This window comes from Equus przewalskii, chromosome 32 (genome assembly GCF_037783145.1).
Source record: "Equus przewalskii isolate Varuska chromosome 32, EquPr2, whole genome shotgun sequence".
NCBI lineage: Eukaryota > Metazoa > Chordata > Mammalia > Perissodactyla > Equidae > Equus > Equus przewalskii.
This window is the reverse complement of record NC_091862.1, coordinates 9,057,541-9,201,719: the sequence shown is the minus strand read 5'-3', so window position 1 is coordinate 9,201,719 and position 144,179 is coordinate 9,057,541. Positions and strand designations below refer to the sequence as shown.

Sequence of the window (144,179 nt, the reverse complement as noted above, 5' to 3'; positions counted from 1 at the left end):
AATTCACCCTTTGAATGTGTACGATTCAGTGGGTTTTAGTATATTCACAGAATTGTGCAACTATTACCACTATTTAATTTTAGAACATTTTCATTCCTCAAAAAATTAAATCTGTATGCATTAGCAGGCATTCCCTACTATGCACTCCACAGCCTCTGGCAACCACTAATTTACTTTCTGTCTCAGGATTTGCCTATTCTGGACATTTCATATAAACAGAATGATACAACGTAATCTTTACGACTGGCTTCTTTCACGTAGTATAATGAGTTTTCAAGGTTCATCCACGTTACAGCATATATTACTTTATTCTTTTTAGTGCCAAATAGCATTGCATTGTTTGGATATACTACATTTTGTTTGTCCATTCATCAGTTGGTGGATAGATTGTTTCCACTTTTGGCTTTTATGAATAATGCTGCTATGGACATTCATGTACAAGTTTTTGTGTGGACAGGTTTTCATCTCTCCTGGGTATACAGTTAGGAGTGGAATTGTGGGATCATATGTAACTTTGTTTAACAGTTTAAGACACTGCCAAACCGTTTTCCAAAGTGGCTGTACCATTTTACAATCCCGTCAGCACTGGGCGAGATTTCCAGTTGCTCCTCATCCTCGCCAACTCTTGCTATTGTCTGTCTTTTTGACTTTAGCATACTTCGTGGGTATGAAGTAGTATAATAATGTGATTTCGATTTGAATTGCCTTGATGACTAACGATATTGAGCACTTTTCACGTGCTTATTGGCCATTTGCTTAAATTCTTTGGAGAAGTGTCTGTTCAAATCCTTTGCCCATTTTTAAAATTGGTTTGTCGTTTTATTGTTGAGTTGTAAAATTCTTTGTATCTTCTGGATGTAAGTCTCTTATTAGATATATGGTTTGAAAATATTTTCTCCCATTCTGTGGTTTGTCTTTTCATTTTCTTTTTTTTTTTTTAAAGATTTTATTTTTTTCCTTTTTCTCCACAAAGCCCCCCAGTACATAGTAGTATATTCTTCGTTGTGGGTTCTTCTAGTTGTGGCATGTGGGACGCTGCCTCAGCGTGGTTTGATGAGCAGTGCCATGTCCACGCCCAGGATTCAAACTAACGAAACACTGGGCGGCCTGCAGCGGAGCGCGCGAACTTAACCACTCAGCCACGGGGCCAGCCCCTGTCTTTTCATTTTCTTGATGGTGTCCTTTGAAGCACTAACATTCTAAATTTTGATGAAATCCAATTTATCTAATTTTTTTCTTTTGTCATTCGTGGTTTTGATGTCACACGTAAGAAACCATTTTCTAACTGTGGTCACACAGTTCTCCTACGTTTTCTTCTGAGAGCTTTAAAGTTTTAGCTCTTGCGTTTAGGTCTATGACCTAAATCCAAATGAGTTCATCCGTTTGAAGCTAATTTTTGTCTATGGTGTGAAGTAGGGGTCCAACTTGAGTTCTTACATGGATAGCCAGTTGTCCCAGCACCATTTATTGAAAAGATGACTCTTTCCCCATTGAATGGTCTCGAATACTTGTCAAAAACCAATTGACCATAGATGTGGGGGTTTATTTCTAGACTGTCAATTCTACTCCACTCATCTATACGTCTATTCTTATTCCATACCACACTGTTTCGATTACTATGGCTTTGTAGTAAGTTTTGAAATTGGGAAGTAGGAGTCCTACAGCTTTGTTTTTCTTTTTCAAGATTCTTTAGCTTTTTGGGTTCTCCTGCAATTCCATATGAATTGTAGGACTGGCTTTTCCAGTTCTGCAAAGAAGACTGTTGAGATTTTGATTGGTATTGCTTTGAATTTCTAGATTACTTTGGGGAGTATGGCCATCTTTCATATTAAGTCTTCCAACAGGAACATGCAGTCTTTCTATTTATTTAGGTCTTTAATTTCTTTCATCAGAGTTTTGTAGTTTTCAGTTCGTAAATTTTGCACCCCTTTGGTTAAATTTATACTTAAGTATTTTATTCCTTTTGATGCTATTATAAATAGAATTGTTTTTTTAAAATTTCCTTTTAGATTGTTCATTGCTAGTATAGAGAAATAGAATTGACTTTTGCGTACTATTGATCTTGGAACCTACAAACTTGCTGGACTCATTTATTAGTTCTAATAGTCTTTTTGTAGATTCTTTAAATTCCTTCTTTATTTAGATTGTAGATTCCTTCTTTATACAAGACCATGTCTTCTGCAATTAGAGATAGTTTTACCTTTCCTTTCCAATGTGGATGCTGGGTGACTTATTGCTTTTTCTTGCCTAACTGCCATGGCTAGAACTTCCAATACAATGTTGAATAGAAGTGGCAAGAGTAGACAACTTTGTCTTGTTCCTGATTGTAGGGGGATCACATTAATTATGAAGTTAGCTGTGGCGTTTTCCTAATTGCCTTTTATAGGGCTGAGGAAGTTCCCTTCCATTCCTAGTATTGTTGGCAGTTTTAGTTATGAAAGTGTATTGAATCTTGTCAAATGCTGTTTCTGCATCTATTGAGATGATCATGTGGTTTTGTTCTTTATTTTATTAATATGGTGTGTTACATTGATTAATTTTCAGATTTCACAACCTTGCATCCCTGGGATAAATCTCACTTGGTCATGATATATAATCCTTTTTATATATTGCTGGATTCAGTTTGCTAGTATTTTGTTGAAGGACTTTTGCATCTATGCTTTTAAGGGACATTGGTCTGTAGTTTTTTTTTTTTTTTTTTCTGATGTCTTCGGTTTGGTATCAAGGTAAACTAGCTTCATACAAGGAGTGGGAAGGTGTTCCCTCTTCTTCTACATTTTGAAGAGTTCGTGAAGGATTAGTATCAATTTTTTTTTAAATGCTTGTTAGAATTCACCTGTGAAGCCATCTGGGTCTAGGGTTTCCTTTGTGAGAAGTTTTCAAAATTAATAATTCAATCTCTTTGTTTGGTATAGGTCTATTCAGGTTTTCCATTTCTTCTGGAGTCAATTTCGGTAATTTGTGTCTTTCTAGGAATTTGTCAATTTAACCTAGGTTATTTAATTTATTGGCACACAGTTGTTCATAATATTTCTGTAATAATCCTTTTTATTACTGTAAAGTTCATAGTGATATCCTCTCTTTCATTCCTAATTTTAGTAATTTGGGTCTTTTTTCTTGTTTTCTTGGTCAGTCTAAGAGTTTGTCAAATTTGTTTTATCTTTGCAAAAAACCAACGTGTGGCTTTATTGATTCTATTGTTTTTCTATTCTCTTTTCCATTTCTTTCTTCTCTAACCTTTATTATTTTCTTCTTTCTGCTTGCTTTAGGTTTATTTCACTCTTGATCTTCTAGTTTCTTAAGGTAGAAGGTTAGGTTATGATTTAAGATCTTTCTTCTTTTTAAATATAGGTGCATCCCATAAGTTTTGGTACTTATTTTTGTTTCCATTCATCTCAAATTACTTAAATTTTTTTTTATTTTCATTTTTCAGAAGAATTTTTTCTTCTCCATTTTATTTTTTTATTTTTACTTTTTGTTTTTATAGCAGTAACATTGGATTATAACATTATATAACTTTCAGATGTACATCATAATATATTTCGAATTCTGTATAGATTACATCATGTTCACCACTCAAAGACTAATTAATTATAATCCATTACCACACGGGTGCCTAATCACCCCTTTTGCCCTGCTCCCTCCCCTCTTCCCCTACGGTAACCACCAATCCAATCTCTGTTGCTATGTGTTTGTTTGTCCTTGTTTTTATCTTCTACTTATGAGTGAGGTCATATGGTATTTGACTTTCTCCCTCTGATTTATTTTGCTTAGGATAATACCCCCAAGGTCTATCCATGTTGTCACAAATGGCTGGATTTCATCATCAAATTACTTTCTAATACGTGATTTCTTCTTTGACCTATTTATTTAGGAGCATGTTTAATTTCCACATATTTGTGAACTCCCCGAATTTCCTTGTTATTGATTTCTAATTTAAATGTATTGTGGTGGGAGAACATACTTTGTGTGATTTTAAAATTTTAAACTTATTAAGGCTTGTTTAATATCACCCCCCCTGTAGAATGTCCCACGTACACTTGAGAAGAATGTGTATTCTGCTGCTGGGTGGAGTGTTCTGTAGATGTCTGAGGCTGGTTAGTTGATAACGTAGTTCACATCTTCTGTTTTTTTGTTGATCTTCTGCCTAGTTGTTCTAATCTTCTGCTTAGCTGTTCTATTCATTATTGAAAGTGGGGTTTTGAAGTCTTCAACTATTGTTTTTGAATTGTCTGTTTCTCCCTTTAGTTCTGTCAGTTTTAGTTTCCTGTGTGTGGGGGGCTCTGTTGTTAAGTTCATGGGTGTTTATGTGTTCCTGATGAGTGATCCTTTTATCATCATAAAATATACTTCTTTACCTCTTGTAACGATTTCTGTCTTAAAGTCCATTTCGTCTGATATTAGTATAGCCACTCCAGCTTTCTTTTGGTTATTGTTTGCATGTCATAATTTTTTCTACCCTTTTATTTTCAACCCATTTATGTCTTTAACTCTAAATTATCTCTTGTAAATAGTATAGTTGGATTACGGTTTTTTTAAAATCCGCTTTGCCAATTTTGGCCTTTTGATTGTAGTGTTTAAACCATTTAATTTTGATGAAATTATTTATCAGTATTTTCATGTGCCAGTTCACTATTGGTTTTTTACATGTTTTATGTCTTTTTGTGCCTTTATTCTTCCATTACTGCTTTTTTCACACTGAATGGATATCTTTTAATGTACAACTTTAATTTCTTCTCTTACTATTTTAAAGTTATTTTCTTAGTGGTTGTTCTGGGGGTTAACATCTTTTTCTTTGGTAAGGAAGATTAGCCCTGAGCTAGCATCTGCTGCCAATCCTCCTCTTTTTTTTTGCTGAGGAAGACTGGCCCTGAGCTAATATCCATGCCCATCTTCCTCTACTTTATATGTGGGACGCCTACCACAGCATGGCTTGCCAAGCAGTGCCACGTGCACACCCAGGATCCAAACCAGTAAACCCCGGGTCACCAAAGCAGAGCGTGAGCACTTAGCCACTGCACCACCGGTTCAGCCCCTCACTGTTGTTTTAATTTGCATTTCCCTGATGACATATGATGTGGAACATCCTTACATATGCTTACTTGCCATCTGTATATCTTCTTTGGTGAGGTGTCTGTTAAGGTCTTTGGCCCATTTTTTTAATCGGGTTGTTTCTTATTGTTGAGTTTTAAGATTTCCTTGTATATTTTGGATAACATCAGACATGTCTTTTGCAAATATTTTCTCCCAGCCTATGGCTTGTTTTTCCATTCTCTTGACAGTGTCTTTTGCAGAGCAGAAATATTTAATTTTAATGAAGTCCAGCTTATCATTCTTTCTCTCATGGACTGCACCTTTGGTGTTGTATTAACAAGTCATCGCCAAACCCAAGGTCAGCTAGATTTTCTCCAATGATATAGTAAAGTTTTATTGTTTTCATTTTACACTTAGGCCTGTGATCCATTTTGAGTTAATTTTTGTGAAGGGTATAAGGTCTGTGTCTAGATTCATTTTTTTGCATGTGGATGTCCAGCACCATTTGCTGAAAAGGCTATCCTTTCTCCATTGTACTCCCTTTGCTCTTTGTCAGGATCAGTTGACTCTACTTATGTGGCTTTATTTCTGGGCTCTCTATTCTGCTCCATTGAGCTGTTTGTCTATTTTGTTGCTGATACCACACCATCTTGATTTCCATAGCTTTATAGTAAGTCTTGAAGTTGGGTAATGCAACTTTGTTCTCATCCTTCAATATTGTGTTGGCTGTCCTGGGTCATTTGCCTCCCCATATAAACTTTAGAATGAGTTTGTTGATATCCACAAACTAATTTGCTGGGATTTTGATTGGGGATTGCATTGAATCTATAGATCAAGTTGGGAAGAACTGACATCTTGATAATATTGCGTCTTCCTATCCATAAATGTGGAACATCTCTCCATTTAATTTAGTTCTTTGATTTTATTCATCAGAATCTTGTCGTTTTCTCCATATAGATCTTGTACATATTTTGTTAGATTTACACCTAAGTGTTTAATTTTGGGGGGTGCTAATGTAAATGGTATTGTATTTTTAATTTCAAATTCCACTTGTTAATTGCTGGTATATAAGCAAGTGATTGACTTTTGTATATTAACCTTGTATCCTGCCAACTTGCTATAAACAGTTATTAGTTCTGGGAGTTTTTTTGGTCAGTTCTTTCAGATTTTCTACATAGACAATCATGTCATCTGCAAACAAAAACAGTTTTATTTCTTCTTTCCCAATCTGTATACTTTTTATTTCCTTTTCTTGCCTAATTGCATTAGCTAGGACTTCCAGTATGATGTTGAAAAGGAATGGTGAAAGGGGACATCCTTGCTTTGGACCTGATCTTACTGGTAAAGCTTCTAGTTCCTCACCATTAATTTTATCACCATGATGTTAGTTGAAGGTTTTTTTGTAGATATTCTTTATTAAGTTGAGGAAATCCCCTCTATACCTAATTTACTAGGAGGGGTTTTCTTTTTAATCACAAATGGGTGTTAAACTTTGTCAAATGCTTTTCCTGCTTCTATTGATATGATGGTGTGATTTTTTTTTCATCTATTGATGTGATGGATACATTAATTGACTTTCAAATGTTAAACGAGCCTTGCATATCTGGGATAAATCCCACTCAGTCATGATTTTTATACATCGTTGGGTTCAATTTGCTAATATTTTGTTGTAGAGTTTTGTAACTATGTTCATGAGAGATAATAGTCTGTAGTCTTCTTTTCTTGTAATGTCCATGTCTGATTTTGGTATTAGGGTAATGTTGGTCTCATAGAATGAGGTAGGAAGTATTCCCTCTATTTCTATCATCTGAAAGAAATTGTAGAGAACTGGTATAATTTCTTCATTAAGTGTTCAGTAGAATTTACCAGTGAACCCATCTGGGCCTGGTGTTTTCTGTTTTGAAAGGTTATTAATTATTGATTCAATTTCTTTGATAGATATAGGTCTATTCAGACTGTTTCCTCCTTCATTTTTAGGAATAGTTTTGATGGATATAGAATTCTTGAATGGCAGCTTTTTCTTTTAGCACTTTGAATATATCATCCCATTGCCTTCTGGCCTCTATGGTGTCTGATGAGAAGTGAGCCATTAATCTTACTGAAGAGTCCTTGTACATGATGAATTATTTTTGTCTTGGTGCTCTCAAGATTCTCTGTCTCTCTTGACAATTTGACTATGATGTGTAGTTGTGGATCTCTTAGCTTTATCTTACATGGAGTTCATTGAGCTTCTTAATAAATATTAACATTTTTCATCAAATTGGGGATGTTTTCAGCCATGGTTTCTTCAGGTGTTCTTTCTGCCCCTTTCTCTTTTTCTTCTCCTTCTGGAATTCCCATTATGTGTCTGCTGGTATACTTATGGTGTCCCACATATCTCTGAGACTCTGTTTGTTTTTCTTGATTCCTTTTTCTTTCTGATTCTCAGAGTGGATAATCTCAATTGAGCTGACTTCAATTTCATGGATTCTTTCTTCTATCACCTCAAATCTGCTGTTGAGGCCCTGTAGTAAAGTTTTCATTTCAGTTGTACTTTTCGATACCAGAATTTCTATTTGGTTCTTTTTTTTCTCTCTCTTGATATTCACTATCAAGATATCATTCTCATACTTTAATTCTTTAGACATGGTTTCCTTTAGTTTTTGAATATACTTATAACAGCTGATTAATGTATTTGTTTAGTCTCGTTAAGTTCAAAAGCTGGACTTTCTCAAGAACCATTTCTCTTGACTGCTTTTTTTCTTCTGCATGGGCCATACCTTCCTATTTTTTGCATGTCTTGTGTCTTTTTGGTTGAAGTCTGGACATTTTAAAGAATTAAAATGTAACTCTGGACATCAGGTTCTTGCTGCACTCCTCCAACCTGGATTTTTGTTACTGTTTGTCTCTTTAATGGCCTTCCTGAACGAATTCTGTAAAGTCTATCTTCTTTGTTGTGTGCTGCCACTGAAGTCTCTGCTCAGTTAGCTTAGTGGTCAGCTAATGATTTGAGATTTCCTTAAATGTCTTGAACCAACAAGTCTTTCACCCTTTGCCGAGAGGCCCTTTGGTATGTCCACAGTTTACAGTGCTGACTTAGCTTTCAAGTCCTGCTTGTGCAGACCCTCAAGGCCAGCCAGAGACGAGAAATTAGGGCCTTCTCAGGCCTTTCCTGGGTATGCACACAGCCCTATGAAGCATCCTACGTGCACATTCCCAGGAACACGTTGAAACTTTTCAAAGCCCTCCATGGACATCTCATCCCCCAGATTTCCCTTTCAAGTTTTCTGGCCATCCTTCTGTGTGATCCCGCTGGTATTTCTGCCTCAGGCAGTTGTGGTGGTAAGCAGTTGCTGCTGATTTGTTTTTTCTTTTTCACAAATGCCTTAGTGTTACGACTTTCCTCACTGAGCAAACTCTGAGTCAGGTCAAATAAAGATAAGCCCTGTAAATGGACTTTTCCAGGGAACTGCTGGACAGGTCATGTAGCGACAATTTGCTGGGGACGTGGCTTTTTGGGGAGCTGCAAGCCTGTTTTGCTTCTTCCAGTGGCTGCGAGGCTGCTCGTTTTCTCAGTCCCTGTGGTTCTGAGTCTGTTGGTTTCAAGGCATCAAGGTATCATGGAGCTAGGAAGAATGAGATGGGAACAGGGCAACCTAAAACACCGAAAAACTTACTGTTCTTACTGAGATTCAGCCATTTTCCTTGAATAAATGCTCTTCATTATTGCAAGCCTTCGGTTAATTTCCAGAGTTCTAAAAATGTTGATTTTTGACAATTTTTGCCTGTGTTCTCATTGCTTTTATGGAGAAGCAAATTTTCAGAGGTCCTTAGTCCACCATTCCAGAAATGCTTCCTCCATAAACATTAATTTCTGTACTGTGCTGTAATAGAATGATGTATTCAGGACCTTCTGGGGAATATTCCAGTTTGTCCCCAGATAGCCGTGCTTTTTGACTTATCTATTTTTCCTGCCTTTTCTCTAATAAATGCTTGCCTATGGGTCTTCTCATGATGGTCCTTCTCTCCTTGTTAATGTGCTACTTCTAATACACTGTGAGGTTAATAATCAAATAGCCAAATTGGTTAGCAGCGTTACAATAGGTTTGTATGGTCCACTCAGTGTGTGGACTTTGCGACCGCTCAGAAGTCATTTTGGCTTTTTCTCTTCTTTGTTCTAAACTGAGGTTTCTAGATATCTGAATTCAGATGAAGTGAGGTGGCGATAGCCAAATCATGGGAGATAATAGTCCCACGGTACTCCTTGAGGAGCCAGAGTACATCTATAGTAGTGTACCCAATCCTGGGAAACACGTTTTAAGATTACTGACCAAATATGAGTCTCAAGGGAACAGTAACCAGGATGGAGAGTGAGGAAGTTCTGAAACTATGCCATATGAGGAATAACTGGGAAGAGTGGTGATACTGCACTGGGAGAAGGAAAAACTTAGAAAAAAGGAAAAACTTATTGGAGTATAGGATAGGACTGATACAGTAACAAAATTATTCTGTCTCCCCCCACCATAATGATGCCAAGTGGCATGATCATGACCAAAGAGCAGAGGTTAAAATGGGACAGATTTTGACTCAGTGTAAAAGAAATTTCTAATAATGGGAACTGTCCAACAATGTAACTGACTAAGCATTTACCACAGCCTGGGCCTGGGGAGACAAAACTAAGACAGAAGCTACTCTAGAGCAGCTCAGAAAGTGAAAGCCCGTCCTTAAAGTCATTAAACAAAGACTAAATGAGCAACCATTAGGGATAACTGTGCTGGATAGTGGACCAGAGACCACGACAGCTAAGGTCCATTCTAACACCACATTTTAAAGGTCTCAGACACAGGCTGGAGTAGACTGGCACCCCTACAGAGCTGGCAGACGACTTTAGGGCAAGACAAAATATTCAGTGTGAGTCTGGAGTCCCCAAGGAGTACAATATATTTTTGAACTCTGTCTACCAAAGTCTTTTTACGGTCATTAAATTATGCATGAAATTAGAGGCCAGTTAACTTTAGGGTTTTACTGACACCTAGTGGTAAATATGGACATCAGTATAATCTAAAATGTTAGAAGACAATATACACAATTATGATCACAAAAATATTTAATATTTATAAAAATTATAAATGCATATAGTGATAAAAATTTATTGTTTTGAACTCTATTTTCAAAAAGGATTTAAAATTGTTTAAATGTTATCTTCAAGCTATTTTTATCTTGAAATTTCAAACTCTTCAATTTCTTGATTGATTGTATTTATAATCAAACCTATAATGCCATTACTGTTATCTTTTTTTTTTTTTTAAAGATTTTATTTTTTCCTTTTTCTCCCCAAAGCCCCCCGGTACATAGTTGTATATTCTTCATTGTGGGTCCTTCTAGTTGTGGCATGTGGGATGCTGCCTCAGTGTGGTTTGATGAGCAGTGCCATGTCCAGGCCCAGGATTCGAACCAACGAAACACTGGGCCGCCTGCAGCGGAGCACACGGACTTAACCACTCAGCCACGGGGCCAGCCCCCATTACTGTATCTTTTAACTCATATATTTCAGTTATGCTATTTTCATGGTTTATGAAAAACAGAAAAATAACATCTAACTATCAATTTATTAAATTTCAATTTGTAATTTGATATCATTAAAACACAAAGGTAAATGTGCTCTGATTCAAAGGGAGAATTATAGACACCAATCTAAAACCATTAATGGTACTTTTTCATGATAGTGACACCCTGTCTGAAACATTCTTGCTCACTGAGAATGAGCCTGGAGAAGGCTGGTTTTGGTTAAACCTAGGAACCACGACTAAGAAAAAACAGGTGCTGATTGGCCTATGGGGAAACTAAACCCATGCCTGGGCCCCTTCAGAATGCCTTTATGCTAAATAAAATAAGTGAGATAAATGGCTATGGCTATTGAGCTATACAATATTTATAAAAATTTTCTGTGATTCACTTAAAAACAGAAGAGAAAAGGAGAATGCATCAAATTTTCCATAGTAAGTAAAACATATGAAAATTAAGATTATAGATAAAAATTTAGCTGATGTGGTTGATATGTTTTAACAACATGATAGGAAAATAAAACTTTTCTAGGATAGAAGAAATGGGTACTCTTAACATTTTGATAGTTATGGTACCATAACATTTTGATACGAATGCAAAATGCCACTTCTCCCATCCCTATTCTGACTTTTAAAGGAATCGGAATCTCCAAATACTTCTTCCTTCTGCAGGTCCTCCCCCCTCCCATGAATTTTAAAATAAAACACAGAGTGATAAGCCAGTTCTTTTTCCTACTTAAAGGCAAACCACCTTATGCGTGGGACAGACCATTCCTTGCAGGTGAGGACTCGAGTGCAGGCAGTCTGGCTCGTGTCTGTACTTCCTGTCACCACCCTCTGCTGCCCTGAGTGACTTCCCGGGTTGTGCCAATAGCCCCCAGCCCAACACGAGCCAGGAGGGCTTCACCACCATGACGCCGGTGCTAGAGAAAATGACTTCCACTTTTCTGATCTATTTTAGTGACATGAGAATTTATGTCAGAGATGGCAATCTATAAATTTATCATCTATTTTATTACTATTTAGCTTGTGCTAGCTTAGTGTTAGTTGAAATAACAGAAAGGAATAGAACTCCTAGGAAGAGTATTAGCAAAACTGGGCAAAATCAATGCAAATTTGAATATTTGTATGCATCTAACCCATTTACAAAGTTGCTTACAGTAACAAAAAATCTTCTAGACACACGGAAGCTAAGCATATTGCCTTATGACTTACCATAAAATCCTTTATATGCTTAAAGAAATTCTTCATAAACTTTAAGAAAATTTTAAGTTTCCGTGCAATGTTTTTTCTCCAGATAACATATAACCCGTTTCTCTAAGTTTTCTCACAGGGACAACACCTAACTCTCAATTGTTTTTGTTTCTCTCTAGGATGGAATGGGATGGGAGTAAAGCTTAACCAATTTCAGCGTGGGCTCTACAGTTTCCATTTATTTTAATACATTGAATTAATTTATGGAATTACAGAGCACAGGTGGGGATGTTTAGCGTGTAACAGGATTGAATTATTGTAAAGGAGGGTCAGAATGGAAGGCAAGCGACCTCAAATCCATTTTGGAAGAATACTTAAAATTGCAGGTATTTGAAAAGCACTAATAATAATGATCTACAACAACCCCAGTTAAAAAAGTTTTTGGTTTTCTTGCCAAAATTAGTAACATAAATTTTAGGATGATCATAAAAACTTTAACTACATAAGTTTAACTAGGATGGAACAAACCCAGCAATGGAAACAGGTGTGATTCTAATTTTTAAAATGCTGTTGATGCAATAATTTATTTAAAGTTATTCTTTGTACCTCGTAAGAGCTCAACGTTGTTCAGAAGAAAGTACAGTGGATTAGAAGTAAGAAGGTCTGGGTTCCAGCTGTCGTCCCATTCCTTACGAGGCTTATCGCCTATGGGAAACCACTTAGAATCCCTGGGCTGTGCTGCCTCGTTTGCACCCCGACTTTGCTCAGCGTCACCGCTAGGCTGTATCTGCAGCCTCCCGCAGGCTGCCCGACACACAGCAGGCCCCCAGTGTTTGCGGGCTGATCCAACTGACGACTGATTGAAAACGAGAATAAAAGCACCACCGCGCGTACTTCAGAAGGGTTGCAATGAGGTTAAAATGATATAGTGATAAAATACGTAGGAAAATGGTTTGAGAACCATATGATGCCATCTAGACATACAGTCCAGTTCTTTGTACAAATAGAGAAAGATGTTCTTTCTCCATTTTTAAAATGCAGATATATTTTTGATACTTAACTTAAAAAGAAATTAAAGTAACTGTGTTAATAACTGCAAGTTATTTCAAATCACCACAGCTTATATATCTATAAATATTCTGAGAAAAATAGGCTATATCTACCTGAAGCCTCAGACTTCAGTGATTCTTTAAGATTAACATGATTAGAGATAAAATATCTGTGATTTTCAATAGTGCAGGTAAAATCTCCAAACAAGTTCAGATTAAAAAATCAAAGGTGCTGGGGTCAGCCCCGTGGCTGAGTGGTTGAGTTAGTGCGCTCCGCTTCAGTGACCTGGGGTTTTACCGGTTCAGATCCTTGGCATGGACCTAGCACCGCTCATCAGGCCATGCTGAGGTGGCGTCCCACACAGCACAACCAGAAGGACCTGCAACTAGAATAGACAACTATGTACGTGGGAGCTTTGGGGAGAAGAAGAAGAAAGAAAAAAGAAAAAGATCGAATGTGAATTTCCTATATATAACACAATCATATTACGTAATATCTTACCTTATTTTAAAAAGATAAGAGATTTACATGAACTAATGTTGAAAAGTCTAAGATACATTGTTAGGTAAAAAATGCAAACAACACATTTATATTTATATAAAAAAGATCAACCCATATATTTCTAGGTGTTCAAATACGTATGTATGTGAGTATTTCGAGAAAGGCCTAGAAGGTACACACCTAACTGATAACAGCCGTTATCTCTGAGGAGGGGAAGGGAACTGCATGAGGGCAAGGAGGGACTTTAGTGTTATTGGCATTGCCTGAAATTGCTTGACAGTAGGAATCTGAAAAAAATAGACGAGAGCGTATTATTAATTCCCGGAATCCCTCGAGCCTTACCCGAACATTGAAGCTGAAAGGGTAACTATCTGTTCAATTTTATACAAATAAGGGTATGTTTCTTGGTCTTGCCCAGGAGGCAACACTATAGCTTCCAGTAACAACATTTAGGCATCCTTTCGTAGAGTAAGTTAAATGATTTTCCTATTGAGAAGAAAAGCTCGATGGCTGACAGCACTGATATTTAACATTAAACATCACACTTACTAAAAAAGGAACTAACCCACAAAATTAGAAAGATTAAGGAAAAATATCTTTGTTAGTTATATATACTGATAATGGGAAGCTCGGAATTAAGCATAATTCTCATTAGAGTTAATATAGCTTCTAGATGTTACTATTAAATAAATGAATTAAGCATTTGTTTCCTTTTTTATTAGTTTTATTATTCCAACATATTTGATTTGCCCAGACCATTATACAAAAAGACATGTTGACTAAATACAACATAATTTCCATCATCTGAGGGGACTCACGCATCATTACCTGATTGCTTGTGATGCTGACCCGTGGCTGATTGGTTTCGTGGCTCCCCTCTATTGTGACGGTTCTTCCTTCCCTGAGGACTTCCTCATTTCTCTTTGTTCATCCTCTTCTTCCTCCAGAAGCCTCCTCTCTTGGGATGACAGTTTCTCCAAATACCTTCCGTCAAGTGGTGGTAGGGACTCTCTGTCTGGAGGTGGCCCCTGTGACTGTGATGTGCTTTGTCCCTGGATTTCGGGACCCACCAGCGGATCCCTCACTGCTGCAGGACCACTGAGCCTGTCCCCGGGTCTGAACGACAGGCGCTCGTCCTCCTTGTGCTCATACATCATCAGTCTCTTATCAACCACCTCGCGAATCAACACTGAAAAATTACATGTACAGAAATCACTGTGATGTTTTCATGTCTCAGTAGTTACAATGCTGATGTATAGATGAGGACAAGGCATATAACATTTACCAGGCCTCATCCATTCCCAGTAGCATAACATTTTATATAGAGTTAGTACACTTAACTTCTATGCCACTTAATGTATGGAATATGAATTATATTCAATGCCTGTTTTAACAGAATATCATTTATAAAGTAAAGACAGAAGACTAATTTTGATCAAATTATAGAAGAATATAGAAACAATACTGAGGGTAAAAATTTGCACCTTTGTTAATATAATTGATATACTGAAAATCGAAGAAAAGTAAAATTAAAATCTTTTTCCTATTTATTCTTTCTACTGGAAAATTTCAGAGATAACTTTTAAATAAAAGAACTTACTGTCAAGCACTGCTCTTCCCACCATGCTGTATTCCATGGTTTTATCAACTTCATTCATTAGCCATGGAAGGAATCCTATCTCAATATCTGTCATAAAGAAAGTTCATTTCATTAAGTGATTTTTATGAATCATTATATATAGGGAGAATCTGTGCTTTTCCCCTAATGTTAGATTCATCAACATTGTCTTCTTAACACAAAATGTTAAACAGACTCATACAGCATTACTTTTGCCATATTCTTCATACACGTTCGGTCCATTTCCTTTCTATTGCAGTAGAAACAGTATTTTCAAAATGCTGACGCTTCCTTGAAGTCAAAGCCTTCAGAGCTGACTTTATAGGTGCAATCTGATCAAGGAGACGGATCAAGGAGGCAGGGAGTGGGGGTGGATCTGGAGCTGAACTCCAATTGAAATGCAATGCGAATCCGGGATTGAGCAATAGAATGCCCCCACCTGAAGCTGGGGTCTAACAGCTGATCAAGACTCTGAGGATAGAGGTCAGAGGACATCTGAGAAGGCCATCGAGAAATGGGTCAGAAACTAGGTGTTGCCATTAGTGATAAATTTGTTCAAACTAAAATGGGAATCTACGGTGCAAGCACTGAAAAAATATGGTCCATTACAATATACGTTTTAATGTTTGAGAATGGCTTTTCCTGGCAGGCAGGCACCTAATTGTTATTTTTGAATGGGGTGACAATAGAGTGTGAAAGAATATTACATTCACTACTAAAAACAACTTTTATCTGAGGCATGAATCTCATTTGCAAGCTTTTAAATGGTCTATAACTGACTTTTTCAGCAATTCATGAGAGAGAAAAGATTCCCAGCCTCTGTGACTAACAGCAAGAGGCCTTGCTAGCCCCTAGGAAGGCGGCGAGGCAGCATGGACAGAGCTCTGGACCTGGAGTCTGAGGCCTAAATGCCTCCCTGTCTGAGTGCTGGTGAGCAAGGCATTTAACCTCTCTGAGCTTCAGTTTCCACTTTTGAAGAATGGGAATTAATGTGCCCTATCCACCTCAGGGGGTTCTTGGGAGGGTCAAATGGTAGCATGTATGGAAAACACTACATCCACTGGAAAGTACAATATAAATGTAAACGAACAATATTTGTTTGTACTCTGACCTCTGTTTATTGAATTGAATACGTAAACAGTGAAAATTAATATTACTAACATCTGCCCCAAAATACTATCAGGCATTTGGAATGGGGCCTGTATACAAAGCACGGTGGATTTAACTACTTTTGCACCCGCAGAAGGAGGGTGGCAGTGAGGACACAGCAACCCATACCCTTCACCTGGCCAGGCCAGCTAAGGAGAGGTGGCTCTGAGGGGCTCCTAACAGCTGGCTAACAGGTACGGGTTCTAGACACGCAGAGACCAGGTCCCTGCCTCTTTTTTCTCTCTAACACCTAACATGGTGCCTAGAATAGTGTAAACACCTAATTAAATGAATAAATGACCTCAATAGCGGCCCCCCAAAGGGCTTTTGACTAGAATTGGAAGTCAGCTGAGAAAAAGTAACGAACTATTTATATATACAAGCACAAGTGCTTTCCAGCCCGTAAACCTTTCATATATATGTGATGACATTTAACTCCTAAAAAATTGTCATTTTACACCTAAGGAAACGGAAGGTCAAAAAGCAAGTTAATGAGGAAGCTGGGACCCAAACTCAAGTTTTTGACATCAAGTCCCTATTTCTTCCTACTATTCAATGTTGCTTCTTAATCAAGACAAAGTAACGTCCTAAAATCAAGATCTTTACAATTCACTTCTTCCTAGTAACAGTACTTACTTAAAACAACTATGACTGACTTTTTTATTTGCTTTAGAGATGGAAAGAGTCTAATTCAAAAGAAAAATGGGCATGTGATAAATATGATACTTGTGATAAATGTGGACCATTAAGAGGATGCTTATTGTAACAGAGTTGAGCTAATACAACCCTCCACCAACCTCTTTGAACGGGATCATAGAAGTAGCCACCATCCCTGAGGCTGTCAAACACAGAAGGGAGGAGGTCGGCCAGGTAACGCTGTGCAAACACCTGCGCCGCGATCTTCTGCGCAGTCTCGTTATGCTTATGGACCACTTCCCACTGCTGCTGCTTCCGCCGCTCCTGCCCAGAGAAAGACGCCAGCGCCGGTGGTTACTTAGCCGCTCCGTCCTCCCCAGATACTGAATCCAGTGAGTGGAAGAATTTCGACTTAGATTTGCATCAAAAAAATGGACTGCAAGGTACCTATTAAAGGTTCATATTTTTCATCGAGACTTTAATGAATTTCAACAGCTAGTAGGTACTGACCTCATAAAAGAGATGGAGCTTAAAGTAAAAGTCATCTCCTGAAAGTAAAACATTTCAAGGAAAATAATTTCAATATATACGTGCTTGACTATATGGATGATATCAAAGGATAATAATAGTTACTTATATTTTTAATGAGTATTATCATAAAGTATTGCTGATACGAAAATTATAGTGCTTAGACATCTTCAATTAAAGAACTTGGGCCAATGAATTACCTCATTTGTAATGATTCTTTGAATTCATAAAGTTCTGAAAATTATAAAACCTCTCTTTTCTTGTTGCTTCTTGTAGAGCACATATCTGTAATGCTAAAGAACTGTCTTCTCCCGTAGAGAAGTGGGAGCATTAATATATTTTCTAATTAAGTCTGTTTTCAAAGTTTTAAGCAAATACAAATCTAGATGATTTGTATTCTTCATTTTTCATAATATATTTGCTAATAGTAAATAAATAAATAAGTATTCCTTGATAAAGATTTCACTGATTATTTCAGCAAAGCTAATTTTGTCATTGTTCATTTTATATTTGTAAACAAATAGTCGTGCATTTGCACAATCTTTACCATAAGCCCTATGCTCTTTACACAATTAATTAGTCATTTTGGAGGGAAATTGAAAGGCCATTTGATTAGGTATTGAGTAGAATATACCAACAACTAAGCTATTCTGTGCAGTAAGTTGGACTCTTTGGGAAGTTAACTCTTTTACGTATTCAAGCACTCCTTTATAATTTCTTCATTCAGTGTACAACATAGGGTGACAGTTATTGCCAGACTCAGAAGGACCCTAAAGATTCCTGAGCCTACTGTTTCCTAACTGGAGGTTATTGGCAAATTTTAAAAACTGGATTCTAAAACTTTTATTAAAGGTTCTAAAAACCTATAATCTAAAAAATATTCTCTAATGACCCAGGTAGTTCTGGTATATCCCTAAGGGTGTAGAGAAGGACCTGGCCACTGAGAAAAAGACTCAAAAGTCTATCTAGACCCTCTGCTTCTTATCCCCCATCTATCCCCAACACACTCCACTTTTTCTTTCCACCTCTTCTGCTACTGACTTATGGCAAATTGATGTATTTCTTTCTCTAAGACTCTTGATATTTAAGAAGGCCTTTCAGTTGGGACATATGCAATTTACTGCATTTAGGAACTTTCGGGAACTCTATTTAGGTACATTTATATATGTTCAAATGTAAAAAAAAGTAATTCAGTCCATGAAAGATGTATGATCTAGAGAACAGGAGAGACCCTAACAACAAATACTATAGGTCTTTTCTAACATGTTTCCAAAGATCTTTAGCTCTATGACATAACACATGTAAATTTGAGCATAATCTGTTAAATAAGCAAAAGACTGTCTAAGAAAGAAAAACAGAACTCTATACTTTTTCCTCTTGGTGGCGTCTCTCTTGCTCTTCAAGTCTCTGAACTTCAGCCAGCTCAACGTTGCGTAACTCTTCATATGCATACTGACTGGCCTGCAGGTTAGCCAGCTCCTCCTCCTCCATTACTTCCAGAAGAGACTGCTCAATGGTCTTTCCCACCAACACTTCTAACATTGGTTTAACTTCAAGATCAAAGTCAAAGAGCTTGAACACACAAAACAAAGCAAATTTAAAACTTTAATCACGAACCAAATGCTCAATGAAAAAATAGCCAGAAGAGCAGCAATAACAAGACACTATTCATTGTCTTCTGGGTGCCAGACACTGTGTGGGTGCTGGATTTATGTTCCCAATCCTCAAAATCGCCCTGCAAGGCACACAGAATAGCATTTTGTTTACAGGCAAAAATTGGTTAAGTCAAAGTTATTAAAAAGACCCAGGCATCATCAAAATGAACCCTGATACTTAACAACTTTAAGATCAAACTCTGAAACCCAAGAAATATCCTTGTTTTTCCTATTCTCTGCCTTTTCTGCTCGATTTTTACTGTTTGTTTTTGATAAAGAACTAAGGAACAAGAACAATGGGTATTCTGGTGATTCATCTCCAGGATTTAGAGGCAAACATGTTCTTCTATGTAGCTGATGAAGACTTATTTCCCAGTTCCAACGATGCTTCTTTCAAGTTCCTTCAAGTTTTAAATCTCATTTAAGTTATTATGCACATACGCATTGACTTTTCTTCAATTTCATAAACTGGCCTATCTATGCATTCCACATTGATAGGAAAATGTAGTTATTTTAGGATTTTTTTTTTAACAGAGAGATTATCTTCATAAAAGTTATATAATCTACAAGCAACTAATAGTGGAATCTTTTATACTAGAGATCCTATTTTTCCTTATTTGCTACAAATCTACCTTATATTCATACATTAAGCAAGTATGCAAACACACAAAAATAAAATCTGTGAATATTCTAAGAACATTTCTAATGATGTTCATTTCTGATCAGCAAAGAGGAGAAATCAGAGAATGGAATTTGAAAACATTTCTGGGTACATCAGGATAAAACTACTATTACAGAAAAATTTGGAAAGAAATCCAGTAACTAGAATCTTTCTGATTGTGGTTTGTACTTACGTTAAGCTTTTAACTAAACAATCTATTTATAAAGAAGATAGAGGGAAGTCCAAATAATGTACTATACCTCTCCTTCTAGTATTTGGGTGGCCACATCTTTGCCGGTTTTGGCAGGAATAAAGAGTGGTGTTGGTGGTCTGTCCAAAAATGCATCTGTTTGGCATTCCATATCAACTTCTATGGTGCGGTCAGCAATTTCTTCAAGGTATAATTCTAAGAGAACACCATATACATTGATTTGAAACTCTGGTCTATTTCAAGCATATATGTGTATTTGAAACTTCGACTCCTTCAAAATAGAATGAACACGCACAAATGTGAGCTCAGGTCACATACTGAACTAAGTGCTTTTATATATTTGGAAGACCACAGAGTCAGTCAGGCTAGAGCATTTGTTGAATGTCAAGAAAGCACTGAGCGTTGTATATGAAAATGGAACTAGAGGAGAACATGAAATCACAGATGTATATAAGATTCAAAGCATAACAGGGCATAGAAAGTTAATAATCCATCTGCATAAGTGAGTCCTAAGATAGTAAACGGATAAAGATTTGAAAATTCTGGATATTTAAAATAATTATGCACCATGTCACTATGTTATTTGATGTTCCCTCTAGCCTTTAGATTATAAACAGATATACGAAAACAAATTTCATCTTAGGAATAATTTATATGAAGCAAGGGCAATGTGGTATCATGCAAAGAACATGAGAAGTGGAGTCAGATGTGGACTTAGCCAAGTTACACCCTGTTCGGGCCTCAGTTTCTTCACCTGTAAAAGGGATCATAATTATCTGTCACATGGAGTCTTTGTAATAATAAAGGCGATACGCAGGTAAAGGACCTGGTGTAGTCTGAGATATAGGAAATACTCAACCAAAGGTGGCTGCTATTGTATCACGTGATATTCTGATGGCATAAATAAACACTAAAGTTTAGCTCTCACAGAATTATAACTATATTGGCTAATCACAGACATATGCTCTAGACTTGGCCTCAAGGTAGGGGAAAAAGCGTGGCATGCTTCTCTGCCATTGACCCTTAGTACTCAGAAATAACTCTGATGGATCCACTCACCATCTTGGCAGCGTGCAAAGTGGATCTCGAGTAGTGACATCAGTCCAAGGAAAACCCCAAGTATTGTCTGATTATCGAGATCCTGTCAACCACACAGCTAGACCCTCCAGGTCCAGGTAAGCCTCTGTAGCTGAGGACAGGTAGGAAAAGCCTGGCACTGGCCTGTGGTGGGAGAGCCTGTGTGGCCCTGGGGAACATGCAAAGTGAGAGGAGAACCAAAGCAGAGAACAGAAGAGGCCGTGCTGAGAGAGGAGGACTCAGATCTGAATGGGCCCACTCCTCTTAAAAGACACACAAAATGCCCAAACAGAACTACACTGCTCTTCTGCCCTGCAATTCCAACAGCGACTCACGCTGGGCTACGAAAGGAAAAAGTGAGAAAAAATCTCCGTTTGAGAATAGAGTATGTGAAAAGGGCTGAGCGTGAATGAATTTGGTCATAAATACTGTTTAAAAAAACCCCACCTCATAGTTCCAGGCATACCCAATATAATAATAATATATAGTCTATGAATTTGTTGGGAAGTCCTGGGTAGAGTAACAGATATGTAAATAATACAAAGGCCCAATAAAAATGAACCGACTTAGGAAAGTGAGCAAACCAGGGAGCTGCCACGGCATGGTCACGTACCTGTCTGCACGTCCACGTGCTGCCTGCCTTCCACGGGTTCGGGCGTGTGTGGTCGGAGCTGTTCTTGGGCTCGTTTTCTGGCAAGAGCCCTCCTCTTAGCCTGGTGCTGTCTCTGAATCTCTAGAGGATCAGGCTGCCCAGACTAAGGGTGACAGAAAAGGCTTCTAAAATTCAGAAAATATTTCTCACAGCATGCAGAACTACCACTCCGAAAGTGATTCCCGGAGAGTCTAAAAGCGTCTGTCATACAAGGCTTCCTGATTATCAGTGACTTGAAGAAAATTCCATTTGAACTTAGACAATTATAAAGATGTCTGACAAAGCAGAAAAGTAACTTCAACGTCTGGCTAACTGGAAGGAACGGGTGCAGAATCCTATCTAGGACCTTGTCCTTCCTGATCCCAGCATTTTCACCATGAATTCCTCTGGTGCCTAGTAACCCAGCAGACTGACGTAACCATCCAGTAACAATAAATTTTAATGTGTAGTTAAGAAAGTGCAAAGCACTATGATTTTTAAAAATCTGAATTTCACTCAGACGGAATTTCCTTAAAAAATACATTAACTCACAAGGAAAACCACCTCAGTCCAAATGAAGTCTGTCTAAGTGCACAAGATGATAGCTAAGAGATTAAAAATATAACTATTCACAGTAGTTCTGCAACATCTGGAGGTCCTCGATTTCATATCTGTATCTCCCTTCGTGGTCATTCTCTATAGCTAACCTGTCTTATATCAAGGTAAATACGAAAAGGAAGGGAAAATATAAAAGCACTTTGCATGAAAAAAATTATAATATTTAAAACTAGATTTCTAAAAACACTTTAACTGAAATGACAATGTAATAACATTAAAGTTTTTCAAAAAGAAAACTACCTATAATCCCATATCCTAATACAATGGCTACTGTCATTTAAATACACAGTATTTTATCAGTCTTTGGGTGGGGAACATGATGTAATCTAGACAGAAATTGAAATATAATGATGTACACATGAAATTTATATAACATTATAAACCAGTAACCTCAATAAAAAAATAAGAATAACTCTTTTTAACAAGTGAAAAAAAACCCCAAAAATAAATGCAGTTTTTTTTGAAGTTGTGATGGTACCATACATTTTATAGTTTTTCTAACTTAACACTGTCTATCATAAACTTTCCCCATATTTGCACTAAATGGTGGAAAGAAGAGCATTGGCTCCAAAGCTCAAATTCCAACTCTTCAATTTATTAATCACTAAGATTAGTAAAGCTTGGACTACTAACCTAAGTTTGCAGATATTCAGCTTTCTTGTCTGGACAGTGGGAATACTAACAACACCTACCTCAGGTTTTGATTGTAAGGAACAGGTCAGAGGATAATGTAACAAGCCTAACACAATCTCTGACACAGAATAGCTCTTCTGCTACATAGTTATCATAGAGAAAGAATCACCTATAACTCACTCCATTTTCTAATACAAGTACTATTGTCATTTTGGGATCATTTAGTGAAGGCTTTTTTTCTTTGTGTATATATTCTACATTATTATAAATATCATCCTTGATTTATTTCCATTTTCTTTTTCTTCTGAGGAAGATTAGCCCTGAGCTAACTTCTATGCCAATCTGCCTCTATTTTTTTGTATGTGGGTTGCCACCACAGCATGGCTGATGGATGGTGTAGGTCTGGCACCCGGGATCCAAACTTGCAAACCCTGGGCCACCTATGTGGAGCAGTGTGCCAAACTTAACCATTATGCCACGGCCTGGCCCCTCCATTTTCTCAGTGTAACAGAATTACAAATGTCAGCTCTTGAAAGATTTGGAGTAATGTGAATGCAACAAGTTCATTTTAGAAACGGATTGCCCAACTTAACTGTTTCAGGGTCTAGTTAAAAAACGCATTGCCCAACTTAACTGTTTCAGGGTCTAGTTAAAAATCTATTTTTCAGAAAGTTTATTTTGAAATAATTCATAATAGGTTGCAAAAATAGTAGATAGAGTCCTGTTGTACCCCTCAGGAAGCTTCTTCCAATGGTGACATTTTATATAATTGTGGCACAATATCAAAATCAGGAAATGAACACTGGCAAAATATGATATGACAGTGATCTGTAACAGATGTTACTCAGTTTTCACAATTTTACATGCATTGATTTGTGTTTGTATCTGTGTATATAGTTCTACATGATTTTACCCCATATACAGATTCGTGTAACCACCACTATGATCAAGGTAAGACCTGTTTCATCACAACAAAGGAGCTCCCTGGGTATTCCTTTCTATTTCTCCCAAGTCTCACCTTCATCCCTGTCCCCTGGCAACCACTAATCTGTTCTCCATCTGGATAGTTTTGTCTTTTCGAGAATGTTACATACAAGGAATACGATAGTACGTAACCTTTTGAGATTGGCTTTTTTCAGTAAGTATAATGCCCTTGAAGTCCATCCAGGTTGTTACATGTATCAATAGTTCATTCTTTTTTGTTCCTGAGCAGTTCTTAATTGTGTGGATGTACCAGGTTTGTTGAACCACTTACCTATTGAAAGACACTTAGGATGTGTTTTCAGTTTTTGGCTGTCATGATAAAGCTGCTATGAATGTTCACTTGTGTGCAGGTTTATATGTGAATATAAGTTCCCATTTCTCTGGGATAAATGTCTACAAGTACAATTGTGGAATTGAATGGTAAGTGCTAGTTAGTTTTGATAACACTGAACAATTTTCTAGGGTGGCTGTACCATTTTACATTTCTATCAGCAAAATATGAGAGTTCCAGTTGCTCCATATCCTCACAAGCATTTGCTGTTATCACTATTTAAAAATTTTAGCTTTTCTAACAGGTGCATAGTTATATCATTGTGGTTTTAGTATGTATTTCCCTAATGGCTAATCATGTTGATTTTTTTTTTTAATGTGCTTATTTGCCATCCCTTTCTTTTCTTTGGTGAAATATTTGCTCATGTTTTTTAACCATTTTTTCTTTTTCTTTTTTTTTGGTGAGGGAGATTGGCCCTGAGCTAACATCTGTGCCAATCTTTTTTGATTTTGTATGTGGGACGCCTCCACAGCATGGCTTGATGAGCAGTGTGTAGGTCCACACCCAGGATCTGAACCTGTAAACCCCAGTCTGCCAAAACGGAGCATGCAAACTTAACCGCTATGCCACCGGGCTGACCCTTGACCATTTTCTAACTGGACTTTTTTCTTCTGAGTTTTAAGAGTTCTTTATATATTCAAAATATAAGACGTTTGTTGGATACGTGGTTTGCAAATATTTTCTTCTGGTCTTAGCTTGTCTTTTTGTCCTTTTGTAAGGGTTTTTCACACCACAAAAGTTTTAAGTTTTGAAGTCCACTTGATCATGTTTTCTTCTCTGGATCAACTCTCTGATTAGCCCTAGATTCTGAAGGTTTTCTCCTAAAAGTTTATAGCTTTACATTTCATATTTAAACCCATGATCCATTTGAACTAATTTTTGTATATGGTGTAAGGTTTAGGTCATGGTTCATTCAATTTTTTTGTCTATGGATGTCCAATCGCTCCAGCACCATTTGTTGAAAATACTGTCTCTCCTTCATTGACCTGCTTTTGTCCCTTTGTCAAAAATTAGTTGGGTGTATTTGTGTTGGTTTATTTCCGAGTTCTCTATTTTGTTCCATTGGTCCATGTATCTATACCTCCACCAATATCACCCCGTCTTGACACAATTACTAATATCATACATAGTAAGTCTTAACGTTGGGTATAGCAATTCCTCTCACTTCATTCTTCTCTTTCAAAGTGGCTTTAGCTATTTTATTCTTTTGCCTTTCCATGTAAATTTTAGAATAAGCTTGTCTAGATCTACATAAACTTGCTGGAATTTTGGTAGGAATTGTGCTATACTTATAGGTCAACTTGGGGAAAATTAACATCTTTACTATGGTGAGTCTCCCAATCCATGCACATGGTATGTCTCCCCATTTCTTTAGAGGGTCTTTGATTTCTTCCTTTTTAAAAATAGCCATCATATAATTTAAAAAATCAATTTATTTAAACAAAAACAAAACCAGTTCATCCCTTTCTCCCACTCCTCATCCTCTGCCTCTGGCAACTACCACTTTGTTCCCTGTATCTATGAACTTGCTTTTTTTTTTTTACTATATATTTTTTGATTACACATCGAAAAGAGATCATATGGCATTTGTCTTTATCTGTCTGACTTATTTTACTTAGCATAACTCACTCAGGGTCCATCCATCTTGTTGCAAATAGCAAGACTTCTTTCTTTTTAGTAGCTGAATAATATTCCATGTATATATACACACCACAATTTCTTTATCCATCCATCCATTGATGGACCCTTAGATTGTTTCCATATTTTGCCTATTGTAAATAATGCTGCAATGAACATGGGAGTGCATACATCTTTTTAAATTAGTGTTTTCATTTTCTTTGGATAAATATCCAGATGTGGAATTGCTGGATCATATGGTATTTCTAATTTTAATTTTTTTAGGAACCTCCATACTGTTTTCCATAGTGGCTGCACCAATTTACATTCCCATCAACAATGCACAAGGGTTCCCTTTTCTCCACAACCTCGCCAACACTTGTTATTCCTTGTCTTTTTGATAATCGCCATTGTAACAGGTGTGAGGTGATATCTTATTATGGTTTAGATTTGCATTCCCTGATGACTAAAGATGTAGAACATCTTTTCATGTACCTGTTGGTCATCTGTATGTCTTCTTTGGAAAAATATCTATTCAGATCTTCTGTGCATTTTTTAATTGAATTATTTGTTTTCTGCAATCGAGTTGCATGAGTTCTCTCTATATTTTGGCTATTAGCCTCTTATCAGATACACGATTTGCAAATATTTTCTCCCATTCAGCAGGCTATCTTTTCATTTTGTTGATGGTTTCCCTTGCTGTGCAGAGTCTTTGACTTCCTTTATCAGCATTTTGTAATTTTTATCTTACAGATCTTGTATATGTTTTGTTAGATTTATACCTAGGTACTCCAGTCTTTTGGGAATGATTGTAGACAGTATGGTGTTTTAAATTTTGTTTTCCACATGTTCCTTTTTAGTACACAGAAATATGACTGGTCTTAGTGTGTTGATCTTGCATCCTGCGACGGTGCTCAACTCACTAGAGTTCTAGTACTTTTTGGTAGATTCACTGACATTTTCTATGTAGATAATTTTGTCACAGAAAACGCCGAAACACACGCCTACAGCCAGTGTGCGCTGCTACTGCCACAGAAAACGCCAAAACACACGCCTACAGCAAACAATTGAGCTGTGGTTTCCAAATGCAGGCTCCTGAACTGGCTGTACCAGAATTGCCTAGAGAAGTTTATTAATAATGCGTATTCCCCTGTCCAACCCTTGGATGTTCCCATGCAGTAGATCCAGGGTACGGCTGAAGCATATATATTTTTAATGAGTCTTCCAGGTGGTTTCTACCTACACTGCTTCAGAATGTCTACTATTCCATACAGCACCACGTGGGGTTAGGCACTCATCTGTCATATGGTGTTTACAGGTTATCTTAACTGTATTTCATTTCTGCACCAAGAAATCATCACTCTTAATATCATGCCACCTGTTACTCATCTCTGCATCCTAGGTACCCAGGACAGGACCTAAAACTCAATAAAGAGCTGTTGAATGAATTAAAGAAAAGAAGCATAATTCAGAATTTTTGACTAAATAATGATAATAGTATTAGAGTATGAGATAATTTAAACAAACCTAAATATATTAGACCAGTGCTACTCAAAGTGTGGTCCTCAGACTAGTGCTGTCTATAAATTGTTTGAACTGGTCTGTAACAATTTAATTATGGAAATTGACAGTAAAAGTTTAGAAACTTCTAGAGCAGTTTTCCAGAGTTCTGCTAATCTAATAAAAAATTAGGGCTTGTATTTTTTTAATTATTATTTTTAATTGTGGCCAAATACACATAAAATTTACCATCTTAACCATTTTTAAATGCACAGTTCAGTGGCATTAAGTACATTCACACTGTTACATGACCATCACTGCCATCCATCTCCAGAAGTTTTTTCCTCTTGCAAAACTGAAACTCTGTCTCCATTAAATAATAACTGCCTATTCTCCTATCCCCTAGCCCCTGGCAGCTACACTTAGGCTTGTATTTGGATGTCTTTTTTTTCATTTCATTTTTCTTGTAATCTATCTTGATTTCATTTTATAAATGTTTTAGTATGCAACAGATTAGAAATTAAGACAAACGAACCAACTGGTCCTTCACCACAGGTACCTTGAAAGCTCTGTTAGACCATTCAGATGACACTTACCAGCGGGGCCATTTGCAGAGCATAAGTGTTGCCTCGGATCACCCTTCTGTCGTACATTATGTTTCCGTAACGAATAGGTTCTTCGGCTCTGTAAGACAGCAAATTCTAAATAACTACGATCTAAGAGTGTTGGTATCTATGAAGCCAACTCATTTTTAATAGGATTTAGGCTAAGATGAAAGAATTTTAAGAAAACAGATTTTTGTTTTAGCACAGTCCATAATATAAGGAGCCAAAGGGCTCCCATTTATGGAAGGCTTATTACATGCCAGGCCTTTCACATATATTATTTTATTTATTGCTCACAATAAGCTTCAAGTTGAGAACTATGATTCCCATTTCACAGAAGAGGAAGTAAGACTCAGAAAGGAACGTGACCCAGGTCACCTGGCTAGTAAGTGGCAGAGCTGGATTTTGGCTGTAAATCTGTTTATGAAGGATTTTGGCTGTTGAAAAGGGGCCTGCCCTAAGGGACGGACAAAAGTTTGATTCAAGGATTGAAAAGTTACATTATATAGGATCAGGCTTAAAAAATAAAATCAGTCAAATTTCTCATTGTTCCTTAACCTCAAAGATATTTTTAAATGATACTGTCTCAAATGTTAAGAAAATTTTAATTTGGGGAATAAGCATGATCAATAGTGAAAAATACACAGTTGATATTTCCATTCTAAGTTCTTTCATTGCTATCCTATTCATGGCTATGAAACCAAACATCGACCTATGCCAATAACAGTACTCTAACAGAAATGATTTTCAGAGGGGTAGTAAGTTGCTTATTTATCATATATTGAAATCGTTATTGGATAACCTGATCTCATATTACTTAAAACCCAGAGATGCTGCACTGCTCATCTTTCTTGACCTCGGGGCAGTGTTCAGCTCAGCTGGTCGCTCCTTCACTGAAGCTCTCTAGGCCTCTGTGACACTAGCGTATTGTTCTGATTGTTTTCCTGCGACTTCTCTGACTGCTATTCTCAGCCTCCTCCCGTGCTGGAGCATTTCCTCAGGGCGCAGCCTTCTCTTGTCCTTAGTTGACTTCATCCAATCTCAAGGCTTCACTTATGATCCACAGACTTAAAACTCCCAATTTTATTTTATCTTTAGCTCAGAACTCTCTTCTGAGCTCCAGGCATGTAAGTCCGATTGATATGCTCAATGACATCTCACTAAGATGTCTGAACGGCAACCTCAGAATTGAACGATCATTCTCCCTCTCCAACTTGTTCCTTAGTGTTCTCTATTCATTAATGGTACGACTAGCCACCCAAGTGCCTTCGTCTAGAAGCCTGGGAGTCATTCATGACTCCTGCTTCTTCCCCAATCCCTAGAGCCAGCAAGTCCTATTGATGCCACCCCCTAAATCTTTGCCACATCCACCCATGGCTCACGGCCGCCACTGTCTTCTACCTGGACCACTGTGAAAGTCCCTTGACTGTCTGGAACAACATTTCTCCCTCAATGTGTTCTATATGTTGTAGCCAGTGATCTGTTAGAATGGAAAAATCTGTTTGCTTGATTAAAGTTAGTGCTAATTAAACGAATAATGATGAAAATTTTTGGTTTTGTTTTTATACTATCAAAATCCAAAAAGGAAAAAAAAAATCTCTAACACCTTTTGCCGGTGAGGATGGGGGGAAAAGATATGTTTAAACACTCTTGGAGGAAAGGTATGTCGTTCCATCTGTTTGTATTAAAAGTACACAGGCCCTCGCCCTGGGAGTCCCACCCTGGGAATCTGCCTTATAGAAGTGAAAAAGCCAGTACACGAGGCTGTTTACTGAAAGCTCCTTCTTTGTGGTAAAAACTGAAGCAAACTGAATATCTACCAATAGTGGAAAATTTTAATAAATTATGGTACATCCATACCAGAGGATATCACGCTGCTATTACAAATAACTGGAGGAGGGGCGGGCCTGGTAGTGCAGCGGTTAAGTTTGCATGCTCCACTTTGGCGACCTGGGGTTCGCCAGTTCGGCTCTCAGGCTCAGACCTACGCACCACTCCTCAAGCCATGCTGTGACAGGCGTCCCACATATAAAGAAGAGGAAGATGGGCACAGATATTAGCTTAGGGAATCTTCCTCAGCAAAAAGAGGATTGGCAGCAGATGTTAGCTCAGGGCTAATCTTCCTCAAAATAAATAAATAAATAAATAAAATCATTGGAGGAATTTCCACAAAGTATTAAGTGAGAAAAGCAAGATGTTGAGAATTGTATATAACGCATTATCATTCTTATGAAGTAGACAAAGCCCTAGCATGTGTGTATATATTCACACATCTGTGCATAAACATGGGAGCGTGGAGAACAGCACAGAAGCATTCTTGTGAGGTCGTTAACATGGTTTACCTGAGGGTAGGAGAGAGGTGTGTGAGGGAAGGGGGTGGGACTAAGGCTGCACTAAGAATGTCCCCAAGTGTGAATGATGTGAGTCCATTTACATAAAATTAAATATGCATGTGTAAGCATACATAAAGAAATTAGAGGAAAAAAAGGAATTAGAGCTTGTAAAATAGGGGGGAAAAGCCAAATGCAGATGAATCTGTGTAGTATAATTCTATTTGGGAAATAAACATCTCATATATATGTACATATGCCCATATACGTATGTGCGTGCAAGGAGGTACAGAAGAATGATTAAGACTGCTCAATTTGGTGCAACAGGGAAGTTGGGGGTAGAGGTAGGTGGGAGAGAATTAACTTTGCATTTATTCGTCCTTATTTTGTATTTTTCATTTGCTTTGACAAGCAGACAGTAGTTTTGTAAATTGAAAACCACCAATAAGGATAATTTTAAACTGAAAAAATCAAATACATACACATACATTCCTTCTAATGGCTTGGATCAACGGATTACTGCAATACACCAATCAACTAATTCTACGAAAAAAGAAACCTTCCTAATGAAGCACCACTGATTCTTACTTCCTCTGTTGTTGATTTCATACTGATGATTTGTAACCAACCACTTGCACCACTGATTCTTACTTCCTCTGTTGTTGATTTCATACTGATGATTTGTAACCAACCACTTAGAGGTACCAGCAAGTGTTTTTGAAAGGAGTCCCTTTTTTAAATTATTCCTTTCCTAATATATATAATCCCCCTTCAAATTTAAATTTCCTATTTTGGTTCTCTTAAAGTGACAGACATTTCTGATAGGAAAAAGTCTTGTCAGAATCAGATAATTATGAATTTAGACGCAGTGTCTGAAATAACCATCAAGAGTTACATTGTTGATGTTCAATCATTAATTCAACAATTTGTGTCGAGTGCCTACTACGTGTCAGGTATGGTCCTAGGTGGACAAAACACACAAAGGTTCCTGCTTCCCTGGGGCCCGCATTCTTGGGAAGTTCTGCTAATTCCTAAATCTGTGGCTTATGGAAAGAACTTCACGAGAACCATGACATTTACGGTCCTTTCTAAATATGGATATTTCAATATTTGCAAATACTCATTAAAGTAAAAATGCAATTTGGGGTCCAGCATGGAAGGATAACCTGATGCCTGACCAAGGAGAACCCATTCCTGGTGTGGAAAGAGCTGTACTTGGCTCCCATTCTGGACATGCTATTGTGTGTGATACCTCTGTACTTGTTTCCTCATTTGCATAAAAGAGTCATAAAACCAACTTCACAGCACTGCGGACTAAGTAAGAAAATGTATGCGAATGCCCCTAGTAAGGTGCTCGGCACAGAGCCGCCCAACAGTAAACATGAGTTGGCTCAAACTTCGTGAAATAAGCCAGTTCCACGTACGTGCAATCAACCATACCAACAACTCAAGATCACTAAGGTTAACGAAGGGAGGCCACCCATGCCCCTTCTTGCTTCATTCCTCCAGAGCCCGGGAGAGTTCTCTGGGGAAGAAATTTCACCTCGGCGGCGTGTAGAGGAGGGAAAGCAGCACAGGCAGGTTTTGCCTGGGGATGGGGGGGCAAGATCCCGTGGCCCGGGCATGGGGGGCAAGGGGAGACCACGGGGCGCTGGTCTGCTCACTCACGGCTGCAGCAGGCTGTCTCGGTAACGGCGGCGCTGGCAGGGCGGGGGCCGCGGCCGGCTGGTGTAGGTGTAGGTGTAGGTGCCCATGGCCGGAGAGGTGCGGTCCGTCCACGTGGGGGCCACGCCCGGGGTCGCGCTGCCTCGCCTTCGATGGAGCTTGGCTTTGAAGCAGGTGGGCGCTAAGGCGTCGTGGGAGCGGGGGAGGTGCGCGTAGTGCCAAGGGCAGCGACTCTGCGACGCGAGGAGAGGCGGCAAGGAGGGAGGCGGGCGGGACGCGAGGTTGCCAGGACGGGAGGTGGGAGCTAGGCTATGCTCCCTGCGGGCCGCACAGAGCCCGCCGGCGACGCCGGTGCCGGTTGCCCAGCAACCCCGACTTCCGCCCGGGGGCGTAGCCTCTGGGCAGTTCCGGCGGGGGGAGTTCGCGGGAAATCCAGCGCGCAGGGGCACTTCCGGCTCTTGACTCCACCCACCCGCGCCTCTCATGCCGTTGCGCCTGCGCGTTGGCAGCTCCCCGTCCAAGGACGCCGGCATGGCGGCCTCGGTGGAAGGCCCAGCAGGGCGTGGCGGGGTTCTCCGGCCGCACTGTGGAGCGTGGCTTTGCGGGGTTGGTGTGGGGGCCATCCTCCCAGGCCCACGTGCTCCCGCTCTTCGGGGCGTCCTGCGCTGTTTCTCCTGCCGCCGCGCCGCTGCCCCGGGCTGCCCGCCTCTGATCGCTCACCTCTGGCCCCCGGGCTCCCAGCTCTGTTACGTGCAGGGCCGGGCAGGGGCTCCCTGGGGTCTCCCGGCGCCGCCACCTCTTCCGCCCCGGGCGCGCTCGGCGGCCTAGTCTGCATTTCCCGCCTGCCTTGTGTGCAAAGCTCTGTTTCCTGACCTCAGAGGACCCTGGGGCGCACGGAGCGACAAGGACTGCCCCACAGACAGCTCATTTGGGGAGAGGGGTGGGCCGTTTAGTTGAATCTTTATTCTGGACCCCCTAGACCTTAATCTGTCAGGCCGCAGGCTCTGAAGAATGAAGCATCATGGGGCGCTCAGACACTCCCCCCGCATTTGGTTTTGTTATTAGCAATGTAAAAAATTTTGTAGTTTGTGGGCGTGAAGTGTGTGTATCCCTGTGTCATTAATTATTTGCATTTGGATTTTCATTTTCTCTTTCAATTCAGATAAGTGGTGTCTGGATTTGAATCCAGGTGCTGCCGTCTGCTCGCCCCATAACCTCTGGCGAATTAATGCTTTTGTGCTTATTTTCCTAATCTGCAAAATGAAGGTAGTAAGATTTATGTCTTAGGGTTTGTCATGAGGCTGAAAAGCATTAACAAATGTAAAATACCTTGAATGTGTCTGGTAGATGATAACCCGTTAGATTAAGATCTAGACCCCTTCTGTGCATTGAATCTTGTGGCCTAAAGCGGGCATAGGCATTGTATAAAGAACACTAAATACAGATGTACGGTCAGTGCTAGAGGTGAAAACACTGCGGGAAGGGTTTAGGTCTGATCACTTAATATTGAGGTAATTTATGAAAGGGCTAGAGGAGAAAGTGACATTTAAATTGTGTTTGATGTGTGAAAGTGTTTTGACTGGGGAGGATCTTGGAGGAGGTGCATTCAGAATGGCTTGATCAAATTCTCAAAAACCCAAGGTGTTTTGAGCCTTGGGGATGTCTAACTGGGTAGAATGTATATTTAGATAATTATAAGAGCTAAGGAGAAAAATAAAGCAAGGAAGAAGGGTAGGAAGTGTCGGAGGTCCGAGGGGGACAGAGGAATTTTAGATTGGTCAGGAAGGCTTCACTGAGAAGGTGACATTTGTAAAGCCCTGAGCAAGTGGAGCAAGGAAGCTTGAGACTAACATTCCAGGAAGTGGTGGGAGCAGAGTACTAAGGCAGGTACAAACCAGGTGTGTTCAAGGATCAGAGTAAGGGGGCTAGGGTGAGTGGAGCCGAGTGAACAAAGAGGAGAGCGTTAGGAAATGAAGTCAGGGGTAATGAGTTCAGATCACTGTGCCTTGTAGGTAAGTGTAAAGACTTGCTTTTTCTTTCTTCTTCTTCTTCTTTTTTTTTTTTTTTTTGGTGAGGAAGATTGTCCCCGAGCTAATATCGGTGCCAGTTTTCCTCTATTTTGTATGTGGGATGCTGCCACAGCATGGCTTGATGAGTGGTGTGTAGGTCCACAGCCAGGATGGGAACCCACATACCCCAGATTGCTAAAGCAGAGCACATGAACTTAACCACTATGCCACTGGGCAGCCCCAAAACTAACTTTTACTCTGAGATTAAAAGGCCCTGAGGGAGGGCTGGCCTGGTGGTGCAGTGGTTAAGTTCGCATGTTCTGCTTTGGTGGCCTAAGGTTCACAGATTTGGATCCTGGGCGTGGACCTACACATGGCTCATCAAGCCATGCCTTAGCAGCATCCCACATAGAAGAACTGGAAGGACCTACAACTATGTACTGGGGCTTTGGGGAGAAAAAAAAAAAGGAAGATTGGCAACAGGTGTTAGCTCAGGGCCAATCTTCCTCACCAAAAGAAAAAAGAAAAAGCTCCTGAGGGTTTTGAATAGAAGCTTAACATAATTTTATTTTTTAAAAAACATTTCTATTCTGGTTGGGTTGAGAATAGACTGAGGTGGGCACAGGCAGGAGCAGAGAGACCAAATAGAAGGCTCTTACTTGGTAAGTTTGGCTGAGAGTTGCTTGGATCAGGAATCAGGCAGTGGAGGGGTGAGAGGGATCAGAGAGATGATCGTGGGTCTATTTTGAAGGTAGAAACGGATTAGAAGTGGGGCACTAGAGAAAGAAAGGAGTCAAAGATCACTCTAAGGTTTTTGATTAAATGTTGGACATTGTGTAGGAAAACTACAGAGGGGCTCTGGCTGGTGTTCTCTTTCTCCGGAGGATTAATTTGATTCTGGCTGGCATTAGAGTGGGAGCAGATGACCTGTAATCAAGGATTCAGACTTTGGGAGGGCTGATTGCTTTCTGGCTTGCCCTTATTCCAGAGCATAGGCCTTTAAGAATCTCAACAGAGGGGCCGGCCCGGTGGAGCGGTGGTTAAGTGCGCACGTTCCGCTTCGGCAGCCCCGCGTTTGCTGGTTAGGATCCTGGGTGTGGACATGGCACCTCTTGGCAAGTAAAGTAGAGGAAGATGGGCACAGATGTGAGCTCAGGGCCAGTCTTCCTCAGCAAAAAGAGGAGGGTTGGTGGCAGATGTTAGCTCAGGGCTAATGTTCCTCAAAAAAAAAAAAAATCTCAACAGAAATTCTGGGGTGTTTAACAGGTCCCCATCTTTGGGGAACCTTGAACTCCAATTTTTGCATTCCCAGCTCTGTGAGACGTTGAAAGGACTACTCAGCCTTTTAGTCCCTTAGCAGCTGCTTGGTTTCTTGATTTCTAGTGCTCTTGCCACTTAGAATTCAGCAAGTGCCTTAAGGATAAAAGCCAAGCAAATTGTCAGGGTTACTTCTCTGGGATCCCCCGTTATCTCAGGCTTTGTCCGTTCAAGTCCAGTCTGCAGTTCTCAACTCTAATTTTGTCTCCCTGGATCTGAAAGACTCCTGACACCTCTAGGTCACTGCTTTCCGCTTGCCCCTAAATGCCCAGCTCAGAAACTAGGCAAATGCCCCAGGAGAAGAAGCACTGGAGAAGTACTGTATCACTGTGTATTTTCCTTCTCCCTGGGATCCCAATTCCTCATGTCCCCACTGGTTTGGTTGCTCTCCATTGCCTTCAAATAGCTTGTGTGGTTTTTGTTTTGTTTTGTTTTTATTTTTCTTTTCAGCTTTTGTAGTTATTCTTGAGGGAAGGTTGGTCTGATTCAAGCTGCTCAGTCAAAGCTAGAAGCTATGCCAAGAATGGAGTTTCCACTTACTGATATAGGGACCACTAGGGAGGAGCGGGTTTTGGGGGGAGCATTAGAGCTCAGTTTGGGGCGCATTAAGCTTGAGAGGCACGTTAGTCATCCAAGTGGAGATGCTGAGTAGATAGCTGGATATGGGAGTTGAGGGTTTCAGGGGATTGGCTCAAGGTAGAGATAGCAATTTTTGAGTCAACAGCATATAGATGGTATTTAAAGCCATGAGACTTGATGAGGTTATCGAGGGAGTGTAGACAGAAGAGAGATGAGCCCTTGAGCATAATATTTATAGGTTGGAAAGATGAAGAATAACCAGTGAAGGAGACTGAAGAAGAATGATCAGAGAGATGGAAGAAAATGCATAAAGTCTGGTCCCTGGGAGTCAAGTGATGAAAGTGTTTCAAGGCAAAGGGATTAATCAACAGTGTCTAATACTATTCATGGGTCAAGCAAGATGTGACCATTGGATCTAGCAACATTGGATCATTGGTGATCTAGAAAAGGACACCTTCAGTGGAGTTATGGAGGAGAAAGATCAGCTATAATGGATTCAGAAGAGAACGGAAGGAGAGAAATTTGTGACTCAAGGAGGTTTGCTGCAAAGGAAAAGAAAGAAAGAGGGTGGTGGCTAGAGGGAAGTTGGGTCAAGAGAAGGTTTTATATTTTTGAATGGGAGAATTGACTGTATGTGTATGTGTTTATAGGAGTGATTCAGTAGACAGAGAGCGAAGAATTGATGGAATGATCTAGACAAGAAAGAATGGGCTCTTGTGCACAAGTAGAGGGGTTGGCCTTGCCTAGAAGCATGGACAGGTTGTCCATAGTAACAGGAGAAAAGGTAGCTATATGACTACAGATGCAGGCAGATTGATAATAATTTTTAAATTCCTTAGTAACTACTGGTTGTTTCTGATATAGCAGACACTATGCTAAGCACCTTACATGTGTGATTTCATTTAGTTCTTCCCGTGACCCTGTAAAGTCAGTTCTTAGATTCTTTCTGTTTAACTTGCAAAGGAACTGAAGCTTAGAGTTAATGTAATTTACCAAAGACATGCAGCAAGGAAGATTTAAATCCTTGTCTGTCTGATTCTAGAAACTCTGCATTAAAGAACCAGCCTGTGGTGCTCATTATCTTCCCACCCCGAAACCTCTTTTTGCTGTGTTTCTCTCATTCTCCATATCACAAAGAATCACCAAGTCCTGCCCATTTTGCCTCCTAAATGTTTCTTGATTCTGAGTCCTCTTCTTTGCATCCTTGCTGTTCTTACCAGTCTCTGACCTGATCCACACAGCGTAAGTTGGATTTTCTGTGCAACCACAGAATGGTCTAACTGAACTGCACCTCTGACCCTGCTGGTTCCCTTCTCAAATATTTCTACAACCACTTTGCCCTTAAACACGCTATAAGCCCTTCACTCTATGGTTACTGCTTATTTTTCTTGTCTCAAATCTTGTTAGTTTCTCCTTGTACTTTTTTCCCCAGCAAAGCCATACCCTTACAGTCTTACTGCACAAACTATGGTGTTTTCTACCTCCGTGTCTATGATTTGTGCTTTCCCCTTATCAGAAATATTTCTAAGCTTAGGTGAGAGATTGCAAGAGAGAACTTAGGACAGTTTATTACTCAACAAACATCAGGCACTTTCCTTGTACCAGGCACTATTGTAGGAGCTAGGGAGAGAGGGAGTGTTCATCCTAGCGGAGGGGGGAGATAATAGGCAGATAAGAAAGAAAGAAGAAAATTTCAGGGAATGATAAAAACTAAGATGAAAACAAAGCAGAGTATTCTGATAGGGAGTGACTGAGCAGGCTGCTTTCGATCCGGTCATGGAAAAGGCCTGAGAAGATAGTACTTAACTTGAGACGTGTGTGATGTAAGGAGGAACCAACCACAGCAGGTACTGGGGGAGCGCAGCACAGGCAGAGGGGAGGAGCTAGTGCCCTTTGCCAAAGGCAGGGGCAAGGTCATCATGTTTAAGCAAAGGAAGGAAGGAAGGCCAGTGTGACTAGGACATGGAGAGCAAGAGGGAGTGGTTGGAGGTGAATTTTTAGAGGTAGCTAGGAGTCAAATCATGTAGGGCCTTGTAGGATGGAGAGGAGTTTGGATTATGGGGAGTCATTCAAGGGTTTTAAGACTGGGGGGTGATTTGATCTGAGATATCTTTACAAAGATCACCAATTCTTTTTTTTTTTTTTAAGGTATGCTTTTTTTGGTGAGGAAGATTGGCCCTGAGCTAACATCTGTTGCCAATCTTCCTCTTTTTTTTCCTCCCCAAATCCCCAGTGCACAGTTGTATAAGTCCTTCTAGTTCCTCTATGTGGGATGCTGCCACAGTGTGGCTTGCTGAGTGGTGTATAAGTCCGTGCCCAGGATCCAAACCGGCGAACCCCAGGCCGCTGAAGCAGAGTGCATGAACTTAACAACTACACCACTGGGCTGGCCCCAGATCATTAATTCTTATGTGCAGAATGGACTGTAGGAAGTGAAGAGTAAGAAACTAGTCAGGAAGCTGTTATAGGTTAGATGATGTGGCTTGAGTTTGGTGATAATAGGGACAATGGAGAGAAGGGGGGCATTTGGGATATTTTGGAGAATGAATTTCGATCACTAACTGATTGATTAGATGGAGGGGGAGGACTGAAGGGATAAAGGATGACCGCTAAGTTTGTGACTTGAACAAAATGACCTGATAACTGTGTCGTTTACTGAGACGCAGTCAACTGAGTAGAAGGAGGGGGAAGTCGAGAGTTCTGTTTTGAGCACGCTAATTTCGAGATGCTATTGGACATGGAATGAATGTGCCAAGTTGGAGGTGAGTGTCGAGTCTGGAGCTCAGTGGAAAGGTTGGGGCTGGTGATATAAATGTGGTACTCATGAGCATTTAGAAGGCTTGAAAGACTTGAAAGATCAATGGGAAACAGTGTGGTCTTGTTGAAACCAAGGGTTTCAGGAGCCGTGGGGCCAACCTGGTCAAATATTACGAGAAGTTAAGTAAGATGAGAACTGAGAAGGAACCATCAGGTTTACCAACATGGAAGTCATCTGTGAACTTGACAATAATAGCAGTTTCTGTGGCGTGGTGGGGACTGAAGCCCAAGTAGGTTAATTCGAGGAGAGATCTAGTTATGAGAAGTAGTCTATAACCATAGATTATTCTTTGCAGAAGTTTTGCTGTTGTCTTAACTACTTAGCGAAGTGCATAAGGCCTTTCAACAAGACTCTCAACTAAAAATGGGTGGTAGTAGCACGTGAATTAATAAGTTTCTGCCACAAGGTGTCACTAATTCCTTATTAGCTTTTAGTATGTAAACTAATGGCAGCACAAGTATACTTTGCATGAAGAAAATGCTATTTTCTTCATCACACATTCAAAATAATATGTGATCCAAAAAAATCACAGATTCAAAATAGACCAATTAGAAGGTAGTCATTTACATTGCGGAAAGGTTTCCTTTCAAGAACCAACCTCCCTAGAATATTTTACATACGCGCATAGATCTAAATGGACACATTTTGTACTAGGCTGGGAATCAGCAGACCAAAATTCTGTATTCAGAGCCCTGGAGTTGAAGCAAGAAGACTTGCTTCAACTCCATTTTTGCAGTTACTAACTGTGTGACCTCACGCAAACATCTAAATGATTCTTTGTCTCGTTGCTTCTTTGTCCTTTGTTGTTATTTTTTTTAAAAAAACAAACAGAGATAGTTGCTACTTTACTTGTCTCACTCAATTATTTTTACGTAACAAAAGAGATAATGTGTATCACAGTGTTTAGAAGATTGTGAAGTGCTCTGTAAATACAAGGTTTAAAATAATTTTTAGAGCCAGCCCTGATGGCCTAGTGGTTAACGTTTGGCACGCTCTGCTTCGGTGGCCCCAGGGTTCTGTTCCAGGTCGCGGAACCACACCACTGGTCTGTCAGTAGCCATGCTCTGGCAGCAGCTCGCAGAGAGGAACCAGAAGAACTTACAACTATACACAACTATGTACCGGGGCTTCGAGGGGAGAAACAAGGAGGACGATTGGTGACAGATGTTAGTGAAGGGTGACTCTTACCCCTGCAAAATAAATAACTAAATAAATAAACTCCCAATTTTTATAAAAATTCTTTATGCCCATTTTATAGCAATATGATATTACATTAAGCAGTTTAAGTATTAGTGAAGACTGTTCGTTGCAAATGGTAGAAACCCAGTCTGAACTTGCTTGGGAAGCAGAAAAGGTTTTGAAGTGGGTGAGGGTAGTTCATGTGATTTCAGGGATGGTGGCAATGCCAGGATGGCAGAGGGGGGCTTCAGGCATTGCTGGAATCAGGGGTCTGAATGATGGCAAAGTGTGTTCACCTCCTTCTTTTCTCTTTGCTTCTGTCTGGTGTCTTTATTCTCTTTGGCTCCAACTTCCTTCCTCCACCTAGTAGGGAACATTTTGATGTTATGAAGGTTGTAGGACATCCACATGACAACGTCCTGTAGGGTGAGCAGGTGGGAAGCCAGAGCTGGAGAAGTAAATGCTGTAGAGTTACATTGATTTTGGTGAAGAGAATATGAATTTTGAATTTATGTAAGCCATTGTCCATTAATACTACTCTTCAAATTTTGAAAAGTAAAACCCAAATGTTCTGAAACAGCCTAATATCCTTGGGTCTGCATGTGCTTATCTTTTTAAATTAGACAGGATTGCGTTATCATCCTTTTCTTCAATAAATTGATATTATAAAGGGTTAAGATAAAGGGATAGATGTACCTAATTTAAAGAAATGAAAGATTAAATAAAAATGGAAATTCACCATAAAAAAGATAGGTATAATTTTTTTTTACAGAAGGAGTCTTCATTTAAAACATTTCACAATAGTATTCTTTTAAAAGCCATTCTGATCTGGAATATATGTTAATTTTAAACCTATCTTTACATAATTCTCCAGGAACATATTTATCACAATATTATGAGGTGTACTGGCTAGTTATATATGATATATTTAACTTCTTTTAAATCCCAACAAGTATGCTAATTGCTTTTAACAAAAAACTTAAATGTAACCACTACTGAATTTTTTTTTTCTGCATATGCATTGATCAATCACAGGTCACTTTGGTTGTCAATGAGATTTTATCTGAAAAGAAATTCTCCTGACCTGAATTCCCTTAGCAGGAAGCAGAAGCAAGTTTTTATAAACTTTCTTATGTTGAATGAATGGAGTCTCTCTTCCCAGCCCTGAGATTATCTTGAAATCCTGGAGATGGAGACCCTGAGGGTTAACTTGCCTGCCTGCCCACAAGGAAACATCTCGAAAGCAGAGACCATTCCCTTTCCTGGGAGGCTGGTGTCTCCCTCCTCTCCATACAGCTTCCCTGGCATCTAGAAACACTGATAACATTGGTAGAACTGTGCTTTGTTGCATATATGCCTCAACTGTTTGTGAATATTCTAAAGTATTTAGGTCTCTTCAATAAAAAACTCTAATACAAGATATAGGACATGACTAGGGCTTGTAAAGTGTGTTCAAGTATACTTCCTGAAATTATCTAATAATGTCCCTGTCCTTGACATTTGTTTAAAAAGGACAGAGTTGGAGACTCCTGGTTTAAAATGGCATTGACTGAAGTGGGAATTTCTTCCAAGTTCTGACTACATACTCATGGCAGCTGGGTCAGGGTCTGTCCCCTTTCTGTCTAGAAAAGCACAGTAGATGTAAACAAGGGGAGAGAGAAACAAGAGTTATGCAGAGCAGTCTGTGTTCTGGCTTGAGAAGGAGATTTAAAATGCACCCAGGTAGACAAAGAATTAGGCCAGGGGCAGTTACGAGGCTGTGTTTGTTGGCAAATACCAGGTCTGGATCTATTTCCCTTATTTGAGTATGAGGGAGAGAGAAGGGGAGCAGGGGGAGGAAGAGGAGAAACATGATGTCTATGAACAAATGCTGTCAAACAGGAGAAAGGGAACATGCATTTGAATAGTCAGCGGAAGACAGATGTCTAGAAGTGAGACTGTTCGTCAACCCTAAAAACACACACCAGCCATGAATTAGAGCAGAAAGCCACAAGGAGAAGAATTCTTGAGAGTAAACAAGACAATTAGATGTGATTGAAACGGGGTGATATTCTAGACAAAAAATACTTCCTGAGTGTCAGGAATTGTGCTAGGGGCTGAGAATAGAATGATAAATAAAATTACCATGATTCTTGCCCTCGAAAGTCTAGTGGGGTGCCAGACAGGGGAGCAGACACTCACAATCCAGTGTGATATGTGTGACAGTAAGGTGGGGCAGGGTACACTAGGAGCCCAAGGACCCCTAACCCATATTGTGGAGTCATGGCATCCTCCCTGTGTGAAAGGATTCTGAGACCCAGACTGGATGAAATTGTAAGAGTTTGCCCATGGAGTGAGGGGGGAAAGTGTTCTGGAGGGAAAAATACTGTGTGTGAAGCCCTAGAGGTGAGAGAATGCCTAGAACTTTGAAGAATTGAGAGCTCAATGTGTCTGAATCTGAGAATGGGGAAGGGCGTATCAAGGAATAAGTGATTAAAAGGAGATTAAGAATTCAGTTACAGAATTCAAATCCACATTCTGGGAAAGTTGTGGAATGAACCCTCCTGCGAAATGTTCCCAGAATCTAGAAGGAAGGATTAAAAATACTGTCCCAGCATGGGAGATGATAGATACCTAGGAGTGGGGATAGCAATTCAACCTAAGACTCATGTTCCTATGGGGAAATAGAAGTCACAACTAAAGACTTAATTTAACAAGTGTTTCCTGAGTTGAAAAAGTACTTGAATACACCACATTCCAATAAAAACTAATGGCAACATTTTTGTATAACGAGGATATAGAAACAGATCTTATTTATGAGCATTCAGGCAAAAAGGAGCAAGTTACTATGCAAGCATAAGAATCTCACTGGCCTTAGGCTTTCCTGCAACACCCAAGATCAGAAGATAATTAGGGGCTGGCCCCCTGGCATAGCAGTTAAGTTCCCACGCTCTGCTTCAGCTGCCCAGGGTCCGCTGGTTTGGAGCCTGGGCATGGACCTACACACCACTGAGCAAGCCCTGCTGTGGTGGCGTCCCACATAGAAGAACTAGAATGACTTACTACTAGGATATACAACCATGTACTGGGGCTTTGGGGAGAAAAAAATTAAAAAGAGGAAGATTGGCAACAGATGTTAGCTCAGTGCCAATCTTCCTCACCAAAAAGCATACCTTTAAAAAAAGAAGACAGTTAAACTAAATCTAATAGAGTTTTCAGGGGAAAATGTTGGGAACAACCTCATACCCAGCTAAGACTGTTGTCTTTCAAGGCAATAGCAAATACTTCCAGATTTGCAAAGTCTAGCACCATAGACCATCCTGTGCCTCATTAAAAATATTCGAAGACTTCTGCTACCCGAAAGAGCAGCCACGATGAAAAATTTGGTAACGAGGAAATTATGATCTACAAGGACTTATAAGACCAACGTTATTCACTTTGGATCAAAATGCAGGCATTTGATTTGCCTTTGTGTGTTCTGGTCAGTTCTCCAGCCTGGGGGTGAAGCTTGGCCTGCAGAACTTCCCTGAGCTGTTTCTCTTGAGGCTACTTGCATGTTCCAGAAAATGTATTTTCTCCACCACGTGTTTTACCTCATGTTTCAGAAGAAATATCCCTTAAAACTTAAAACTGCTTTGGGTCCAGCGTCTGTTAATACTGGCTGTTTACCTGCTTGAGATTCAATGACCAGAAGACCTAAACACTCCCCCTTACTCAGAGCAAGAGCTGAATAGTGCAGCAAATTGATCATTTTCGTCTCCAAGAGCCTCACATATTTTCCACATCTTTAAAACTCTGATGTTTGCCTGATTTGTGGTGCTTTTAACTGGGCAACTAGTAAACCGTGTATTAGCAGCCATTGAGTCCTTAAGCTTCACTTTGTCTCGTCTTCCACCTGGGACATGTGAATGTCCTTGCGTTTCCTATGGTGGGATCAGCGTATCCGTTCCGTACGCAGGATGCTCACGTTTAGAGATGTTGCTTCTCCATTTTTCTATCTGTCAAAGAAAATCTCAGAATCAGATAAACGATTTATCATTTCCTTTTGATCTAAGAAGTTAGTGACTCAATTCAGTGAGAGAGAGGTTCTTAAAGGCACAGAAGAAAAGACGAAGAATCATAACATTTCTAGTTACTATTGCTGTGTAGCTAGCTCCCCCAGAAATGGTGGCTTAGACAATAACCATTTTCTTCTGCTCCCAGGTTCTGTGGGTCAGGAGTTGGAACAGGGTGCAGTGGGGATGGTTTGTGTGCTCCCTGAGGCCTGGGGCTCAAACTGGGGATGACTCAAACTGGGGATGACTTGATGGCTAGGGGCTTGAAACGTCTGGAAGCCCTTCCACTCCCCTGTCTGGTGCCTGGGCTGTGATGACTTGAATACTAGGACCACTGAGCGGAGCAGTTGCCAACTTGTCCAGACTGAGGGAAGGGGCCATAGACCCCACTTTCAATGGGAAGAGTGTCAAAGGATTTGTGGCCGTATTTTAAAAAGCTACCTAATAATAAGTTGCTAACATTAGTTTTCTTTGGCTCATGGATTTGGGGATGATGTTATGGGTTGAATTGTGTTCCCTCCTTCCATCCATGTGTTGAAGTCCTAACCCTCAGTATCTCAAAATGTGACCTTGTTTGGAAATACTGTCTTTGCAGATGTAATTAGTTAAATTAGAATGAAGTCATACTGGAGTGGGGTGGCTGTCTAACCCAATATGATTGGTGTCCTATTAAGAAGGGGAAATTTGGAAACAGACCTCACCCCCCCCCCCCCCGCACCCCCACACACAGGGAGAACGCCTATGAAGGTAAAGACAGAGATCACTGTGATGCTTCTGGAAGCCAAAGGATGCCCAAGACTGCCAGCAAACCACCAGAAGCTAGGAGAGAGGCCTGAAACAGATTCTCCCTCACAGCCTCAGAAGGAACCAACCTGGCTAACACTGTGGTCTTGGACTTCTAGCCTTCACAATTATGAGACAATAAACTCCTGGTGTTTTGGGAATGCTTTTATGTTCCGTTTAACATGGAAATAGACCAAAATCTTACTATGGTTGTGCCTAGGTAATGAGACTCTGGGTGACTTTTTTAACAATTCCTTCTACTTATCTATACTTAAGATGTTTTCTGTAGTGAATTTGTGGGTTACTTTATCATGATAGGGAACAAAGACTGTAGGAAGTGGTCACTGAAAGTAGAGAGTAAGAGCTTCAGGGAGCGGGTCCTGGGTCCTGCTCTGCTGCATGGTGACTCTGAGCCTGCTTCCTAATCTGAACGTGGGAGGAATATTTCTCAGTGTTACTGTGAGAAATAAGTGAATGAATATACGCAAACCACCTAACCCGGTGCCTGAGGTCTGTCCCCTAATAAAGAGCATTCCCCCTCCGCCCTCCACAATTTATTTGAGTCTCCATGACTGTCATTATGGAGAGTGGGTGGAAGACTGAAGTAATGTATGAGTTCACCGACGAATTTCACTGATTTTAGTGGGAGACTAAGGGGATAAAAATCTAGGGAGCCCAGAGGTGGCTTTTGTTATGAAGCAAAGGCAACTCCAGTGAAGGGCTGCTCACTGACCCTGGTCCCTCCTGAGACTTCAGGAGGGGTCAAGGTAAAACATGAGTTCACGTGGTCATGTGGCTTTGTAAAATTTGCAAAAGATAGCAGTTAGTTAAGACTCCTGTCTCTTTCTGCTCTGATCCCTGCCCCCCTCCCCACGCCCACCATCCCCTTCCCCACTCGGATTTCCTTGGAGCGGCCATGGGGGTTTTTGGACTGGACTTAGAGAAAGTTGACTTACAAATATTTTTAGTTTGGGTTCACTGAGATTTATTTATGTGGTTTGCCATCACTTCTTTGAATAGGTAAGCTGTTAATAGCTGTCCTGGGGAGGAAGGGCTCCTAGAGATGGTCCCACTGACCGCTGTGCCTACTCACCCAGCTTTCAACTCATAGAACACGTACAAGAACGCTTTTTATGGAGCCTAACACTCAAAGTATGTGGGTAGTGGAGGAGAAACAAGATTTGAAGTGTGTGGAGCCAAGGTAGTCAGTGGAAAATTTTTCCAGATTTTACAGCCCTTATATGAAAGAAACTTGTTAGAGATTTCACCAGATTTGACAACAATCTTAAAAATTCACATGACATTACCAATAATGAATTGAGAAGCTGAAATAAATTATTCTAAACTATTAGTATTAGAGAACCCCAAATTTTAATCAAGTAAGCTGAAAAAATTAACTTTTATTCTCTCTATAGAAAATATTACAAAATCTTTCTTAACAGGAAGAAGTGATTAAAAAGTGTACGCAGCCAAAAACTATAGAAAAGGAAGCATGAATGAAATGTGTCAGAAGATTAATAAAAATATTGTGTAATTTTGAATGGGGAATTTGTTGTCAAACCACAGCTTCAGTAAATTTATAATTTATTTAATGTCAGCTTCATTAAATTTATAATTTGTGAGTTTCTCATTCTATATAAATATTTGTGTTCATTCTTAAATCTGTATTTCTATTTTTGCATTCTTTTTCTTTTGGAGGACCTCCAAAATTATATAAGCATCAGGCCCCCAAAAACTTGAATCTGACTTGAAGCAGCCCAAGTTTCAACTCAGTCCTTTTTCGAAGTTGTTATTTGAATCTGATGCTAATATTTAGAATTGTAGCTTCTGTTTTTCCATTTCCTACAGAAGGTCTCAGAATCAGAGGCATCTTTACCAATCATTTCCTTTTGATCCTAAAGGTCTCAGCGGCTCTCTCTAGTAAGAGTCTGAGGATGCGAGCTGTTTACCTATTCTGAGCACAGCCGTGACTCAGAATGTGAGAGAATGGCGCTCAGCTTCCTAGGAGGTTTCAGTATAAAAACGTGCTGTGCTTTTGAATGAAAAGTAAAATTTAAAGCCAGTGGATGGAAACTTCTTGTAAGAAGATACAAAAACCCCCTAACTCTTCCGATTCCTAAAAATGAGTTATTTTTGTCAAAGGATCTGAGACCTGCAGACATTTTTGGAAATGAATTTGGCAAATTGTGGTAATGTGCGTGAGTCTATGACTTCATTCCTTGGGGCAGCCCCTCAACTGCCCTTGTTCTACACACACTGTGTTTGGGTGTCTTAACGTTTAAAAACACAGGAAAAATAGATTTGGGTAATAAGATTACTTTCACATATATGTGGTTTTAATTTAAAGCCAGGAGTTTCTTTTCTTTTATCTCTGATCAAAGATAAGCTTCACCCATGTTGATGGAACTACTCTGTGGTTTTAGAAATATGTCGTCTGTGAAATATAAAAGATTTATTACAGAAAGCACATAAAACGAGTATCCAGCCTGGAATATTTGCTCCTTCTCCCCCTTTCTGGGATGGAGAAAAAGAGCGTGTCTGGGGCCGCCCAGTGGCACAGCGGTTAAGTTTGCACGTTCTGCTTCGGAGGCCCAGGGTTCGCTGGTTCGGATCCTGGGTGCGGACATAGCACGGCTTGGCAAGCCATGCTGTGGCAGGCATCCCACATATAAAGTAGAGGAATGTGGGCATGGATGTTAGCTCAGGACCAGTCTTCCTCAGGAAAAAGAGGAGGATTGGCAGCAATATTAGCTCAGGGCTGATCTTCCTAAAAAAAGAAAAAAACACCTCCAAACAAACAAACAAACAAAAAGAGTGTGTCTTCAGAATAGGATAGATCTTTGTTTAAATGCCAACTTCATCTCTCATTAGCTGTGTGACCTTGGGAAAGTTTCTTAATTTTCTCATCTATAAAAACACGGATATTAATTATTAATCTATAAGAACATGGATATTAATTAAATGAGATAGTGGTAAATCTTTTAAGAAACTCCCCATCTTGTTATAATACTTGGCACCAAGAAGGAGCCAAGTTTGAAGTAGAAGAAAGATAATGCCTTACATCTCCTCCCAAGGAGTTTGGGATCTAGAATATAGCATAAAAGAAGGATCAAAGGGAAAGGATTAAATCATGGAGCCTTTGAGGTTGACGAATATTGACGGAAGTGGTAGAAAGATGAGTGACTGTCATTTGCAGAAATTCTATATGAGAAAGTCTTATATAAAGCTGAGGTATAAGCAGATGAATGATGTGTAGGGAACCACTGTCAGATTTTCCTGATCGGGTTATGGGGTACATGTTCCTTTGTTTGTTCTTTCGTTAACTCAACAAACACATAAGGAATTTTAAGCATGTCAGGAGGTTTTTTTAGGACGAGGGAATACAAAGAGAAATGTGACCCACTTTTGCCCTCAAAGAAGTTATAAGTCTGCTAGGGGGAGAGAAATGTGAAAAACGTAAGGATATTAAAATATGGGACACAGAAGAGAAAGGATCAGTTTTACGTAAGAGAGGAGGTGGTCTCAGTGCGTGCTTCACGGAAGAGGTCAGGTGTCTTCATGGAGCAGAGGTGGGGGAGTGGGGACTGTGTAGCTGGTCCAGGTAGGGGAGCTGGAATGAAGAAAGGCACAGGTGTGCTCAGCTTTGCCTGCATGTGGGAGCCACAGGTAGGGTAAGGGCATGTGGTGCAGGGGGCACCTGGAATGGTGAACTGGAGAAGTAGGTGGGGTCAGGTGATGGAGGGCCTGGCCTGCCATGCTTCCGAGGCAAGGCTGTGGGGGGCCACATCCGGGAGCGATGACAGTGGCTATGGGGGGGACTCCAGGAGCAGATACACATCTTCTAGTGGGCCAGGCAACAGGGTGGGATTTGAAGGGCTTGGTAAACACGATGAAGTGGGGTTGGAACGTGAGGCTTCCAATTGTTGTATGCTGTCTAAATTGCAGGGGGAAGACAATCAAGGCCAGGATATTAAATAAGAAGACATACGCTAAACCTGGGCGTTTGATGATATGATCTTGGACCAGTAGATTGTAGTTTAAAATTTGCCTTTCTATTTTCTAACTCTTTAATCTCCAGGAGTGGCTGGAAATTTTGAAAAATTACTATCTCCACCATGGGGATGGATAGTCAGATGCCACTGTCCACAAACTAGACTTGAAAGCTGACTAGACTTGTTTAAAGACTGATGTAACAGGAGGAATTTCACACATGCAAATGAACACCTGTAAAAATTCTTGGCAAGAACTGCTAGATTTAGCAATACCAGTTTAGCAGTTTGAGAGGGGATCTCCTTTGGGGCTAAATGCCCAATTTTACAGACTGTTTTGCTACTTGGACCTACTGTAAAGTTTGTTGAATAGACAAACAATCCCCATCTTTAAAGGAGTTATTGAACTTTTTCTATAATTAAAAATCCTTAAAGGAATGAATTTAGATTTACACATCTCAATGTGTGTTGAGGCCTGTGGATGTTTGCCATCCCTTAAAACTTTAGATTTAGACAGCTAAGTCTTGCCATGTGAAGTTTTTCTTAGGAAGTAAGTGCATACAATTCAAGTGTCATCCCACCTACGAATTGGCCAGAAACCAAACTACATGTTTTCTCATTTCCAATCACGATGAAAACCTCACCACTTTTTGCTACAGATTCACAGATAAAAATAATTTGGGTCAGGGGCCAGCCCCGTGGCATAGTGGTTAAGTCTGGTGCACTCTGCTTTGGCAGCCCAGGTTCGCAGGTTTGGATCCCGGGCGTGGACCTACACCACTCATCAAGCCATATTGTGGCAGTGACCCACATACAAGCTAGAGGAAGATTGGCACAGATGTTAGCTCAGGGCTAATCTTCCTCAAGCAAAAAAAGAAGAGGAAGATTGGCAATGGAAGTTAGCTCAGAGTAAATCTTCCTCAAGCAAAAAAAAAAAAAAGGAAGATTAGCAATGGATGTTAGCTCAGAGTAAATCTTCCTCACCAAAAAAATGAATAAATAAATTGGGGTCATGAATGAAATGACCAGATGGCTTCCCTGTCACCCTATAGTGAGGGCCCCCCCCTTGACATGTTTCTGGTTCCTTAAGGCTTTAATATGTTTTCGTTAACATTTGTTTGGGCCATATTTGCATCTTTGGAAATCGGTCAGTTTCTATGTATATCTAAATGCCTCCTTAAACTTAACAGCACTCTTAACATGCCAAAAGAATTTTCCAAGATGTGATCACATTTTATCCTTTTAATAAAGCTTCAGGGGACCAGGGGCACCAGTCCATGGCTGAGAGCTCTTTACTGGGTGTTGCATATACAGTGTTGAAAGAGATACATTCCCAGGGTACAATGGAGAAAGCTCCCAATGGACCAACCCTCCCACAAGTTGCAACTATAAATTCTGGACAAACTCCAAAAAACAACTATCTAAGGGACCTGGAGAGTGAACGACAGCAGGAAGAGTGGAGTTGAATCTTGGGGGAGGGTGTGAGTTTCTGGTATTCAACCAGGAGGAGGGGGATGGGGAAGGGGCGAGAGAGAGAGAGAGGAGGAGGTTGAGGTTCCTGGCACGGAGCTCCTGAGACCCTCGTAATGTCCTGGGTGATAGGAGTGTCTTTTGTTCTAATGAGGCGACTCCGGGTGGGCTCCTCGGTGGCTCCTGGGTGAGGGCTGGTCATGGGAAAGAACGAGCCGTGATGAGAAGCTTGGGATTTTCAGCTCTGACCTCCCTTCTCTTGAGAAGGGAAAGGGGCTGGAAATGGAGTTAATGACCAACGATGCCCACGTGATGAAGCCCCCCTAAACATCCCAATAGTATGGGGTTCAGGGAGCTTCAGGTGGTGAAGACACCATGTGCTGGGAGGGTAACACATCCCAGCTCCACACGGACAGAATCCCCTGCACTGGGGACCCTCCCAGACCTCGCCCTGTGTATCCCTTCATCTGGCTGTTCATGGGTCCTTCATTACATCCTTTAACATACTGGTCAACGTAAGTAAGTGTTTCCCTGAGTTCTGTGAGCTGTTCTAGCAAATGATCGAATCCAATGGGGAGAGGTCCTGGGAACCCCCAATTTGTAGCCAAGCCAGACAGAATTGGGGTAACCTGGGGACCTACCACTTGTGATTGGCATCTGAAATGCAGAAGGGGAGCAGTCTCATGGGACTGAACCCTTAATCTGTGGGATCTGACACTATCTCCAGGTAGACAGTGTCAGAACTGAATGAAAATGTAGGACATCCCGGGGCCGGCCGGTGGCGTAGTGGTTAAGTTTGTGCGCTCTGCTTCAGTGGCCCAGGGTTCACCAGTTCAGATCCTGGGCATGGACCTATGCACCACTCATCAAGCCATGCTGAGGCGGCATCCCACATAGCAGAACTAGAAGGACTTAGAACTAGAATGTACAACTATGCACTGGGGCGTTGGGGAGAAAAAGAAAGAGGAAGATTAGCAACAGATGTTAGCCCAGGGCCAATCTTTCTCACCAAAAAGCATACCTAAAAAAACCCCCAAAACAAATGTAGGACATCCAGCTGGTGCTTGTCATGGAGAAAAACCCCCAAACATCTGGTGTCAGAAGCTCTCTGAGTGCAGTAGGCGGATGAGAGTAAAGGAGAAACACAAGAGGAAGATTGGGTTTTTCTTAAACAGCAGCTAATCTGATTGTTTATGTCAAAAATTCTGAGAATCTACAAAACAACTAGAAGTAGTAAGTGAATATGGAAGGTCATAGTGTATAAGGGTAAAATTTTTAAAAATCAATTCTATTGTTATATTTTAGCAGCAAACAATCGTGAGATGACACTTAAAAACAATTCCATTTATAATGAGTCCAAAAATCAAAATATTTAGGAATAAATTTAATAACAGATGTACACTGAAAACCAGACATGGCTAAGAAAAGTTCTAAAAGGCATACGGGGTGAAAAGATATAATATCTTCATAGATTGGAAGATTCAATAATTTTAAGATATCAAATCTTAAATACATCTTCCTAAATTGATCTACACATTCAATTCAATCCCAATCAAAATTCCTGGAAATTTACATACGGATGTTAAAATTTATATGGATGCAAAGGACTTGGAATAGCCCAAATAATTTTCAAAAAGAAGAACAAAGTTGCACAACTTACACTACTTAATTTCAAAACTTATTATAAAGTTACAATAATCTAGACAGTGTACTATAAACAAAAGGATGAGTATATTGATAGATCAATCAAACAGAATGGAGAGCCCAAAAATAGGTCTAGACATGTACAATCAATTGATCTTTGATAAAGACACCAGGGAAATTTAACGGGGGAAGGAAAGTCTTTACATTTATTTGAAAGTTGCCAAGAGAGTAGATCTTAAAAGTTCTCGTCACGAGAAGAAAAGTTTTTGTAAATATGTTTGGTGATGGATGTTAACTAGAATTATTGTGGTGATCATTTTACAATATATACAAATATTGAATCATTATGTTATGCACTTGAAACTAATATAATGTTATATGTCAATTGTATATCAATAAAAAAAGAAGAAGTGGTCTTTTCCATATGGAAAAAAATGTAAATTGATTCTTACCTCATATCACACACAGAAATTAAATTGTAATGGGTCATAAACCTAAACGTAAAATCTCAAACTGTAAAATTTCTAGCAGAAAACAGAGGAAAAAGTTTTTGTGACACTGAGTGGGGAAAAGATGTGTTAAACAGAAGATGAAAATCACAAAGAAAAGAAACATTAGAATGAACTTCATCAAAATAAAAAGCATTTGCTCTCCAAAAGATATAGATAAGAAAGCAAAAACAAAAAGACACACCACAGATTGGGAGAAAACAATTGCAAAACACGTATACTTAAAAGAAAGACAACTCAATTTTTAAAAAATGGGCATAAGATTGGATATTTTACAAATGGTCAGTAAACACATGAAAAGATGCTCAACATCACTAGTCAATGGAAAATGCAAATTAAAACCAGAGTGAGATAGTACCACATACCCTCTAGAATGGATTAAAAGACAAAACAAACAAGAAAATTTGACAATATCAAATATTATCAACATGTTCCATTTTTTGATGGTGGTAGTTTTTCCATGAGTATATATGCTGGGCAAAATTCATCAAAATGTATATGTATATATATTTTTTTGGTGAGGGAGATTGGCCCTAAGCTTCCTTTTTTTCCTTTTTTCTCCCTAAAGCCCCCGTACATAGTTGTGTATCCTAGTTGTAAGTCATTCTAGCTCTTCTATGTGGGATGCCACCACAGGATGGCTTGAGGAGTGGTGTGTTGGTCCACGCCCAGGATCCAAACCCAGCGAACCCTGGGCCCCTGAAGTGGAGCACTGGAACTTAACCACTCAGCCACTGGGCCAGCCCCAAAGTGTACATTTTTAATGGATGCAGTTTATTGTATGTAAATTTTACCTCAATGAAGTTGATTTAAAAAAGTAAGCCAATGGAAGAATGACATTGTTTGTTATCCTGATGAAGAACCAAAGATATGAAGATGCTTAGGTACTTGCTAAACATGACGTTCAGGTAGTGAGTGTTGCTAGGGTCACACTTTTGTTCTCAACCCAGACTACTGTCTCTTCCAGTGCGATCATGCTGCCTTCCATAGAAAGCAGGAATGAAGGAGAGGAAGACCTAAGAAGAGAAAGAAGTGGCCTGAGAATTTACTTCTCGTAATCCCGACCCTTGTCTTGTCCCAACCAGTGAGGTCAAAACACTTCCCCACAGTACAAAAGATGTCCTGCTGTTAACTGAGAAATTTTTTAGTCTTTTAAAATAGATTCCTCATTTTCCTTTCTCTTCCCTAATTATAAGAGAGTCAGTTTGAATTATATAGACATATGTCGAAATAGTTCAGGCAACTTACGCTGTATACCGTTGAGGGATGTGAGTAAAGGAATTTGGACACATGGCTTCCTGTTGGTTTCTGAGACCATGAGTGAAGGTTCTCTGAAAATTACTTAAATTATGTAGATAGATTAAAAGTACGTAAAGAATTTAGGGAGAATCAGAAAATGCCGAGAATGTGTTGACATCTTTTAGAATTAATATGTAGATTTGTCAACATTTCTTTTCAGCTTATTATTTTAAATACTTTTATTTCCTATATATTTTACATTTATTTCTTCTACGTTTTTCTTGGGCTTAAAAATAGGTTCATTGAAATTTGGTACTTTTCCCTAAGAGGACATTTTATGATCTTGAAATTATTGATGTGCTAAGTTGTTGTCACATTATATCCGACGTTGGTGTTGAGATTCCACTGTGAGAAAAAGCGAAAGGTAATTCAAGGCAAGAGCCCTTATTTAACCAGCCTTTGTTGTCCAAACGGAGTTAAATCGTGTCGTCTTTCCGGTTCCTAATCCTCACTGCGTTCATTAAGGGCTTGAACTGAGTGTCACATTTCTGAAGGGCATTTGTGTTCAAACGGCGAAGGATCACATGGCTTGAGAAATTTAAAAATTTTCTCTGTGAATCTGACTCTGAATTTCTAGAGGGTACTTTCCTTGAGTTTCTGGGAAATAGTCTAAATTTGATGTCCACAAGGAAGACTAGCACTTATTGAACGCCGGATGTCTTTTGGGGATGGAGAAGATCTCTGTGCGTAAGAGCTCATTTTGTCTTTCCATCAGCCCTATGGAATAGGTAGTATATTGTTGTCCCCATTTCGCAGAGGGGAAAATGCAGGCACAGAGAGGTTAAGTAATACGTCCAAGGTTAGATTTATCCAAGGCAAGTGGTAGGCGAAAGATTTTAGCCCAGGCAGCCTGTCTGTGGAGCCTGCACCCTTGGGCTCCTGGCCATACTCTGAGGAACAGAGTCCTCACCGTTCCGGGAGAACACCACGCCTGTTCCTGCCCTCACTCATCCTGTTCTGTCCTCCTGGAGTGCCCCCCGCCCCTCTCCATTGATCATACACTGTCCGCACTGTGTCATCTGGCTCTTTGTCCTTCTCTGTTCTCACTGCTGCTGCCCTGCCTGATTTCCTATTGACTAAGCATAATTGCTTCCTAATGTTTGAGTAATAACCTCAGAACCGGCAAATTGCTCTTGCTCCGAACCATTCTATGTGATCCTGGCAATCACCTTAAATACACTTTCATCAGAAGACTTGGGTGGCTCCCACTGTTCTTCTGTGAATCCCAGTTTGGAGAACATTCAAGGTCCTCCAAAATCTGTCTTTGACTCACTTTTCCAACTTTATCCAGGGGCTGAAACACCAACCCCACACAGGTATTTCTCAGGTCATTTAAGTGTGCTTGGCATATAATAAGCACTTAATGTTAGTTATTATTGTTTTATGTTTAATATTTGAATAGGTACTACATAGTTCAAACAACAAAAATATAGAAATGCATTATTGAAATGTCTTCTACTTCTTCTCGGCCCCATCACCTCAGTTCCCATTCCTCACCTGCAACACAAACTCTTGTTATGAATTTCTTTTTATTAAAGATAAATTATAGTATACTGTACATATTGACCTACACATTGCTTTTTTTCCACTTAATATATCTTGGAGATGTTTTTGTATCAATAGCTGAAGTGCTTTCTCATTTCTTTTTTTGTTTTTTTTTGCTGAGGAATATTAGCCCTGAGCTAACATCTGTGCTCGTCTTCCTCTATTTTGTATGTGGGATGCCATCACAGCATGGCTTGATGAGCTGTGCGTAGGTCCACACCTGGGATCCAAACCAGTGAACCCTGGGCTGCCGAAGTGGAGTGTGCAAACTTAGTCACTACACCACCAGGCCAGCCCCAGGCTTTGCACATTTTTAAATGGAGTTTTGCTCTTTTCCTAATCAATTTACAGGGGCTGTACATATTATGGGAATTAGCGCTTCTTCTGTTCTATGAGATGCAAATATTTTCCCACATCTGTTGTTTGTCTTTTGACTTTGCTTATGATGTTTTATTCATACAGACATTTTCGATTTTGATATTTTTAACTTGTCATTTTCCTTCCCGCCTTCTGGATTTTAAGTCATGTCATAAAGTGTTTTCCCACTCTGAGATTGTATAAGAATTTTTCCTTATTTCTTCTATAACCTTGATTCTTTCATTCCCCACATTTAAATCTTTGATCCATCTAGAATTTATCCTGGTATATATTACGAAATATGGCACCATCTTTTTTTTTTTTTTTCCATTTGGTCACTCATTTATATCAATACCATTTATTGAATTATCCTTATAGTCCCCACTACTTGGAACTGCCACCTTTACATACTAAAGGCCTGTGTGCTTTTGCCTCTGTTCTTGGGCTGTTCTATTCTGTTGGTTTGCTGAGGAGCTGCCTAGACACGTATTGAATATGGGTTAAAATCCCTAAGGCTAGTTTTCCCTCATTGCTCCTGTTTTACAGAATTCTCTTTCCTATTAGCATTTACTGATTTTTTAAATGGTCTTCAGATTCCGTTTGTTTAGTTCCAGTCTGCAACAAAAACAACCCAACCCCCCCCGCCCCGAAAACCTCTTGTTGATTCTTTTATCCCCATCACCCTAAGTTTATAAATTAACCTAGGAAAATGTCATATTTTATGAGTTTTGAATCTTACTCTCCAAGAACCTAGGAAGTTCTTCTATTTTTGTTCAACTCCACTTCCTTGTCCTGCAGGAATATTTTAAAGTTTTTGTCAATTCGGTTTTGTTAAGTTTATTCCCAGGTGTTTTACCTGTTTGTTGCTAATGTACAAGGAGTCTTTTCTTTCACTATATTTTCTAACTATTGTTCGTACATATGGAGGCTTTTGATTTCTGTATGTTAATTTTACAACTTGCTAGCTTATTGTTTTTTTTTTATTATTTCTAGTTGTTTTTGTTTTTAGTTGATTCTCTTGAATTTTCCAGGAATCTAACCATATAATCTACCAATAGTAATAGCCTTACATTCTCCTTCAAAATTTTTGTTCTTCTGATTTCTTTGCCTTGTCTCGTTGCTTTAGGAGGTACCCAGAAGAGTGTTGGATAAATGCAAATAGTGCCAACCTGACTATTTCCTGACTTCATGGGAGCTTCTGGTGTTTCCACATCAAGCTTAACACTGCCTTTTGGTCTGAGATTGACATCCTTAAAACAATCATATTCATTGATTTTTATTTCATTAATGATTTTTTAAAAATTCAGTAATGGAGATTGAATTTTGACAGGTGCCTTATCAGTTTCTATGGAGCGGATTATATTTTCCCTGTAACTTACTAAAATGATGGGATAGCAATTTTGCTCCATCAAATCACACTTGCATTCCTGTACTAACTCCACTCAGTCTTTGTACATTTTATCTGCTAATAGTTTATCTGGGATTTCTGCATCGATATTCACAAGATTGATTTATCACTTTCTCTGTTTCTTATATGAAATACATCTGTCTAGATTTTCTCTCTCTTCTGGAGTTAGGTTGGTAAATTATGTTTTTCTAGAAAGATGATCATCTTATTCACATTTTCAAATGCATTTGCGTGGAGTTGAGCAAAAGAGTTCTTTAATTCTTTTCATTTTCGGTCTCTGTTGTTATTTCCCATTATCATTTCTTATGTCGTGTAGTTGTGATTTGTCTCTTTTCCTGGCTTTGATTAAGCAGAAGTTTGTTTTCAGAGAGCTAGCTTTGGTTTTATTTATCAGTTCTGCTCATTTCCTGTTTCCTAAATTATTAATTTCAACTTTAATTTTATTATTCTTTTTCTAACTTCATGAGTGGTATGCTGAATGCATTCACTTTTATTTTTGTTTATTAATATAATTATATAAGGGCATGAAGAATTTTCATCTGAACGCTGCTTTATCTATGTCTTAGGAACTGAAAGATTGTGTACCCATATATATTTCATATTAGCTGTTGTTACTATTATTATTTATGGTAGAAAGCCACTGGAGAGTTAAGAAAAGAAATGTTTGGTTTCCTAGAATGCAGCTAGATTAAGGTCGGCCTTGACTAGTAGGTGGTAGGTAGAGGATTTTTAGACGTGATAAAAATAGTATTAAGAAGCCATTGGAGATCTCTGGTTAGGAAAGTAAGAAGATATAAGTGTCGTTTTGAAAAGTTGAACATATTAGCATAGCCCATAAATTACAGTTATCTTCTCTAGTGCTTTGTCTTTTCCAAAACAATTTTGGATAGGAAATGCCTTTTTCAGCAAAGATGGAAAAAAGAAGTCTAATCTCTTTCTTAAAGATGATACAGTCTAATCACATAAATGATTGCCTCCATGGAACATTTCATGATTGTTTCAAATGTTGTCCATCTGTTGTTTCATTACTGACTTTGGAATAAGTCAAATAAATTTGAAGTATACTCTAAAATTAATTGGATCGTGAAGCAATCGTTCATGTCTAGTACAGCACTTTATGTTGTTATCACTCATTTGGAAAGTATCTTTGCCTTCAAGGGTGTCTTCTTTCTCTACTATATTGTAAATTCCTTATACAAATACAGTATCTTTTATATTGTAAGAGATCAATTCATATTTGTTAGTAATTTATTTTACTTAAAACTACTCTTGTATAGTTATAAAATTCTCACAATGTACATATGAATAATTGAAATACTCCGAGTTTATCTGCCTTATCGTTATATTATCTCTAGTCATATTCAACATTTTCAGTTGTCTTATTGTACTAAATAGATAATCTGTGCTTTATCCCTCTTTCCTTTATTAGAACAACTAAATTAGTATGTCTTGTACCGCATCTGTGATCTCTTTGATTTGATTTTTGCGTCAAGGGCTAATAGTTCCTACACAATAACCATTGTCCTCTTCTTTCTAACTGATTTTGTTGGAGAAGGCAATGCGCCCATGAAAAACCGTATTTCCTGGACTCCTCTGCAGCTAAGACTAGCTATCTGACTAAGTTCTTGTCACTGGGGTGTAGGTAGAAGTTACTGAACAAGAAAGTTCCTGCCTGGAATTTGGAAGGCAAGGCTGGAGGAGGAGAACCATGCTCACAGGAAAGATGGTGGACTAGAAAACTACAAAGCATGAACAAGACTAGGTACATAATTTGCAGGATCCAGCACAAAATGAAAATGCCAACAGCAGAGCATTAAACACAATGCTGGGCCTTCTAAGTGTGGGCCTTATGTAACTGCACGAGTTACACGCCCATGAGGCTGGACCTGGGGTGAAGGACCCTGGGGCCCGAGGACGTCATGGAGCCCTCATGCCAGCCCTGAACTGCCTGTCTGTTCTTTTTTGAATAGACAGCACAATCCTCTTCTTGTTTAAGCCTCTGTTATTTGGGTTTTCTGTTACATGCATTCCACAACGGATGTGATGTTATCATCCCTGTTTTACAGATGGAGAAACTTACTTTATAGATGGAGAACCTGATGCTTAGATGTGTTTAGTACCTGGTCCATGGTAGGACATTTAGGATGTGGACTTAGGCCCCGTGAATTAGGGTCATGTACTCTTTCTTGTGCCAACCCATCGTCTTTCTTTTCCTACAAAGATGTTATCACTCTGCTTTGCCTTGTTCTGGCAAGATTTTGCCTTCTGCAGGTTTGCTGGTCTCACAGCCTGTCATAGGAGGAGGGTAGCCCTTCGTCCCGTGGGTTTTTGCTCAGTCACATTTCATTTGTACTCTGGAGTGGACAAAATGCAGGGTCTCAGTCCACATTTAAAATATTGCCAAAAAGTGATTCACTTCCATCTGTGGCAAAATGTTTATGCTCTGATGGCTCAGTAATTCTCCCTTTGCAGATACGGAATTAAGATCTTAGATAATTCAACTAAGAAAGAAACTCGAAATATGTGAGATCCCATCTGATGTGGGTTGCCTCTACTTGACCCTTCAGGAGGAAGGCATGTACTGGCGGTCCTCCAGTGAGATCACAACGAGGGAAATTCAGCGAGAATTTATATTCTTAATAGTGCGTTAGAATAAACGGTGCTTATCGTCCTTTAGACATTCTCATCTACGGCCACGGAAACACTGTGGCCATGAACTATTATCTGTTTTATTAGCACTACGAGCCCATCATTGCCACTTCAACTGCTCAGAGACCCCAGTGTAACACAGGCATTGTGTTTGCTGGGCTTGAGCTCTGAGGTGATGGTAATTTGCTCAATTCTGGCACAAGAACCCAACCTTGATTAACATTCACAAGTCAGCATTTCTGGACCAAGTCCTGGGTGGTGCAGGGGTGGGGTGGGCATAGCAGGTCCTCACAGGTAATCACAGTGCATCATGTGGGATGCTAGCAAAAGCATGTGGCAAGCTACCCTCCCCCTCTTTAAAGGAGGAGAGAAAATTTCCTACTTTCCCCAAGAGGAAGACATTCTAGTGTGCTCAGCCAGGTCCCAGGACAGTGAATGCTGGAATTTCACTAGTGTGCACGTTAACTGTATGTGCTTTCCCACCTCTCAGTTGATAAGAGGGCCAAGGGCCCTCATAAGCTAGGCTCAGGCGGGATGACGCACAGCTGCTTGGGGTGCCCAGTGGCTCGGAGGCTGGGGATCAGACCTGGATTTAGGTCGAAGACCCAGCTTAGGCGTTGACTTCCAACCTGTTTTTACCATACTTTGCACTGGGGCGTCAGGCACATTTGTGATTGCGTGGTCCTTAGGAGTTCCCTGGAGGATGGAACTCTGGTGTTCCTGGGGCCTTGACTACTGTATCATCTTAGTATCATGCAAATGTCACTGCAAGCTTGGGCCCTCTGCTGACGCCTTGATTTCTGTCTCGTCTTTCCAACTGTGAGACAGTACATTTCTGTTGCTGAAGCCACTTGTTGGTGGTGCTCTGTCATGGCAGCCCTCGCTGATGTATTCCCTTGGTGACCAGGTTGGGCAGTCCTATTTTAAAAGGCCAGCGGACTTCGTGGCTAGAAGTGGGAACACCACACGGTACAATATTTGAAATAGTCACTAGGCCGTTTCTCCACTGTGCAAAGACAATGACAATAATGACATTTGCTTGACTACGAGAAGGTCCTGAATGTTTGTCAACAAACTGTGCTACTTCCACGTGACAGGTTTCTACCTCCAGGGATCACTCCTATTTTTTTAAAATAAAGAAATTTGGGGTAGGGTTTTCATGACCTGAGTAGGGTCACTGAAGGTCGGGTCAGTGGTAAAGTGGAATAGATTTGAGTCTTCCTAACTTATGGTCTTAGTCATCTATTGAGAAAATTCTCTGATTCTCAAGAACAAGTTGCTAAAAACTTGATAGAGGATTTTTTGTTCAATCCTGAAATACTTAGCATAGTGCTTGGCGTGTGTTAGATGCTAAAATTTGTAGCTATAACTATTAGTGTCCAATTCTGGAAAAAGATTGCTTTTCTTAAGTTGGCAGTCAGGAGAGGAGTATCTGCCCCTTGAAATTTATACATTATTGCTGTGCTCAATAAAGTGTTTGTAATGATATTATCAGGTCTGAACATGCTGCTTTGAGCAATCTGGGTTACAACATTTTTAACTTTGTATCACATTATTAATAAATCACCTCTGAAAAGAATAGCTCTCCACCATCTGGTAGCTAGCCAGCAAAAATATTTCTTTAGCAAATCGAAAACATGCTCAGTGGTTTATGAAAGAGGTTGATAAAATAAGGAAAATAAAAGTCCAGTATCTCCAAGATACTGGATAAATACCTTAATCATTGAACGTTAAAGTTTTAACATATGACAAATATTTTACCATGAGGTTTGCTAATAATCAAGCAAACTGAGCATCATAAAAATAAGATTTGTAAAAGTACTGAAAAATTTAATTTACTAAAAACAAGAAATATTATATTTGCTATGTCACTTTTTATTTGCATACCACATTTTCTGGCCTCTGTGTGACTGTTTGCTGAAAAAACAGCTTAAAGCAGGTTCTACTTTATGGTTTTGCAAACTTCTAGAGAATAGGGATCGTCTCTTTTTCCTAAACACAAGATCCCCAGCCTGCCCATTAATCTAGAATAACGAACGTATATTCAGTCACCGTTGGTTGAATGACCAACGTGTGAATGGTTTTCTTGGTGGGTTTCTGTGAACTGAGGGAGAAGAGGCAACCTGTCAGCAAAGAATGAACATTTTCACTTTGAAATAAGGAAGGCAATTTATTGTAGTGAAATAATGTTGAAGTTTTACACGTGACCTCCAACACACACAAAGTAATTTCCTGCACACTATCGGAGAAGACATCACTGAACAACAAAAAATCTCAAAGTGCTATAAATCAGTTAATAATGACACGATGCATTTTCACTAATCTACCCAAATTTAAAATTCAATGATTAAAATGACATATCGAAGTATTTTCCATACTTTTCTTTTACTGGAGTCTGCAACGCCATTGATAACTGCAAACACGGAACTCTATGCCTTGCCACCTTTGTCTTTTTACTGTGGCCATCAGTTATCACAAAGCTGCTAATTCGAGTAAACTTCTAACAGCGGTTTTAACATTTTCCCTTCCATAGAGTTTCCGGAAAATGGGAAAATTGTCATGACATTTAAGGCAACATTAAAAAAGGCAACAATTATTTTTAAACACTAATCAATAGAAAAGCACCCCAGGAGGAAGAGAACAGCAATGTAGCTGACAGCAAGTTCACAAACAAATATATACACATATTTCTGTGGACATCTTTGCACCGGACGCCCTGTCTAGAAAATATTTTATACATCTGCTGCCTGTCACCCAGATTCAAGTACACACAGACACCACCTGAGTGGCCCCTCTGCTCTCTGAACTGGGCCCTACACAGCTTTTCTAAAGGAGCTTATTCTCGACTTTTCTTGAAAACAGAGTCTAAAAGCAGTTCTCTCTACAGTCGTGCATTTACAGAGACACTGCCAGCTGTGTCATGGTGTCCAGCCCGCTTTCCTAAATGTAGGATTCTCTAGCAAATTGGAGCTGGTCGGCCTCAAAGATCGGCTGACTACATCGCCGCACCAGGTAGTCCCATTTTGTCTTCTGTTTCGACTCGGACACGGTTCTCAGCCGGGGCAGCTCAGGCCTCCTTGGGACAGTCACTTGCCCTATTGTTTCCACAGAAGCACAGACAGTCCTTCTTTGTTTCCAGCTCTCAGTCCCGTGTCCATCAAGTGGCTCTCGATGGCATATATTTCTGGAATCCCCTCCATGGCGAAAAGGCAGAAGGGCTGAGAGTCCACTGTCCTGGCTGAGCATTTTGGCCCTCACGCTGCCAACTGTTTGGCTCCCGTAGGCCGCGAGTTCCAATGCCTGGCACCGAATGGACTCTTCGTAAGATGGCGGACTTCCAGGGCATCTCTGATCAACGAGTTGGAACACATTCTCCACCGAGAGAGCGTAGCATCTTGAGCTAATGTCTAGATTAGTTTGGCCGTGGATTTCAGACAAGTCTTCCTGGACGATTCGGCCAGCAAGCTGGCTCTCTTTCTTCAAATCTTTCCTTGCTTGGTCTCTGGGAAACCCTTTGGGTTTCCCAGACCCAAAGCTGGAGGTTTTGCTCAGTACTTTTTTGTGAGAGGAAAAGGAAAATGACATAGAATGCTTTTTAATTTCTCTGTTGGGCTTGCTTTTCTCAGTCTTTGTGAAAGACTGATGTCTGGTGAAGAAACTTCTTTGAGGACTGGAAGGAGATGCCATGGGGGAGCTGTCAGAGGAAGCATCCAGAGAGCCACTGGAGAAAGCTTTGGGCACCAGCCCCGATGGTAACCCCGAACCCTGAGTCCAGTACTTCACCTTCAGGTCCTGTGGCCTCTGGGTTTTGCTTTCAACTGCAGGAAACACCTCCTCTGGAAATGGGTCCTCAGCTTCCTCACTTTCAAAATGAGAGCTGTTGCGGGCCATGGTGAAGTCATCCTCACTTCGCGTTAGTTTTTGGGTTGTTTTCCGGCTCTCAAGGCATTCTTGTGAGGAGGGCATGTTGGGTTCTGAGTACCTCCTGTCGAGTTGACTCAGGGAGCTTTTCAGCCTGGCTACAGTACTGACGATGGGCTCCCGGCTTAACTCCCAAGTGCGCTGGGGGCCTCTGGGCTCCAAGCCAGCGGCCGTCTCCGAGGGCACCTGGGGCCGCCTGCTTGGAGAGTCGATGGCACAGCTGGATTCCACATCAGGATCGTTGCTGTCATAGGCTGAGTCATTCTGCAGGGTCGACATGTCTGGGGGAAGTGAAGGGACAGTTGAGTTTTTGTTCAATTACTTCTGGAAATAAACTTCAGGACAGTTCACCCTACTGATATCAAGAATGGCCCTGGGTAATTGGTGAAGCTACTTTGGGGCTTGATATGAAAGGAATTTGCCACATTAAAATTTGGTTTCTTTCCAAATCTATTATTTGGAGGTGGAGAAGAGAAACAGGAAAAGGAAATGAGAGAGAGAGAGAAAAGAGAGAAAAGAGCATCTCACTGAAAATTTATTGATCTTCAATTTAAAAATTGACCCTTTGGTAGGTCTGTTATTGGAAGTTTTCCATTTTAACGGACCCACATTTCATTATGTGGAAATAAAAATTTCTCACCTCAACCCTCTGCTTATTTACTTAGTAAATAAAATTGGCAGTTCTTCGTGATTTAAAACAGGAAGTGGAAAGTTCCAGGCTGAAGCTCGACGAGAGCGTAAGCCACAGGAGATATTGCAGGAAAATTCAAGAGCAAGGGTTTCATGTTTAAAGACTTCCCTACGGACTTGAGTCTACTCTGATTTGGTGATTTGTGAAGGTAATTTCTGCTTCAAATACCAGAGATATTTTTCGTTACTGGCATGGACTGGCAGACTGGCATGAACTTTTCCCCACAAATCATAATCAATCAGCAGTTACATTCTGTACCTGAACTGTCGGTGTGTTCCAGGGAGTCATCGGAAGCAATGCTGGAATGCACCGGAATGTTCTCCCCAAATATTTCAAGGCAGTTATCGATGAGGAATTCCACCAACGTCTTAACCTGTGAGGAAAAATTAGCAGGTTGTCAGCTTAAAGATATCCTTATTCATTTATTTTTAAAGGGAGTGGGGAAAGAATGGGGACCTGGTGGGCGTCAGCTGTCAGGGAGGTGCCAAAATGAGCGTAAGAGATCTTTATGTCTCTGGAAAGAGCATCTAGAACATTGGTAGCAATCATCTACGTTAAAGTTATTTTTGAGATGTGTACTTTTAATTTGAGAATTAAAAAAAATCTTTTACTTTAAAGTGACTAAATTTTTCATTTAAGTAAGGAGTTGCCCAAATTGATAGTTGGACTGACAGAGTGTGATACACAAAAGGAAAAAAAAAAAATGAAAGGGCTTTTCGGTCCTGGGAGACAGTGACGTAAAAATCTGTAGCACTTATTGCCTGTCTGGTAGGATGACAGAGGACACGGCCCTGGGTCTATTCAGTGTCATCAAATGCACACATCTAAGGGAGCAGAACGATGACTAAAGCATTCTGCATTTCAGATTTTCACCGTGGTCTTGAGTCAGTCAGAGAAATTCAGAGGCATTTCATTGCTTGGCTTTTGCAAACAGATGGTGAGATCATAAATTGGGGGTTTCTCAGAAATAGACCGGAACAAACCTTATTGTTCAAGTCTTTCTGGGCTTCCAATGACAGGTTTTGGTCATTGTCTCGGCTCAGCATGTTGGGTCCCACGCAGATGGCCAGATTGCTAGCGTCCATCTTGGTGACCACCGCGTTCTTGCTGATCAGATAGAGCACGGACACCAGGTGCTTCAGTAGCAGGAGATTGGGCCGGGGCAGCTTTTCGGCAACCCTGGAATAAAGTTCAGGGGAGCTAGTATCAGAGGAAGTGGCTCATGGTCTCTCTAGCTTCAGTGTAGCAAGTTGAAAGTTTCTGTCTAACCCAGACTTCCTTTAAAATGAGGAAGATGCATTTCACAAGTAATATTGTGAAATGTTCATTCAGACACTTCCAGCGGCAACTAACAGGGAATGAAACTGGTTAACCACGAGATCCTGAAGACCTCAGAAACCCGCCTTTGTAATTAGGACACCAATAACACAGCCCTTTGTTATCTACGTAGATCTTAAATTACGAAGCCTTAACTCCTGCAATAGACTCCATAGTTTAATACATTTTGACAATCATTTTGTCGAGTAATCATTTAGCCATGTAGCATGTCTTTCTGTTTCTAATACTGTAAGACTGGTTTTTTTTTGAAATATAAGCATTTGCCTTTTTTTGAACTTCGATCATCAAACGAAGATGACACATTTTTGTCCGATTCCGAGAAACTATTATGGAGAATAAATCAGTTTATAAAAGCATGTTCATAAAGATGACTAAGACAGCATTTAAACAGCAACATTGGTACTAACAATAATAAACTAGATTTATAAAGCTGCACTTTTTCAAAAAATGAAATGGTGACTCTAATATAGGGATCATTTTCCTTTCCCATAAGAAGTTATTGTTATGAAAGTGCTTTATATCTTTAAGTAGAAACTTATTGTGATAAATGTAGCATTTTCAATTTGGAATTTGGAACAGTCTCCAATGTCTTCAATTCAATAAATTTTTCACTGAAAATATATAGCCATGTGGGCCAATCATAATATATAGGCAGACTTTCACAGGATTTGGCAGAAGTGCTGACATTTTAAAGTTAGGCGTTTAAGATCCTGTAGTCACTAACAGGTCACACTTCCATTTACAAATGTAATTATTTTCTTTGTCACGGGATTTGTTTTTATATAGTTTTCATTTGGGTTAATTATAAGACTACAAAATAAGCTATGGAATTTTGTGAACAGAACAATCACTTCCACATTGCTCTACTATGCTTTAGGGGATGTTTTACCGGAGGATTGCGGTCTCGCACAACACCAATCTATGTAGGTTAAGGAAAAACCCAAATTCCTACGCTTGGCTGGTTAACTGGTTTTCATCTACGAATTGGCCTCACACCTTCTTGAACTACTTCTATTTTTAGGCTCCCCCACATATTGAGATTTGTGAGTATTGAAGTTCATTTTCTACCTTTTGAAGAAGTGCTTCCTCTCATTTGGCTAAAACTACTTTTAAAAAGTTTCCGGGGTCCCTCCTGATTTTTATTCTGAGAGTGGATGAGCAATTCCACTCTGATTTCCTAAACATTTACAATTTTTGTGAAGTAGTTATATAAAGAACAAAAAGATGGAGCCCATGCCAGCCCGGCCTCTGGGAATGATTCTGGTGACTTACTGTTTCAGGGCCTCAATCCTGTCCTCCTCATTCAGCTTCTCCAGGGCGCCCATCCACTCCTCAAACAGGTCACAGGAAAGGAGCTTCAGGGGGATACTCCGGAGGAAGTCCTGGAGGATGAAAGGGGGACGATTTGGCCTCTTTGTATTATATCATGTGCTGGCGTCTTCATCCTTACCTTATTTGTTCCATCTCAAGGACCCTATGCTCATCCTAACACAGGCTGTGCCCCCTTCCTCCCTGCCTTTTATTAGTTTGGGGAAATCTCTCTCAGCAACTTCCTAACAACAGGCACAGTAAGGCTATCATCAGAGGGGCCACCCAGTTTAGAGGTACTGACTTGGCCACAGGACAGTCAAAGTTCTTAGAAACAGAGATGCTTATATAAGTAAATAAAAGGCTCAACAAAACCCCATAAAACTCCAAGATCAGTTTACTTTGATTTGTAGGGAGAGGAGCCCATTTCTTACTTCCTGAGAGTTAACGTGCCAGAGCCTCTGGGCAGGTTCTTTGGCACCAACGCCGTGAACTCACCTTAAAGACCGCCGCCAGCAGGTGCACAGGGAGACTTTGCAGATCCACCATGCCTCCTGAGTTGAGCTCTTCCTTTAGCTCCTTGCGGGCCTTCTCGTTGGCTCCTTTCCTGAATATCCCTTCCGTGGAAGGACCTTTTATGCACAGGATAGTGAGAATATCCTATAATAGGAAGGAGGCATAGGAATAGAAAATGGTTACCCTTGGCTTGAAGACACACTTTGCTACTACCAACATAAGAAAATCTACGTCTAGGTGGGAGAAGGAGAATTAAAATTGTGCACATGAACAGTAGCTAAATTCACCTATCAGAAAATATCCTCTCCATAAAAGTTAGCTCTTTGTGACACTAAGATGGACTGAACAAGAGACTATTGATGACAGTTTTTCCTTTCAGTCCAGTTGCTATCAACTGCCTCCCTCAACTGGGCCATTTTTCCAAAAGGAAGTAAATTGTGAAAGCTCTGATTCTGCACATTCTAAAATTATTTCAGGTCTCCCTCCTTTCAAGTCATTCCATATAAACATTGGATTTCTGATCATATACTCTATACCACATCTCTGTCTGTTGATTTTTCAGAAGCTACACGTTTTCAGCATTCTTGATTCCATGAAGTCAGAAGGATGGAGGAGGGACCATCGATCTGAGCTCATGGGCAAATACAACTAATTTCTAGACCGGAAGCGGCCAGGTGTTCTCCTGACTGTACTCATGTGTGGAAACACCATTTCTAAAAGTGGAAGAAAATGAAAGATCGACCCCAACAAGTTTAGCATGAGAACGACATTTAAATTTCCCAAGGATTTTTCACCTTTGGCAGAAAACCAAAGTAGGTTTACGAGGAAATGCGCACCTACCTGAATGGGTCTCGGGAGTGTGTCATCATCACCGCAGATAATTGACAAGGGCTGATCAAACAGCGACACTTTCAATTCTGGCTCTGAAGCCCCAGAAAAATCTGATGATGGAGAAAATCTTTTCATGAGAAAGGGCCAGGACAGCACCTTCTTTGTCTTCTTAATTTCTACAGCCAAGAAAACAAGGCAAAGAGAAAAATTAGATTAAAATATTAATAAACAAAGATCCATAGAAGATGATGGATATCGTCAGCCACGTAATGTCATCGATGGTGTGCCATGTAGGGGAAATAATTTTGAAAAACTGAGAAAGCAAAGGGCGTGGATCCTAATCTAGAAGAATCAATCCGAAAACAACCACATTATTACCAGGGCAACCAGTCTCTATACATCAACACCAAGGTTCCTCAAAGGCTCCACCTTTCCTGTTTTTCCCCTTCCCCAGCTGTTTGCTACAGAAAATTAGCAAAATCTAACTGTGTAGGTCATAAACAACCACCTTAACATATTGACCTTAATAACTATGGTGGGCATTTCTGATGTGAAGTAGATTATTTTAGTTTCCTCCTTTGACTAGTGAAGAAAACGAAACTTATGAGGAGAGGAAGTGACTTGCTCAAGATCATTTTGAAGGCTCTTAGCTGGGCTGGCCATTAAACCCTTGCAGCCACACTGGCGCCCATCAGCCACTAGAGGGAGCTACATCCTTCAGTCTGTCTGCCGTCAACCTCAGGGGATCCTTGCAAAATCCTGAAGACATGTGCAAAGGATATTGCATCTCACACATTTCCTTCTTTCTCTCTCTTTCCTTCCTTATTTTTTCTCTAATCATAAACGCTCTGTTTTCTGAAGGCATTGGTGTATGTTTCTATACATTGTATACCGGCAAGTGGAAGAGGATGGAGAGAGCAGTGGCTTGTCCTCATATATAGTTCAGGAGAACTGAATCAGGGTTATGTTATAATGAAATGCATCATGAAAAAAATTAAGAGTCAATGGTGGGGTTCTTTGGGATTTGAGGTTAGTAACAATGGGCTCTTAGATTTATTCTCCATTAAGGAAGAAAATGGAAAGGCTACTGTGTATTTTTCATATGTATGCATGCTGTGCTTGTCAAAATATAAATGGCCGGAAGATCAGTTAACCCCACTGAAAGCCCTTGGAGAGCTGGGGTGTCGGCTACGGAGAGGATCTTTTCCATCAGAGCACTCTGATGCTCTAGTGAGCTGGAGCAAGCCTGTCATTTAAGTGTTAATGTTCTGCGGTCTTTAGAAGAAAGCTATAAAAAAAAAAATTCCTAGTAGAGAAAAGAACTGTGGTTTTGCAAACCAAGATCATTTGTTGTTAGCACTTACATAAAAGACCAGTATGCTTTCAAAACTCACCAATTAGCTGGCAAATACTCTCTTCACTCTCACATGATACCAACAGAGGATGTTCCTTAATATCACCCTAAAAATATATTTATTTTAGTTAAAAATAGTGACTGAAGAAACTTACCTAGTCTTTCCCCACAAAATACACATGCAGCATTTTATTTGTATTAAAATTACTTAATAGAGTCCACTGATTTTTTTTCTAGCTTCTGGAATCAACTTTAAAGTCTAGATTGTCATCATATAAGAACCCCATTAATGTGTTTAATGTACTGCATTAATGATGTTAAGTTTCTACTCTGATGATTAACCAATCCAAACAACATTCAAGTAAAACAGAAAGTTCCCCTCTTCTCCCAGTGCAGTTTTAAAAATTGCTTTCTTACCTCTGATTGACATTCAATTAATGTCTCCATATTATTGGCATTTAGTGTTTTTGACTAAAAGAGAAAAAAGTCAAATTAGGTAAACATCTTTTGACTCTTGACTCTAGAAAATTTGAATTAATAAATGTAAGAAGGACACTTACCACATTGCAGCTGCTTATCAGCTTCATGAGCGATTGGGCTGACTGTCCAGTGATGAATTTCGCTCCCGTGTGGCCTCGGCTCTGACTACGAGAAGTCACACGGGAAAGAGTTAAGAGGGACACATACAACGAGTTGGCCAATTTCATCGCCACTTTGACAAAACACAAAGTTTGGAACTATTAGGTAGAAAGGTTTTCATTTAAAGTCAGTTAGATGTCACCAGCTGTCCGCTGTTAAGAACAGCAGCTGAACACACTTATTTCTAAATTATTTAAACCTGATATCGTCACCATGCCAAACTTTGTTATTCATTTATTACATTCTCATCAAGAGATCATCCAAATAACAATTACAATAACAACTAACAGGTTTTTGGAGAGCTATGTGGCTGGTACTATACTAAGTGGTTTGCGTGGATTTTCTCATCTAACTCAAAAAGGAAAAAACTTATTCCTAGGACGCTGCTTGCAGCAGACATAAAACAAAGATAACATTTACAGAATTCTCATACCCCAAAAGCACAGGCTTCATGTTGTGACAAAGCTTTTTGCCTTCAGTGTCTCTCTAAACTATTTGTTGCATATTCCACGATCTAGCTGTTTTCTGTTGGATATGATCTTAAAGACCAGAGACCTGTCAGCACCTTATTTTCTTGTCATGTTCATTTATGGTACTTACCCTCGGAGGGCCTCCAGCCAGAGTTCTTTTACCTCCGGTGAACTGTGGAAAATGGGAGAAACAGCATGACTCTCTGCTCCTACTAATCCACTGGCAGAGAGAAGGAGAGCGAACTGCTTTAACTTCACGTGTTCTGCATTATAAGGCAGAGGGGGCGGGCAGGTGGAAATTCAGAATATTACTGAGACCGGAAAGAGCATCACGGGCTGTCACACAGCCATCGCCAGCCAGACACTGGAGAGCTCTCACTTCCTCATTCCTTTTAGGGCAGCTCTGGTTCTTTTTTTTTCTTCTTCTTCTGCCACTTCAAAGTAAAAGATCTGTCAACTACTAGGAGTGGAAAACATGACATATGGCCACAGGTGAAGGCTCTGATTAATGTCATAGGTGGGATGTGTGAATAAGAAATTGTGTTAGTCTCTACGTAAACATCATTTTATTTTCTAAAGTGGTAATTTCAGGCGCCCTTTTTTTTTGGTATCCTGTTTGGGTGCTGTCTCTTCTCCCGCCCACCCACCCACCCACCATTCTGTTCCTCAGTCACCATAGATTGATTAGGACCATCTGGGGGCGGCATGTTGTCCCTCCCAGAAGCCGCAGACACGCTGCCCCTTTGGAGAAACACGAGAGCCAGTTGTCAACGTGTTAACCTCTTCTCCTTTCCCAAACTCGCAGTCAAAATTAATAATACTTAATTCATATAGCTCTAATCCTGACATGGAAGGAAAACAAACGAGAAATTCCTTTGATCAGACTCATTTAAAGTAGAAAGGAAATGGTGAATTTCACCTGTGGATCCTTGTGGATAAGAGAGAATGTCTGGTCTTTTCTATGGTTAAAAGGCTAGATACGAAATGACTCACATACCTCAAGAGTAGAGTGGATACATACATTGTGACATACACTCGGGGTGGTAAACGGCCAATGCCAAAGGACAGAGACACTGGCTTTACTTTCACCTACTGTCTCTATTGCCATCAACATATGCCAGCTTCTCTGGAAACTTAACCGAGTTGCCGTAAATCAGACTGTAATCAGCTCCAGTATCTACCAATACCAGCACAGACTGTACATTGCTGGGGGACCAGTAAATCCCAAGTTCCACGGGAGTCCTATGGTCCTTTGGGGATCCCCTAAGCCGAGCACCTCCGCCTTCCCCCTAGTCAAAGAGGTACATGAGCTCCTCGCCTGAGGGCTTCAGAAATCCTGAAGGCTTGCCTGGTGACTCTTGCCAGGATTTTTCCCCACTCCTGCTGTCTTCTAGAATTCACACAGTGAAGGGTTGCATAGCGCCGAGGAGGCGCAGTCTATGACTCCATTCAACAATAAGGTTGCATCTCACAGAATAATGTTGAGCGAAAGAAGCCAGACACAAAAGAGCATATTTTGCATGCGAAGTGCAAAAACAGCAAAGGCAATTTGTGCTATAAGAAGCCAGAAGAGCAGTTTCCCTGGGGCACGAGGGTAGTACTACGAGGGATCCAAGAGGGGCATTATAATGGTCCATCTCTCGATTAGGATGCTGCTAGTCTGATGTGCATATTTCTGTCTGTAGGTAATTCTTCAACAAACAGTTTCAAAATAGCTTGACTTAATTCATTGTCAGCGCATTTAATTCTAAGACTTTTTCATATTGATAGCTCTATTGTCTTTATACTGAAAGGAGGTCATGATTAGGCTGGATTCTGGAAAGCGAAGCACAGAGTGGTGAAAACTTGCCCCATAACTCAGTGTTCAGGGGTGACCTGAGGACAGATCCTGGCTTCCAGGCTTCTAGCTGGAGGCTTCCTCCCTCAAAACTTCCCCCATGCTGGACTTCATCCAGTGTCCCCACGGCATCTGTAGATGTCACCACCCTGTCATTGTCTTTCTCCTGCCTTTACAAGCCTCCAAAATGAACTCACTGATCTTTTTTTAATTGAAAAGGGCATTTATGCTGTAGCTAACCTAGTGCCAGTCTCACAGTAGTATTCAATGAATAATTTCTGGATAAATACATTTACTTATAAATATTACTATAATGTGTATTCTTTGCTAATACGTATTTTATGATCTTTTTTCCATTTGACATACTTTTTGGGTTCTTCTAAGAAACAATGTTTGCACTGTTCTTACAACTGAAGTGTCAGTCCTCAATAGAAATATTTCCCTTTTTTTAAAAAATGAAGACCATGTTTTCTCAAATCCTTAGGGTTTCTTCTCTCTATTATGTATTATATCTCACAAAACATATTCTACCAGTGGTTTAAAAACTGGGATTTTTTTTTGCCATGGAATTCTATATTCAAAGGAAGATGAAGCTAGAATCCTGATAAATAAAACGTAAAAAAAAATTTAAAAAAATATATTTCTTTTGTGAGAGAAGGATGGGGAAATCACCAGCCCATCCATTTTGCCTCTTCTGACAAGCCCAAGTTGGGGGTTCCTGGAGGAAACTCAAAAACTCATAGGTTTGGGGCCGGCCCTGGGGCCAAGTGGTCAAGTTTGCATGCTCTGCTTTGGTGGCCCAGGGTTCATCAGTTGGGATCCTGGGTGTGGAACCACACTGCTCATCAAGCCATGCTGTGGTGGTGCCCCACATAGAAAAACTAGAATGACCTACAACTAGGATATACAACTATGTACTGGGGCTTTGGGGAGAAAAAAAAAAAAGAGGAAGCTTGGCAAGAGAAGTAAGCTCAGGGCCAATCTTCCTCACACACAAAAAAGTAAAAGAACAATAAACTCATAGGTTTGGTCTATATTAGCCATTCTCAATGTGTGTTCCAGAGCCTGGGGGGTCCTTGAGACCCTTTCAGGGGGATGCAAGAGGTGAAAACTACTTTTGTAATAATACTAAGGTGCTATTTGCCTTTTTAAACTCTCTTCTCTCAAGAGTCTACAGTGGATTTCCAGAAGCTACATGATGTGGGATGTTTTGATACCATGGAAATGCAGGCTTGTGCGTTCTTGTGTTTTAAAATTTTCTCAGTTTTAATTTCTCCTGAGGCACATATCAGGAGACATAACTTACACACATTAAAGCTCTTTAAGGTTGTTAGTAATTACGTCAAAAGGGTTCCTCAAACTAAGAAGTTTGAGAACTGCTGATCTACACCCTATCTTTGCAAGTCAGGAAATTCTATGTACTTGGAGGGTGTCGTTTACCTATTATTTTCACCCTCACAGCCATAGCCGTGTTCAATGAAAATTCTTTTGAAGGTGTGTTGTCTGACAATCTGTCGCTCCACATACGTATTATTTATTAACAGTTTTGACAAGTCTTAGAGTGAAGGAAGGATTCTTTCCTACTCATTTAAATCCACTGCACTGTGATTTTCCATGTCTTCCACGACAGCCAGCTCTGTGCCTGCAGCTCCCATCTGAGTCTGTGTTCTTTATGGGGGTCACTTCACTTCTTCACTTCTTCACTTCTTCTCAGTTCTTCTAATGACACAGATATCCCTCACTATCAACTCAGCCATCCACATATGGCAATGGGGAAAATGAGGAAGTTAGTCAGATAGAAGAAGAGTGCCATTTCCATTTGGATATGTAAATCTAAAATTTTTTGAACTTTTCGGTGAGATTTGATTGTTATTGGGGGTTATACATCTATTTTCACTTTTCTTTTTTAACTTCAAAAAAATGTTTTTTTATTGAGGTAACATTGGTTTATAACATTGTCTAAGTTTCAGGTATATATCATTATATTTCGATTACTGTGTAGATTACACCATGTTTACCATCGAAAGACTCATTACAATCCATCACTGTACACATGTGCCCTGTCACCCTTTCTCCCTCCCCACTCTCCACTTCCCCTCTGGTAACCACCAATCTAATCTCTCTATCTATGTGTTTGTTTGTTGCTCTTCTTTTTATCTTGCATATTTGAGTGAAATCACATGGTATTTGGCTTTCTCCCTCTGACTTACTTCACTTTGCATAATACCCTCAAGGTCCGTCTATGTTGTCGCAAATGGCAAGATTTCATCTTTTTTGTGGCTGAGTAGTATTCCATTGTGTATATATATATATATATATATACCACATCTTCTTTATCCATTCATCCACTGATGGGCACTTAGGTTGTTTCCAATTCTTGGATTTTTGGAATAATGCTGCAATGAATATAGGAGCACAAATATCTTTTTGAATTAGTGTTTTCATGTTCTTTGGATAAATACTCAGAAGTGGAATAGCTGGATCATCTGGTAGTTCCATTCTTAATTTTTTGAGAAATCTCCATACTGTTTTCCATAGTGTCTGCACCAGTTTACATTCCCACCAGCAGTGTATGAGGGTTCCCTTTTCTCCACATCCTCTCCAACATTTGTTATTTCTTGTTTTTTTAATTACAGCCTTCTGACAGGTGTGAGGTGATATTATAGTTTTGATCTCACTGTAGCATTTCCCTGATAATTAGTGATGCTGAACATCTTTTCATGTGCCTGTCGGCCATCTGTATGTCTTCTTTGGAAAAATGTCTGTTCAGATTCTTTGCCCATTTTTTAATTGGGTTGTTTGTTTTATTGTTACTGAGTTGTATGAGTTCTTTATGTATTTTTGTGACAACGTGAACGGACCTTGAGGATATTTTGCCAAGTGAAATGTCAGACTGAAAAAGCCAAATACCATAAGATTTCACTCATATGTGGAAGATAAAAATAACAACAACAACAAACAAATACATAGATACAGAGGTTAGATTAGTGGTTACCAGAGGGGAAGAGGGGAGGGTGAAAGGGGTAATAGGGCCTGTGTGTATGGTGATGGATGGTAATGAGTCTTTGGGTGGTAAACACAATGCAGTCTACACAGAAATCAAAATATGGTGATGGACGCCTGAAATTTACATAATGTTATAAACCAATGTTACTTCAATAAAAAATAAAAGGAAAAATGATTAAAATGCAAATACTATAAATTATATTGAACAAAAAATTCCCTCTCTTCTAGTTTCTTTTTCTTCTTCCTCTTCTCCTCCTCCTTCTTTTCTTGAGACCGAATTATGGGACTAGACATGGACATTCATTGACATTGAATTTCAGGGCAGAATGGGTTTTAAATGAGCAACTAATTTAACGTCTTATCCCTCTTCTGATGTTTTTGTCCCTGCGGCGTCTTCCACCCAATTGTCTGTCTAAGACAGTTCTTCAAGTCCTCTTGTGCTGAGGGCATTGCTACTCCAAAGTAAGCCATTCCCCAATCCAGCAGAAAGCTCCTGCCTCTGCCAAAGTGGAGCCCACCTTCCAGAAACTTTCCTGTCTTAAATCCCATTCTATTTGGGGAGATAGAGCTTTCAGCTTCCTCTACACAACCCCTGCCAACACCATTCCCTCGCCCCCAAACAAACGAAAACATTTCTCTTTTTGAAATGAAATGATGTCAGTGCCTTCATCATCATCAGGTAATGTTCTTTTAAGCATCATCTCGCTTCTTGGTATCCATCTTTAGCTCTGCATTCTAAGATTCCAAGGCTAACGAGAGGAGTGGTGAGACTTACTTATTTAACACCTGCCATGCCTCATATACTCTGCTAGGCATTTCAAACACCTCATCTCACATAATTATTAAAACAACCCTCTAAGTATGTCATTCTCCTGTCTTATAAATGAGGCAGCTGGGGCTCCACGGGTCAGTTAACTTGGCCAAGCTCACTCCGCTGGGTTTGAAACTTTGCTCTTTTGATACTGGGTCCAGTGCTGCTTCCATGAGTTCTCTCAAGGATAACACTTCAAGTGATTCATTTATAAATGGAAACAAGATGTCCAGACTTGCTGTATCAATTTATGCCAGATGAGTCCACGTGGATCCTTGTGGATGGATCCTCATGTAGCAGACAGTCAGATTTAGAGCATCGCCTTGAAACTGCAAAATCCCCTTCTGTCAGTTTCATAAATAATAATAATAAATAGAATACAATTTACATCATCTTTAAAAAATACATAGCACTAAAGTTTCAGTCACCTGCAGAAACTGTTACATGGACAGATTACCATTTTCCGCTTGTTTATAATTCTTCCACTGATGTCCCACGTCCCAGTTTAGTGACGAAGAGACATGCTGACCTATCTGGGACTGGAAGTTAGTAGTAAATACAGCAATAGAAAAGAGTAGGTTAGGACCTTGGCATTTTTTTTAAAGTGGGAATATCTTTTGGCTCTTCTTATAGACTGCACCATTGATGGGAGAACCATTCTTTGGTGTCTCTGGAAGATTCCAACAGTCACCCTCTAATTCGAAGGTCAGTTTTGTAACTGATGGACAGCCACCATCAGCAGCTGGTCCTGCTGGCTAACTGAGGAGCTGTTCTCCCATCATCAGTGCTGCCCCGTCCCGTGTGTGGTTCCCACCGTGGAAACAGACTGGTAGGGGGCAGGTCCTGCCTCACTGATTCTGAAAATGTCAGAGTAAGTTGGATTGCAGTTTTCTGAACAATAGTAGGAACAATTGTAAATATGGTATGAAGTCGCCACATCAAAAACAAAAAACAAAAACGTGGAATGATTCGTTTCACTCTCTCTATAATCTTGCCTCCTACAATTTCTTTTGAAAAGCAGGTTCTTACCCTGCATGACAGGAGTTTTCAGAACGTGGAAAAGAACTTGAACGGCTTTTGTTAGCCAGCAGAAAGAGACAAGACAGATGGCCAGATTGAAGAAACGCATCATAAAGATCCTTCTTACGCCAGGACATGACTTACTTAACTCCTGGTCCCCGCTGATTTTTCTCCCAAGAACTGCCTTTGGTTTTACTGTGACAAGTGTCTAAAGACAGTAAACTCTGTGACAGGGACTGGGGTTTCTGTACTGATCCTGCATTTTTCACATTGTCCTTGGGAGGACTTATGTTTCTTCCCCTACTTCCAGGCTGCCCCCACGACACCCCTTTCACGAAGTCTCAGTTCCTACCTCGTTCCTGACTGTTGTGAACAAGACTTAAAAGTCATTCACCCCATATTTTCCAGATGGACCATGTAGTGTTACCTAGCTTGCCTGTGGGAACAACAACTCAAGAACCAAGAACCGTCTCTTCATTCTAAGCTCACTGTTCCTTTTTCTCGCTTGGACCACCCAGTGACTCAGAACACCACTTTCCTTAATGAGAGTGATATCAACTGTTTCCCGCATAGAGGATTGCTTTCCCAAATAGGTCACAATATCCTTGAGAATGTCTACATAAACCCAGTTCCTGGCCATCTAATGATTGATTCATACATTGATCTTGGAGATCTAGAAAGTTCTCCAAGTTACAAATAAAAAAAATTAAAAAGGAATCCAGCCTTTTCTCTGATTATGTCTCCTCTCCCTTCTCCCACTTGGCATACGTTTTAGCCACAGAGTTTATTGTCATTCCCTAAAGAGTACCCCTGCATCTCCAGGCCTTTGTTCAAGCTGTTCCTTCCTCCTGGAATGCTGTTCACCACAACATCTGCCTTTTGGAATCCTGCTCTCCCTTCCCTCTGAGTCCACCTTAAGTCCGATTTCCTATAAGAAGGGTCCCACAGACTCTTCCAGATGGAATGACACTCCCTACCCTGGATCTCCAACGGCAGCTGGCCCTGAGCCTCCAGAAGCAGGCGCCTATTTTCGCCTTTTATCTTTACAAGCATCTTGCAAAGTACTTTGCACAGAGTATGCGTTTACTAGGCTTTAATTATTTTCCACATTAAAATTGTGTGATTAAATGAGAACATTTAAATCTCACTGTAGGTTTATTGGTATTGCAATGGGTTTCTTAGTCTTTTTGACTGTCTTTCTTGTCTTTGTCACAACGTAATAGGGACTGTCCTTGCGAGATGCTGTTGATGTTGAGGGGGACCTCCTGTGCTGGCAAGCCTTGCCTTAGTTGTGATCAGCAGCCTTATGTTAATACCAGTGCTTTAGAATTAGCCCCTTGGACTTTCCAGTTTTGCCCCAAGTAAGGTGGCCTCACCTGAGATGGCTTGAGATGACAGGTCTCAGCGTCAGGAGCCCTGAATGGTGACTTTTGTCAGTGAACTTGGAGGGCACAACCACGACTGACTGTCTCTTCATCTCCTGCCCTTCGCAGACCTAAGCCTCAGCTTCTGCATGGAGGAGGAAATCCCTGATGGTCCCATCCTGGATGCTCCAGCTCCATCTGGCCTGGGGGTTGGGACCCCTGACTGTCCCAGGGCCATGTTCCTTGCTGTGTGCAGGCTGGGGAGCCCTGGAAACCAAGGCTTAGAATAAAGGACCAATGGGCGGGGGAGTCAACCATGGCCCAAGGTTGAGACTCTCTCTGCTGGGAACTTGCTTCTGTTCCAACAAGTCCTCCAGCCAGACTGGGCCTTAATTTTCACCTTTCAATGTGGGCATGCGATTTCATAATCTACGAAGTACCCGGGTCTGCTAAGTTCCTTTTCTACGGTGACTGGTTTTGGTGAAATAACAGGAAAACCTCTCACTTGCCTCTCTTCTAAGGAACTTCGAGGAAAGTCTGTGGGTGTGTGGGACAGGGCTGGAAGAATTTTCTGACCTCTCCCAGCCCTGGGGCTCGCAGGGGGCAGGTGGGGACTGATTCTGGGCTTGAGTAAATCCAGTCCATGTCCTTTAAGGTCATTTTATTTTCCTGGCAGGAAAAGGGCTACCCTCCAGCCAAATTTTAACACATGGACAAGCATTACCTGGACATCTCCGAGGTTTGCTGGGACCGCAGCATCCCCAAAATACTACAGAGTGTCACTGCATCTTGCAGAACTATTCTCTGTACCCACAAATGCCTGCATTACTGTGGTGGATGCACATCTTTGTATTAAATTTTCCTCTCAGATCTTTGCAATATTTAATTTATCTTTGTATTGGGATCCAAAAGAGCCCCAGCATAAAATAATATTTGAAGAATCCTGTGTTTTCAGAAAGCTGGCTTGAAAATAAGAAAGGCCAGAACAAAATGTTCTTTTTAAACTGCCTTCCCCACTTACCGAGATCAAGATGAAGAATTAGAAATAAAACATCCTGAGATGAGGTGATTAGAATCTGTAAATTGCTGATGCTACAACTACCTCAGTGCCATAGGCAATGCTCCAACTTAGCTGCATACATCACTTTAAGAGCTAAAAATGCCTTTCTTTCTGATGATATTTTGGCCCAAAAAATTGTACAAAGAAAACACGATATCAAAAAGGGTATGTCAGCAACCGCAAACATCAGTTAATTACAACAGAATTCAGCAGATTTCTTTTTTTTAAAAAAAGGGAATATTATGAAAACCGAGGTTCTTTGTTAGCAGTCTACAAATTTCACATACAGCAGTGGTAAAAAATTTGAATTAAAAAAGCAGAAACTATGGAAAAATGTTTAGTTATCCCCATGCTTTCAAAAAGCCTTTAAAAGAGATATTTACTCTAGTTTCCCTGGAATTTTTTATTTTTTACTTAGCACTTCTTTCATTTGTCATATGAAAAAAATTATCCAGGGCTTTTACTTTCCTGTTTAAATTTTAAAAAAGAAAAGTATTTGTCATTTTGAATGTGTGTGGTCCCTTTCTCCGATACTGTGCCTTATTTGGTGTCTGCTGAGAAAATCTCCTGGGAATGGCCTTTGAAGGTGGCTCGGGCTCCTAGGGGTCTTGGCGTTCAGGGTGGTATGGTGTAGACAAGGCAATGTGGTCAGCATCCACGCAGCTCCCACCCGGGGAGAAGGGGCCAGGGGGTCTGTACTGTGCTCATTGTGTGGCTTCATCTTCTCATCTTCTCCTTCTATTTCAGGTTCAGCTACCAACCACTCACTCCTTAGAGGCTAGAACTGTTGAGTGCTTTCTTCTCTTGATAATGGGAGCTTTTCTGATGCACCGGTCGGTTCTGATTTAGACCCTAGGACCAATTCTGGGGGACTGTGTAAAGCTTGTGTGATTGTTGATGTGAAAAGACTTTGCACAGAGGGAGCAAGGTAAAGCCAGGATGATTCTGGTAAGCCTGATACAGCCTCCCATGGAGAAAGGTAGAGAAATGAAGATGAACCGAGAGGGTGAGAACAAACATACGCGGGGCCGTGGAAGAAGGTCTTGTCATCATTATACACAGTTGATAGTCATAATTGCTCAGCTGTCCCCTTCTTGGGTGGATGAAAGGGACCAGGCCCTTGTGGTATTGTTTGTAGCCCACTACTCCTGGGGAATTCCCACAGAAAAAAGAATCACAAGATTTTCCCTCCTGGCTTTGGGTCATAAAACATTATGCAAAATGCTGGAATCGCAAGAATATTTGTAAAAATGCTTGTATCTTTCCTAATTTTTACACCTGTTGTCTGCACAACTGAGTCCAAATGCCATTTCTCTGAGATGGATCCTTTGTGAGATCTTCAGTGAATCTTAAAGGGCAACCATTTTTCAAATTTGCAGCACAGGGCTGCTCAACTTGAGCATGTATTAGCTTTCTCCAGAGGGCTCATTAAAACACAGATTATGGGCCTCACCCCCTGAGCTTCTGATTCAGCCAGGCTGGGGAGAGGCCTGAAATGTGCATTCCTATCCAAAGCATAGGAAAACAGAAATACGTAAAGATACATGCACCCCTATGTTCATTGCAGCACTATTCACAATAGCCAAGACTTGGAAGCAACTCAAGTGCCCATCAAGGGATGAATGGGTAAAGAAGAAGTGGTATATATACACAATGGAATACTACTTAGCCATACAAAAGACAAAAGTGTCCCATTTACAGCAACACGAATGGACCTTGAGAGTATTATGCTAAGCAAAGTAAGTCAGACAGAGAAAGACAAATACCATATGATTTCACTCATATGTGGAAGATAAACAAACATGTAGATAAGGAGAACAGATTGATGGTTACCAGAAGGGAAGGAGATGAGGGGAGGGTGAAAGGGGTACATACATATGGTGATGGATGGAAACTATACTATTGGTGGTGAACATGATGCAATCTATACAGAAACTGACATATAACAATATACACCTCAAATTTACACAATGTTATAAACCAATATGGTCTCAATAAAATAATTTTTTAAAAAGTGCGTTCCTAGCAAGTTTCCAGTCGATGCTGATGTAGCTGGTTGGGGACCGCACTTGGAAAGACTACTGTTGAAGTGTCATGAAAAAGCAAAAAGTCAATGCATTTTATTCCTGCTTTCCAGGCATTGGAGTGGTTTACCTAATGACATTTTTATAATCACTAGGTTATTCGACAATTCTAGCACTTCGCTGTCTTTCACACATTTGTTTTGCCCTGAAATTAGCCTGCAGGCCATTACAATGGAGAAGTTCATTCTGACGCCATGACAAGCCTCAGGAGCCCAGTAGGAAGTGCAGAAATGTTCGTTATTAAGAATGAGTAAAATGACAGCTTCCCCACGCCCAGAAGTTGTACTTCTGCTTTTATCAGATATTGGGACACATCTCTGCTCCTGATCGCTATGCTCAATGCTATGTTCCCAGATACAAAGTTGGGGGCTACTCCAAAGGAATTGTGCAAACTTTTGTGTTCAGAATAATCCCAAGAACCTTTCCTAGGTAGCCACAGAAAGAGAAGGCGTCTACTGCCTGACTCACTTAGAGTCCCAAGATCTAAGGAAACAGAAGCTTGGCTAATTTTATTTTTTTTTTCAAATAAATGTGGTATTCCCCTGTTGGTGACTCACTTCCAGTGGCCCTGGGTTAAGGAAATCAAATGGACCACAAGTTACACCAGCTTGTTCTGAACTTGAGAGTCGGCTGTTTGCCCATAGGGTGTCTCTTCATAGTTAAGAGAGCACAGCTCTCTGCAAAACACTTTGTTGCAAAACCCTAAACACTTGAAGTTGTCTCCTATATTATCATCTACCAGAACATTCTGTGAGTGTGTGTGTGTATATATGTGTATAACACTATCTTTTCACTTACAAATCACAAATGACCAGGTAGGTACAATAAACAAGTGTTAGTTAAATCTTTCTTGCCAAATGAGAAAAGGCAGTTTCAGGTTTAAACTTCAGTGCTCTGCCCACTTAGCGGCCCTGGGGAGCTTTTGAAAATCCCCCATACCCAGGCCACATCCTATACCAGTGAAACTGTGATTTCTGGAGATGGGATCCAGACATCAGTGTTTTAAAAAACTCTGCAGAGAATTCCAATATGCAGCCAAATTTGAGACCCAGAGATTCCAGCAACAGCTTTTGGGGTAGAGTGATCTGTTAATTCTGCAACTGGACCCTTGGCTGCAAAGAATGTAGGCGCTGGACAATCTCAGAAGCAGCAGGTGGATTCTCCATCAGGGTGGGAGCCTGGGGATGTTTTCCTCCTCAGAGGAGCACCAGCTCAGGAGAACCACTTCCTGGACTCACACATTTCTGCTCAGGAAGTAAGAAAGTTGGGGTGACTTTGGATCTGCTGCAATCTTGTGGTTGATTAAATGTGGCCATAAATTCTGTGCAGCTTCTCCCATCAAGAGATGAAGTCTACTTCCCCAGTCCTAGAAGGTGGGCTGGTTTCATGACTTGCATTGACCAGCAGACTGTAGCAAAAGGGATGTGGTGAGAGATCTGGAGCCCGGGCCTCCAGTGGCCTGGAAGCTTCCTGGCTCTCCTGAGCGCAGCCCTGAGATGGCCTTGCAGGAAGCCAGTCTAGCTGCCTGGAGGATGAGAGGCCACATGGAGGAGACGCCAGGCACTCCTGTCCAGCCAGTGCCTATTCCGAGCCCTCAGGGACTCTCCAGCTGAGTGACGTCATCTGAGTGACTCCGTGTGAAACCAGCAGAGGAGCTGCCCAGCCAATAGAGTCGAGGAAACCAGAAATTGCCATTGTTTTAAGAGACTCAGTTTTGGGCTGGTTGTGACTCAGGAATAGACGCTTGAAACACAGAGTGACTCCAGAAATTGTTCTTACGACTTTTGCACATGCGCAACATGGATGGCCTTGCATCGTACTGCCAGTACCGATTTTAAAAAGCACTGATTTAATCTCTTGCTCAGTGGGAGTCTACTTTAAAGCAGCTTCATGAGCTGTTGATAGCGTATTTCTCACAGCGAGCACCGGGTGCATATTTTTCAGTGTGTTCCTGATAATAAAGTTTAAAGCAGACTGTAGAGACGTATAATAAAGATCAATCAATGTAGATGCTAAAAAAATAAGTAAATACCTATAGGCACAAATTATATATAAGGGAATATTCAGATGCAAAAGTGAAGGGTAGAGTACCCAAAACTTTGAGAAGTACGTTTACAAATTCCAAAAAAAAAAAAAATGACTTTCTCTGAGGACACAAAGAGTTAAGCTGGGATACTTCTGTAAATTAGTTCTGATATTACTTGCACTCGCTCAGTCAATGAATGTTTTTTGAGTCTCTACAACGGGGAAGAGGCTTTCCTCGGTGTTGAGGAGATTGGAAAAAGGACATGGTCTCCAAACTCGAGGAGCGAGTATCTTGTTCCCGTCCCATCATTTCAGTTTTCCAAGTTACTAGCTGCTGACAACATGCATATCTCAATGCTCATGGTTGGAATTCAAATCCAGCTCTTGTGGAAACGTCTCATGGTTCTTCAGTGAAAAAGAGGGGAGCCAGCCTTCCCAAAAGGGTTCTATGGATGGAAGAATGGACCTGGGACGGGTGGGACATTTCACTGAACAACCTGGAAAGGGGCGTCTGCTGGGCAACATATTCACGTGACTCAGCATCAAGAATTAATTAAACAAGAAGATTCTGCCTTGCAACTAACCACTCAGATTTAATCACCTCCTCATATTACCCACACACATACACACATTATTTTGCTGGGGCTACCATCACAAAATACCACACATTGGGTGGCTTACACAACAGAAATCTATTTTTCATGGTCCTGGAGGCTGCGAGTCCAAGATCAAGGTGTCTGCAGATTTGATTTCTCCTGAGGCCTCTCTCCTTGGCTGGCAGACGGCCACCTCTCTCAGTGTCCCCCCGTGGTCTTTCCTCCGGGTCCTAATCTCCTGTTCTTATAAGGGCACCAGTCCTATTGGAGTCCACCCTAATGGCCTCATTTTAAGTTAATCACTTCATACATGGCCTTTCAAAATACCATCACATTCTAAGGTACTTTGAGTTAGGGTTTCAACATAGGAATGTGGCGGAAAACACAATTGAGCCACAAATATATATATATTTTTTTCATTTCCCGGAAGTATGCCTGCTTTTGTTTCTCTGTCAAGGGGTTAGTACCAGCTCTCTGCTGTATGTTAAAACCTACAGATAAAGACACAGGGAAGAGGAAAGTAGATGGTTTTGAAGCAGCAGATACTTGAGTCTGAATCTCTGGAGGTCAAGACAAGGAAAGCTGCAGGAATTTCTCAAGGGCTCATGGGTGCGCAGCATAAGCATAAGCATAAGTGGGGGACCCTGTCAGGAGGCGCATCCGTTCACAGGCTTCTGAGCAAGTTAATTGGGAAGAAAACCCCACTTTCTTGTGTGAGATTGCTCAAGTTCCTATTCAAAAATAATTGTCAAAGAGGAAATTACATTTTTGGCGGCTCTTTTCTTCCTTCTCATTTTTAAACTCTCCTTAACGTGATAGGCAGATAGCACTTCCTTAAATGAAATTCACCTAGTTCCTGTTTTCTCTAATTGGAGGCATTTCAAATAAAAAGCCAGGTTGCCAGATATGTATATAATTTCTTCTCTGAAAGGGGATTCTGCAGATAACTTGGAAATCTGAGAGCAGGAATTGAGGGTGTTTGCCTAAGTCCAACAACAGGTATTAATTTACAAACAACAGGTTACTATAGAATCCATTCAATACTATGTCTGAAGGACATTTTCTCAGAGGAGTCTAACAGACCTTTGCTCAACTTCCACAGTGGAGCACTGTTGAAGCCAGACAGAAAGACTGTCTTGCCCAAGAAGGGCGGCAGCCATCATGGCGGAGGTGTCGCCTTCCTGCAGGCTGTGGGAGGAGGGAAGACAGGTTTTGAAAGAGAAAGTATGAAAAGCCTACCCAGGAACAAACGGTGAGACAATGTTACATCATGATCCCAAAATTGAGATTGTCAACAAAAATGGCCAGATGAAAAGATCAAATCCTGCAGACATTGAATCCCACAGACAGAAGTCAACACAAGGAGACTGGGTGAATGTGGCTCGTGTCCCACAGGAGTCCCAAATGGGACATCTTCTTCCTGTGGGTTTTAATTTTTAGTTAGTTTGCCACCCTGCATACTTGTTTGTTTTGTTTTCGTCATGATGGGGTTGAAAAAAGAGTGGTTATGGAGTTAAAGAAGGTGGACTCAGAGCTTGCACAATGTTTCAGCAACGAACCTTGGACATAAAGATTTATAAATTTTACTCTGAGCTTATTAAATGAGTAAAATGTGTAAATGTTTCCTGTACTCCTTTTTCTCAATAAACTACTTTTTCTCCTGAAAAAGGAGCCATATCTGGGATGTGCCATCCCAAAGGAGCCCGAGTCTCTTCTGAGACAATCAAGGGTTCTTCAAGGCATGGTTGTGACTCTCTAAGAGCAGAAAGTCTTCCCATGTCTTCCCAGGGAGCCTGCCTGGCGTTCCTTAGCTGGTCTCCAGGGTTCCGTTGCTAAACAGAAGAATGGAGGTCTTTTCCTGATTCACACACCAATTGAAGTTGGGGCATAACTTGCTTAGTTTTAAGTTGTCACCCCATATTTATAACAAATTTGCCACTAATAATTGTCTATATTGGAATCAATTCTGTGAGGCAATTTGCTTTGGTACAAAATTACGTAGTTATTCTACAGTCAACATATTAACATCTCATGGGGATCAAAGTACTCTCCTGTGACTTACAGGCGCCCTGATGCTCAGACAAGGCTGAAAACGAGGCCCCGGGATGTCTGTGCAGTGGTTTGCTTCTCTCTCTATGAGTGCCGGCACTGCGTCTTATTAAAATTGATGTTCTCTCCACATTGCCTGGCACGTAGGAGGCATCCAGTTAAGGCTTGTTGAGGAAATGAATTCCCGTGGGGACCATCTGTGAGCAGAGAGCACGCTTGGCCATGACTTTGCAGATAGTGCTGATGGAGTGTCATCCAATGGCAGCAGATTCACGAGTTGGGCTAACCCAGGTATCAGCCCAGAGTCAGAAGGAGGAGGATACAGGGTCATGTTCTAGTTTGGGGACTTTATGGGAAGGGAGAAGATACGTCCTACGTGGTAATGAGTCTGGTTTTCTCTGTGCTCCATCTTGGAAGTCACACTTCTCAGTGTGACCAGAGGAGAGAAGTCTACCCCAGCTGCCCCTGTAGAGAACCTGTTTAGAAAACTTATACAAGAGCTCAGGAAAAGGTCCTGACCCATGGGAGAAGGTAGCCACAGAGCCAGGCAAATGGATGGTCTCTGGAGTATCTCTCTCGTTCTCTGATGGCCACAAGAACCTTGTCCAAAGCTGCGCAGGGAGATTCCTCACTGTTAGCGATCGTGAGAAGCCAATCTCTCTCGAGGGACGAGAAGTGATGTGCCCTTGATCACTAGTGATAATTGACTAGTTGTGTGTGGGGATATGAAGATTTTTGCGTTAAATTTCCTTTATGTCTCTCTCAGAGCGGTATGTTTCACATAGGAACAAGTATAACTATTTTTCTCTTAACAGGAGGAAAACCATCCCTAGTAAGAGTTAATTTTCCCTTCTGAAATCTCCAGACCTTGGCATCCTTTTTCAAGTTTGGAGATCAGGATGGCTGTGTCCTGGGACAGTGGTACTAAATGTTGCCTGAACATTAGAACTCCCTGGGGGGCTTTTAATGTTCCCAGGGCCCTGGCTGGACCCAGGCCAATTCCTCTGGAATCTTTGGACTCAGACATCAGTATTTTTCAAAGCCCATCAAGGACTTCCAATGTGAAGCCAATACTGAGAACCACTGTTTAGAGTCTACGATAGTCCTCAAATGCAAAGGTTTTGATAAAAAAAGAGAGAAGAAAGCCCAAAGATTTCCTTTAATTGGAAAAAGTCTATTTTGTTTTTATTCTCATAACTCAAAAGCTGGTAAAGGGATTTTACCCCCCCTTGAACTTTCCATTAATAAAAAACAAAACAAATTTGTACTGAAAACAATAATGAGAAAATTCAGCCCAAAGTAGAATTTTCCAGAAAGTTATGGGCAAGTGAGAAAAAGCAAAGACTATCATTGAAAAAATACTTTTACAAGAATTTCCTTTTCAACCTGCAGGCAGTGAATGTCTCATATCAAAGATGGATAAACAGCATTTGCCAAAAAGTCCCACCTTCAGCTGTTGCTAAGAAGCTCAGTGTCAAGTGATGGAAATGCCCACGGCAGAGTTAACTCAGTCTGACTCAATGTGGGTTTTAAAGAAGAAATTAACAAATTTTTAACAGTAAGAGCACAAGTAACTAAATGACTAGCAGCTAAATGACTAGTTGAAAAGGATTATCTTGACAGCTGGGCCTGATGGCTCATTCTGCAAACACAACTTTCTAAAGACTGTATCAACCCTGTCTTTCCGTGGCAAAAGAAATATGTGTCTCCAATTGGTTAGATGATACCGCATTCTGTATAGTCCTGAACTACTCTGAAAATAGCGAAAAAGTGGTCTGCAACATATCGGTTATTGACTCTGCCCCAGGGCATCAAGTAATTGTGACTCTCTGCTTTACTCTAATCTGGCACAAAATCTTGACCTCAGTGATTTTGAAGGCAAAGCTTCTCATTAACTGTAGGATAAAGTAGAAACCCCTCAGGCTGACACGGAAGCCCATTCATGATGAGGTCACACCATGCCTTGTTTCCATCCTTGCACCTCACTGTGCCTGTTATCGGGCCAGTGTTCGCAAAACCTTTTTAGTGACCAATGAGAGTCCAAGAGAGTCTTCCAAACTCTTCTGAATTTTGCTTTTCTAACATTGCCCAGCTCTTCCTGTAGGCTGAGCTCTCTGTTGAGCATTTTACAGACTTTATCAAATAAGTTCCTTACCACAAACCTAACGGGTGGGAATTATTATCCTCTTTTTCCTTGAAACCTCATGGAACCATTGTAGTTTCCTCCTTCAGGAATCAGGAATACCTTTTCTCTCTCAAAGTGCCTACTAAAGTTGAGGTGCATGGCGATGCCGATTCCCTGGGTCACGCTGGTTTCTTTGGAGACTTTTGACTGAGCACAAATGTTTATAAGGAATTGGAGCAAAGCAACTCAGGACTAGGCCAAGCTGGATTCGCTCTGTAGGAATGGAGGAGAGAGATGATCCTTGCTCAATGTTTCTGTCCCACGGCTGAACTCAGCATTGGGTCGTGATGGTGACAGCAGTCGTGGTGGAGGTAACTTATGGAATAGAGAGGAAGGGACAGTCAGATGCAGAAGCCAGCTCACCCCCTCCCTCTGACATGGTTTGTGTCTTCTGTGTGTGCCTGGTGCTTTTGTGGCTCTCTGAGCTTCACCCCTCTTGTCCCTCTGCTGAAATGCCCTTTCCACTCCTCTCCAAAGGTCCCATCCTGCCTCTGCCTGCAAGGCCCAGTTCAGATTCTTCCTGCTCCACACCCCCAAATTCTCCTGTTTCTCCCAACTTGAGGTTAACTGCCTGTGGTGGGTTGAATTGTGTCCCCCAAAAAGATATGTCTAAGTTCTAACCCCAAGGACCTGCGAAAGTGACCTGATACGGAGAGAGTCTTTGCAAATGTAGTTAAGGTAAGGATTTTGAGATAAGGTCATCCCAGATCAGTGTGGGCCCTAAATCCAGTGAAGGAGGTCCTTGTAAGACACAGAAGACACACAGAGACACAGAGAGGAGGACGTGAGGACGGAGACAGAGGCTGAATCAATGAATCCACCAGCCAGGGAACACCAAGTATTGCCGATAGCACCAGAAGTTAGGAGAGCAGCCTGGTAAAGCTTCTTCCTCAGAGCCTCCAGGGGAATCAACCCTGCTGACACTGCAGTTTTGGACTTCTGGCCTCCAGATGGATGAGAGAATAAATATCTGTTGTTTCCAGCCACTGAGTTTGTGGTGATTTGTTACTGCAGCCTCAGGAAATGAACACACTGCCTTTCGCTGGACTCGTCTAACACCCCATCTGATTTTCTCTTAACACCCATCAATTTGGGCTCCATGTTTTACTTATCCTACCAGATTCAGCTGGATTACCCTTCAGGTCTCTCATGACGGCTTCGGCACTGTTGGTGCTCTCACATATTTGCACTGAAGTTGTGAGTTGGAGCAAGGACAAGTTCATGCTCCTGAAGGGACTGGAACAACTCGGAGGAAAGCTTGGCCTCTGTGGCTGTTCTTCTGTTCATGGTGGGGGCCAGCCCAATTCTGACCCAGCCCTGAGGCCTCTTTGTCACTTCAGGACTTTGGGGTGTCCTCACCCCTCCTGTCTGGTACACTCCAGGCAGCATGGGGACGGGTTCCTTTCTCTGTGCTCCCCATCGTCCTCATTAGCACACTTTGCCCGCCATTAGAATGATCTTCCCACGGCCATCTTTACCAGAATTGTAGCCCCTTAAGGTCAGATGCCGTGTCTTATCTGTCTTTGAATTTCCTAAGCCTGGGACTGATGATGTATTGATGTTCAGTGAATGCCATTTAAAGCTCTTAAGCATTTGGTCTCCAGCTAGCTTTTCAGGATCATTTTGTTTCATCTGTTCATTCTGCCTGCCCTCCTACCCCCTCCTCCCAACACCCACCCAATTGCAATCTGGTGATACCAACCTCACGGTTATGCGTTGAATTGCTCCCCCTCCAAGTCCCCTGAAATCCACATGTTGGGGTCCTAACCCCCAGTACCTCAGATTGTGGCCTTTTCTGGAGATAATATACTTACAGGGGTAATAAGTTAAAGTGAGGTCGTTAGGGTGGGCCCTAATCTAACATGACCATTATCCTTATGAAAAGGGGAAATTTGGATGCAGAGATACGCATAGAAGAAAGGCGATGCGAAGACACGGGGAAGATGGCCATCTACAAGCCGAGGAGAGAGGTCTGGAACAGTCTTCCTCAGCCCTCAGAAGAAACCAACCCTGCCGACAACTTGATCTTGGACTTTGAGCCTCCAGAACTGAGACGCTAAATCTCTGTTGCTTGAGTCACCCATTCTGTGGTACTTTGTTATGGTGGCCTGAGGTGACTAATATACCATTGTAGTTCTCAGATCACTCAGCCTCTCCTTCAAGCCTTTGCATATTCTGTTTTCCTTTGCCTGGACTATCCTTCCATGTTACTGGTGTGAAAAACTCAACTTCTGTTGAGCACTGCTATGTGGCAGGCTCTGTGCTAGGAAGCTTACATGCGTTACCTCATTTCACTCTCGTAACAACATGGTATCTGCAAGTTCCTTTTCATGAAAAGAAGCGTTGCATATGCTGGTTGGTCTGTACAAACATTACAGATGGAATTAATCTGAGTGGCCCAAAAAGAGCAATGACATGATTTCATGATACCCCAGTGACTGCACTGAAGGACCTGGTCGAAGGGCATGGCCATTCTTGGGCACTGTACCCTGGTCCAGCATCACACCAGAGGATCTCTTGGTCACCTGATATTGGATGGCATGGGGTTTCCAACATTAGAAAGAGAAATAATTTTTTTGTGACTTAGTGGAAGCCATTCTGGAAAAAGAAAATCCATTTGTGTCACTCAGTTTGAAAGGCTCTCACGTGAGATGAGGGCATCTGTGTCGGGAGGAAAGTGGATGATTCATTGTATGTCAATTACTTAGAATGGTGTTGAGCACGTGGCGGGCACTGTGTAACTCTTGGCTGTTATTATTAGAATACTTCTAAGACTTCTCTGCCCGGGGAGCGTGTCACAAACATTAATTTTGGCTCCTACCCTGTGTATGTGAGCTGCTCTTATGAAGTTTACGGGATCACAGTTATCTACTGCCAGGATAAAATATAAACAGTTTTTCTAGAATATTGCAGCAAGTAAAGGAAGGTGACACAACACCAGCCATTTCCTGCCCAAGCCCCAAATCTGTGGCTACCAACTTTGCAGCACCGGCTTCTCCCATAGTGATGCTCAGGGATATCTCAGTTCTTCCATGTGACTCCAAACCTCTCAGGTATAAATCACACCTCTTTATGGCTGCTGAGGGGACCCTCCCCTTGGTCCCTTCTTTTGCAGGTGTGTGTATCTGCTCTACACTACAAAACTGTTCTCCATACTTTGCCATGCAGTGGTTTGCCAGAACAATCTGAAGCAAGGAGGGAGGTTGTTGGAAAGCTTCTGAAGTCACCCCTAAAAGACTGAGATCAGAAACTTTGGGGGACAATTCTAATCTTATCAAGCATCTTGGCAATGAACCCCATCTTCACTGACCCGGATTTTGCCCTCCAAGAAAAAACAAAGCATTTGCATCACGCACCTGCTAAGTGCTCGGAATTTCAGTTAAACTGCCTTATTTCTCAATCCTCAAAACTGAGGGGCAGTGGCTCATTTATTCCTCGTCAAAATTCTTTTTCCTCCTTCTTCTGTTTTTTTTTAAGGTATACTTTTTGATGAGGAAGATTGACCCTGAGCTAACCTCTGCTGCCAACCTTCCTCTTTTTATTTTTTCTCCCCACAGCCCCAGCATGTAGTTGTATATCCTAGTTGCAAGTCATTCTAGTTCTTGTATGTGGCATGCTGCCACAGCATAGCTTAATGAGTGGTGCATAGGTCAGCGCCCAGGACCCGAACCAGTGAACCCTGGGCCGCTAAGGCGGAGCACGCAAACTTAACCACTCAGCCATGGGGCCAGCCCTCCCTCCTCAAAATCCTGTACAGCAGATACAGTTATTTCCTTAACAGGTGAGGAAACTGAGGTTCAGAGTTTGAAATTTGCCCGTGGAAAATAGGCAGGAAAAGACAGATCCTGGATTCCAATGTAGGACTTTTTGGCTTCAAGTTCTAGGCCCTTTCAAAATCCTCACACCTTCTCAGCCTGGGAGAACATGAGTCAGGGTGGACTGTCCAGACAGGGAAGGACACAGCTGATGAAATGCGCTGAGAGAGTCCCGTATACAAGGTCTCTCCAGAGGTGTCTGGAATTCCTTAATCCAAAGCCCTGTTTAAAGTTACAGCATGTTAACAAAGGGTGACCAGCAGACTGTAAGTCCCTAATGTGTGAGCAACACAGGAGCACTGTTCAGGGGTCTCAAAGTCAGATGGCTCCTCCTGCCGACCAAGAGCATGGGTGGGTTTGCATGGTGAGGGGGGGGGACAAAGAAGGCTTCAGAGAAATCTCCAGAATTGCACAAATGACTGCTATTATCTGCCAGGCCAACAGCAAGTTGTAGATGGGAGCTCCCCGGTTCTGTGCAGATGAAGATGGAAGGAGACTCAGCACTGTGTGTTGCTTATGAGGGTCAAGGGGGCAAAGAACGTTGAAGACAAAATGGACCTATATTTACGTTACCTTCCGGTCCCACGATGAAGGAACAAGCGCTGCCCTTTTTGAGGTTTTTGTCCCTTTGACACAGCTGACATGGACAACATTCCCAAAGCAAAGGAGGAGTAATTACAACAATGCTTGAGTGTGTATCATCATCCTTATGGCACTTCTACGCACATCAGAATCCTGTGATCCGTAAGGGGGCTTCTAGAGGTATGATCTGTACTAAAGAAAGGAACATCCCCATTTTGATTCTTTGGGGAGGGGAACCCTCCCCAGAGGTCACTCTGAATCATCTCATGAAAGATTGGGAGAGGGAGCAGGTCTCGTTCCTGTGCTCAACTTCCTATGTGACAGGCTCTCTCACTGGGTTACATGCTCACAAATCTCCTTTAAGGAAAAGAAATGGCATCGTTTATGTACTAAACCTTTCACAGGGAAATAAAGCTAATAGTTAGCCTGAATCCTAGAATCAGCAGTTAAATTACCAAAATCAACTGTTCTTCTTCTTTCTTATCTTTGCCCACAGCTTGCTTCTTTTATTTCTTTAAAAGCAATTCATTTGGATGAAATGCAGGAAAAAGCAAAAATCGGCTCTGAGGGAGCCCTCTTCTAATGATAACGCAGACCCTCCCTGTGGATCTTCGAGAGGACATTTTCACACTCTGTTCGTTGTAACAGTCATGTGTTAATTAAAGCCCTGGGACCCTCTGGAGGATCTCAGGGTTGTAAACCTGCAACTGAATTTGCTGGCACTCACGGGAACTCGGTGACACATGGGTCGGAGGCCATGATGAAGAAGATAGCGTTTCCTCCACGGGTGATGAGACCACCATCTTTGTCCTCCTCCTGCTCTTCCCCTGTGTCACAGGAGACTACCCCCAAGTCAGAGAGAGGCAGCTTCTGTTTGAGTCCGTAGCTCTTGGAAGATCTGGATAAAAGAAAATGAGAATTTGGTTTGTGTTCTCTGTTTGACTCTGAAGGACAGAAGAAACGCTCTGAGTTAAGCTAGTCACTTCCTGAGATCCCTGAGCAGCCCCAATTTAGAAGCTTGGTCCTCTTGTCTTCTCTTCTATCCATAGCTGTCATTTGATTAGCCATCTATTCAGTATCCAGACAGTGTTCAGAAGGAAAGGATAAGCACCAGCAAATATTTCTGGATCTGCAAGTGTGAGGCCGTGCAGTGGGTTTGATTGAACATGGCGCCCACTGGCACAAATGACTTGACATATCCACCAGCTCCCCAGTTGCAAGTGGAAAACAGACCTGTGTTGAGATTTGGCATAACACCAGGAATGTGCCATCCTTAATAGAGCTGAATGAGGATCGTCCCCACCCAGCCCCCACCTTATGCAACGATGTACTCAGCAGCCAAGTGTTTTGATAATAAAAGATAATAATAATAGATGAAGGTTATTGTCTTCTCCATTAATTCTTTTGCAAAGCATCAAAAGTTAGCAAAAGGGCATTTCCTCCCACCTCATATTTAGGAGATTCCAAGCTTTGTTGTACGTATAAATAAAAAACATAATATGTTAGATCAGAAGAAAAGCATACGACCAGGCAGATAGTAGGCACTTAATAATGAAAAGAAAAATTTACGGAAGAATCGGAAATTATCAGGCCCTTTGAAGGATGACTAAAGACTCATGAGTATGCGTGAAACGTTCCTTCTTGACAAGAACAAACTTGAAAGTTTCCCTTTCAATCTTAGCGGCCCCCACCATGTGCCATAACGTAATTATTGTAAGGCAAGGAAAAAACATATTCTGAACGTGCAGGAAATATTCACCCTAGAATCAAGATATTTCTTGACTTCTGGACTCTTATCAAGCTCTTTTTTCTATGAGGCATCTAACTTTAATTTAACATGAGAACTGTGGGAAGGAACAACCGTGGCTTTGGCAGGGAGTGAAGACGTCTAGAGCCAAGGGTGTGGGGGTGCTCATTGTCCCCTGATTTAGGAGGCGAGGATCGCATTATCTTGACGACTAGATCTGAGCTGAATAAGAGGAATGGAATAAATAGTGAGTGCAAAACAAGGGACCCATAAATATTATTTAGCCTCAGCATATTTTCAAAACATTTCAACCATCCCAGACGCCCATGGCAGCCCTAACGCGTAGCAGCGAAATTTGAAGGACTTTGGCTTGGCGGAGAGGAAGAAACTGAGGGCAGAAGAGATGGTAGGGACAGGTCATCATAGCCATTCTCTCATTTTCCCAAAGATTAACAAAGGGGATTCTGCTGGCCATCTGGAAAAAGTCCAGTTCCTCTGTAGGGCAGGCTGACCCACCAGTCCTCATATATATATTTGCAACGACAACTTTCTACTTGAAATAATAAACTAGAACTATGGTTGCATTTAGTTTTCCTCTCCTGCATTGCCACCAGGGCACCTCAGGTTACTTAAACTGCCGAGACTTAGGGCAAATGGCCAGTGACATCTTCAATTTAGGTGACATCTTCAATTTAGGTACCAATGTGGAAGATGCCATGCATTTTTTATGGTTCTTATCTTTGTGTAAATTCATTCTCCTTAAAGATGTCACCCACGCTGTGCGATCACAGAGTGTTCTTTGGAAGTCAACAGACATCTAAGTCTTCCTCCAAATCTTATTTTTGTGAGAGTTGGAGTACATCAAGGACCCAGACTAGGATGACTGTCTCTGGAGCTTTCTCCTCTGGCAATTTTTGTTGCCATGGGAGATGTGTTTTGGCACGCTTACCCTTTGCAAGTAACACATCTCTCCCTTAGACATGTGGCCTGTCGAGAGCAACAAGAGATGCTGTTTTTTTTTTTAACTCGAATTCCAGAGACAACCTCATCTTTCTATAATTTGAAATTAAAAAAAATATGTGCTTGACACTCAACAGTTGCTCTCCCTTCTCCTCCTCCACCCCCTGCCCTAACCAGCCTGCTGCGTTTTATGATCTTCATGACAGATTTTTACCCACTGCCTTCTCAAGGGAGTGGCAGCCTGGGTTATTTTGTGTTTGTGTTATTTTGGTTTGTCTCTAGGTGGCTGTGCCAACTACAAGCCAAATACCCAATTCCTCCCTTTTCTACAAACTCAGTTGACAGCAAGACAAAAGGACACTTCAACCCAGCAAGATGTCATGTTTTTTGTTCACACGAAGGAAAGAGAAAATCAAGAAATGGTCAATGTTTTCTCTCCTGGGAGATGGGGTGGGGTGTTTATCCCCTCATATCAGCTCTTGGGTTTCTTTGGACTTTGATTTGGTCTTCACCAAGACAGAAGATGAAAACGTAAGCTGTGAAACACGATTATAAAGTAGTGACATGGGAGCCAGAAGCGACAAGGAAACTGTCACCTTCTTCTGCAGCTACACTTCCAATGTGATCATTAAGACATGGAGTCAAATGGGAGGAACTTGATAGGCTGGGGCAGGGGAAGGCGCAGCATGGAGCCATCCATGGGGAGAGGGGTCCATGTGATGTGTGGAGTGGTGAAGCTCTCTGACATCTTGCCTCACTCAGAGAGGGTTATGAAAACATACAGAGTTGACGCAATATGATGTGTTGTGTCTTCAACTGATAGGCAACCCAAGACATCAGGAGTGAACTTCCACATGCTCATGGAAAGTACTGCATTGCTCTTCCGAGGAGACACTCTTATCCCCAGGAGAAGGGGATTGTGCAATGGAGATGCACTCTCTCTGCCAAGAGAAGATGGTAACTGGATGGCTACACTGTCTTGGAAGAGGTTAAGAAATCCTGAGAGGCAAAGACTGGTATTGCCTCAGGCTGGAGGGTTATAGTTAAAAAGGCAGATTATTCACAGGCTTTCACTAGGTGAAGTTGATTAAACAACTGAGGGGATGCCTATGAATCTGGGGAGAAAAATAGATAAAAGTGAATTGGATTCACCTTCCCCAGTTAATGGACGTGATCTTGCTAGTTCACTTTGTTTCACCAAATAGTGCTGTTTCTGCCTTAGCCAGTATTCATAGTTCAGGAATCTCATGATTGCATCTAATAACACACTTGTAGGAGTTTTTCTTCCTGTTGTTCCGAATTGAAGCTCTTCTAGGAGATTTTGTTTTGTAAGGGAGGAATGCTTCCCCAGGGGCCCAACAGTGGTTCCATTGAATTGGCAGTTGAGACTGTCATCTGGCCAGTTGGGGATCCTCACGCCACTGAACCAAAAGGAAAAGAAGGGGATTACTTGTGAAATAATAGAAAATATATGTGTTGGTCTCTGACCCCATTCCTGGCACAGAGCTTCTAAAATCCTTGTAATTTCCTAAGTGGTAAGAGCACTAGGAGCATCTTTTGTTCTAAGATTTGGTCTTTGGTCTTGGTTCCTGATACAGAGCTCCTAAATCCCTTGGAATTTCCTGGGTGATAGAAGCATCTTTTGTTCTAATGAAGCAAGTCTTGGTGGGCTCCTTCATGGGGGATGGTCACTAGAAATACCAATCCATGATTAGAACCTTGAACTTTCAGGCCTGTCCCTCATCCTCTGGGAAGCGGAGAGGGGCTGGAGATTGAGTTAATAATTGATCATGCCCTATTTGATGAAGCCTCTATAAAAATCTCAAAAGTTTGGAGCTTGGAGAGTTTATAGGTTGGTTAACACATCCATGGGCTGGGAGGTTGGTGCACCTCAACTCCACAGAGACAGTAGCTCCTGTGCTTGGTACCCTTCTGGACCTCGCCCTATGTACCGCTCCATCTGTCTGTTCATCTATATCCTTTATCATATCCTTTATTATATAATAAACTAGTAAATGTAAGTAAGTGTTTCCCTGAGTTCTCTAAGTTATTCTAGCAAATGATCGAACCTAAGGAGAGAGGTTGTTGGAACTCTGATTTATAGCACAGGTGACAACCGGGGACTTGCGACTGGCATCTGAAGCAGTCTTGTGGGACTGAGCCCTTATCCTGTGGGGTCTAGACTAACTCCACTTAGTGTCAGGATTGAACTGAATTGTAGGCTACCCAGCTGGTGTCACAGAGAATTGCATGGTGTGCGGGAAAATTCACACATCTAATGCCAGAAGTATTGTGTGGTAGCAGTGTGAGAGTGAAGGAGAAACGGAGTTTCCCCCGCCATTATTCCACAGGCTGGGTGGATGATCCAGTCTCCGAGAGGAAATTGGTTGTTCAACACAATGGGGGCAGGGAGGACTATGTCTGGAACCCAGAGCATTCTCTGAATTGTCCCTTAGTACCTCCATACCTACTGGAAAACTCTGGCATCAAAAGAAGGGAAGGCCACTGAGGATTCAGACCTCTTTGGAAAGAAGAGTTGAGTCACTACATCAGATAGAGAACTCAACAAGCTGAAGGCTTGATTGAGAACAAAGGAAGTATAGAATGGGTTGTGGAGGAAGGAAGTCATACATTTCAACCAACTGGGTAGAAGAGGATTGTAGAAGCTATGGATATTTTCTCACATGCTCTTTGTGTGTGTATGAGTGTGTGCATATATAATAGCATATTTCTTCTTCTCTTTGCTCCTTCTCTTTATGACTTTGAATAAGTACTGTTAATTAATTTACAATTTAGTCTCTAGGTAACACAATATTTGGGCAAGACTGTGATTGAATTTGAGGAATAATTACCCATCTCTTGTCAACATCTTTTAGCTTTGTTTCTTTTTTTCTCTCTTCCTTCTTTGTGGTGCACTGATCAAATTTTCTTTTACCTCCTTATTTTCTCATCTAATTGTTTGGAAAGCATACATTCTATTTTTATTTAGAAGCCATCCACTAACTTTTAACATGCATAACTTGACCTTATGTTTTTCTAACAAGATCTAGAGGTGATTTATGTTTCTATTCTCTTCTTGAACAAATCAAGAATGGTTTAACTTCTTTCTGAAGTCTTCTCTTCCATCTTTTACGATATTGTCATCTACTATATCAGCTTTGTCCTGATTTTAAGCAATACTCAATTAGCTGTTGCTGTAGCCTGTACTAGTCAATAACTATTTGGACTCAGCAGTGCATTTACTGATTTTTTTGGCCACCATTGTTTTTTTGAATCTTCATCTTTGCTTTTGGATTCAATTTCGTTCTTGCAGAAATATACCTTTTAGTTATTTTTTCCAGCATAACTCTGTGGGCACTCAACTCTGTTAGTCTTTGTCTGAAATTGTCTTTATTTTGCTTTAAACTTGGAATGATAATTTTGTTAGAATTTAGATTTTGGTGATGACTATTATTTTCCCATGAGTATTTAAAAGGCATTATTCATGGTCTCTGGCATCTATCATTGCTTCTTAGAAATCCACCATCAGTTTAATTATTGTTCCTTTGTAGCTTGTCTGTTTTATTTTCCTTTTAGATAAATTTCAGATTTTTCTTTTTACCTTTTCCTTTGATATTCTACAGTTTTACCACCATGTGTCTAGGTGCTTAATAATACTGTCCCAGCTCCAGCCTACTTATACAATTTGAAGACATGTTTTTCCTGTCTTCTGGAAAAATTTCAGACACTGTCTCTTGAAAATTGCCTCTCCATCTTTATCTTTTATCATCTTGTTTTAGAACTCTAAACTGACACATGTTGGCCTTTGTCTTTCTATCCTTATGTCTTTGATACTTCACACTTTATCTTTCTGAACTACATTCTAGGTGATTTCCTTAGTTCTATATTCTAATCCACTAATGTTCTCTTCAACTGTACGCAACTTTCCATTAAACCTACCTGTCAAGACTTCACTTTCATGCTTTTTGTTTAATTTGTATAGTTTCTGCTTGAGTTTTTTTAGAAGAAGTTAATCCATCTTTCCCCCTCATATTCTTTCCTTATGTTTTAAATATATTTAGAATCTCTCCAGATTGTTTTGTTATCTCCAGCGTGAAAATATTCCCATTTATATTTGTTAACTGCCCCTTTTGGTAGTTTGTTTCCTAATGTGATCTAGATTCTGAATTCATTTTTTAAAAGGGTTGTTTTCCATGGGAAGCTCCTGTTTATGGGAATATGCCTGTGGAATACTTCCCAGAAGCTTCTAGTAAAGCACCTAGAGCATCTCATTAACCAGAATGGAGTCACATGTCTCTATGTCTGTTTCTGGGCCAGTCAGTGCAAGGAGGAGAGAATACACTTAGATCCATAAAGTCCACCCCAATCAAACTGATGGTGGTTCAGCTTCCTCTTAGAAACACGGGCTGAAGGAGAGGAGAGGGTACCTGAATGAAATCAAGGTTCTATTAGAAAGGAAGAAATGGGGTATGTTCACTCAAAACTGTAATGCTCCCAGAGATTTCAAATTTGCAAAGAATCACTTAAGAGATAACAACTGAGTAGAGAAATTCTTCAAGGGCTGTGGAGGGGGAAGAGAGAAAAAGAATAATTGAAAAAAAAACAAACACTGTAAGGGTAAATCTGGGTGAGACGTATTTTGGTGGAGTATGATTTATGACCTTCTCCAGAAATGCCTCATGTTTTTGCAAAAGGCAACTTGAGTTTTTGTTGCTGGGTATGGAGTAGCACTGTGCATTCCACTGTATGCTTTTCTTTTGTCTTTTTTCCTCCTATTTGTAGGAGAAAAACCAGTATAAAAGAATTCAACAAAGAAAATGTAAATAAAGTGATCTCTCAATTTCAGATCTGACAAAACAAAAATTTAGTATTAACAAGAATTTGAATTAATCTTTGAGAACACTGTGATCCTCTGAAGGGTCCAAAGTCATTTGCAGAAAGGAAAGGCTATATCCACAGGATTGATGCTCAGCCATGTCTTGCCCCTGGTCACACACATAGTAGTTCAGTAACATAATAGAGAACAGAGTGTCTGGCTCCTGGTTCTAAAACTATCACCAGCTCCACAACTTTGGCATGAGCTCTTCCGTGATTTGGGAGGCAGAGTTGGATAGCAGTAACAGAAGCAACTGGGTAGGCCAAAGGCTCTATGAAGTTTTGCTAAGACTGGTCTATTTCAACGTGTTCAATCAATATTTGATGAGTGCCTGTGTATCAGGAACTATGCTATGTGTTGATACGTTAGGAAACAAAGTCTCTACTTTCATTGGAGCTTACTGGAGATAAAAACATTGTATCAGACTTTATGTTTTAAATGTATGGTTATTTGAATTCTTTATTATTCATGGAGATATCTGCCACTTTGTTGAAAAGTAAAAGCAATACTGATCATAGTAGTAGGTACTAAAATACCAGAAATTCAACATTCTAGACATTTAGGCTCTCTGCGTGTGCACCATCTTCCTTCCATTCACTCATTCATTTATTCAACTGACGTTAGATAAGATGGCAGAGAAGACCTCGCTACAAAGGCAACAATGAAGCTGAAACCTAAAGAGTTAGTGGAAGAATGGTGGTACTGGCGGGAGTGAGGGTAGGGGTTGGCTGAAGAAGAATGTTCCAGAAAAAGGGAATGGCATATGCAAAGAATCTGAGGTGGGAAAGAGCTTATTCCCTTCTTGTATGAAAGCAATGGCGTACCCCAGCCTCCATGTCCCTCAGCTCCCTCCAGCATTTCTATCTTCTACTTGGGGAGTTTGGCTTTCTCCTTGATCTTTCTCTTGCTTGTGCCCAATCTTTTTTATTGTTTTCTCCCCTCACATCCTTTCCCATGTCCCTTCACCTCACATCTTTTCTATCTTCTTATCATTTTATCCTTGAGCTTTAAGTCTGCTGTTTTCTGGCCATAATGGTATTGTTTAAACTTTGAAATCCATTGAGTCTGTGAACATGCTTGGAATCATTTCTGGTTTTCCTGTAAACCAACTTTTAAACACCATAATGTAAACTTGTAACAATCTGATATACAAACCCTATGAAAGAATCAGCATTTGTTCATCCTGTAGAGTTTGCATGGCTGGCTTTCACATGCTATTTCATTTAATCCCAGCCCAACTTGTCAAGAAGGTGTACTCACGAGGAGACCAAGGCTGCAAGAAGGACTTTGCTAAAATCTAAAGGCTAATAAATAGTAGAGCTGAGACTGAAACCTAGGTCTTCTGATTCCAAGTTGCTTCTTCGCCTTTTCTACAGATAATACCATTCCCCTGAATAAAGACTGCCAACATGATTTTAGTAACCATAGGACAGCTTAAGCAAAGCTTGTGTTGAATAGGACTCAATCTCCAATGATTTTTGAGATTGGAACTCTTTTTAAAATTTAGATCAATTACCTTTCTAGATGGCATGGACAGAACAGATTATACAGCACATTTTTATCCCCTCTCCCATAGAACTAGGATCATTTCTATCTCTTCAAATGGCTTTTTGTTCAGTTGATTCTCTGGATTTTCTAGATCAGGGGTTGACAAACTTTTTCTGTAAAGGGCCAGAGAATAAATATTTTTGGCTTTGTGCAACTGCTCAAAAGACAATGTGTAACTAAATGAGTGGGGCTGTGTTTTAATAAAGTTTTATTTATAAACACAAGAAGCTGACTGGATTTGGCACCCAAGTGGTAGTTTGCTGACACTCATTTAAGATAAATGATCTAGATATTTATTCCTCATAGCATTTAGGACCTTTTTTCAACTTTGAGTAACAGAGACGCTCAAATAACAGTGGTCTAAACAAGAGGGATGTTCATTTCCCTCTCATAAAATGCCCAGAGATGGGCAGTCCAGGGCTGGTATGACAGCTCTGTTCTGGGAAGTCCTCACTGGTCCAGTGGCCTTCCAGCTCACCAGTCAACATCCCTAGGGTGTGGCCTCATTCTTAGGTCTGAGGTGGCAGCATCCAGTTCCAGTAGGATGGAAGAAAGAGGAGGTGGGAGAAAGGCATATGATGACTGACCCTTAAGGAAATTTCCCAGAAGCTGTCACATGGCACTCCCTCTTTCATCCCATTGGCCAGACTTAGTCACATGACCACTGGTTTAGCTGCAAGAGAGTCCGTGAAATACAATTTTTATTGTGAGTGATCACATGCCTGGCTCAAAATTCTGTTCCTATGAAAGAAAGGAAAATCAGATATTGGGAAAAATCTGTTCCTGCCACATACCTCTTACTTTGCTTTGTAGTTGAATTTCATTTGTATTATTGCTAATATAACACTGACTAGTAAGCACCTTTATCTTGTTTGTCTTTAATAGGAATGCTGCTAATGTTTCACTTTTAAGTATGATTACAATACAAGAGATCCATTATCAATGTAAGGAAGTTTTCTCCTATTTTTAGCTTTCTAGTTATTTTTTAATCAGGATTGAATAAGTCTGTGATCTGATATGACAGGCCTGCCTATCCCCCTTTTTATATAGCTCACAAGAATAACCTTCGGACCATCTGAACTGAAAAGTACCAGCTTCCCTGTGTAGGTGAACCAGGCCTTCTTGATTTTCCAGGGACAGCTGGCCATGCTGCCAGTGAACCAATCTCAGAGATTCCACCCTGGGGGAAGCCGAAGCTGCCTTTATATGGAATCACCTTCTGGTTCTCTGCAGAGGGCCTGCTCTGTCCAGCTTGTTTGGAGCTGACGTATTATGATGATTTTCTATCCTCCCATGCTATAAACTATAAAATATCCCACTGGAGTCAGTGAGCACCTGGACTGGGCAGCCCTCCCTCTGTTTGTAGAGGCTTGTCCCTGCAGACGTTGGGAGAATTTATTGCTTGCTGTAAGCACAAAAGTTAATCCCATGCTCCTTGTTGAAATCAGAGTCTCCTGGCACCTATGCTTAAGGACTCCCAAGTCCCTAGTAGAGAGTCTTCTGGAAAGGATCTGTTGAAACAGCTCCTTCCTCTCTGACTTAGTCAACCTTCTGTGCCTCTAGATTTGACATGGACCAATTTCATTTGCTTTCTCCTCCCTCCTTTGAAGAGATCTGGATTTGTTTTTCTCTAGACCGATGGTACCTACTTGCCCCTTCCTAAAGAAACTGCTGCCTGTGGTCTGGATGCCAGGTCCTTCCTGAGTCAGGGAGTCCTGGGTCTGGCATCTAGACCAGTTCTGTCCTGTGGGCTGTTTGCATCCAGGAGAAATATTCACTTTGCTCCTAGGCTGCCATAAAGCACATCCCATCATCCATTCAAGTCTCAAGAGCCACACCACATGTGTGCTCACCACATCTCTTCTTCCTTAACACGATGACCAGCCCCATAGAGATGGAGCCTATTCCATGAGCCTGGGTCCTAGGATGAAGGAGCTGTAGCTGAGTCATAGCTGACTCACAGTGGGCATGGAGCATGAGCAAGAAATAGACTTTCGTGGTCCTCAGCCACTGAGATATTTGAGTTGTCTGTTTCCCACAGCATAAGCGAGCCTATCCTGACTGATACAGAAAGTTAAACAAATTCTTTATTGCAGGACTTCTCAGACCCTCTGCAAGATGATTGTGCTTGTGTGAATCTCCCAGACGGAGATGAGGTCTACTGATTTTTGCAGTCTTAATACCCAACACTTTCTTAACTGAGGCATCTACTGGGGCTTGGACTGCTGTTCCAAAGAAAACAAATGGATAAATGGTTGGTCATGTTTCTCCAATTAGATTGAAAGACCCTCAGTGTCCACCTAGGGACTAGCACAGGGTCTGAAACAGGGTACGTTCCACAAAAGCTTGTCAATAACAAAATCCTTTAACCCATCCGTGGCCCCTTCACACCCACCCATGCGAATGATTCATTTATTTATCTGCGATAGCAATGTCTTGCTTTGGGAATCGAATTAGGTACTTCATGCCTCCTGCTTAAGACAGATGAGATCCTGTCTGGCCTGTAGAACCACTGACCTCTAGAGACGGTCCCTTCTGGGGCAGCGTTTGGGAGGCAGGAAACTGCGTGAGGAGCCAGTTTCCAGAAGAGCTGAGGCAGGTAAATGAATAGGATTCTAATGCTGAAAACTGGTCAGGAATCACTGTGCAACAGAGATCATAGCACTTTTCAAAGCTCTTCAAAAGGATAGCAATTAGAGCTTCTTCAAGGACATGGTCATTAGGGGGAAATGGTGCTGCCACAGGGACTTTTTTCTCAAGGGCAGTTGCAGGAGAGATCCCTGTGTTCTGAAGAGAAGGAGCGGCGTTGGTGGGAAACATTTGGGCCCCCAGTTAACGCTAATGCCAGGACCTCAGGGGACCCATCAGAGGGGCTCAGGTCTGTGATTTCCGCTGTCTCCAAGCTTCAAGGGAAGTGGCCCTGAGTAATAGCAGGGCGGCCCGCTCTGTAGCAAGTGGGAGGACAGGAAAAGTCAAACCACAGAGTGGGCTCCTCAGCTGCTGGTGCAGTGGCCTCTGTCCTTTCACTCGAGGGGGCTCAGAGGCCCGGGGGAGGAAGAGAAGGTTGGGTGTTAGAGTGAAGGTCCTGTCATGGTTTCCGTGGTAAACCATGGGGTTTCCAGGCCTTCAGATTCCAGGGCCCACCCCACTGTGGCCGCCCACCCTCCAACCCACCTGAGCCAACACAGCTCTCTCTACCGTCACCCTATTTCACCGAGGAAGTGGGCATCTGGCCCCTGCTCACTGGACAGGGAGAGCCCTTCTCAAGGTGGATTTGATTTGTGACAGATTAAGGAAAAATAAATAAATAAAACTAGAGCTTCATAGATCCAGGCATTCTTTTTTAAAGTTGGTATTTAGGGGGCCTAGTCCCCGGCACTGTGATAAACATTTTCCAGTCATTACCTCCCCTAACATTCCCACGGTCACTATGTGGGGTGCTGTTGCTATTCACATTCTGCAGAGGAGGAAACTCCGAATTCAGGGCCAGCTAAGTCCTCTGCTTCTGCTCTTTACCACGGGGCTGCCCTGTATGACCATTTTGCGATTTTCTGGCTGAAATAGGCTATTTCATGGGAACGAAATACTCCTACCGGGTTAGCATTTCTTTGTTTATCCTGTGAAGGTTTGTCAAGCTTCTGCTCTGTGGGAGTCCAAGATGAAGAAGGCTCACCCCATCCAAGATGTGCCCGTGAACTAGGGCAATTATAAGGAGACAGGAATTCCTCGTGGAGGAGTCAGCAAGGGTGAAGGCCCAGAAACGGGAGCGCACAGGCTGTTTGGGAAGCTGTAGGCATTCCTGTGCACGACGTGGGGAGGGGACAGGAGTTGTGCGTCAGACCGGGGAGTCAAGGGTTCTCAATGCCATACAAAGTTGTTGGGTTCTGTGAAGAAGGCGTGAGATGTGACTGGCAGTTTAATTGAGCTGATCTGTGACATTGAGAATTGGAAGTGATGGGAGAGAGGGGCGGTGGGGCGACTTGATGGGAGCAGAATCTTAGAGCGATGATCTGGAAGATGAACTGGGCCTAGGCAGGAAGGGAGACCAGCACAGATGTCCAGACGAGAGAGGACGACACCTGGAGCGAGGCTCAGGGCGTGGGTTAGTGACATGTCTCCGACAGAATGGATTTTGGGGGAAAAGAGGGGAAGGAGGGCATTTTGGCTTCTGCCTGGCCACACGGATTCAGTCTCTCAGTAAAGGGGAGCCTCTCTTGACTTTATGTGTAAGATCCTCTAAGTGAGTTTTTGGGGTAGGAGTTGTCTAAGCAGAGGGCAACGGGTCTTAAGTTCCTGTATCTCATTTGCTCATTTCTATCCTCTGTCTCTCTGGGATAGATCTGCATGTCAAGCCCTCGTGAAAGCCGCGGTAGAGGAGGGCGGAGGTTGCTGGAGAGACCCTGGGATTCAACTGGCAAAGATGGTATAGCCTCTCCCTTTCGTCCCTTCCCTGCTCCCTGCTTTGCTCTGGGTCTCCCCCAGTTACAGAGAACAGAATTCTGGGACTCATGGTTTAACAGAAAATAAAAACACTTGGCACTTAGTGAAAATAAACAGAGGGGCCGGCCCACTGTACAGTGGTTAAGTGCGCACGTTCTGCTTTGGCGGTCTGGGGTTCACTGTGTTCGGATCCCCGGTGCAGACATGGCACTACTTGGCAGGCACCCCACATATAAAGTAGAGGAAGATGGGCATGGATGTTAGCTCAGGGCCAGTCTTCCTCAGCAAAAAAAAAAAAAAAAAAAAAGAGGAGGATTGGCAGCAGATGTTAGCTCAGGGCTAATATTCCTCAAAATAAATAAATAAAATATAGCAAAAAATAAATAAATAAAGACTTGCAGTGAGGAAATATTAATCCGGGACAATTCAAGGATAAAATTTCTTCTATGGGGGCCGGCCCGTGATCCAGTGGTTAAGTTCACGCGCTCCATTTTGGCGGCCCAGGTTTTCACTGGTTTGGACATGGCACCGCTCATCAGGCCATGCTGAGGTGGCATCCCACATGCCACAACTAGAAGGACCCACAACTAAAATATACAACTATCTACTGGGGGGATTTGGGGAGAAAAAGCAGAAAAAGAAAAAGAAGATTGGCAACACTTGTTATCTCAGATGCCAATCTTTACAAAAAAACAAACCCTTCTAGGACATTTGAATCACCAGGAGCGAAATGATGCTTTTAGAGAACACGTGAGCTGTAAAATCAGGACCAGGGGGCAAGCAAGTTTCAATGACCTCTTTAGTTAGAGCACCTTGGTTAGAGTGGTTTATAGCCTCCTGGGACCAATTGTTTATTTTATCATTTTTCCCTAAATTTTGTTTTGCAAATTTTTTTCACCGGCTATATCAAGAAAGCCTGGTCCAAATTAACTACTGATGCAACGGGACCCAGACCTACAAGGCCTCCCAGAGCAGTCCAAATCAAGCCTGGGTTCAAATTCCAACTCCACTGTTTCCTGGTGCTGATTCTAGGCAAGGAAGTAACCCAAGCATTGCTTTCCCCATCTTCAAACTGAGGATAAATATACCAGCGATGGGTCGCTATGCGGATCAAGCTATATAAATAATATGAAAATGTTAGCACAGTGCCTGGCACAGAATCAACGTAGAATAAAATGTTAGCTCTTACTGTGTCATTTAATCCAAGCGACCAAACTCATGTACAGTGGCATTTGGGCACACTGGGGGGCAGGTGAAAGCTTTCATGGCCCAGTAGAGTTGACTGACTTAGTTTCTTCCCGGAGACAGAGGTGAGAAGCCAGTGTCCATTGCATTAAGGAAACAGAGACTGGACTGTGTCCCATGCAGCACGGGTCTTCGAAGTAGAACGGGACACCCAGCATGGTCCATCCAGATCATGCTTTAACAGCACATTACAAGAATCTTTCAGAGCTTAAAATAACCCAAAGTGCCCCCCCCCCCGCCACCCCCTACCCCATCTCGACTCTGGGTCTGTCCCACCTTGTACACCGGCAGGAGGTAGTCCCTTTGTTGATGCTGGGCTACGTAACTGCCCACATCCGCTAGTGGGAAAGTGGCCTGCAGGGGACTGGTCACGGGGGAGTCCCCTTGGCGGAGAGGGCTGTGGGATGCACACAGTGAGCTCCTGAGAAAGGAAAAGTCCCTTCTTTTCTTCTCTTCTTGCTCTATGAGTTAGTCTGAGAATCTTCATGGAAGGGAAGAAATAGTCTCAAGGGTCTTGTTTCTCTTTCTTTCTTTCTTTTAGCATAACCCTCATTCCTGTCAGTCCTCCGTAAGTGTGTCACCAACAGTACCACAGAAACACCAGCGAGTGGAAAGAAAGAGGAAGACGGACAGCCCTCAGCGCTGACCCAGCCCTGGCCCCTCGCCTTGTCCACACTCTGTGATTGGGGTGGCCACCCTACAGTCAACTTCCCCTACAAGAATTCCTGTAAAAAACAGACCTGGAACAAGCGAATTCATGACTGGAAAAAAAAAAAAAAAGAACTCACAGGAATTTAGAAGTACTTACATGCCGCGCTACCCTAAAAATTCACTCCATTTTAGTTTTAAAGTCAACATTTCAGGAAAATGACTAGTATCTGCTGAGTACCAAGGACTTGCCACATGAACATTAAATCTTTACCAACAGCCTCCTGGGAGCTCGTTTACCTCATTTTATGGGTGAGGGGACACGTGCCCAAGCGTACAGAGCTCAAGAAATAAGAGGAGAGGAAGTGAAACTGTCTGTCTGTCTCCAAAGTTTACACTCACTTCAAAACTCTGCACTTCCCACCGCTACACCTAACAGCCTCAACTCGGGGAGATGCCCCAGTACCACTTAGTCAGCACCCAGCTCCCAAGAAGAGGATGGAGCAAATTGCTGGTGATAATGACCCCATTGTCTCCTAGAGCCGGGCTGGAAAGTGACAGAGCTCCTGCAGGTGGTGACACACGGAAGAACGACACTGCCAAGTGGCAGAAAATAAACATCCCACTTATACTGTCCTAGTTATACGCTTTACAAAAAGATTCTGACATTCCGATGAACAGCAGAAAACAAGACTTAAAAAGGATACGATTTTTAGTAAAGTGGATTTCCTTTGGACTTATTGTTAACTAATACGATTTAGTAAAACTTTATTGCTACGAAAATGATAGAACTGGGATCTACTGATGGCAAGTTTATGCATAAATATCTACATCTGGCAATAGAGCCTGTGATCATGCAAACCCCTGCTAGGTGACTTGCAGAAATGTAACCTCAGTGAGTAGACAGAGAACTGCAGATTCAGCTTACTGAATCATATCACAATATGGGCCACCTGTCAGCTCTGCCAGCCACCGTGCTGATGTTTCCAAGCATGTTTGAAAATCACTTGAAGTGTTCCCCAGTTCCTATTCCACCTCTGCTTTGTTCCTGCAGTAACTAGATACGTTTACATGCGATTTTTTAAAATGCCCAAAAAAATACAAGAAAGAAAAAAGCAATCATCTATGATGCCGTTATCCAAACACATCTGTTCTGATTTCTGTGGCTTTATGTTTTGTTTTGGTAGATGGTGGAGCCTGTTTTCCTTCTTGGTTTTCTTCACTTACTTGCCTTGGCTGTTTTTGCACATTTAAGAGTCAGTGCTATTAAAAAAAAGTCCCCTGGGGGGCCAGCCCAGTGGCATAGTGGTTAAGTTCACACACTGTACTTCAGTGGCCTGGGGTTTGTGGGTTTGGATCCTGGGTGTGGACCTACACACCACACATCAAGCCACGCTGTGGTGGCATCCCATGTGCCAAGTGGAGGAGGACTGATACAGATGTTAGCTTGGGGCCAATTGTCCTCACACACACACAAACACACACAGACAAAATCCCCTGGGGATTTTGACTGGCACAACAAGTATACAGTAATTTGGGGGGGAAATGGTAGCTTCTCAATTGAGTTTTCCCATCCATGAATATTGTATAGCTCCCCACTATTCAAGTCTTCTTATATTTCCTAGTGAACTAAAACTTTCTCTATAAAGGTCTTGAACATTCTTCTTAGATTTACTCCTATATTTTAATGACTTTGTTCACTACTGCAAACTAGATATTTTCTTATTTTTACATTTTAAAACACTGGTTTATTTCTAACTTTTAAATTTCTTTTTACTGTCTTTTATTCATCTGGCTGTATCTTAATTTTGCTTTTCTATATTTTTTTGAGTTAAATGATTTAAATTTTCGATTGATGTATTGTGACACATTTTCTAATAATTGCACTTAAGGTGCAAAATATTATGCAGCATGGGCTAGCTTTAAAATTTCATATCTAAATAGTAAAATAAGAGATTTCATTTTTAAATAGTAAATTTATTTTAATAATATCGCTGGAAGTTTTACCACAGCTCTATTTAAACACTTTTGAAAACAAAGATAAAATCTATACATACAATTACCTGCAGCTGAATAGAAATTAAGGTGGAAGTTTTGCAATGAACCCGGGTGGTATATATCAATTGTGCAACGACATTAGTCATGAGAATCACTTTAGTTTCTATGAAAGTACTAATGTTGCATCACCTATATATTAAGTAATTACAACTTCATCTATTTTGGTGTTAAAACAAGATTGTCATTTCTCTTTGATGGCATTTTCTTTGCATTACTGTTTCATAATTTTCTAGCCTATTTTGATTTGGTTAGGAATAAGAACATCGATTTATAGAAGAAGACAACTGATTATATTTCACTGAAATTTTAAGAAATATTGGCCAAATGGGAACCATTTTGCTATAGTAGAAAATCAAAATGTTAAAGTTTTAAAATGTAAAAAACTTTTCTCATCAATCTTAGTTATACTCATCTTATTTTTGTTATAAGCACTTACCTAAAGTACAGTCATTAAAATTTAAAAAATAAGTTATATTGATTTTATTACTTTTTTATCCATTGCATACAAAATTCATTGCAAGACTTAGAAAACAGTTTCAGAAGTAACTGAAATTTATTCCTGTCTTAGACATGCAAATGGAGTTGGTTTTTAGGTTCTGATAACAATTCTCAAAACTTAAACTCAATATTTGTACAGGGAAAAATCTTTGGAATTCCATGAATTAAAAAAATACATATACTTCAAAATATATTAAAACATATTCAAAGCATAACAGAAAAACTTCCCATGAACCAATTCTCAAATAGTGGGAACATTCTACAGTTATATTTTAAAACTATTATTTCTTTATTTATAAAGTTGTACTTTTGTTTTACTCATTGCAGACAAATCGAAACTATAGAAAAACATAAAGAGAATAAACTTTTGGATAACTAGTGGAATTTTGAAAAGATTTGGGGAGTAATTTCCCTATTTGGGGGTATAAACTTGCCAATTCATGATCCCACCCTTGGTCTAGAGCAGGCTCACTTATAAGCCTGGAGGTAAATGATCTATGGAGCAGTGAAGTCAGCCTGGGCAGGATTCCTCTTAGGCTGATACTAGCCTGCTCTTTCCCCTGGTCTTCCTCCACTCCATGTCTGACCTTTAATGTATCTTTCCTGGCCCACAGGAGCCTTTGCCTGCTTCCCATCAAGGTGCCCTGCATAAGAACTTGGGCTCAGGGGCTAGTCTTCTTGGGTTTAAATGTCAGCATCTCCACTTAACATGAGTGGGACACTGGGCAAGTCTTCTGACCTCTCCTGGCTTCCTCATCTTTGAGATGAGTATGATCACAGCACCCAGGCTGGATTCAGTTATTGGTCCCAATCTTCACTCCCCTGTAGTAGCGTTACACATCCACACCCCTCACATGGCCTCCTGGTGGGCAGAGCCTACGTCCCTCACTCTTCACTTTGAGCTTGGGCATAGGACTTGTTTGGACCACAGGATGCTAGCGTACATTAAGCAAGCAAAGGCCTGGAGCATGCTTGTGAGGTTGGGTGTGCCCTCTTGCACTTCTGCCATCACCGTTAGAAGCACACGCTCTGAGTGTTCTGCAGGTCCCAGAAGAATGAGACACTGGGGAACATGAACTTAACCTGTGGCAGGCACCCCAGCCCAGATGAGCCCAGCTAGGTCACCCAAATGCTGGAAGACCCGGAGATGCATGAGGGAGAAGTAAGTGCTTGTTTTGTGAGCTACTGTGTTTTGAGATGATCTGTTCTGTGTCATTTTTGTGACATTAGCTGACTAATATAGTACCTGATGTACAGAGTGATTGTAAAGAAAAAATTAAGCACTGTATGTGAAGCACTTCAGAATTTATCACACAGTAACCACTCAGTGAGTGTTGGGTTTTTGGTGTTTCCAACCCTTTGTGTCATACCCTGGTTCCCTAACTGCCTCCTCCCACTGAGCGGATTTTCCAGCTTGAGACTCTCTTGTGAAAGGCACCCAGATGCACCTGCAGTGGTGATGACCCCAGGCCGATTCCTCACATAAAGCCCCACAGTCAGAGGCCGATACTTACAAGATAGGATTTTCTACGGATATAATCATTTCACAGTTTCCGATAGTTAAAATGAGAACATTACTCATATCAGAAACACTTAGAAAGATTTTATTAAAAATTTTCATGTCTACCATCTCTTCTCTCATCAGCATTCAGGTGAGCAGTCAAGATAATCTCCTACTACGGATGGAGATTTCTTTTTCAATGAAGCCAATGACCCCAAGAAAAAAATCATTTAAGATCGGACAAGTAAAATGAAACTTAATGTCAGCTTTCCATCTCTCCAAAGTGCCAAAAATGAGCCAGAGTTTATTTTTCAACAAAAGCTAATAATTTGCCTACATAATTTTTCACTTGAGAAATGGCGACACCCTGTGAGATAGTCCTGTAGCTCTGTGACTTGAGCAAGTACATAAGGCGCAGGGACTATGGAACTTCACAAAGCTGTCACAGGTGACTAAATATATTAAGATGCGCACGTGGTAAACACGGTGTCTGGGCCATAGTAAGGGCCAAGTGGATGACAGACAGTGTTTAAATTTGGCACAGGCTAAGTGGAGATGGGTGCAATGGGGGTCATCCTCTCCTAAGTAGCCGGCAGGGATGGTAAGAGAAGGGGCAGCCGTCAGAGTTTGGGAACAAGCCATAGCTAGAGCTTCTCCATGTTTTATCAAATGAAAAGCATTTCATGAGTAATTATGCATAAATATGAATCCTGGGATGTCTGTCTCTATCTTATCTACTTGGGTCACGTTGAAGATGCTCTTTTTGCCAGTTTCTCAAAATATTTTGTCTCAACAAGAAGAGCCCTTCAATTCTGCAGCACTATAATAGTCAGTTTTTTCAAGATTGCTAATTCTCAAAGCGAGTTTGGATTAAAGCCATACTCAAACTTTAGCGTAATCTGTGATTACATCAAACAGTGACTGAAAAGAGTTAAAACTTCGAGAACTCAGCATTCGTGAGTTTTAAAATCTTACTTCAATTTAGGATGTTATTTCATGTTATATTTATGCTAATGCTAGTTGATATTTTATTCAGCTCTTTAATAACATTTCATAGAACAAATATTTTGAATGAAAAGGATATATGTCTCAAGAAAATCACTAATTGTATGATCTCCTCTGGTCACCAGTGACTTCTCCATTGCCCAATCCAATTCCCAAATCTCAGAGTTGACAGAGTTGACCACTCTCTCCTCTTTGATGCCGTTTCTTCACTTAATTCCAAAACACCACACTCTTTTGGTTTTCTTCCTGCTTTACAAGGCTGTTATTCTTGATTTACTTTGCTGGTTCTTCATCTTCTCCCAAACCTTTTAATGTTGATGCATCTTAGGGCTCAGTCTTCAGTTCCCTTCTCTTTTTCCTTCACACTCAATCTTTTGGTGATCTTATCCAGTCTCATGGCTTTAAATATGGGGTGTATGCTAACGTGATGGTTTCGAAAATACACCCATGAATCCTTTGGTATATCTTTCCTCAAGAAGTGAAGCTTAATTTCACTTCTCCTCTTGAGTGTGACCGGCTAGTTGACTGGTGTCTACTGAATAGATTATAGCAGAAGTAAGCAAATGTCATTTCTAAAATTAGCTATAAAAAGACTGTGGCTTCATTTTGGGTAATCCCTCACTCTCTCTTGGTCACTTATCCTGAGGTAAGCCAGAAGCCATGCTGTGAGGCAGCCCTGTGGAGGGTCCCATGTGGTGAGGATCCGAGGCTACCAATAGCCATGTGAGTGATCCTCTGAGTCTGCCAACAACTATGTGAGTGAATTCGCTAGCTGGTCTTTCCCCAAACTAGCCTTCAAATGAGACTGCAGCCCTATCTAACACCTTGATTGCAGCCTCTAAGCCAGAACTTCCCAGCTAAGCACCTCCCAAATTTTTGACCCAAAGACACCGTGGGGTAACGACTATGGTTGTGAGCTGCTAAGTTTTGAGTAATTTGTGACCTAGCAATAGATAATTAATATAGTTGACTCTCATATCCATCTGTCTCCCCACATTTTCTTTCAGATTTCTAAACAAGCATCTCAAATTCAACACGTTCCAAACCGAACTGCCATTTTCACTTGTCCAGAATCTACTCCACCTTAACCTTTCCCATCTCATTTGAAGGCCACTCCATCCTTCTGGTTACTTGGGCCAAGAGATTTTAGTCCTCCTTGATTTCTCCCTTTCTCTAACTTCCCCCCTTGAATTTGGAAAATTGGCCTTATCTTCAAAATTTATTCAGAATCCCATAACCTCTTACCATGTTGATTGTCGCTTCTCCGATCTCAGCCACCACCATCCCTTCTTGCCTGGATTACTGCAGTAGTCTTCTAATTCACCTCCTTCTTTCTGCCCTTGGCATCTCCCCTGACCCTAGGCTATTTTCAGCAAAGCAGCTAGTGCGATCCTTTTAAAACATAAGTGAGATCACATTACTACTCTGCTACAATCCTTTCAATGCCTTCCCATCTCACTCTGCAAAAAGAAAAGCAGAGTCCTCAGAAGGGCCCACAAGGCCCTGTTTGGGCTGGCACCTGTCAGCTGCTGACCACACCTCCCATCTTCCTGTCCTCACTCTCTCCCCTCCTGCCCCACTGGCTGCTTTGCTGTTCCTTCAACATGCCAGGCATGCTCTAGCCTCTGGGCCTTTGCTTTTGCTGTCTTCTCTGCCAGGGGTGCTCTTCTTCCTGATATCTACTTGGCTGACTCTTTCAATTCCTTATATGTTTGCTCAAAACTCCCTTTTGCAACAAGGCTTATATTGTCCATTCTATTCATTATTGGGACTGACTTGTCTCTTGCTATGAATTTTCAATTCCTTTCACTCAATTCTACTTTCCATCCAATAGCATGTGCAACTTTCCAACATACTAGATCATGTATTGTTTCTTGTCTATTTTCCATCTCCCCTTGCTGGAATAGAAGCTCCATAAGAGCAGGATTCTTTGTCTATTTTATCCCAAGTGCCTAGAATCGTGCCTGATATATAGACATGCTCAGTGAAAACTTGTTGAATAAAAGAACAAATGCTTACAAGACTAGCACCATCATCTGGTGGCAGAAACATCAAGGCCAAGAACCCAAGAATAAATAATTATTTTCAAGAATCTTACACACCAGACCAAATGGCAAGTATCAATTTATACACCTCCACTAGTCTGCTTATTTGCTGAACTTGTGCTTTTGTGGTTGTCTATCTATAAAACAGAAAAATCATATTTTAATATGGTTGCATCCTAGGGCTCAATCCTTGGACCCCGTCTCTTTTTTCCTTTACACTCAATCTTTTGGTGCTCTTATCCAGTCTCGTGGTTGTAAATGTAGTCTGTATGCCAATGTGTTGGTTTAAAAAATACGCTCATGAATCCTTTGGTGTATCTTCCCCCAAAAGGTGAAGCTTAGTTATCCTCCTCTGACTGTGGGCTGGACCTGTTGACTTGCTTCTAAGAACAGGCTACGGCACAAGTGATCGGATGTCATTCCCCACCTGATGGGAATTTTTTCAAGAACTAAGTGAGCTACCACAAGAGAAGGGCCTAGAACAGTGGGTGGCACAAAGTAAGCACACATATTGTTCAACATTCAGCAGATTTGCTCCCCTAAGATTTCTCTTTCCAATGGGCTGCTTTGGGTAAGTCTTGATGGGAAGTTTTCCCAAGGTGTGGGAAATAAAGAGATATCTGTTATTTCAGTCAATAGGAACAGGCAATCTAAATTCTTCCAACTCCTGTTGTTTGATAGTGTGGTCTTTGTAAAATGAATGTCAGGACAGGCTGTGTCAACTTGTGAATGAGAGCACGTAGTGAAATCTACACTGAATTCATATTTCAGCCTAAAACAGTTAAAGCCACATTGAAATTCACAGAAACGTGAGAAATGCACTTACATAACTTGTATTTTTTTAAAAAAGTAATGTTGACGTGTCTTGTTCTAAAACGTGATTTTTGGAAAAGAAATTAGACCTTTTGTGGAACAAAATGAATGCTCTTGAATATTGGTAAATGTTAGTAAATATGTCAAATCAAGGCCTTAAGTTTGGTAGTTTCTGAAGTATGTTAATACATTAATGTTCACATTAAAATACATTATAACAGCTAAAGCCAGCCTCACGGACACATGACCTGTGTGGTGACGCGGGTTCCCAAGCTCAGAAGGGCCTTGTGCTTGGTTTCGTGTTCAGCTCTTTGAACAAATACAAATGAAAATTGTATTTTCACTTCAGCCTGGGGTCTATAAGTTATGTAGCTAGCCCTGGGGCTGATTATTATCAATCGTGAACTGATGTTGCCTCAGGGGTAAAAGGACATTTCAAAACATCTGAGCATGTTATGAAATACACTTAACTTCTTTGTGTCTCATACTATTTATAGTAAAACGCAACTGAAAACATTTCCCTTTGGCCATGGATGCAAAGGGTGTGTACTCGTCCACAGATTGCTGAGGTCATTACGGATTTTCACTCACTGATGCTAATCACAAGGATTTGAAAATAACCACGTGGCTCATGGCTCCATAATGCTTTAAAAGTCAGCTATTGATAGAAGCCAGTAAAAACACAGTAAAACTTCTTTAAAATAATTCCTCATTTATACATATTTGAATATGGTACCAAGTACATCCTAAAAACATATAGTGGAAGATTCTAAAGTAAATTTACTTTAGATAACTTGAATACATTTCCCAGACACATAGGAGTTTCACTCTTTGAATTAAAAAAAAGCCCCAAACTAAAGAAAACTAGAGTTAGTCATCATTCCTTCCCTTTGGTGCATCAAGGCTGGTGGGTTTTAAATTTTCCTGCTATATTACAAATTCCTTGAGAGCTTGGACTCAAGCTTACAACACCAGAGGATGGCGGAATGCCTTGGGTGGAGCAGACCTCAACCCATGACAGCAGCAATTAGCAAATAGGTTATTAACAATGAACTTTCAGGCTAGTGGAGGAAATTGAGACTCTCTCTCTTCTCTTTTTGGGCCCAGGGTAAGGTGTCAGAACTCTTCCTGGAAAGCCCTTCAGAAAGTGACTCCTCTTCATAGCAAACACTTAACCCACGTGCCAGCCCCGTTCTAAGCTCCCTACGTGGAGTGGTCCTTTTCATCCTCACCCCTAGCCATCCTAGAAGGTAGGTGCTATTTTCATCCCCATTTTACAGATGAGGAAACTTGAGGCACACAGAACTTCAGTCACAGTTAGGAGATGGCAGGGCTAAGATTCAACCCCAGCGGAGAGTCCCAGAGTGTGTGCTCCGACTGCGCATGGAGCCATGTCCCCAAGCATGGGGTAGAGCTGGCCACAGGAAGAGGGAGTGTACCCTCCCAGGTGGCCCAGGCAGCAGGGACAGCAGGAGCAACGTCCCTCAGAGGGGGTGAAGGTGGGTCATACTGCTGGGCCATGGAGAGCGTGTGGACATCTAATACCCCTTCTTGGAAAGTGCCATCACCCTGACTCTCCGTTGGGGAAGTCAAAGAGGATTGCGGTATTGTCATCCTTTTAAAGCAGTGGCCTGAAGGCTCAGTCCTGGGCGCAGAAGCGGCCCTGCTGGTGCACTGCAGCCAGGGGGAGGCCACGTGGCTAGGTCTGGCCGGGTCTCCGGGCTGCGGCCAGCATGTGCCTCCAGCCGGCCCACAGCGCCCCCTGGAGGCATGGCGGTGCGCCCGCAGGTGCCTGTCTTTCAAGAGATGCCCCAAACCCCGCGCTCATCTTTCCGTTTTCATCCCTCACTGCGGGGAAGCATGAGCTTTTTTTTTGAGGCAGGAATCAGTGTGTTCGTTTGAGTGAACGAGAGGGGTGGTTCCGCTCCCTGCTGCAGAGCGCTCTGTGCAGCCCGGGCAGGAAGGCACCGTTTCACTTTCTCGGGAAACAGGGTTTCCCCGCCGCTGTTTGTGTCTCGGGGGATTTCTCAGGGCTCTGAAAACAATATTTCCCTGGCTGGGAGGAATATGGGGGGAGGATGCCTGATGTGTTTTGAATTCTTTGAAATGTCTAAGCATCTAAAAAAAATAATCATGGTGGGTAGGTGTGAGTAGGTCTTTAAAATATGGCACATTTTCCCCCCAAAGCTTAAAATAGAACTTTTCAAGGGAAATTAAATGAAAGTATAAAAAATGTGTAGATGTTCTTCTTCTTACAAAACAGAAGCTAAATGTTACAGCTCCACCCCCCACCCCCAGTCATCATCATCCATGCAAAAGCAGCTACCCCAGTCTTCCCTTAAATCTTTCCCACGCTCTGTATGCAGACCCTGCTGCCAACCGTGAGCATCAGAGCTTTCCCCCAGGGGACCCACTATTTCCCTGATGAATCCTACAAGCCCAATGTTCGCATTCATCGCCTCCACCCCTTTTCTTTGCCAGTGTGGAATTTTGGGGAGGCTGTCACACATTCCCTGTGCTTGTCTGTTTCTTTATGAAAAATACACGGAATCCTATCTGAGGTGCACCTGGCCCTGGGGAGTGTGGCTCAAGTCAGACAGCTTCCCCCCAGGATCAGAGGGGGGCACACCCTGGTGGAATGCTGTCCTTGGAGAAAGAGGATGCAAGTTTAAGGCTTGCTTCTGCCATTTCCTCTCTGTGGGACTCCGGGCAAGCCCTCAACCTCTCTGAGCTTTACCTTCCTCCTCTGTGGAATGGGTTGTGAGGATAAAGCGAGTGCATGCACGTGATGAGCCTGGCAGATGCTCCGTTCTGAGAGGGCACAGGCCTGGGGGTGGTGGGGGGAGGGTATTCCCCAGGCACCTGGGCTTGGTGATATGCCCTAGTTAGTGCTCTCTGGATTTTGTTGTGGCAATAAAGGGCTTAGAAGCCGGCAGGCACGACTCATTTCCAGAGGATGAACGGTGACCAGCCCCCGAGGTCATTGCTCTGGGATTCTAACTGGAGCTTGGGTTTGTTCGAGGTCAGGGGGTCACACTCCTTGGTCCCTGGCCGTGTCCTGTCCTCAGGGCCACTGTGTCCCTCACTCAGGCTCAGATAGTCTCTTGCACCCAAAGCTAGCTGGTGGCCTGGCCAGATGGGTCCCGCCACTGCTCCTTGTTTATCTACCACCTTGGAAGCTGCAGGACCAGGGGCCCCCTCCTGGGGAGAGGTTGCTCTTCATTCCTCTTAAGCTTCATGGAGAAGAGGAGCCCCCGAAACTAAGGGGAGAGGAGTGTGGGGCAGGGAGGTGACAAGGGCCCGGTGCTGCCCACTGGGTGGCTTACCCGCCATTGGCCCAGTGGGTCATCCTCCCCACTCTGCTGCCTCACGAGGGAGAATATTCTTTATACTCTACCTGCCCCTTCAGCCTCCTCTCCCATCTTCCCTGAGGCGATGAGGGGGTTACCTAGTTGATGGGTGACTCCTGGGTGGAGCTAATATATCAAAAATTGTAAGCAGGGAGCCAAGGAGGGGGAGGGCATAAAGTGGGGAGTGTGGGAGAGACGACTTGGTCTTTCTCCTTCCCTCTCTGCCCAGAGCAGTTCGAGGTGGCCCCCTGGGGAAAGTCTGGGCTCTGGGGTGAGTTAACAACCTGAGCTCCTGGAAGTGAGGAATTTATTTGGGCCCCATCAGTGAACTTAACAAGTAATTCCCTGGGCAGTTGTAAAGATGTGCTGGATGGGAACTCGGTTCAGAGAACCACGATGAATTTAGATCAGACAAGTATCCAGAGCACACGTAGCTTTTACACCGATAGACCCGCGTGCATGTGTGTTCTCGGAAGTGGGAAAGAAGTCACGGGGAGGTGTTGCGAGTAGATAGTTGTTCTACAGGCAAGACAATTAATATTGTACTCTGTTGACGTCTCCGCCCCTAATCTCATGCAAATATTGAGGAAGTATAGTTGCATATTTTCCCAGGGAGAAAAATGATTATCATGATTGTTAACATTAATGATTTATTGAGTTTCTAAATTTCTGATTTTAAATCTGCTGCTGTGAATACATTCAACACTTTTTAGTAACCCCAAGGTCAAGTTCACCCAGGACTTCTTTGTGATGGACTTCCTATACTCGTCTTGTCCTAGTTCTCTACCCACTGCAGATGTGATGCTGCCGGAGGGATGCAGCCTCTGGGGGCCTCGATTGTCAGATGAAGGGGAGTCCCTTGCAGTGTTGCCAGGCAGTGGAGACTTTGAAAGAAATTGCCTTTTAACAGAGAGGGAGGCAATGACAGTTTTGTGACTTACCTCCGCTTGGCGATGACCAGCCAGTCCCTGAAAAGGAAGAGATGCCTCTGCTTGGTCTCGGGGCCCTGGGTCAGCACCACCGGGCTCTGGAGGATGGGCTCGCCCTGCTGCTCCAGCAGGTCTGGCTGTTGGAGGGATGCTCTTGAGGCTAGGCTTTTCCTGGGAGGGGAGAGTAGGTGTTAATGGTGAGGGAAGAGTGATGGAGAGGCAGAGAGTATATGAGAGCCGCATCCCCAGACAGCAAGTCACCGCGAGTTTGGCTTAACTGGGCGGCGGGGGGGCGGGGACGGGAATTAGCAGAGAAAACAACGAAGAGGCACATTGCAGGTTGTTTTTCTAAAACCCAAACTTTGAAGAATGGGTTTACAATAAAGCACAGGACACCGGGTATTGTTGGTCCTGCTTCAGTGAATAGCTGATCACAGCTTGTCACGCAAATGTGAAGGATCTCTGTGAGAATTTTAACAATGCTTCCCAGACTTTCACACTCCACAGCACACACAATAAATGACAATATTTGTATAACACCAGGAGGTAAACAGAGGCAGGGAAGGCTGAGCGGCCCACCCAGTCCTTGTGCAGCTATGCCCAGAGCTGAGGGGAGCAGAATGATGGCATCGCCATAACTCTTTTGTGCCACCTGAGTGGGAAGCTCTGACTGAGTCACGTAATGAGGAAAAGTTGTCCCTAAAAGTTGGAACAGTCAGGTTTAGCCGGCTGAGAAATCTAAACGAATGACTCTAAATTAAATGGTTTTCTTCCGTATGGGGACTGAGCGGGAAAGCAGAATGAACATCACCCGGGAGTTTCAAGTCGTCGTGATTCATGACTTGACTCCAGTATCTTCTTGTGATTCTTACGATGCTAGAATCACTCAGTTTCTGTTGCCATTGCCACTTGCTCACTTCCTGGTCATTTACCCTGTTTCTGGCAGAGACAGATGACCTCAGCAGGCAGCGTGCGTGCGTGCATGCAAGAGTGTGTGTGGAAGGAGAGAAGGGATGGCGGGTGATGCTCCTCAGCAGCTCTGACATAGAGCCATAAACATGGCTCCCTGATTGAATGCTTTTCTGATTATTTTAACTTCTGCTCACATCCACCTCCTTCTGCTCTCAAGACAGCGATGCTACCTCTGGGAGGCAAAGCTTTTACAGAGGGAACCTTCTGTTTAATTCCAATGTGGTCTTTGAATAAAGCCGTGTTGGGGCTTCAGGACACATTTCTGTTTTTTAAAGCAAACATGACCATTTTCAATTCTCAGTATTTTCCAGAAATCGATGATGTGGCACGAGTCCCTGATGAACAGTTCCCACCCGTTCCTGCCACTCTGCTCTCTGACCTTCTCACCCCCACACACCTCCCACTGCCCTCGCCTGGTTTCTCTCAGCACAAGGTGGTGTCCTGAAATGATACAGCCCCAAGTAAAGCCTGGGCACTTCAGAGGTAGGGGGTTTTCAACTCTTTCTGATGGCGAATTAACTATTTGCGGGGGGTGGGGGGTGGGGTGGGCAGGATAGAGAAGTTGGGACTCAAGCCATAGCAACTGGGAACTAGAACTCTCTGCTCCATTTATAAAGGTCTTTTGGTTTTCTCTGAGTTTATTTGGGAAACTGCCTGATGATTTCCATATATTTGAGAGATTATAACTCACTAGCATGGAGCACAACTTTGTCTGTCTGGTTTCAGAGTCTGCCTCACTGCCTAACCCAGAGGTTGCACCCTCAAATGCCTGAGGAGCCAGGTGGGGACAATGAAGGGGTGAGGTGAGTGATAGGGAGCGGTGAGGACTGTGGAAAATGGCAGAAGCCATGCTGTGTCCAAAAGGGGCAGCACATTGGTATCACGTAGGAATGTGGGCCTGGTGTTCCTGCTAATTATTTAAAAGGCCAATAAGCTAAAATTCTATTAAATGTCAACTGATTCTAATCATTTATTTAACCACACAAGGCTTGGACCTCTGGCCCAATTCATCCTAGTCACCTGCAGATTTAGAGCCCATGAAAACACTCAGATGATCCAGAACCTCTGGTGATCTGAGCAAAATATTTGAATATTTTTAATATGTTCTAAGCCATATTGAGAGGAACAGATCTAAATCTGTCAGATAATTATTCATTTGAGCTTTAAAAAAATATGAACCCACAGATAACCCACAACCAGTAAAAGGAAGTAGGTAAAGTTTCTTTTTTAAGAATGCTGCTTTGCCAAGTGTTTTCCCACATTTTAATCTTGATTTCTTTTCTTTCCCCTCTCCTTCCTTGCTGGCCCCCCAATTGCCCTCTCCTCCTTTTTTTTTTTTGCATTTCTTTGCGATCCCAGAAGAACCTGTACACTGTCTGGGGTTAATTTTCCTACACACGCTCGGGGACCTAATCTGAGTGATGTCACAAAAAAAAAAAGTACCTCGTGTTAACCAGGTTTCACAACAAAGGCGGCTCAGGGCTCGCACCCTAGGGGAAATTTTAGAAACGCACTGAAATAGGAAACAAGTGATGTAGCAAATACCTGATGGACGGAAATAACTTTGCTCTTGGCCTTTCCGCGTGGTGATGAATTTCCAGCAGAGAGTGGGGCCGATGGCGGCTTCTCACAGTGAAAGTGCTGGCTGCCTGCGTTCCACTGTGACCTACTCTGCTCCCCCAGAACTCAACGTGGGAAATGCTCTAGTGGACTGAGGTCCCCACAGAGGTCAGGTCAGCTCCTGCCTGAAGAAGCTTTGGGGGCGTGTTTGGAAAGGGGCAAGGAAAGAATGGTTGGTGAACCGTGGAAGTGAAGCAGGCATGAGCAGATGTGTGATTCTGGAAAGGGGTAGGGGAATATTTACTCTGGTCCTTTCACTTGGCTGTGGGTTTGCAGAGAGGAATGGGGAGTGATGAAATAGCTGGGGGTTCTCTGAGTTTTTTCTGGTAATTTTGTAAAAGGAAAAAAGTGTTGTTCAACTGATTTCAGCATTAGAAGCTGAGTTTGAACCCATCCTTTCGTAGGGGCTGGGGTTTAGAGGTACCAGGGATGTTGGTCCTTAGTGTTGGTCCTTAGTCCCCATGACTTGGGGATCCTGGCATTTGGAGTCACTCCAAGTGAAGTCATGGGGCACAGCCCTCTCTTGACAGTCACGTTATTTTCGTGTGGTTCTTCCCCAAGTCCACATGTGAGACTTGTTACCCAACACTAGGGTTCCACAGCAGCTGCTCTCTGCCCTTCCCCTTTCTCTTACTATTTATTTTCAAAGTTGACTCCAGCCTATGGCTCCAGTTACCACCTTCTTCCATGGGGCTAACGTTAACTGAGTGCCTGCGACGTGCCAGGTGAATCTCTTTACTCTGTTTTTCAATCCTTTTTCAGTGAGGCTGGTTTTACAGATGAGGAAACTGAAGTTCAGGGATGCAACATCGTCTGCAGATCATGGAGCTACCAAGTGGCAGAGCTGGGAGCTGGAATCAAGACTTTTCCATGTGTCCAAACTCTACCTCCTGAGTATTTCTCATTTACCCCTTCTTTTTCATCTTTGGTGTCATCACTGAAGTCCCAAGCTCTCGTAGCACTTTGCCTATATGGCTTTGATAGTTTCTGACAGTTTTCTTTCCTCCTTTCTTTCTTTTTTGCTGAGGAAGATTTGCCCTGAGCTAACATCTGTGCCAGTCTTCGTCTATTTTGTGTGTGGGTTGCTGCCACAACATGGCTGATGAGTGGTGTGGGTCTGTGTCCAGGGTCCGAACCCGTGAACCTGGGCTGCCAAAACAGAGTGAGCTGACTCCAACCACTATGCCACAGGACCAGATCCTCTGACAGTTTTCTTGCTTCAGATCTTAACACTCGCAATTCTCTGTCCCCCTCTAACCTCCACATAACTCTCTGGGAAATTTTAACAAGTGTATGAGCTTAAGCCACACCCAGGCTTACAATCCTGCCCTGCTCGCATGGCCTTTGGGGTTCTCAGGGCTCTGTGTCATTGGCCCTGGCCCTTGGTGTTTGCTGAGGTGCCCCCTCCACATTTCAATGCAGGGACCACGTGTAGTCTGGATTGGGTGTCTCTCTGCCAACCTCTGTCATCGAATTGCTTCGTGTCCATCTGTCTGTCTTCTCTATTGTAATGCAGATTCATTTCTACGCCCCAGCATAGTGCCTGAATGAGGAAAATGCATGATGAACAAATGAATGCATGAACGAAGCCTGCAGCAATGTGTTGAACCACCTTTGAACTTTTATGTGCTTTGCTTAATTTGCTTTCCACTGAGGTCATCTGGATTTCTCTTGCCCTTTCCTGGCTCATCACCCATAATCAGTTTGAAGCAAGGGGACACAGTTGGGGACCAAGGGGAAAAAGCAGCAGGTAATGGAACCACAGAGGAGCCGGAATCCATCGCGGGCCCTGCTCTTGCGCAGACACCAGTGTAGGGAAGAAAGAAATCATGGAGCTAGGGAGGCCCCGGTTACAGAGTAGCCTGGCCAGGCTCATGGCACACAGCCTCTCCATCAGCAGGGTCTCTCCTGGTTCAGCACCTCCTTCTAGAATAAAAACAAACATTGGCTGGACACCTGTGTCCCAGCCAGTGTTCGAGGAGCATCTGCTCCAACCAGGCAGGAAGTTCTTAACTCTCACCTGGAATCACATCAAGGCGCCTTTTCTTCCTTGTCCTTTCTAAAATTGTATAATAAACAAATAAAAATATTTATACCTTATCACAAATGAGAGACACTATCCATTCTCTCTCTATAGGGTATCTGGCTTTTTTTTGATGTTGAAATTTTGTTTTGGGGTTTTAGTAAAACGCTGTGTTTTTTTTTCTGTGATGTTTATCATTAACTCTCTAATATTTTCTCTAATAATAATTAATGGCTTTTCAGAAGGTTGAGAGTTCAAAGCACTTTCCCGACATTATCTCACTTGATTTTACTCCCTCTGCCTTGTGAATCAGGTGGGAATCCTGGAACCCTATTTACAGATGGGGAACCCAAGTCTCAGAGAAGATGAGGAACAGAAGGGATAGATGGCCGGAGGACAATGTAGGTCCTGGTCTGCAGACTCTAAATTTTACCTGTGAACTTCAGCTTTCTCCATTATGTTTGTTTACTTTGTTGATCCTTCGTAGGCCATTTAGAGAGCCTCCCACTAGCATGAAGGCCATGGATGGAATGTTCTCTGTGGAGACACTGTTAGCTGATGGGTTGACTGTGGGCTCAGGGGAAACACCCGCCTGGAGAGCTGCCTGGAGACACCCACAGCGGGGTGAGGGGCAGGAAGCAGCACTGTGCTGCCCGCATGTTAGCTCACCTGAGCTGGGCCTACGTCTGGCTGCCCAGCCTCGCTCTGGGCCAGCACACCCTCAGGGCAGTGGTGGGCTCAGTGCCAGGAAGTTCCACCACTCCCAATGCTTCTCTCTGTGGGCTGTGTAAGAGACATGGGTGGTCCTAAGAGGCAGAGGCAGGGAAGCCCAGCCCCCGGGTACCTGTGGCTGTGGCTGTAGGTCAGCATCGTTTCAGCTGGCTTTGAAGCACTTCGTATTCCACACGAGGACTTCTTAACCAGGAGTCACGGGGGGAGGGCACATAGTTGCTCTTCTTTTTATTCAGCTTCTCAAAGGGCTCCATGTCCCCCAAATGTTTAACATTCACTATTCTACAGGAATTTCATGAATATATAAATAACGTCCTACAACCAAAGTGGAGGTGTCCTATATTATCCCCAATGCATGGTGATGACATACTGCTGTGCTCACCACGTCAGGCAGTGTCCCCTCCTGCCCTCCAGACATGCTGCTGTGCCGTTCGGAATGCTGTCCATGGGATGTGCTGTCCTCCACTTGCACTGGCCAACTCCCACTTGTCCATCAGAACCCAACTCTGCTCAACCCGTCTTCGACTCCCAGGGAAGCCCTCGGACACCTTCCTCTAAGCCTCCAGCACCTGCTCTGGCCCTCACACCCATCTTGCTGTCCTGTGGTTACCTGTCCACCTGTCACTCTGTTAGGGACACCTTGACAGCATGGCCTTTGTTGTAGCATCTTTGCATCCCTAGGGTCCAGTTCTGTGCCAGGTACACAGAAGGCGCTCAGGACATCTGTGTTTGATTGACGGTCTTGAAGCCAGACTATGAAGAGCAGACATGAAGCCAATTCTGGGCCTAATCAGGTCAAAAGATGTGGTTAGCCTGATTCACACAGGACTCTTTAAATGTCATATGAAAATTGTCGCTTGCATTTGGATGATGTGGTTACCATGACAACCAGGGCAGAGATGTCAGCCGCTTATTGAGTACCTCCTGTAGCCAAAGCACTTTATTGGATTCCCTTGTAAGGAGATGTGTAAATTCTGCTTGATTCGGTCATAGAAAGTTTAAGGTCTTGAGTCTTGGTCCCACCACGAGACCAAGCCGCGTGCATCTGATGTGTTTCGTGCTTAGATACTCTCACAGGCACACTGCATATCTAAGACTAAACATCTAGTAAAAGAGATCAGTTGGGAAGTTAACCAGGTGGCTCTGATTCGTCTTTGGAAGGAGAACCATTTGATCGTATGAGTCAGATCATCTGTCGATTACAAATAGTAGATCTTGAACGTGCCAGGTCAATCAGGGCGCTAATATGGAGGCAGAGGGATGAAATCCACCAGCTTTAGCAGATGTCAGACACACTTTACTTTCATTTACCATCTGGAATATCGTTAACTTTGGCAGCAGTCTTACTCAAGGCCATCATTTGACTTCTATAAACCAGACTCCCATTTGTGATTTTTCTCAGCCTTTCTATTGTGTATATTAGCTTACAATAGACTGCTAGTGTCCATAGATACTTGAAACTTTTACTTGAAGTTTTAACTGCTAAAGATGCTTGTAAAAATCATGGTATGTGGATTCAGGTGTTTGGTTCCCAGCTAGCAAATTGAAACCATCTCCAAGCACATCTCTCAAAGGGCTTCTGCTGACCTCCCATCCTCCTGTGATGTATGGAGTGGAGGGCAAGGAGTGGCCTTCCCAGGTAACAAATACTGGGTGGGGACGTCCACCAGCACGCCTGCCCTCCTGTAGGCCAAGTGCATTACCCAGGCTTTCTGTCAAGTTTATCTTATGTTTGGAGAGCTTGGGAAAGTGCTCTTCATCCGCCTGATGAAGAAAAGATGTTCCCATCACTTTCTGAGAGACGCTGCCATCACTTCTCACGTCTCCTCGTGACTCCTCGCTTCATGTGCCCACTCGTTTGTGACTGAGGGTCATTGACCACAGTTAAGGTCCCAGCTCAGTGATGCTCAAGCAAGCACCCAAAATGTATAAGCTCTGCTCTGCTCCAGTCTGCTTCTCTGCACCCCCCGCCCCTCCCATCCTCCGCTCTTGCAGGATCCTCATCACAGCACACCCATCTCAGTTGCCAGGGCTCCCTTCTGAGTGTCGGCACCTCCCTCTGGGTGATGGTGACTCTGGGGAGGTCGGGCTGCATCTGCAATGGTCCCCCCCCCCCCCCGCAGGCCTTTCTGGCTCTCCCATCTCTCCCCAGTCCTTTCACATCAAAGTCACGACATCAAACCTGTGACTCCAAGGCCCCCATCAGGATAACAGCATATAACCTGCATTCTCAAATGACCGGAGGGAAAATCCTGTCTGCCACTGACTGCTGCGGCTTCCTTCAAAATGCTTCCAGCAGGTGCGTAAAGGCAGAAGCTACTTGTCTATATCCGCTGAGCTTTCACATTCAGGAAGGGGGTCTGCTGGCTCCATGGGAGAGAAGGAGCACTCTACGGGGAGTCCATGGGCTCTGCACACTGCAGCAGAGCCTCCAGCATGAGTCGGGGACCCGCTTGCATGTCCCTGAGTGGACTTGAGTTGCGTGTGTCTGCGGCAGCCTGGAGTGGGGGCTTTGTGCCCAAGAGTCGGGTCTGGGGGTAAAGGAGAGACCGCAGGGTAATCACAGAGATGTCCTCCTTTTCTGTGGGTCCCACTGGGCTTTGCCATGTGCTGTCCACTGCCTGGAGTGGCCTGTCTTTGGCCATTCTCCCAGGACCCTTGGCAACACTGTTTTAGTTTCCTCTAACCCCACTGCCTGCAAGAGTTTTAGGTAAGGCCTGAGACTGTGGTGTCACCGCATCTGAACTGGGATCCTAGTCCTCATCATCTGTTCGGCAAGTCATCCAACCTCCCAGAGCATCATTGGGATAATAACTTTGTCCGCTTCTGAAGGTCAGTTTGAGGGTAAAGGATGCAATGCGGTGATGGTGAGCGGTGTCTGGCCTACAGGAAATGCCAATAACTGGTGGCCATTCCAAGCTCATTCGGCCCGACTTACCTCTTGGGGTGTATGAGATCCTTTGAGAGGGATAGTGATGCTCATCAATTTGGACCAATTCAGTAAAGAAAAGATGAAATCAAAACAACACTCTTAGATGGACTACTTTTCACTTTTGTGAAGTGGTTTTTTTCCTTCTCTTTGGTTCTTTTTGGAGTGCACCCACATGATGCCCAGAACACCTGGGTGATCCAGTGACAACCTGACACTTTGTCCTAGTGATCCCATGTGCCTAAGAATAAGCCGAGGCTTCTTCTGCATGGTCCATCTTCACAGCACCATCGCATTCTGCTGTGCGACGGAAAGCGCCCTAGAGAGAGGAGACCACCAGGTGGTGGGGAAATGAGAAGAGAACCAGGGGGACCCTCTGCTGAGGGCGCTCCTTGGCTTAGTGGGTCCCCGGCAGCGGGTTCATGCGATGGGGTTTCACTTACCTGGTGGGTGGCCACGCCTTGCTTAAAATCTTGCCCAGTCCACACGCTGGTGCTGAGGAGCGAGGCTGAGCCAGGATCCTGAGCTGCGGAAACAGAGCAGAGCGGGGCTGGTTTTGGTCTCTCCCTTTGTGGGGAACATTGTTCTCAGGAAATGCAGCGTTGTTCCCCGTGCAGTAGGCTGAGCATCAAGGGGGCACGTCCTCCACGCCCTAGCGCCCTCTCATCTGGCGGGGCAGGGAGAGCGGCTTCTCGCCAGCGGCCTCCCCCACTCAGTGTGGCTGGGTCGGGTCTCTGAGTTCCTGCCTGGGGCTCGTTCTGTGATTTGATGATTCCTAAGCCTATTAGCTCTCTTCTCACTCCCCACAAAGATCCATAAATGGATAACTTTTCCAAGAGGGGACAGTGGGGCAGAACAGATGGAGCAAAGTTTTGGGCAAGTTTTTGGCCTCTTGGCCATCTGCAGGTGACAGCTATATGAGGCCACTGCTGGGCTTCTCAGCATGAAGGTAACATGTTTTGTGCTTCATAGGATGTTTCCTGTCTTGTAGTTCAGTATGAGTTTTGACAGGAAATCCATTGTTGTTTCCCAACATGGCATACCCTATTCTTTCATTCAGTCATTCAACAAACATGCATTCAACTATGTGCCCCAGTACTGAACACAAGGAGTTAGGATTACAAGACAAGCAAATAGATGCCATCTTGCCTTGTGGAGTTTATATTCCAGTGAGGGGTGCAGATAAAAACAACTGGCCCCACCAGGATCTCATCGCCCAGAGGCCAAGTGCCACAAAGGAGCAGGGGCTGGGAAAGCATGAGATAAAGGACCTGCTCTGGTCTGGGAGGTCACAGAGGCCTTCTGAGAGGAAGTGACATTTGGGCAGAATCCTGAAGAAGGAGTAGAAGTGAAGTCAGTGAATGGAAAAGCAGGGGCAGAGGGAACAGCACATGCAAAGGCCCTGGGGTGGGAGCCAGCATACAAGATGGTGGAACTGAGGCAAGACCAGTTTGGCTTGAGCCTGAAGAGGGTAGGGGAGACATGGCGCAAAATGAGGAGGAGAGGCCAGCTATGAAGGCACATGAGTTGTCAGGTTTTTATCCTAAGGGCAGCGGGAAACAATGGAAGGTTGAAGCAGAAGAGTGACATGGCCAGATTTAACGTTGTTCTGCCTCATTCGGGCTGCAGAAACCTAAGAGTGAGTGCCCCCGGGTTGTCATGAGCCATTGCAGGTGTTCAGGGAGCCCTGGAGGAGGAGGTCACCAACATGAAGTGTGTTCACAAACAAAACCTACAAAAGCAAGCTCTCTCCTTGCTATTTTCTGCACCGCTACGCTGCCTGGAAGGGCGTTACACTTAAACTCAGAATAAATACATTATTGATGAGGCCCCAACACTCAGACCCATGGTGAGTGGCCTGGGCCCTGCTTAGACGACATGTCAGATGGTTGCAGTCAAAAGGGGTGGGCCGTGGACGCTTTGAAGGCCCCAGTGGTTGAACTACATTTAGCTTAGAAAATAAGCCCATTTTTGCACTAAGTGAAAGCAGGGGTTGTGCAAACCGTTGTTCTCACACTAACTGAGAAACCACGCGGGCTGGAGAGACCAGAGCAGAGAGCTCGCTCTCCAGGCCTCTCTTGGCCTATTCAGTACAATCAGAAGCCTTGATTTCTGGGTCTGCCATGTAGCGACCCTCACGCTGGACCGTAGCTGCATTTCCAGCCCCTCTCATGTGTGGCCATTCGACAACAGTAAGTAGCCCTTCGGCTTTATTTCTGCAAAGGACAGATCGCCAGTGTTTTCTCAATTGTGTCCAGCTGTGTTTATTTAACGGGTCTTGTTTTTAATTTTACTGAGGAAGGTCACAGACCTCGGCTGTACGTTCTGCTTTAATGGAAGACCATCTATCCTGTTCCATTGTGCTGTGTTGACATCTCACACCCTCGGTTTACTCCCACTTTGTAGGCAATCGGGAATCCCCATCAGGTAGTGGGAGAGGCTCCTGTTCCCAGACTGGAGGCAGCTACGCGCGGGAGCAGGGAGAACCGAGCTGGTACATCAGGCCTTCCCGAGTCTGGGTGCGTCGTAATTTAGTCATCTAGTTCTTGAAAGGGCCGGATTCTCTCCAGGTGTGGCATTAGATTTCACCACAAGTAGAAATCCCTACGCGTCAGGCCGTCTGAGAATCAAATGCAGAAAGTCATTCCAAGGTCAAAGAGAAATCACGTTCATGGTCAACAATCACGTAGACCCCGCAGGATAAAGGACGACAAGGAAGGAGTGTGGTTTCCAGGGAAAAGGAGGAGTGAGGACGTGTATGAACAAAAGGAGGTGGATGGTAGAATTGGGCTGCAAACATCCAGTGGTGGCGAGGGGATTTGACAGCAGAGGTCCCCGTGGGAGGCTGTGCTGCGGGTCCGGGCCAGCTCTCCCTATAGCACCGTGTGCCGGGTACCGGAGAATCCATGTGATTGAACCAGAAATAGGACAAAGGAAATGGCTTCTAACCAGCCTCGTTTTTAGGAGTGAAGACTGAGCTCTTCTCTCCAAGGTGTCCATCGGTGTCCCAGCTACGCCTTAACACCACCCTGACAGAGTCATTCTTTTTCACAAGGTTTCTTGATGCTGATGAAAGCCAACACAGCAGAGCGCTCTCACTCCTTTATCCCTCCAGGCTCGTGACTTGAATTATTCCCTTCTTCAGAGCAGGTTTTCATATGAAGGGGACAGGGGTGAGTTTGACGATGCCTGGAAAAGTGCTCTGAGAGCTGAGAGAGTCCAACTTCACGTCTTTGTGCAGTCAGCTTGGCTCTGGGGTTCCGTTGAGGGTTTCTGGAAGATTCACCATTATCTCATCCACCCTCTTTTTGCTGCCCTTTCCAAAAAGGCAAAGCAGTAGTTGAGGGAGACGTGGCTTGTTGGGGAAGCCATGAGCAAGCAGAATGCAGTGGGTCTGTCACGGGTTGGCAGCTCCTGCAGTAGGATGGGCACACACATGCCACTGCTGTGCCAGCCACTGCCCTCCGCGGGTGGGTCAGACTTCTGAGCCAGCAGCCAGATATAGAGCGCATTCTTTTGTCACTGGCACAGCTCCCCTGAAGCATGGGCTGAGCTCCCTGGATTTGGACGATCACGTTGGTATGGCTTCCAGCAGCTGTGTTTGCAGGGGGAGCAGGTTCGCGCCCTGCACCAGCCAGGATTGGTGTCCGTCTGGAGGTGGCCTCATGTGTCTTCCACCTTGGCCTCTCTGGACATGGCTTCATGACAGTTAATCCTGCTGGTGTCCCACGGGGCATCCGAGGGCCCACAATACCCTATAACTCGTGCCCTGGGCTGGCGTGCAGCGTGAAATGGAGGAGAGAGAGGAGAGGGATGCCTGAGAACCAGGAGGTTTGGGCTGGAGCCGCACCACCTCCTGCAACTCGCCCTGTGAGCTGGGCCAAATGGCTGAAGCTTCTGTGCGGAGCCTCAGTCTCCTCCTCTGTGAAATGGGCATGCCCTGTTTTTTCTTGCTCCCATCAGGAATAGGATATCAGTTTAAGTCTGTTCTCTAATGCTTGTCTCTTGTGGAATGAAATACTTCATTTTCTTATGAAAGGAAATGAAAACATCAGAGACCAGGCAGGAGATTTTTGTGACGGTGGGATGTTGCTTTCTTTGCCCTCAAAATGTTCCTACTACTTTGCTCTTTAGACTGGATAGTGTTCTTGTCTCAGAAATAGCAGCTGGTAAGTCTGTATATCCAGCACCTTCATCACGCCCTCTAAGAAGCTGTTGACCTGACTGACTTGAAGTGGTTTAGCTGTCTCCCCCTTCGGATGTCATGTCCCCAAAGCAGGGACTACGTCCTCTTTTTCTGTTTCCTATCCCCAGAGCCTACCAGTACAGGCCAGGCGTTTCGTAAGTGCAAGAAGTTGTTGAATGGACAGATGAAGTGAATGACAGGATGGCAAGTCCCCCGAGGATAGGGGACACATCTCTCCCACACTGTGGTGCCCAGCACACAGCCGACTACAGAGTGGGTGGCCAGCAATTTAACTCCTAATGAGTTCACTCACCATACACTCAAAAATAAAGTCAGCCAGGAGGGAAAAAATCGGATACACACTGCCAGAGAGAGTGGCAGGGACCCGAGACCCAGATGACGCACAGTACCTACGGAGGACATAACAGCTTTCACTCGTCATATTTTGATGACAGCATTGGAGAGAATGGCTCATCCAGCCAAACCCACGGGCAAGGGAACTTATTTCAGATGGGAGTTTTTCCCTGTCCAGGGTGGAGAGTAAGGAGCCATCCATTCTTGCACACCTACAAAACACCAGGCCCTTCTCCAATCATTCTGGAGTCAATACCTATGGAGCTCCATGCAGGAGCCTGCACTGACTACTGATGGGGGACAAACAAGGAGTGTCCCTGACCTCGGGGAGCTACAGAAAAAGGTAGGTACCTGACAGGCAGCAGTGGGGAAAGTGCCTGACTGTGGAAAGGCCAGGGGGAGATGCTGAATGGAAGAGGAACTTGTTGGGTTAGAGAGGTCAGGGAAGGCTTCCTGGAGGAGGTGGATTATGCGCTGGACCTAAAAACACCAGCAGGATTGGGGCAGGCGGGCCACAGCGTGACTTGGGAATGGGCCAGGCGTGCTCAGGTCCAGGCACTAGATTAACAACCCGGCTGGAGGAGGAAATGGAAGAATAAACTGACAGCAAGGCGATTTCGTGTGGACTGTATCCCACGTGGCCACACGAGCCAGGCTGCATGGATACATTTTAGCTAATCCTGGAAGAAATCACAGAATCAGAATCAACATATGGGTCTCCAGCTACAGACCCAGCTTCCTTCCTCCCGTGTCCCTGGGTCCGCGCTCTGCTCTTCCTTCCTGCTCCTCGGCACCACTGCCCTTTCTAAGTAGGTGGTGGGTAGAGAAGGAGGTGGAGGGGAATTGCCATTGTCCTCCCAGCCAACCTCTTGCAGAGGGCCTTGTGGTAACCTTTAAAACTTGAGGTTTTCTTGATGTTTATAGACACACCTCCGCCCTCGCCCACAAACTGAAGTCTATTCCTGGACTCCATCTGGAAGGAAAATCATCACGGCCCTGGAGGTTGGACGCCTCCTACTGGTGAGCGTTGGTAACTACAGCATCTAAATGGCCATTTTCCCGACTTCTCCAGGGAAAGAGCCAGATGGAAATGGACCTTGAGATGAGTAACTGCTAATATTTACTGAGTACCAGGCCCTTTTCTGGGGCCTTATATGGACTGGCTCATTTTCTCCTCACAGCAACCCTACAAGGTCAGCACTGTTACCATGCCCATTTTATCCACGAGGAAACTGAGGAACAGAGAAGTTCAGAGTGTGCCCAGGTTCACACAGCCAGGAATCCACCAAGGTGTGCCAGCTGACACGGAGCTGACTACTAACAATAATGCAGGACTTACAGGACCTATTACTGATAGAAAGTTGTAACATGGTGATGCCAGTTATTTAAGGAGTTAATGTTAAAACTGAATTGTTCTGAAGGGTGCAAATTGTTCAACCCAACAAGCTTTAAATACCTACTCTGTGCAAGCCCCGGCTGAGATGCTACAAAATGAAAGACAATGTTATAATTACAAAGTTACAATAACCCACAGTGTTATTGTATCAATGATAAGATGTGTTCAAATAGTTATAATGCAGAAAGAATGTTCTAGAAGAATGCTATGAATGCTATGGGAACACAGGGAAGAGACATGATTTCTGGCATGGAGTGAGGACTGGTGGAAGCAGCAACGCAGAGCTGATAGAACTTTCTGGAAGGGTGACCTCTGAGCTGGGCTGGTGATGGAGCAGATGATGAAGATGGTGAAGGGAGAGAGGAAGGCATGTGTTGGTGGGGGGAGTCATACCAGTAAAGTCAGTGGGGCAGGAAAGCAGAGGGCGCTTGGAAGGCCCATTGATGAGTGAGGCTGCTTGGAGCTGAAGTGAGAGAAATTAGGTAAGACTGGAAAGTAAGGATGGGCCAGGTCACTCAGGGGTTAAGGATTTCAAACTATATTATAAACATGGAAAGTTTTGGATCGGGAGAGTGACGAAAGCAATACATGTTTGCTGGTGCAAACAAAATTGTGAGCAGGACTCGCTTTAGGGGAAGGCAGAATGTACCTAAACAGCAGGTCACATTTGCAAAGACCTTCAGAGGATGCTACAAACACAGCATCCACATATGCGCCTGCGCTGGACCAGCACCGAACAGCACACCTATCTCCAAATCTGCCCACCTGGCACCGTAGCTGGGTTTCTACCTGGAGCACCTGGTGAGACAAAGGCTGGGCTATTTAGAAGTCCCAGTTGAATTGCACATAGTTGCTCATAGATGGCAGAGAAGATGGGAGCCACGAACACATTAATAATGATACTCATATGAGCTAATGTTTCTTAATCACTTCCTCTGTGTAGGGCACTGTTCTTGGTGTGTTCCATAGCCCCTCTCATTTCATCTTCGCCATAATCCTTTGCAGTAGGTACCATTAGGATCCCATTGTACTGAGGGGAAATTGAGCCCAGAGAGTCCACACAACTCGTAAGTGGTAAAGCTGGAATTCAGTCCCGGGCCCACTGTCTCCCGCATCCTGTGGGTTTAACCGCTGTATCAGTTTATCAGACTATGTAGCTATAACTATAGGTTAGCAATGGAAGCAGGGCCCTGAGGTGAGGGACGCAGGCAGGAACATTCCCAAAGAACATGGACAGAAAGCCCAGAGCAGGATGGCTCTGTGAAGGGAGAGAAGGTCCCGGAGGACACCAGGGGGTGGCAGAAGCCCCGGACTGTCTGATCCTGTGCAGTGTGTGTGCAGCAGGGTGGGTAGGAAAGCTTAGGCCAAGGTCACGAGCCTCCTAGACTATGAACTCCAGAGCAGAGAGCCACAGCTGTGTGGGTCCTTTTTGTGTCCTCAGTGCCTTTCTCTGATCCACACGTTCTGGATTTATGTTTTATTTGGTCTAGCTCAATCTGCAATTATATATATATTTTAAAAATCTAGTTGGCAGGGACACATTTTTTTCCTTCTAAATGTCTTATTGTGTTGGTTCAGCTAACGGACATGCAGATTTATAAGGAAACATATTGGAGGTCAAATTAACTAGCATTCATTTAACATACAAAACAGCAATACAATAGAAACCAACCTGAAATTCAGAGAGGTCCTTGGTTTGCCTGAGGTCACACGGCTGTAAGTAATGGGATGGCTATAGGCAGTCTCCTATGTCCTATGATTTAATAAGCTCTTCTAAATTTCCCATTTTAAATTCTACATCCCATTACCCTGTGACCCAGAAGTTCTCCTCAGTATATGCCCAAGAGAAAAGAAAATATATGTCTACACAAAAACTTCTGTGTGAATGTTCACAGCAACATTATTCACAATAGCTAAAAAATGGAAACCACCTAAATGTCCACCAACTGAAGAATGGATAAACAAAATCTGGTGTGTCCATAGAATGAAATAATGTTCAGCTGTAAAAAGGAATGAAGCTCTGACAGGTCTACAATATGGATGAATCTTGAGAACATGACGCTGAGTGAAAGAAGCCAGTCACAAAGACCACAGAGTGTATAACTCCACTTACGTGAAATGTCCAGATCAGGCAAAAGCAGAAAGGAGGTTAGTGGTTGCTGGGGAGGGGAATGGAAACGGGGATTTGCTGCTAATGGGCATCGGGATTCTTTTTGGGGTGATGAAAATGTTTGGAATTGGATAGTGGTGATGGTTGCATGGCTTGCTGTTATGCGAATTTTATCTCAACTAAAAAAATAAATCTGTATGCTTTAAAACTACGTCTCTCACATGACATTGAATTTATTATTCTCTCTGGCATATTGTCTGTATTTCTACCCATCAGAGAAGTGTTTGAGTTGAGAAACACCTTTTTAAAAAGGCAAACACGTGGGCCAGCCCTAGTGGCCTCGTGGTTAAGTTTGGTCTTGAGTGCTCTGCTCCAGCAGCCCAGGTTCGGTTCCTGGGTGCGGACCTACACCACTGGTCTATCAGTAGCTGATATGCTGTGACAACAGCTCACATACAAAAATAGAGGAAGTTTGGCAACAGATGTTAGCTCAGGGTGAATCTTCCTCAGCAAAAAAAAAAAAAAAAAGGCAAACACTTTACAAATGCCATCAGTCAGTTGCATCTTAGAGAGAGTCAGTTTAATGAGGTTCCGTCCCTCCCAACCTCTCCACGACTTGGGTCAACACTGAGAGAAGGACTTCTTGGAAAAGGAGTCAGAGCACTGGAAACACAACTCTGAAGGAGGTAGGCGTAGATTTGGCTACCATGGAAATCTTGAGGCAGGCCGGTGGCCTGGGGGCCGGGGTCTGGGTCGTGAGTGGAGCGAATGGTCAGGGCACCCTTGGCCGGGGTCATGAGGAATGAAGGGTCAGGGGTCATTCTAGAAGACATTGCCTAGCTGTGTTGAGCTGCGTCTGCTTTTCCCCTGCAAAGTCACAGAGTGATTCACAACGGACCATTCTTTTGTTCTTTACCATTAAAAGAGGGCCAGGATAGCATAGTACAACCTGTGCCTTGAGAGGTTTGTATCCAGCTCTGCCACGGACTAGCCATGACCGTGGGCAAGTTACTTAACCTCTGTGCCTCGGTTTCCTATCTGTACAACGGCAGTAATAATAGTAATTTCCCTACAGAGCTGTTCGGGGCCTCTGACGAGTTTCTGTAACTAAAGTGGTTAGAACAGCGCCCGGTACTTGGGGAGGGCTGGATACATACTTGAGATTTTCTAGAGACTCTAAACAGTACGTTTATCTTTTGAAAAGCTGACTGATGGAAAGAATTACATTCTCTGCTTTCTTTTACATAGCTTCTCATTTCCCACACTCATCTATTTGTTAGGAAGAGACTGAGCAACTTTGTTACGACGAAAAGAATGTTATACTTTAAATTACATCCTAGTCCTGTGCCCCACTGGAAACAAAGTTTCTAAATGAGCAAATGCTGCGCAATTGTTAACACATTTTAAGGAAATCATTTATCTGGGTAGAGGGTACAGAGATGGGTAATTTTGCCAGACAAGGCTGCGATTCACATCCATAAGCTATTTCTATTAAGTTATAGTTTTGGCATGGGAATCAGGTTGACCCTTTTTGAGCAGGTAATTCGAAATCAATGCCTGTAGACCAGTTCCCTACAGAAGAGGTGGAAGAGTGGGGGGTTTCAGCCTGTGACCCGGCAGGTCCTCAGGCCTGGGTGTGTCACCAACTTTGTAGGATTGTTGCTGTGCAAGAGCATATCCCATGACTCACAGGTGCCCTGCCAGCTGGAGTCCCCTCAACAGGATTCTAGAGCGCCATACATCTGGAGAAATGGCAAGGAGACGGGAGCAGAGATGTTCCTGGGCTGTCACTCGGCACCTCTTCCCTGATGGCACTTGGCATGGCCATGAAATTGATTGGGATCACAAGTCAGAAAGCCTTTGACAAAATATGGCTTCTTTTCATGAAGACACAGCCTGAAGGATTTGCAGAGTGATCCTTCTGAAGCATCATACGCTGGTTTGGAGTTTCAATCAGTGATCCTTGAGTTTCGGATCACCTCCTAGCAAATGCTTGTCTTGATTTCAGGCCTTTACTTCATATGATGGTTATACGTCAGCAGATACAATGTGTGCTAACGATGAGTCAGGCCACAACACGACAACCACTGTAAATCCGTAGGCCATCTTCACTGACACGTACAGTTAGGGGTCACTGGGTTGGTAGTGTTCCCCAAAATGTCAGAGATGGAGATGGACATGCTAGATCAGGGTGTCACTGTGGACTGACTCTCTGTGCCCCAAATGTCTGTATATATACTCAAGGTTATGAGCTTGTAAATTCCTGGAATCGAGGGAGCTGAGTGGTTATGAAAATTGGGAAAGTATCGTTGATATCAGGCTCTCGTTGGATGGTGCGTTGACTGGCCAAGTCAGAAACAGGGTCAAGGACCAAGTGTAACTCCAGACCTGGCATTGGGATAGTGGCCTCAGCTTGTTATAAAGACCAAGGGGTGTGTCATAATCTAACCCAGAGTGATTAGCTACAACCATGAGGTTGTAGGGAGGGCCTACAGAGGACCCCAGGCTGTGTTGGGATGACATTCGAGCTCTCCCTAAGGACTCCCCCTGTTGGTTCTGTGTGCGTGTACTTCATTCCATCCTTCTTCAACATCCATGGCTCAGATGACAACTAGCTCATGAAAACTCGCTTTTCTCCTCTTGTCTCTTTGGCTTCCCAGGGGAGTTTCCAGAGGACTAATCTCTTGTCACTGTCACTGGGATAGACCAGGGGGGACACTAAGTCCCTATTCCCATCCCAGTTTGCTGTGCATCCCCAAGTGTTATGGAGCGCTCGCATCCCCCTTAGGTGTCCAACACACAAAAGCCCGTCTTCACTGTGCCATCCAGCCTGGGGATGGGGAGCCCTGGGTGGCGCTGTGTGGCTGCTGGGAGGTGTGGCACCTGTCCTGGTCATCACCCCTCAGGAATTTCTTCTTCACCTTGTGTGAAAGGCTTGGCTGTCCACATGGCCTCTGGCTTGTCACCTAGTTCTGTCACCATCTCCCCTGAACTGCAAAGACAGTCAAAGTGGTTGACCCTGACCCCCCAGCCACGCTGAGTGAAGCTTCCTGCAGCACGGCATCGTTGCTTCTGATGCAAAGAGCCCGGCTGTGGACTCGATAGACCGGGTCGCATTCGGGCTCCTTCACTTGCTAATGGAGATGTTAGGATCTGAATCACAAGGTCGTTGGGAAGGTTAAATGAGATCATGTGGGCACAGTGTTAGCCCAGGTCCTGGCACAGAGCAAGCGCTCAAAGAGTTTGAGATCTTACTGTTTTTATTCTCATAACTCTTTGTGGACAGTTCTCTGGTGAATAATGGCAAAAGTCAAGGCTGTCACGACAGGGTGACTGCAGGACAGTGGGTGGGAGACCATGGAGGAGTGTTGCCGTGGCCCATGGGGTAAGAAGACAGACACAAGGGCAGCTGGTTTCTCAACTATGGGTCACAAGAGTTCATCGCTCCATGATGGCCTTCCTTGCCCTGGCCGTGGGACAGGCAGTCCAGCATTCCACTCTTCACACCTCCTCCTGGGCCAGGCCAGTGCCCTTGGGTTGTCTGAGAGCCCACACTCACTCTGTTGTGAGTTCAGCCTTAATAGCAAACCTTACAATCACGTCCATAGTTTCAGTTCAGCTCCTTCCTCCAAGGGAGCTACATCCACTTCTCCAGAGATCTCCCCGGAGGAAACAGACTGCACAGAGGGGTCTAGAACAACCCCATTCCTAATCTTCCAGACCCCCCTGGCTCCAAATCCCTCCCACATTATAAATGAACAAAACATCCCTGTGGAACCCTCGAAGAAGACAATTCTGTCTTCCCCCTTAGGCGTCTCTGTCTCCCACCTGATCCGAGCATAACCCTTATTTTTCATTCATCAGCATTAAAAAGAACAGAACTCATTACAGAATAATTCTGTGTGCTGGCCCTAGCAGAGACTGGGGCTGTATTCTTAGCGTCCGCAGCCCTCTCCCCCTTCTGTATTTCTCTCGGTTTCTCCCTGTCTTCCTCCCTGAGTGTTGAGGATGCCCCGCACACGGCCTTCTGCGGCTCAGGAAATCACAGAGCATCAGCCCTTTTCCTCCGTGGCTCCCAGTGGCTTTCCCTGCGGCTGCCATGGCCTTTGTTTCTTATAAGCATTATAGGCTACACATAATGGAAAGAAACTTAACCACTAAAGGGAAAAGCTGGAGATAAGAGTTTATAATTACAGGGAAACAGCAAGAAAGAGCAAAGCTCTCTCCCCCAGCATCTAGGAGCGAAAGAGGGTACAGGCGAGGGGGCGGGTCCACGAAGCCACTGCTAAAGGCCAATGAGCTCCTTTCTTTCAAAACTAGACCGGCTTTCAGGAGTCCCCTCGCATCCACCGTATCATTTTTCCCCAAATCTGATACTGTCACAACTTTGAAGTCATTGCCTTTAGCATAGAAATTATCTAAAGAAACCAAGAGGGAAAAGCAAAATTTTAAGTCACTTTTGCTCCCTGTCAAATATTGGGAACACAGTGTCCAGAAGATTCTAAAAAGAAGCCCGTTTGAACTGAATGCTTCTGATATTATAGGCCATACTCTACCCTTGCTTTTATTAGATAATTAAAAAGTTGAACATTAACAAATAATTTTTTTTGCCAAGGTGCAGTTAGTTATCAGTTACTAGTCAACTTATCTACCTTTTTTTCCAAAAAGGCTTGTGCGTGGATCCTAGCCTGTTTCTCTCACCCACTCTGTCTGATCTGAGAGCCAGCTTGTTGATTTCCACCTCCAAAATATCTCCCAGAGGTCCATATCTCTTGGCTACAATCCAGGCCCGCAGTGTTCCTGCTCACTTTATTGCAATAACATCAAGACCAGTAGATGTTCTTGCCTTTGCTCTCTACTCCCCCCAACCCACACTCTCAGTGGTTGCTAGATTGTCATTAAAAACACAAATCCGATTGTGTCACTGTGTCACTTTCCTCCAGGGCAATGGTTTTTCGTCCCCTAGGAGCCCAGGACTTCCGTTCCAATAGCTCGCTGTTCCTGAGCACACCTTCCTTTCATGACCAAGGGCTGTGGTGGGATGTTTCTCCACCTGCAAGTCCCTTCTCTGCCTGGCAAACTCCTACACATCCTGTAAGACCTGGCCAAGGGTCATCTCTTCTAGAAGCTTCCCTGTTTCCCCAGGCGGGAAGCCTCCTTCTCTGTGCTCTCCTTACACCTGTGTATCCCTCCATGGTGGCCCTGATCACATTGCCCTGGGCTCCTCCACCAGCCATGAGGTCCTCTGTTTGGTCAGCCCAGGATCCCACACGCAGCATATATTTGATCAATGCTTGTCCCGTGAACAAGTATCTGAATTGATAGGGCAGTTGCTAATGTAACTACAAAGAGAAAACAACCCATAAAGCATTTGTTTCTGAGAACACAGGACGGCCAGCCAAGATAGAGGACTCCTACGGTGTCTGCGGCGTCTGCGTAAGCAGCATTATGCTTTTCTCTTCCTCATGGTTACACAAACCCTCGCCTTCTTAACTCCTGCAGAGCCACTGGGTTCTGCGTTAGAGCTTCTGCCTTGAATCTGGATCAAACGCTCCTGTGGTCCCTTTAAGTGTGGCTGAGATGGTCTAAATTTAAACCTCTCATTCCTTCTCCTTCCCCTTTGCTCCAAGATGTATCATTTCACATAAGACACTACAGGGAGCTCTTAAGAAAGAAGGCCGCTGCTTAAATGTACTGAAGTTTCATTTCATTTAACGTGTTAAATTCACTTAACATCAAGGAGTGCTGTTGATTTCAAGTTAACATCATTTGTGAATAAATCAACAAATCGTTTAACACCCACAAGTATTGTCTGGGCTGTTGCTCTGGACACAGAACATGATTATTCTTGATCTTAGACTAAATTTAGAGACTTATCTGCCTGAAAATATAAAGAATTGCCATTTCTCTTCCGAGTTAATGTTTCTTTTTAATTAAACTTTAAAAACCACTTTGAGAGCACTGTATCAAAATATTCTGTATTTTCTACTCCCAGCACTTAGCGGAAGGTACAAAACTATAAACTAAAAGAGGACAGAGGACACTGGAATAGAGAGGCGAGGTTTAGATTTTTGATTAGAATATAAAATCTTAACTCTTAGGCTCAACAAACATTCCCTTTCTTCCAATATAGCTTCAGTCTGAGATGTCTAAATAAATATTTCTTTAAAAACTTTAAAAAATGTATTTCACTGTAGAAAAATACAAAATATGGATAATAAACAGGCAAAAAGAAAAATCTACAAAAATTCCTACATCGAAGCCAATCGTGGTTAACATTCCAGCACAGAGTTTTCCGGACTGTCATAGGAACATATTCTTCTAGATATCTACGTACACCAAAATTGGGTTGATCGATATGTAGTGTTTTGAACAATGGTCTTTAAGTTGGAGACTATTTTTAGTCCTGCTCAGGGGGACATTTGCTATATTCAACCCCCCTTATGTGTCAGTGCCCAATTGACTTCAGACTGAAATGGCCCCTACTTACCGTGCCCTTTGTGGCAGGGACACTGTGACGGCTTCTCCCTGCTGGTGCTCTCGGAGATTGCGGACCAGGCATGGTGGTGCTGCTCCAGGACGGCAAAGAACTGAGCTTAGAGTCTCCTGACCCAACTGGACCTGAGTCGTCAGCACATACGCTGGCCGTTCCAGGCAGAGGCGCTATGAGAAGGCGCTATTCCATGCAGAATGCCCAAGCACTGCACGCATGCGCCCTAGCATTCTCTTGCTCGCTCTCTCTCTCTCTATCTGCCAACTGGCTAGAAAGTAGCAAGTTCTCCTTCCTTCTTTCTCTCTCTTTATCTCTCTCACCCTAAACTTGAATCGACTTGCCAAATTCTTAAGAACTTCATGCCGCAAAGGTCTCTTTTCAGCCAATGTGACTTACAGGGTCATCCTTGCACAAAACAGGTCAGTCAAGCACCTCTCTTTGCAGAAGCTTCTGTCAACTGTCGGACACGCTTACCCAAGGGTACAGTGTGGGACAGTGATTGAAAAGCTGCGCACTGTTTCCCTTCATGTCGAATAAAAAGTGTTTCCATGAGCGATTGCTTTTTATAGCGCACACAGGTGGTTGTACTACCAGCCCCTCTCAGGAAGGCAGAGGGCTCTGCTCCTTGCCCTTGCTAAGAGAAGCCTTTTAAGAGAGAAGAGAAGCATTGCTAAGTGACTTGCTTTTTTCTGGGAATTTGAATCATTGATATTTTCAAACTTTTTCTTAGTGTCAGCTGTTTGAATTGATTCCAACTGGTAATAAACAGAAAACATCTATTTCTCAAGAATTTTCTATCAGAGCTCTTATAGTCATTCATAAGACCCTTCAGAATTTTA

At 42.5% G+C, this 144,179-nt stretch overlaps 2 protein-coding genes and 1 long non-coding RNA gene across 3 annotated transcripts; 1 reads left to right on the top strand and 2 right to left on the bottom strand.

The window, feature by feature from the left end:
* Positions 1 to 14,024: 14,024 nt before the first annotated feature.
* On the bottom strand, positions 14,025 to 32,842 carry RSPH3 (radial spoke head 3). The gene is made up of 8 exons (XM_070603329.1): positions 31,775 to 32,842; positions 27,768 to 27,855; positions 21,471 to 21,612; positions 19,830 to 19,975; positions 18,622 to 18,825; positions 16,887 to 17,049; positions 14,923 to 15,009; positions 14,025 to 14,511 (listed from the first exon to the last, which is right to left on the bottom strand). The coding sequence occupies exons 1-8, from the start codon at positions 32,392 to 32,394 to the stop codon at positions 14,201 to 14,203; spliced, it is 1,761 nt and encodes a 586-aa protein (XP_070459430.1). The 5' UTR covers positions 32,395 to 32,842; the 3' UTR covers positions 14,025 to 14,200.
* Positions 32,843 to 61,503: 28,661 nt separating this feature from the next.
* TAGAP (T cell activation RhoGTPase activating protein) lies at positions 61,504 to 143,552 on the bottom strand. Its single transcript, XM_008524929.2, has 14 exons — positions 143,338 to 143,552; positions 129,245 to 129,327; positions 120,538 to 120,696; positions 93,590 to 93,760; positions 70,559 to 70,600; positions 69,880 to 69,964; positions 69,737 to 69,790; positions 69,360 to 69,426; positions 67,975 to 68,141; positions 67,117 to 67,278; positions 66,583 to 66,692; positions 64,956 to 65,151; positions 64,231 to 64,345; positions 61,504 to 63,562 (listed from the first exon to the last, which is right to left on the bottom strand). The coding sequence occupies exons 1-14, from the start codon at positions 143,407 to 143,409 to the stop codon at positions 62,301 to 62,303; spliced, it is 2,745 nt and encodes a 914-aa protein (XP_008523151.2). The 5' UTR covers positions 143,410 to 143,552; the 3' UTR covers positions 61,504 to 62,300.
* LOC139080830 (uncharacterized) lies at positions 123,002 to 125,118 on the top strand. The gene is made up of 2 exons (XR_011535651.1): positions 123,002 to 123,230; positions 123,880 to 125,118. It is a non-coding gene; the product is annotated as an uncharacterized lncRNA (long non-coding RNA).
* Positions 143,553 to 144,179: the final 627 nt, after the last annotated feature.

Coding starts and splice junctions, on each gene's coding strand:
- RSPH3 (XM_070603329.1), bottom strand. CDS start 32,394: ATGGCCCCCACACCAACCCCGCAAAGCCACGCTCCACAGTGCGGCCGG. Junction 19,976..21,470: donor GCACGTGGACGTGCAGACAG/GTACGTGACCAT, acceptor GTGTTCTCTTAG/AATTATACCTTGAAGAAATT. Junction 17,050..18,621: donor GACGCCACCAAGAGGAAAAA/GTATAGAGTTCT, acceptor TTCTCTGGGCAG/GAGCGGCGGAAGCAGCAGCA.
- TAGAP (XM_008524929.2), bottom strand. CDS start 143,409: ATGCCTGGTCCGCAATCTCCGAGAGCACCAGCAGGGAGAAGCCGTCAC. Junction 129,328..143,337: donor TCCCTGCCACAAAGGGCACG/GTAAGTAGGGGC, acceptor CTGTTTCCGCAG/CTCAGGATCCTGGCTCAGCC. Junction 67,279..67,974: donor CACTCCCGAGACCCATTCAG/GTAGGTGCGCAT, acceptor TTCCTATTATAG/GATATTCTCACTATCCTGTG.